Source organism: Medicago sativa, chromosome 5, assembly GCF_051527215.1.
Source record: "Medicago sativa cultivar Bolivia chromosome 5, Bolivia_mono, whole genome shotgun sequence".
NCBI lineage: Eukaryota > Viridiplantae > Streptophyta > Magnoliopsida > Fabales > Fabaceae > Medicago > Medicago sativa.
This window is the reverse complement of record NC_140753.1, coordinates 73,917,816-74,037,292: the sequence shown is the minus strand read 5'-3', so window position 1 is coordinate 74,037,292 and position 119,477 is coordinate 73,917,816. Positions and strand designations below refer to the sequence as shown.

At 32.8% G+C, this 119,477-nt stretch overlaps 14 protein-coding genes across 19 annotated transcripts; 5 read left to right on the top strand and 9 right to left on the bottom strand.

Moving 5' to 3' along the window:
- Window positions 1-4,212: 4,212 nt before the first annotated feature.
- LOC146924898 (xyloglucan endotransglucosylase protein 1-like) lies at window positions 4,213-5,952 on the top strand. Its single transcript, XM_085709832.1, has 3 exons — window positions 4,213-4,532; window positions 5,002-5,195; window positions 5,341-5,952. Exons 1-3 carry the CDS (start codon window positions 4,257-4,259, stop codon window positions 5,741-5,743), a joined length of 873 nt encoding a protein of 290 aa, XP_085565958.1. The 5' UTR covers window positions 4,213-4,256; the 3' UTR covers window positions 5,744-5,952.
- A 1,895-nt stretch (window positions 5,953-7,847) lies between these two features.
- LOC146924897 (uncharacterized) lies at window positions 7,848-10,884 on the top strand. Of its 2 annotated transcripts, none has more exons than XM_085709858.1 (4): window positions 7,848-8,303; window positions 8,550-9,334; window positions 9,487-9,579; window positions 10,529-10,884. In XM_085709858.1, exons 1-3 carry the CDS (start codon window positions 8,198-8,200, stop codon window positions 9,571-9,573), a joined length of 978 nt encoding a protein of 325 aa, XP_085565984.1. In that variant the 5' UTR covers window positions 7,848-8,197; the 3' UTR covers window positions 9,574-9,579; window positions 10,529-10,884. The 2 variants fall into 2 exon arrangements, with proteins under 2 accessions (XP_085565984.1, XP_085565986.1); XM_085709860.1 differs by lacking the exon at window positions 7,848-8,303 and adding an exon at window positions 8,338-8,472.
- Window positions 10,885-12,825: 1,941 nt separating this feature from the next.
- LOC146924896 (uncharacterized) lies at window positions 12,826-14,413 on the bottom strand. The gene is made up of 2 exons (XM_085709861.1): window positions 14,276-14,413; window positions 12,826-14,117 (listed from the first exon to the last, which is right to left on the bottom strand). Exon 2 carries the CDS (start codon window positions 14,107-14,109, stop codon window positions 13,174-13,176), a length of 936 nt encoding a protein of 311 aa, XP_085565987.1. The 5' UTR covers window positions 14,110-14,117; window positions 14,276-14,413; the 3' UTR covers window positions 12,826-13,173.
- Window positions 14,414-22,946: 8,533 nt separating this feature from the next.
- Window positions 22,947-23,981, bottom strand: LOC146924895 (uncharacterized). The gene has a single exon (XM_085709831.1). The coding sequence runs from the start codon at window positions 23,639-23,641 to the stop codon at window positions 23,171-23,173; it is 471 nt and encodes a 156-aa protein (XP_085565957.1). The 5' UTR covers window positions 23,642-23,981; the 3' UTR covers window positions 22,947-23,170.
- A 6,796-nt stretch (window positions 23,982-30,777) lies between these two features.
- LOC146924894 (mitogen-activated protein kinase 10-like) lies at window positions 30,778-38,326 on the bottom strand. 4 transcript variants are annotated; one of them, XM_085709856.1, is made up of 11 exons: window positions 37,861-38,326; window positions 36,187-36,595; window positions 35,572-35,699; window positions 35,395-35,454; window positions 34,764-34,913; window positions 34,523-34,678; window positions 33,724-33,920; window positions 33,515-33,616; window positions 32,383-32,525; window positions 32,210-32,299; window positions 30,778-31,644 (listed from the first exon to the last, which is right to left on the bottom strand). In XM_085709856.1, the coding sequence occupies exons 1-11, from the start codon at window positions 37,873-37,875 to the stop codon at window positions 31,637-31,639; spliced, it is 1,458 nt and encodes a 485-aa protein (XP_085565982.1). In that variant the 5' UTR covers window positions 37,876-38,326; the 3' UTR covers window positions 30,778-31,636. The 4 variants fall into 4 exon arrangements, with proteins under 4 accessions (XP_085565982.1, XP_085565980.1, XP_085565981.1 ...); XM_085709854.1 differs by having other exon boundaries at window positions 30,778-31,516; XM_085709855.1 differs by lacking the exon at window positions 37,861-38,326 and adding an exon at window positions 37,190-37,849 and having other exon boundaries at window positions 30,778-31,516.
- A 14,731-nt stretch (window positions 38,327-53,057) lies between these two features.
- LOC146924892 (uncharacterized) lies at window positions 53,058-65,773 on the bottom strand. Its single transcript, XM_085711902.1, has 8 exons — window positions 65,592-65,773; window positions 65,360-65,471; window positions 65,108-65,271; window positions 60,700-60,731; window positions 58,007-58,427; window positions 56,908-57,836; window positions 55,585-56,787; window positions 53,058-55,470 (listed from the first exon to the last, which is right to left on the bottom strand). Exons 1-8 carry the CDS (start codon window positions 65,771-65,773, stop codon window positions 53,810-53,812), a joined length of 4,704 nt encoding a protein of 1,567 aa, XP_085568028.1. The 3' UTR covers window positions 53,058-53,809.
- Window positions 60,880-61,783, bottom strand: LOC146924893 (uncharacterized). The gene is made up of 3 exons (XM_085710529.1): window positions 61,578-61,783; window positions 61,177-61,464; window positions 60,880-61,102 (listed from the first exon to the last, which is right to left on the bottom strand). The coding sequence occupies exons 1-3, from the start codon at window positions 61,631-61,633 to the stop codon at window positions 60,880-60,882; spliced, it is 567 nt and encodes a 188-aa protein (XP_085566655.1). The 5' UTR covers window positions 61,634-61,783.
- Window positions 65,774-68,177: 2,404 nt separating the features above from the next.
- On the bottom strand, window positions 68,178-71,710 carry LOC146924891 (replication factor A protein 1-like). Its single transcript, XM_085710972.1, has 10 exons — window positions 71,137-71,710; window positions 70,691-70,958; window positions 70,498-70,594; window positions 70,220-70,341; window positions 70,035-70,119; window positions 69,642-69,926; window positions 69,377-69,494; window positions 69,040-69,228; window positions 68,810-68,944; window positions 68,178-68,684 (listed from the first exon to the last, which is right to left on the bottom strand). The coding sequence occupies exons 1-10, from the start codon at window positions 71,284-71,286 to the stop codon at window positions 68,445-68,447; spliced, it is 1,689 nt and encodes a 562-aa protein (XP_085567098.1). The 5' UTR covers window positions 71,287-71,710; the 3' UTR covers window positions 68,178-68,444.
- Window positions 71,711-76,461: 4,751 nt separating this feature from the next.
- Window positions 76,462-78,696, top strand: GPAT1 (glycerol-3-phosphate acyltransferase 1). The gene is made up of 2 exons (XM_085709830.1): window positions 76,462-77,299; window positions 77,634-78,696. Exons 1-2 carry the CDS (start codon window positions 76,571-76,573, stop codon window positions 78,522-78,524), a joined length of 1,620 nt encoding a protein of 539 aa, XP_085565956.1. The 5' UTR covers window positions 76,462-76,570; the 3' UTR covers window positions 78,525-78,696.
- A 6,908-nt stretch (window positions 78,697-85,604) lies between these two features.
- On the bottom strand, window positions 85,605-89,968 carry LOC146924889 (PLASMODESMATA CALLOSE-BINDING PROTEIN 5-like). The gene is made up of 4 exons (XM_085709853.1): window positions 89,282-89,968; window positions 87,196-87,678; window positions 86,039-86,069; window positions 85,605-85,939 (listed from the first exon to the last, which is right to left on the bottom strand). The coding sequence occupies exons 1-4, from the start codon at window positions 89,340-89,342 to the stop codon at window positions 85,711-85,713; spliced, it is 804 nt and encodes a 267-aa protein (XP_085565979.1). The 5' UTR covers window positions 89,343-89,968; the 3' UTR covers window positions 85,605-85,710.
- Window positions 89,969-91,518: 1,550 nt separating this feature from the next.
- LOC146924887 (Putative AT-hook DNA-binding family protein) lies at window positions 91,519-94,676 on the bottom strand. Its single transcript, XM_085709852.1, has one exon. It carries the CDS (start codon window positions 94,674-94,676, stop codon window positions 93,903-93,905), a length of 774 nt encoding a protein of 257 aa, XP_085565978.1. The 3' UTR covers window positions 91,519-93,902.
- On the top strand, window positions 91,553-93,437 carry LOC146924888 (Pentatricopeptide repeat (PPR-like) superfamily protein). Its single transcript, XM_085709851.1, has one exon. It carries the CDS (start codon window positions 91,553-91,555, stop codon window positions 93,170-93,172), a length of 1,620 nt encoding a protein of 539 aa, XP_085565977.1. The 3' UTR covers window positions 93,173-93,437.
- Window positions 94,677-95,855: 1,179 nt separating the features above from the next.
- Window positions 95,856-100,764, bottom strand: LOC146924886 (putative metal-nicotianamine transporter YSL7). The gene is made up of 5 exons (XM_085709828.1): window positions 100,220-100,764; window positions 98,710-98,873; window positions 98,093-98,325; window positions 97,663-97,852; window positions 95,856-97,383 (listed from the first exon to the last, which is right to left on the bottom strand). Exons 1-5 carry the CDS (start codon window positions 100,581-100,583, stop codon window positions 96,286-96,288), a joined length of 2,049 nt encoding a protein of 682 aa, XP_085565954.1. The 5' UTR covers window positions 100,584-100,764; the 3' UTR covers window positions 95,856-96,285.
- An 11,297-nt stretch (window positions 100,765-112,061) lies between these two features.
- LOC146924885 (uncharacterized) lies at window positions 112,062-117,818 on the top strand. Of its 2 annotated transcripts, none has more exons than XM_085709827.1 (8): window positions 112,062-112,215; window positions 112,893-113,687; window positions 114,034-114,222; window positions 114,323-114,414; window positions 115,799-115,858; window positions 115,972-116,041; window positions 116,735-116,938; window positions 117,170-117,818. In XM_085709827.1, exons 2-8 carry the CDS (start codon window positions 112,986-112,988, stop codon window positions 117,188-117,190), a joined length of 1,338 nt encoding a protein of 445 aa, XP_085565953.1. In that variant the 5' UTR covers window positions 112,062-112,215; window positions 112,893-112,985; the 3' UTR covers window positions 117,191-117,818. The 2 variants fall into 2 exon arrangements, with proteins under 2 accessions (XP_085565953.1, XP_085565952.1); XM_085709826.1 differs by having other exon boundaries at window positions 117,165-117,818.
- The last annotated feature ends 1,659 nt before the right edge of the window (window positions 117,819-119,477 follow it).

Below are 119,477 nucleotides of genomic sequence, written 5' to 3'. Positions count from 1 at the left end.
CTCAGTCGCCCTCCCTCCTCTCTGTAACGATCTGACAACACTCTGAACCACAATCCTCTTATATCCATTAACATCCTTATACATCATTTTCCTTGAGTGATTTTCCTATGATCCTCACCCCCATCCCAAAAAAAAAAATTCAAAATAGATTCAATAGAGAAGATTATACCTGAGAGAGCCTTGTAGAAGTAAAAAGCATAGACATGCAGAGAAAATATGACAGACTTAAGGAGAATCAAACGACCACCGAAAGATAAATTTCTATTTTTCCAACCAGACAATCTAGCTTTAATACGTAATAACACCGTTTCTGAAAATATTAACCGTCGCACGTCACCACCAATTGGGAGACCTGAGTACCAATTTCTACTTTTCAGAACTAATATCGCCTCATTCAATCAAGAGTCATTCATGTTAATTCCAATCAGCATACTTTTATGAAAATTAACCTTCAAACCCGACATTACTTGAAAAAATAACAAGAACAATGCGCACAACTCTAACATTAGCTCAACTTTTAACCCCCAAAAGCAATGTATCATCAGCAAATCGAAGGTGAGAAATAATTGCAAGAGGGTGTATCCCAACCCGATATCCACTAAAAATATTATATTCCACCATGGTTGTCATCATAACATGCAAACCTTCGACTGCCAACAAAAAAAAGAAAAGGAGAAAGATGACTGCCTTGTCTCGGTCCCCTCTCTAGCGAAAACTCGTCAGTTGGGCTACCATTAACCAAAACAAAAGTTGTTGTCGTGCCAATACACTCCTTCATCCATTTCCTCCACAACGTCGGGAAAGACGTATATTTGTTATCCTATAAATATATGTCTCTAGTTCAATTTATAATAAAATTTATTTGTTTCTTGTATAAAAACGTCAAAGAGGATATTATTTTTGTCAAGACTAAATTGAACCACAAATAAATTGTTATGGACCAAATTGATTCTTTATACATATTATATATAAAGTGAATAACTATACTTGATTGTGATGAATAACTATACTTGATTGTGATGTTATATATTTGAAAATGAATATTTGTCCTCGTGAGTTTAGTTCAGTTGGTAGGGACAATGCATAATATATGCAAGGTTCAGGATCAAACGTCGGCCACCACAAAAAAAAAAAAATAGATATTGATTTTTTTTTTAAAGAAAGATATTGGTGTTATTCTCTTCACACACACACACACACACATATATATATATATATATAGGGTTTTGTTACAAGCCACCATTTGGTGGTGTCTTTTAACAAGTCACACCTTAAGGTGTGATTTTCACTTTTTAGTTATAACTTTGCTAAAAGACACCTTCATAAAAGTAAGTTGGTGTCTTTTCGCAAATGCTCATAGAGTAACTTGATAAAAGACACCTTCATAAAAGGCGTCTTCTATCATAACCCATATATATATATATATATATATATATATATATATATATATATATATATATATATATATATATATATATATATATATAAGTGAATAGATTAGGTCCATGGTTTTTTGTGTTACAGATTAGGTCAAGGTTGATATTGCACCAAGAGCTTCTATTAATAAAATGGCTAAAGTGCAACTTTGGCCCCCTATCTTTCAAAAAGTTGCGATTTTGGCCCCTTAAGTTTGAAAACTACAATTTTGTCCCCTATGTTTTAGCCCCTTTGCATATTTGGTCATTTTGGTCAATTTTGACCGGTCAACGCCCACATGGGTAATTATTAAATTAAAAATAAATAAAAAATCATTTTTTAATTAAATAAATGAAAAATCTAATTAAAAACATTTAAAAAATCAGGAAAATTGAAAAAAATTCTGAAAATATTAAAAAATTCTGGAAAAATGAAAAATTAATAAAAATATAAAAAAATTCTGGAAAATTGAAAATTAATAAAAATGAAAAAATATGGAAAAAATTTAAAAATTCTAGAAAAATAAAAAAAATCTGAAAAAATACGGAAAAAATTTAAAAATTCTCGAAAAATTAATAAAAATAAAAAATGATTAAAAAATAAAATAATCTAATAAAATGAAAAATAACGAAAAATTATGAAAAAAATAAAAAAGATTACAAAATTTTGGAAAAATGAAAAATTAATAAAAAAATTTCAAAATTTTCAAAAAAATTAAAAAGATTAATCATGTGTATTTATAAACCGAGCTTAGGTTTTTTCAGTGTATTTATTTCCAAAAAAATTTCAGTGTATTTTTGTGTATTTATAAACCGAGAATAAGGGAAAAAATATGTGTATTTATAAACCGAGCTTAGGTTTTTTGTTTATTTTTCGAAATTACGAAATTTTCATTATTATTTTTTCCGGGAATTTTTGTGTATTTATAAACCGGGAATTTTTGTGTATTTATACACTGAAAAAACCTAAGCTCGACATATATACTGATGAAAATTTTGAAATTTCGAAAAATACTAATGAAAATTCTAATTAAAATTTTAATGGAAATTTCGAAATTTTAATTAAAATTATAAACATGCCGAAATTCTAATTAAAATTTTTCATTAGTATTTTTCGAAATTTCGAAATTTTCATTAGTATATATGTCGAGCTTAGGTTTTTTCAGTGTATAAATACACAAAAATTCCGGGTTTTTAAATACACAAAAATTCCCATAAAAAATACTAATGAAAATTTCAAAATTTCGAAAAATACACAAAAAACCTAAGCTCGGTTTATAAATACACATATTTTTTCCCTTACTCTCGGTTTATAAATACACAAAAATACACTGAAATTTTTTTGGAAAAAATACACTGAAAAAACCTAAGCTCGGTTTATAAACACACATGATTAATCTTTTTAATTTTTTCAAAAATTTGAAGTTTTTTAATATTTTTTTTCAATATTTTTATTAATTTTTCATTTTTCCAAAATTTTTTAATTTTTTTTATTTTTTTTTCAGAATTTTTCATTATTTTTCATTTTATTAGATTATTTTATTTTTTAATCATTTTTTATTTTTATTAATTTTTCGAGAATTTTTAAATTTTTTCCGGTTTTTTTCAGATTTTTTTATTTTTCTAGAATTTTTAAATTTTTTCCATATTTTTTCATTTTTATTAATTTTCAATTTTCCAGAATTTTTTTATTAATTTTTCATTTTTCCAGAATTTTTTAATATTTTCAGAATTTTTTTCAATTTTTTATTAATTTTTCAATTTTCCTGATTTTTTAAATGTTTTTAATTAGATTTTTCATTTATTTAATTAAAAAATGACTTTTTATTTATTTTTAATTTAATAATTTTCCATGTGGCATGCCACATGGGCGTTGACCGGTCAAAATTGACCAAAAGGACCAAATATGCAAAGGGTCTAAAACATAGGGGACCAAAATAGTAGTTTTCAAACTTAGGGGGTCAAAATCGCAACTTTTTGAAAGATAGGGGGCCAAAGTTGCACTTTAGCCTAATAAAATTTTATATTGGTGTATAATTCCCTTAGCTCAGCGTTTCTAATAATTAGAGTTTGGCCGGGAGCTAAATTAAACTGGAATAATGATGATTTTAGGCCGGGGATAAATTCTATCTAAACACATGAAGATACTAATACAAATAAATTTAGTCAGCGAAAAGAGAAGGGAAAAATTGACAAAAAAAAGATATTAAAAAATAAATAAATAAACTATTAAGAAAAATAAAATAAAGGTGGATCATATTTTAAATAAAAAAATTCATATATTTAGTCAATTTTTCTCATATACTTTAATTGTTTATGTAGAGTATAAAAAATAAAAAAATTCATATATTTAGTCAATTTTTCTCATATACTTTAATTGTTTATGTAGAGAAAAGAAAGTTTATCAAAAAATATGTGGAGAAAAGAAAGAATTTGATTCAAAGAACATGACAGCCGCCACATGCCAAGAAGTCTTTCAATGATAGCATATCTATTTCAAGTATAATATTGACCTATTTTGGGCTAGTTACTTGTTTCCAAATTTGAATGTCAAGACACATCCATACAATGATGCAAAGCCCATAAAAAATCCTCTTTGCCATCAAAACTCATTGCTATTTAAAACGTTTTTTATTGTATGTATGTGTCTTGACATTTAAATTTGGATATGTGACACTAAGATTAAGCCATACCACAACCTCATTAGACAACTATATTGATCTAAATCCACTTCTTTTTACACTAATTATAGCAATATCTGTTTATTTAAACTTCAATTTAATCTTCAATTTAAATATCCCTTTTCAAAACTTAGGGGACAAAGCAAGAGAAAAACTTATTATGGCTTCATATGCTAATAACTATGTTTTTCTCTTGCTTTGTCTAGGTTTATCCTTTTGCACAATTGCATTTGGTGGAAATTTCAATACCGATTTTAACATTCTCTTTGGAGATTTTAGGGCTAACATACAAAATGGTGGCAATGTTGCGTCACTCCAAATAGATAAAAATTCTGGCTCTGGAATTGGATCTAAGAATGCGTATTTGTTTGGAAGATTTGACATGCAAATCAAACTTGTGCCAGGGAACTCTGCAGGCCTTGTCACTGCATTTTATGTATGCACTTTGTTCCATAACCCTCATATATGCATGCAATAGTTTATAATGGTTTTAAATTGTAGTTTAAGATATGTTTTGAACCTTTATATTACGGCAAAATGTGGTTATGATGTCGTTGTGGACCTATAGAACCGTTATACCGCAAATTTAGAATTGAAGATTTACAAATTTACGAACTCACGCAGTCGACGCATCGATAGTCATTGGATCGATATTGGAGAAAGCATAATGCAAGCAGAATATGTTTTTTTACATGCATGATTTGAATTTTTAAACTTTGAAAATACCGTGATTGAAATTTCGATTGTCTGATCTTATCCAATGATCACCGATGTGTTGACTACGTGAATGTGATCATGTAGCACAATTTGAAACTATTATTATGCTTATGCGCATGAATGCATAGCATAATATAAGGAACCTTCACTTATTGTATGTCTGTTTAATTTCATATGTATATATGCAGCTAAGTTCTGAAGGAGATCACCATGATGAAATTGATATAGAGTTTTTGGGCAACGTAACTGGTCAACCATATATTCTCCAAACCAATATATATGCCAATGGTGTTGGGGGTCGTGAGATGCAGTACTATCTTTGGTTTGATCCCACACAAAACTTTCACACCTATTCTATTGATTGGAATCCTCAACGCATAATGTAAGTTTGTTCGATCAAGATCAGACGATTTAAATTTGAATGCCAATATTAAAAAAACCTTTCAAAACAATGAAAAAAAAAGCATAATTCTTTAGCATATAGAACAAACAGTGTATCTAAATCATGTGTATTGGCATGTATGCAGGATATTGGTAGACAACCAACCCATAAGAGTGTCACGTAACAAACAAGGCACTGGTGTTCCATTCCCAACAAATCAACCAATGAGGTTATATACAACACTATGGAATGGAGAAGCATGGGCAACACAAGGAGGAATAATGAAAGTTGATTGGTCAAAGGGTCCATTCACAGCTTGGTTTAGCAACTTCAATGCCAATGCTTGCGTTCCAAGTCAATCCAATAATTGTCTTGGTTTCAATGGTGGAAAAAATAGAGGTCTTAATATTGACGCAAGGAAGAAGCTTAATCAGATTTATTCAAAATGGCTTGTTTATGATTATTGTCATGATGTTAGACGTTATGCTAATGGTCTTCCAAATGAATGCCGCCGCAAGTCCCCCCGTCGCATGGCTCTTGAAGATTAATATTAGAGATTGCAAACTTGCACCAATGTTATCTTCTCAGTGTTATGGCCCTAATATATATTGTGAAGTAAATTTTTGATTATTTTTTTGTGAGTGAGAAATATGTATTCATTTATTGGAGAGTCATTTCTTACCCATGAAGGAGAAAAAATCGATACATGTATCTCTACAGCAAAATTAATTTATTATTTAATCTTCTCGATCGGTAATCCACTTTTTATTGGAAAATACTATTTGTACCCTGAATGCACAACTTAGGAAATTAAATGTATTTATATTGTGTGTATTCATTTATATGAAAACGAAAAAAATATTCAAAATAATTTTTTATTTTAATTCCATCTTTAGTTCATTAGCTTGTACCTTAATAACCCACTTGTTATTTAGATACCTGTAAAATCTTCTTTAAAAGAAGATTTGCAATTAAATAAACAATACCTTCTGACTCTCCACACAAAATATAAACACACCTGTTATATTAGTTTTTTTACTTATTTATTTTTCTTATGAAGTTAAAATATAGTACTTATAGCTGGGTTTTTTCAGACATTCAAAAAGTATTAAAATTTTAGATGAGCCAGAGATTAGTTGAGGTGTCAATTGATAGTCATCAATTATGATTTTTTTTCTTCAAATGATCAACATTGAGGAAGAAACTATATCTCTTAGTTGTGGGTTTCTTAAGTGCTCTAGTAGAGTTACCTATGATTGTTATCGTGTTTTTTTGTTACTAGACTAAGAAATACATGTAAATAGAAGTAAAGACAGAATGATAAATGGATAAAATAGCGAAAAATAGTTTGTGTGTTAATTGATTGTGTCATGAATACATTGTATAGAGTAGGGATTTATAGGTAAACAAATGATTTTTACGTGTAAAATTCCCTCCTTGCATTGTGTTATTGATTGGCTTGCGAGTAACTTTGTTTTTCTCAAAAAATTAAGATGTATTCTATCCTAATCACTAGGTTAACCTTCTTTATAAAAAGCCTCAGCCGAGGTTCACACCTCTTTACCTTGTCATATATTTTCTCCTTGATTTTCTTTAAGCTCCTTTTTGATTCAAGTCTATTCCAAGTTCATCTCTTTTCTTCCAACAAACAAAACCCTAGAAAATGTCTTATGATTCTCAAAAGAGTGAACACAACTATGGCGGTTGATGATAGGTTCTATGAGTAAGCAACAAAATGTTGCTTTTTCTATGTGGGTTTGGAAAAAAAAAATCCTTCGTGAAGAACGAGTTCAAAATATGATTTTTGAGTCCAAAATTTCATTACCTTTATCTTAAACTTTTGATGTTTAAAAAAATCATATTTAATGCTTCTCATTTTAAAACCTTCTAAATTTTAGTAAATAAACTTTTTATAATTTTTTAAACATGTGCAAAAAAAGTATTTAAAAATTTAAGAGTTTAAGTTTAATTAGACAAATTTGGTTTTAACGTGGACTGAAAACTACGTGCAAGAAAATTTTGTAAGGACTAAAAAACAATAGAAATTAAGTAAGGGCTAAACTTAGAAGATCTCCATTTTGTAGGAGCCAAAAACATATTTAGCACTATAACATGTATTAATGTATATTTTAATAAAATTGAAATTAGTTGTTAACTGAAAATCATCCAATATAGTATCATATAATTAGCTGAGTTGCCATATAAGTATTCCACTTGTCATAGTATCAAAATTTGGCACCATCTTGCATAGGTGGAGAAAAGTTGGTCACTTTAAAGTTTAATATACTAAAATTGTGGATTTAGAAATAAGAGCACCAAAATTTTGAATGATGTAAAATAGAGAGATCAAAACTCTATATAACTCCAAATAATGTAAATAAACTATAAATGTGATTTTTTAGTAAAAACAAAAACAAAAACTATAAATGTGATTATTTTACTCAAAAATATATACACTATAAAATATTCCTTTGTCTTAGCTATATGACATTATAGACTAAATCAAATGAATTAAGAAAATTGTTAGTAATTTTTTTCGTTAAAATAGTTTTTTTTTTTGTTGAAACGTTAAATGTCAGTATTGTCAATATTATGTTCAAGGTGGTGATCAAATCATCGACCTCTTTATCACTTTAATTCTTAATTCTCACACTCCAACCACAAAACCAACCTTAAATCCCCTAGTTGGTAATAAATAATAATATTATCTCAACAAAATTAACAATGCATAGATATTTGATGTACAGTGTTGTACACACTCACATATTTTAGGGCCACTTTCTGTATCAATCTATCTGTAACGCATCACTTGAGTTCCCTCCACAAGCATTTCAAATTAAAAAGCACTTTGTTTATTGTTTATAGTTTTATGTACCATAAAATCAGGAACATCGAAAGATAAAGGAAACCAACAACAAAACACAGCATATAACCATTCTCCTTTATTTGTTTATTTATCCACCATTCTCTTCACAAAACAAAGCATCAACCAGTCAGTAACCATGCCTATACCTTCAAGAAAAAAAACAAAACAAGCCAAGAACAAAACCAAACCTTTGACTCTGCCCAACCAACACTCTTCACCTACTGTTCAACTACAAACCCAAGGTAGTCATCACTCTCTCTGCCATCTACCTTTCCCAACCTCTTTTTGTTGTTTCTTTGTTTTTTTGTGTTTAGTTTACTACATCCTTGTATGGTATCCTATGTTTTCAATAACTGTTACTTTCCTTTCAAACCCTCATGTTTTCTTTGTTTTTCTTTCAATAACAAATTGGTAAGCAAAAGATAGATCTTTTCCACATATGGTATATATCTCTATGTTGTAGTTGAAGTGTTTTTTTTTATCTGCAGGTCTATTTTTATCTGAAAACCATAGCAAAATGGAAGGAAATTTGAATGGAACATTGCATGACACACAAAAGGTTGAAGAAGAATCATTAAGTGAAGATAAGGAGGTAGCTGTTGAAGTATCTACCGATGATGATTATGATGGAAAAGCCAAGTCTATCGGTGATGACAAAGATTTTGTTGATATTGATGAACATGTTGAGTCATGCAAGGTGGTGGAACAGACAGAAGATGCTTTTGGAACAGATTTTGAATCTCTTGATAATAGTCTTAATGTGTCTTCATCCAATGAATCAAGTGATGCAATAGAAGTTAATCAAGTTGATAATAAAATGGCCTCAGAAACTGTAGAAGGAGAAGAAGATTGTAAATCCATTGAAGATGGTGATGGGGTGGAGCAAACTGAATTAGCTACTTCAAAAGACAATAATAAAGGATTTAAGGTAACTGAAGTGGTTGAAACAGTTAAGGACATGACAGTAGCTGAAGAGGAGAATGTTTTGCCTTCAACTGATGTGGTTTCACTTTCATGGGAAGTTGCTTTGGAGACAAGTGGTAAGGGAATTGATGATGAGGGTGAAAAGGTTGTTCCTCCAAAGGGAATTGAGGAGTCATTGGTGACATCTACACATGAGAAAGTTGAGGAACAGTTAGATGTTCAAGAATCATCATCCTATGAAAGTGCTAAGGAGTCACTTCAACAATCTTCAAATGTTCATGATTCTGAAAGCAATAGTGTCAATGAGCAAGACACGATTGAAGAATCTAGAGGCATTGAAAATCAAGGGGTAGTTAATACTTTCATAATTTTTTAAACATTTTGTTTTTATGATTTTTGAACTATTTTTCCATAGACATTTTAGATTGTGCTAAGTAAGTGTTAACTGTCATATAGTTATAAGATATGTATAAATGATCCTTCTTCTTTCTTTTGGGACAGAGCATTTTTGCTGTGACTCAAAGGCAACACACCTCTTGGAAGAATTGTTGCGGACTCTTTGAAATTCTGAGGCATGGTGATAGATAAATCAAGGTGAGTAAAACCTTAGTTTAGGATTTTATTTTCACAAATACTAACATGTTTTAATTAAAAGGAACATGTTGAAACAGATGTAGGGAACCAACTTTGTTGGTCTTCAGCTTATACTTTTGACTGACATAGAACGTTGCCAGTTAAACATTCCTTGTTAAATAGTTTTTCTTTTTTATATGGCTAAGAGTTTAGTTCTGATTGATCACCCTTTTAGAGGTTCAAAAATCTGAAGTGAACACAGACAAATCAACAGTCCTAGTTACTTTGTTATAGTAATCTAAACATGTGGGATATTTGTTTTAACAGTAACATACTAACAGATATTTTCAATAGATTCTCTTGGAGAAACAAAAGCCTAAAGTCTGGTCAAATATCTAAATGTTGATAAGAAAAACTTGTTCAAAAACTTGTGAACCAAACTTGTTGGGTCTTCTACCCAAAGATTGGTCAATAACCAAAATTAAACATCTCATCATTTATCACATATTTCCCCCTAAGTTCAAGATTGGACTGTTTGAACTTAAATATACAATTTTGTCCCTAAAATTGTAAAACACCGGTTAAATTCATCCTTGGTTTTACGACTTAGCAATTTTGTTCTTGAAATTGCAACATGTCAATCAAAGTTAACTTAAATCGATAGGCAACATGGCACGGCATGTTAAATTAAGATGTGGTAGTCCATATAGACTCCACACTTCACTACGACTTCATTAGGATCCATATCCATGAATTGTCACATTTAGGGGCTGAATTTAGAGGATGAACTTTTTTGATTGACGTTAAAATCTTCGGACCAAAATTGTTAACGAATTAGCCTATTCACAATATGCTGCCTGCATAATCTAATCTGTCTTGAGAAATTGCAGAAAACAAAGCTAAATTAAGCTCTTGAGTGGTGACTTTAATATTTTCTAACTTGTGATTATTATTTTTTTGATTCAAATAGTTGGGAGCTTGAAGGAGGTTGGCCCATGAGCAAAGGTATATCGAAGCACTGCAGTTCTCATGCTGCGAGGGCACCCTATTAAAGCAGTCAACTTGCTTGTACCCGTTGATTTTGAGCCCCATATTTTGAGGCATGTTCTTTTACGTTTTCTTACAGCTTTACTGCTTGATTTGGTTTCAAAGTGGTGAGATAGTACCCTACCAAATTTCAGTTTTCATATTGTAAACTACAATAAACCGCGGGTTATTTAATCCAAAACTCATTTCAGTTGCATGTTACATCCGCATTATTCGAAGTAACAAACATTTTGCATGTTTCTTTATTTTTCTCCTAATTATGATATTTTTATGGACTTATTTGTTGTTATATCCATGCACTTTCACAAGATACCAAGAGGATACAAAAATGAATTATCGCTCCACTTTATAGGCGGAGAAAATGAGTGAGTTTCATGCATTTTGTCATAAAGATAGAGTTAGGCTTACATGCCGCGCCGTAAAAAATCAAGTTCAATTACATACAGTTATGAAATTTCAACCGTCCAATAAAAAGACCAAGTGACTCATATTCATACTTCTCAAAACAAATACAAAATTCAAATTGTGTGTTGATCATCCCAACAATCCAGAATCGCATTACTTTAATTGAGTTCTGGCTCAACACCATCGTCAATTGGTGGCCTAGAATAGTAACAGCATGTATATTTTCCAATATGGAAGTATAAAAAAGGCCCCTAAAACCATTCGAATTGGCCTGATAGTGTTGCCTTGGGACCTTGGAGTGTGCTCCTCTCAAGGCCTCGGGTTCAATTCTCTAATATGCCAATTTCGATGGGGCTAGTTTGGTTTCTTAAAAAAAAAAAAAAAACCCAACAAAAATGTATTCTAAAGTTTTGGCTCCCATTTTATCAATGGGTCTGGCAGTGATAATCAATAAAAGACCACGTAAAAGAAAAACTAATCAACTACAACAAAAAACTAAAAAGTTAGCAGACAATATTGCAAACCTACGAGTGATCATGGTTTGAGCTAATAACCCAACCTATTTAAAGAATATTGGTTGACAATACTGGACCTAACCCAACTCAATCAAAATTGCTCACCTTGCTAAAAAAAGCCAATCAAATAATTGACTCGATCAGATTTGACCCACAAATGGCGGATCGAAAGTTATGACCTGATTTTGAGGTGCCTAAAGAGCAACTATTCAACGATTTAGATCAGGCCTGATTGAACAACACTGGACCTAACCAACCTCGATCAAACCAATAAGTAATAATGAATCTTCAGTTCAAAATTTAAAGTGCCAAAACTGAACATTCATTTTCTTTCAAAAAAACTGAATATTCATTTAAATATTAATAGTGACAAAAATGAATATTCATTCCGGCACTTCCAAATTTAGAAAGTGCCGGAGCACTTTCAATTTTAGAAAGTGGCAGAATTATAGTGGTTTTTCGCAAGTGTTACGGGCAAAATTGGGTTAACATCGAAGTGGGGTAGAGGGACAATTAAGGGGGTATGAGGTAAAATTTAGAAAAGGTACCAAATTAATCCACTCTATTTAACCTCAGGTCAGTGTTCATTTTTCCTATAACACAATCCAACTAGACTTGTGGACGCTCCAAGCAAGTTCATTAAGCGAAGGCCAAAAATTATTCTTCAGCGAGTATATGCTGCAGTAAACACAACACTCACAACAATTGCTCAAAAGCAACTAAGATTTTACTGTCTTTCTAAATTGATTTTCTACTAATTTTGAAACTATGTGACCCTCTACTAGAAGTAAAACACCATTGTCCGAGCACTTTCCTACAGTTGCACCAAAATGGCCCAAAGATCACAAGCAACTATATATAAACAACAAGAAATAAGAAATAAAGACGACTTCCAATTAACATGATTTGCTCAGTGTTCTATTCAATACACATACTATCATAGTATATAACCATCATATATGATTCACAGGCTAGATTTTCTATATTCTACATCTAAACAAACACATGCAGTGAAATTCACCATCGGATGACTAATTGCAAAGAAATTGAACAACTTGACAAGAAGTAATATCAAGGACAACACAGAGAATATGAAATACAGGAACTACCAAGTCAGCCTCCTTGAACAGCCAACAGTGCTGTTGTTAACCTCCACAACACAAACAGGAAAGGATTAAATTAAACTAAGTGGCCGTTTGGAACCACGTTATAAAAGGCTGGTTAACGCACTATTAATGCAAAGCTCAAAATTGCAGCTTTAGAAATTTCTTAGACACACAACAAGGGGACGTGGGGAATATAGAGTAAATGTGCATCCAAATTCCAAACAAGCTATAAACAAAGACATCAATTTCAATTTTACATTCTATTAGGCAACTATAATAGACTTGTAATCACTACAGCATAAACCTAGTAACTGCAGTTAATCAGAGCATTGCTCTTAACACACAATAGTTTTAATCCTCAACAAGCAACCAACAACCAAACCAGTATGCCAACTTTGACATATATCAAAAAGGCTTCAAAAACAAAAGCCATAGAAGCATCATTATTTCATGACTAACAAAATTGAAGCATATTTGTGAGTAAAAAGACTTGTAATCTAACCTCTACACCCTCCCATTCGTATTCCCACATCACAGAAAAATCACCTTCGTTTGGCGCAGTACACATAGATCAACGCAGCTGCACCAAAAACTGCTACCGTAGTTCCTGCTCCCGCTGCTACAATTGGCCACTGCAACTTAAAATCCTTCTCTTCACCATGCATCCCATTTATCTCTCTACCGACAATCTCAGCAGCTTTTTCATTCAGTGACTTGATCATCTTCCCAGACTCCCCAACTTCCTCGAGCAATTGAACAATTTGTGATTCAAAACCCTTTGCTTTCTCCTCAGATTCTCTAAGTGCCTTCTCCAAACTCAGTTTCTCATTCAACCAATCCCCTGCCTCATCTTTCTTCTCAGCACCAACCTTCTCCAATTCCTCAACCTTGTTTCTAAAACCATCAATTTCCCTATCCTTCTCACCAATCGTATCCCTCAGTTCCTCCTCAACCCTAATCCTCTTATTCCTCTCCTCAATCTCCTTCATCTCAAGAACACCAATTCTCTTCTCCAAATCCTTCACCCTCGCCTCACTCTCCACTTTCACCTTCTTCAACCCTTCCACTTCCTTCACCAATTCCTCAACCCTACCCTCCTTCTCCTTCAAAACCTCCTTCAAACCCTCAGCCTCCTTCTTCATCTCCTCCCCAGCACTCATATCCGTAATCATATCATGCTGCATCCTCGCAATCTGCGTCTCAAGATCCGCCGCCCTAGCAGCAATAACCTCAGCCGCCTTGGCCGAATCTTGCGACTTCTCAACCACATCACGCATCTCTTCAATCTTCTCCCTCATCTCCTCACCCTTACTCCTCAGTTCTTCCATCTCCAGCGTCAACTTCTTGATTTCCTCCTTCTTCTCGTTATTCTCTTGCACCAATTCATCTCTCTCCTTCTCCAACGCCGAGATCTTCGTCACCGATTGATCCTCATACTGATCATCAACAACACCGTTTGAAACACCGTCATCCGCCATTGTTAATTCTGCAAATAAAACAACAAAAATCGCAAAAATCAAAATCTGTTAAAAATGGCAAAAATCAACAAATCGAAATCTATGAAAGAAATTGCAAACAAAAAAAAAAATGAAGAATTAGTGAATAAATTGAAATGCAAAAGTATGAGCGAGTGAAGAGTGAAACCGTAAGAGTGAAGCGAGAAAATGGAGTTGAGAATTTTCTGAGTGAATTTTCCGGGAAAGTGTGATAGAGAAAAGATAACCTTAGATTTATGAAAGGTGTAGAAATGCGATGGATTAGGGTTTTGTGAAAAATGAAAATGTTTTTCACTTTAACTTTTCTTTTTGTTTTTGATGAAAATGAAAAATTAAAGTTTCTTTTCTTTTTATTTATGCTTTTTCAGAAAAAAAGGTAACGGTTCAGATTCGAAATGTTGTTCTACGTGAATGGTGGTGTCGTTTTCGATCGGGTATGGTAATGGGTTAATGGGTATTTCCTTTTTTGTCTACCGTTTTGATTTTGTATACACGAGTATATTACTCATTTGTAATTAGAATGACATTATTTTTTGTTGCTAATGATCACAATTGCAAATATTCCTTTTTGAGCTGGTCAAACGTATTTTTCTATAAAGTGCAACAGATATATTAAGAACAATATAACTCCTATTTTAATGTCCAATCATCTTTTAAAAAAAGTATCTAGTAATTTTTTTTTGTTGCTAAAGAAAAATATGTGAGACTGGATATTAAACCAGAAAAAAATACCACCTAGAATAAGGTGATTAGTTTTTATATATACAAAAATATATTATTTTTGTTTATATAATATATCTATATCTATATATTATTTTGTACTGTTTTATATAAAAACCATGAAATGCAATGACTAACATTGATAGAATGAATAACTTGATCTTTAAAAAAAAAAAAGAATGACTAACTTGATCAACTTTGTGTAATATGAAGAACCATTTTGAAATATCTATAAAGCAAAGGGACCTGATTAATACCAGTCTCAAAAGTTGGAGACCATTTTGAAAATTCATTCAAAAGTTACATATGTTATGAATACTTATAAATTTGAAAGTTTGATTCCCTCGATCACGATTACAATTGGAATGTGCATGAATTCAACTTAAAAGAACAATGGCTCATATAACTATTGTTGTGAACACATCAATTCCATAAGGTGTTAAAGCTGGTTATGATTAGGGACATCAATTTCTACTTGAAAATGGGGATCCATATGATGGCATACTCCCACATTGGATCTCCATAGATACGGTTTTTTTCTTTCTTTTTGCGACGATAAAATAATAAGATTCTTCTTAATTAGTTACATCTATATTCTTCAAGTATTTTCATTTTGATCTGAATTATACCTCAATGATAGTTGTGTAAGTTGCTTGATGCTAAGTACTCGTATGTACTAATGTTCAAGTTAGTAGGTGATTGAAGAGAACGAAGAATCTACCACACAAAGAAAAAGGAATGCGAGAAAGAAATAAATCATAGTAATACATAGACCACCTTATAATGACATATCACTATTCTACACCCTCATGTAGTAGGGTAATTTTGTCCATTACTAGAAAATAAGGGATAATTTTGTCCAAAATACTCTCTTCCTTCACACTCTCTCACCGGCCACCATTCTATACTTTATAGGAAAGTTTAATTTCTGTTTATATTTTATGATAAGTGGTGTTTCCACTTCAGCCTTTGCTATGAAACACCGGCAAATTACACATTTACTCTCATCAACTATTAATTGCGGCCAGATTTACATTAAAAAAATGAAACTTCAGCAATTAACTGCCGTGGAACAAGGAATTTCAACAGTTAACCGCCGCCGAATGAGATTTTTTAGCAAACTCAAAAGTTGGAACATCAATTATCATATTTTATAGACATGTGGTGTGAAGTTTTCTTACGGGGATTTCTCAAAATCTTAAATGGACTCAAAAATTGGGCTATGGTACATCATTGTTAAAGTTATTATTTTTCCATCTTTCGCCTCTCGCACACCCCTCTTTTTGGTTCTTCCAAAAATGTTCTTCTTTGAATTTTAAAATTCAAAAGATGTTATGGATTTTTGAATTATAGAATTCGAAGTGTATTTTTTCAATCATTTAAAAGAGAGAAAAATTAACCACAATGAGTTTAGTCACGATTCAACCGTGGCTAAATAATTTATATTATTTTCACACATAATAAACTCACAAATCGTATATCCCAAAAATAAGAAAAACAAACATTGCAAATGCAAAATCAATTTAGGCTTTGGGGTATACCCAATTCAGTTTCTGTTAATGTGCTTCTAGACCATATATTTGATCCACGATATGATGAGTACCTAAGTGCCTAAGGCATATAAAATCTAGTGGATTGCATATGATCAAGAATACCGAGTCACGAGAGAGCGTTCCCTTCCTAACCTAGCAAAGCTAGGGCTAGCCACTCCCTAGCACCGCTCACCCCTCCGGCTAGGTCTTTTGTTCTCCTTTCAGAGGAGATTGTTCTCCCTCCTTCACTCAACCTCCTTTGAGCCCTTTCTCTCACCCTTTTCACCTACCCCATTCTCTTCTGTTCATGGCCTTTCTGCTGTTGCTATTCAGCTACCATCCTACAGATCACACATCCGACGGTGATGGCGGTGCCCAACCACCTACTCCACACCTGGCGTTAACCCGACCACCTCCGAAGCCCCCTCCTTTGTAGATTTGCTCTCCTTTTTGTCCTTCTAGCCTGTTGCAATCGGTGGTTTGTTTTAAGTTGTTTGTCTTATCTTCATGTTTAGTTATCTTTTAATTTGTGTGTATCATGTATTATGTGATTTGTTGCTGTTTTGATTAGAGTTTGTGTTGTCAACCTCCATTTTTAGATATGAACCAACAAGCTTGTACCTTTAAACATCTTTTTGATTAGCATCTATAACTTTTATTAGTACTAGATTTTCTGTTTTTTACCCCCTTTCAAAATCCGGATCTATGTCTAAAAGTTGAACCTTTAACCTCTTATGAAATCATAGGCTTGGTCTCTTCAAGTTGTCAATCAAAAAGCGGTAATAGCCTCCTGACTTTATCGTTTCAATGTATTTTAGGTTATTGCTTTAAGTTTATGATTTTAGCAAGTGAAAAAGTTCTATCTGTACAAGACTAATTTTCTCCTTGGGCATGACCAGCAAAGGATCGGTTGTCGTTAACATGATCTCTCTTACCGTCGAAGTAGCTCTGGTCTACCAACAACGGTGTCTGCTCTCCAAGGGTATGTTGTTCATAGATTGTTTTGTAACACTTTTAGGGGGTGATGGTAGTATTGGTGGGATTTTTTCTTTTTTAGACTTAAGTTTAGCTTTGTTTTATGTTTTTATGTTTCTTGGTTTGTGTTGTAGGTCTTCCTACCTTCATTCCTAGCTTGCAAAATTTACCGTGATTTTGTAGATGTATAAGTCAGGAGCTAGTCACGTGCTTTAGAGCTTTTAACTGTTTGATTCGGCAAAATTATGTACTTTACCCCAATAATGGGGAGTGATCTACACATGGTGTAATTTATGCTGTTATGGCTTCTTGAATGAATGAAATATTTTTCGACCAAAAAAAAAGAAAAAAAGAATACCGAGTCACAAAAAGTATAATAGTACAAAACTAACGGTGATAAAAAATAACATAATTTTAAGCAGGTATGCATCTACATTTATTTTAAAGTATAAGAGAGGTAATAACTCAATATAATTTTTTTTTGAAGAACTAAATACAATTATGTTCTGTGACATCTTGCATGAAAGACATATTATTATGATGTGAAATAATTGGTTGATATTTAGTTTAAGCTATTACATTTATTCCTCCCAATCATACGTGCATTTTCCCTTCCCAAATTTTAAAAGTTGAATGTGCAAGTTGAACTTTATATACATCCAAATTTTAAAATCCAAATGTTTTTCTTCTCCCAAAAAAATCCAAATGTTTAAAAATCATGAAAAAACATTTAATATGGTTGAACCGTGGTTAATTTTCTTCTCCCAAAAAAATCCAAATGTTTAAAAATCATGAAAAAACATTTAATATGGTTGAACCGTAGTTAAAATAACTGTGACTCATTTTCTTTCCTTTTTTTTTTTTTGGTAGATAGACGATTTTTTTTTTTTTGGTAGATAGACGAAATGGCAAAGCCATTATAAACTCACACACACAAGTGGAGGTACCGGGATTCGAACCCCGGTCATGGCATCCGGCCTAACAATTTCGGCATTTTGCCAGTTGAGCTAGGACTTCTGGATATTTTCTTTCCTTTTCTAAGTGGTAGAAACACAACCTTGAGATTCTATCATCCGAAAATAAAAAATAAGATTTCAATTTTAAAATTCGAATAAATGTATTTAAATTCAAAAACAAAAAACAAAAGGTATGCTAGAGGTGGAAAAAAAAATTCACTTATTTTTCTTGGTCCAAAAAAAATTTAGGACTTCGAGAGTTTTTTTTTTCCGCAGGAAACTCTAAGAAATTAGGACTCTTAAAATAATTCAATTTGAATATTTTTAGAGTAAATTACACTCCCCTCCCCTCAAAGATGCTTGAATTACACCCCCTCCATTGAAAAGAAAGAATTATACTTCCCTCCGTTGTACGATGCTTGATTTACAATCCTCTCCCTTAATAATTAAATATGCACTACACTTTAATCTATTTTAATTTAAATAAATATTTTTATGATATATACTAATTTTGAACCACCATTTAAGAAAAATAAATTTATTTCTTTATAATTTAAACGTGATAATTAAATTTAAATATTTTTCTATTAATTTTATATTTTAGAGTATAAAATTAACTTTTAAATAACCATATTTTATTGTCTTTAGTAATTTTTCACATTTTTTAATTTTATTTTGGGTTGTTTCATATTTTAAATTAGGGTTTAAAACCATATGTTAATGAAATTGTGAATAAAAAATAACGAAGAATATGTATTCAGATTTTGATTATATTAAATAGACTTGCAATATTTTTTTTCTGAAGTATGTTAGAATATATTTTTTTGCTAGATTATTAGAAATAAAAAAAAATATTGAGGGATTAGAGTGTAGATTTTAACATAGGGGAGGGGAATGTAATTCAAGCTTCTCTTAGGGGAGGGGAGAGTATATTTTAACATAAGAGGGGATGGGAGTGTAATTCAAGCATTTTGAGAGAAAGATAGTGTAATTTACTCATATTTTTATCTATTTTGTTATATTGATCTAACTGCCAACATATGCTCTAAAAACACACAAAGGAAATGTACTAATCCACGTTCGAATCCGGAATTTTACTTCTCACAAAATTCAATATTTGAACTACTTTAAAATTAAAAAAAAAAAACACATGTTAATGTATCAAAGATATAAATTATGCATTGGAAATATTGCCAATTTATTTCTTTAAATATTTAAATTTAATTTTTTTCATTAAATACTTTCTTTTTGTAAAAATCTTAACATGTGCCCTAAGGTCACAGGTTAGCATGACCCTTAAAAAAATATAAAGGGGGTAATAGTCATTTATTTTGGTCTCTGATTGTGTAACGTGTAGTCACAATATTTATTTGTTCAATGTATCAAAATTTCAAAATAGTCATTCATTGTGCACCTTGCTAGTCAAAATAGTCTCTGACGCTAAAATAATCCCTTAATACTCCCAATTACTCTTTTCATACATAGATTGAAATGACGATAAATAATTTTTTTTTTTGAAAGGAATAAGTAAATAATTTTTTTTTAAAGACATGTAAGTAAGTATATTGAAAGACATGTAAGATAATATTCTATTTTGATCAACGAAACGCACAATTATATACTACTTTAAAATTTCGATATCATTATTGTAGTTACTTGTTACACATTCACGAACCAAAATGAATATTACTCCAAAAGTAAAACTGAATTGTGACAAATAGTTCGGCAACTAAACTAAACCGAACTAGTTCAATTCATAAACTGCTAGTTACAGTTCTGTTTAACTATCCTGTGTAGGCTTTAGATTTATTTTTGAATAGTGCTACTAATGCATAATGTGTATATTTATGAGTTGTGACTAGTGAGGCTTGTTGATACATTACGAGATATGATACTCCAAAATTAATGGAGACTGTGTGACACTTACTGGCACTGTTCCAGCTAGCTAGCATGTTGCAAGCTGTAACTGTAATGGATATGGGTTTCCGCAAAGTGTGCTGAAATAGGATAGCCAGGGTGTTTGTATTGGCTATCTAATCTCCAATTCTCCATAATAACAGTATAGTGACTGTTGTACTATTACATTGCTCAGACCTACCTAGCTGGGTTCTATCATTCTATTCTATCTTATCTTCTAGGAGTATTTAATTTCTTTGATTCATTCGGATCTTGTGCCCGAAATTTACTTGCATCTCTTTAATTCTTTTCGTACCTCTTGCTTTATTTTTTAGTTTTACTTCTCCTCGGATCACAAATGTGGCATAGCTTGGTTATAGCTAAATAGGTTGTCTATATGCTATTCATCCTTAGTATGTGACTGTGTCAGCAGAGAATTTATGCACTCTTGCTAAGTTTGTGGTTCTTCTCATTATTTGCATTTTGCAACTTATCACCAATTTTGAAAACCAAGCTTTTTTGTCAACCTGGTTTTTCACCGCGCAAATGACAAACGCATCGCTAAACCAAACACACGTTTAATCTTAAAATGTGTTTGCATTGAAATTTTTGAGATTTTTTTTTTTTTGTCGCTCTTATACCAAACTTTTATAATTCCATGTTGCTAAAGAAATTAGTCTCCGAAGATATACCAGAAGAGAAATAACACAATGTAAGATATTTAAGATTCATCAATCTATATAGTTGCGCACAAAGATTCTAATCATACTTAAAGAGAAATATATATTTGAATTCTCTACATTTCGTGTCATACAGTGTTGGGTTGAGTCCCAAAACGAGAGCAATACTCGTTTAAGCAAAAATTCGTCAAGAGAGAGTGTTTGGTGTGTATGTGCTTTAATGTTATGTTGTAAAAACAAAACTACCTTAAATTTTGACCTAAATGCAAAAAATGCAAAGTTTTTTACTTTAAAGAATCCAAATCCAAAAAATACTCACAATGTAAGATACTAGTTATCGATAATTCATGGATGGATAAAATGATTTTGTCATAATATCAATGTGGGATCATTGAATTAAATTATGGAAAATCAAAAGACAAGAAATCATGTAAACTTCATAATTCTTCAAGATGGGTGGGGATCCTCTCAGTTTGAAAAAAAACATGAGGGGTCATGTTTTTAATCTCCATTATCTAAGATATCTATCTCTCATGAACAAAGGTTGAGTTGAGATTCAAAATGACCAAAATGGAAAATGAGAGAATCAATTCCCCATCAAGATGGTTGCAATCTCTTCTATTTTTTTCTCTTTTGAGAATTCAGCATCCCAAGTCCAAGTTATTGTGTTGGTAGTGGCTAACAGCCAAAAAGTCAAACAACTCCTATTCCAAAATCACCACCAAAACAAAGTTTTCACCAACAAAAAATAAAGAGAAAGGGACCAATGACAACATGTGTGAGTAATTTATGTGCCATGTTACTTTTGAAAATGTGTCTGATCTCAATCCAGATTTTTGGATCCAATTGGCTGGCCCACCACCAGACCAAGATGAAAAAACTCCACCAAAGCCCCATACATCAGCAACAACAGAGGACACATCATAATAATACCATGAACTTTCACCCATTCTAACTTCACTCCAAGGTGGGGTTTAACATGGGAAAGGGGAATTGTTTCCCACCATGGGAAAGTTTTTTTTGTCCATTGGATCAAATGAGAAACACAACCTTATCATGGTCTATCAACACTTAATTATTTTTTCACTTTGTCTTTCACTCCAATTCTCTCTCTGGTCTCCAGCATCCCTCAATCACCCACCAACAACATCAAGCATAAAATAAAATCCAGGAATGGCTTACCATCAGCAAGTTCCTTTCACTTTACTCACTACAAAAGTCCTTTCTTTCATTCATTAAATCGAAAACAAAAACTAAAAAAAAAAAAAAATTATGAGTGGAATTATATTAACAATCAATAGCCACTGTTGTTCTTTTATTTATATTTGTATATCGATTACTATTACTGCTTTTCTTATAATCATTTTTGTTTTTCTTTCTGGAGTTTGTGTTTCTTCATTGTTCTTTCTTTATTGTGTGGGCTGTGGAATCTAGGTTTGAAAAAGGGGAAAAAATTAAATCTTGATGGATGGATATAGAAGCAGACAGCAATACCCAAAACAAATTAAATCGTGATGGAAGAATGGAACGGTTGCTTCCGGTTTTTAGGCTCTCTAGCGCCCAGCTTATGCTTGTTTTGCTGGGCTGCTCTGTTGTTCTTGTTGCTGGGCATTTCTTTTAATAGATTGGCTATTAAAAAAATATGTAGAATGGTGGAGAGAGAATTGTAATTAAGTGTTAATAGACCATGATAAGGCTGTGTTTCTCATTTGATCCAATGGACAAAAAAAACTTTCCCATGGTGGGAAACAATTCCCCTTTCCCATGTTAAACCCCACCTCACTCCAAAGATCACAAATTTGATTCCTATAAAAATTTCCTAAATCTCGTAACTACATTTGTGTGATGCAATACCATGTTACCTACTCAAACCTCTTTTTGCCTAGAAACAAGGGTGATGATAAACTATCAAGAAACATAAATATAAACTCACAAAAACATGTCAAATAAAATTAAAAGGATTATAAGGATTTATTCCCCTTATAATCCAAGGATTCAGACCCAATAAGAAAATTTAAAACTTGAAATAAAAAAAAAATCATAAAATAAATAAAAAAATCTAAGAAATGGGAAATATTTTCCTTGATCCCAATTAACCAAAAGTACAACAAAAAAAAACCCAAAAGTAAAACTTAAAAAAAATCTAAATAAAACTAATGAGTCTATAAAAAAATTAACAAAGAAAAAAAAACAAAAGAACCTCTCTAACCTAAGGAATTCCATATTGATATGATGGATTGATGATTGAAGATGTTGAAATTGATGAAGAAATCATTTATATCTATCAACCTCCAAGTTTAGTCTTGTCCTTCTCCAACTTTTCAAAGAAACCAGTAAGAGCTTTCAAAGCTTTGACTTGATACTGTAAAGCAACAATATAGCCAGCAGTTTCATCAAAAAGCTTGTCCACACCAAAAGACTCACCATTAGGCACAATCCTCTGCAATGCATGAATCTTTCTCTCTACTTCTTCCCTATCATCACTACCTTCTTCTTCTTCTTTTTCTTCCTTTTCTTTCTCCTCAACAGCACAATCATCACTCTTCACATCATTCATAGCAACTTCTTTTATCAACATCTTTTCCTTGCTGCCACCACCACCACCACCTTCTGTGCACCGTCTTCGACTTCGCCGTAAAACATGCAGAGACTTTTGAACACCCTGAGTAGTAGCAGTAGTAGTAGTGTTCATGTTTTTGTTGAGAAATGTTGGTATGATTCTGTTTCTCTCTTCTTCCATGTTTTCTTCTTCCATGGATTATATGTATATATATAATATATAATATAATATATATGTAACGTTACTTAAGAGTTATGTGTGAGAAAGAGAAAAAGAGAGCTAGTGTATTTAGTAATAATAATATTATTGTGAGTGAGGGTTAATTATGAATGAATGTTGAGAGTTACATGATATGAATGAGGGTGCTAATGCTATATTGAAGGGTGAGGGAAGGAGAGGGAGAAGAGGAAGATGTTAAATTAGTTGAGGTCTAGAAATGTCAATGCCAACGAAGCTGGTCCCACTGGTTTTGGACTCACAATATACACAATATTACAAAGAAGAAACCCCCCAAGTTTTTTTTGGATTAATTCAAGTTATGTGTTTGTGTGATATCATGTATTTATGGGCTATAACTTTCACGCTCCACAACAAGAGCGTCTTTACTTTTTTTCACCTTTGCTGTGTAAAATTTTTCTTTTTTGTTTTCATTAATAATCAAAATGCAATTGAAGCACATGCTTAGAAAACTAGCTACCTAGGTCTTTGTTTTGTTGACAACAGCTATATCAGATGCTGTTATATGTATGCTGTCAAAAAAGATGTTACTGTATATTAAGATTTTCACATTGCATTTTAAGGAGTAGATTGTCTTCATCTTATTTTATAGTATATATTACAAATTGATTTTGAAGGGGTTGGGTTAGACAAAATTCAAATTTAAATATGGTATTAGGGTTTACTTAAGATATATTATGTTACTACTATTATGCTTTAAATGTTCAATCTTGGACATGATCAAATGCGAGTTTCACATTAATAAAATAGATTAGCAACACACTTTAAGTTTGTGGAAGGAATGCAAAATCACATTTATCAAATTGGCAATATTTTCCCACTTTATAAACTAATCTTTTGAATTGGATTCCCACTTTGGACTTATGGTTCGAACAAACAAGTTAGTCTTAAATCGACTATTAGTCTTATAGTTGGTCCAAAAAATTGAAGTCGTGGAAATACTAATCTTTTATACATAAAAATTGTAACAAGTGAAAATAATAATAATATTAATATTAATTTGAATTTACATTCACGAAATCATGTAGTCCTTGGTCTTAACCATCATATCATCATATTAAGATTAAAAACCTCATGTCAACAATGCATTATTAATTATTTTTGGTTCATATATATTTGATAGTTCATATCACTTCACTATATCAAATTCGTGATTCTTCAATAACAAAGAATCTACTAAACTCATAGCAATGTACAACTTCCAACTATCCAATCAATATTTTCTTAATTATTGACCGTAATTGATGTAGATTTCATTATTTTATATGTGGATTACATTTCATTCCAAAAAAAAAAAAATTAAGAGACCCACGTGAATTTCAATTTCCTATATGGTGAGACATAGTGAAGTAGTCCATATGAATTTTATGTGTAAATGAGATCATATCTTCCACTTGGTAAATGTAGAGATTAGTCTCTAATCAATCAAAATCAAACGAGTGGCAAGCAATCACCCACTATGTTATACCACAAATTAGATATTTATGATCATTTAAACACATGCTAAACGCATGCATTTTACAAAAGAGAAATGATATTTTGACAACCACTTTTTGACAACTTTCTCTCTCATACTCACATGATGTTGTTATCCTCTCTCTTCCTTTTTCTCTCTCCATTGTTTTTGACCAATAAGAAGTGAGAAAAACAAGGTTGTCAACAAAGTTGTCATCAAATGGATGTCAAAATATCATTACTCTTTAAAAAACTCCATAAATATCTATGATAAATAGGTTGTAAGGATCCTTAGCCAGTAAGAATAAGATTGAATCAAATATAGGTTTTATAGATGAGAAGCAAACGCGCATGTAGCTAGAATGGTGGATATATGGAGAGGTAAATAAAGTGAAAGTACCATAATATAAAGTCTATAAAATCTGACTGAAAAATATAACCCCGTTAGTAGTAGTACTACTGATTTATGAGCTGTGGAGTTGAGATGTGAGGGCATAAAAAATGGTCCCACAAAACACAAAACAAAAGGGAGAAAGCACATGTGCTCACATGAATTCCTTGAACCTAACACCCACCCATGTGCTCCTCCACTCTCTTCTTCTCTTTCATTCATATTTATAAATTAAAATTTAATTATGTAATGTGCTAGCTTAGCTATATAATTTGTCAAAGAAAATTAAAAAAAAAAAAACTTAGCTCCATGATATGCATCACTATCCTTCGCATGAATGCCACGTATTTACTATCTAGTGACCCCATCTTGAGCCCCACAAAACCCTCCCTAACCCTTTTAGGCCAAATTAATCATGCAAAAATGCTACAATCATGTCAAACCCTACCCATATCAAATTAACAAGTTGGGAATTTAAGGAAATCAAATACTACACTTTGCATAATAATTTAGGACAAGTTGGTTTTTTGAATAGGGAAGTTGCGGTCTCATTTATAACTGTCATTTATAAATTCATAAATATATGTTACTCACATAATTATAAAAGTGAAAACAAAAGCATCATGAGTCATGACTATGGTAATGTAATTTATTAGAGGATTCAATATATAGAATCGATAATAGTATTTGCCTGTAAAAATTCGATTATAATAAATGAAAGTCTTTAATTGTCTTGAATGAAAATCTTTTCATAGGTAAAAAAACTTGTTGCAATAAACATTCTCTCACATTCTAGTATATTTTATGTTCCAAAGTTAATCCTATTCGAAATAATGTTAAACATTAAATATGAGCATCTCTTTCGGTCAAAATTTAAAACACTGATTCATTATATTTCGAGAGTCCAACACATTGTATTAGACTTAACCCAATTGTTAATAAAATTCTCATATTAGTAGTAGTAACATGATTTTACTAGTTCATATGACATTTTTCTTATGTTATTGTCTACTTTTTGCAAATAGTCATAATATACATAAGGTTAATTTTCATAAATGGACGGTTTAAAATGTTTTACGATATCAACAAACCACAACCATTCATATTGTCTACTTTATCATATCACTTGAAAACAAATATGAATACCCCCGAAAATATGAGATCCACCAAATTGCATAGCATACAAGCAAACATCATTCAAGAGATATACCAAACTCTCTTATTATAGCTTATATGTTTACGAGAGGGTTGACAAAGCATTGTGTGATGAAATGTGGTTTCTTCGTCAAATGAGAGTCTGATAACTCCTTTTATAAGCGGTTAAAGCTACCATATAGGCATACTTGTTAGGCGATTGGGCCTTTTCTGACAAGTTGTCCAGATAACCGTGTGACTATGATCACAAGACCTAAATTAACTTCGAATTGTTTTTCCTCTATCTCGCGGCCTCATGTTGGCATTGGTAGTCCAACTTCAGAATAACCATCTTATTAGACCTTTATGGTTTATGATTGGACCTTGGACCAGTCCGAAACAATAACCATGGAATAACTTTTTTTTAAGGATGTGTAGGATCAAAATGTATGATTAAGATGCAGTGCAAACATTAACAACATAGTGATGTTTGTGATTGTTACTCGACTAAACAAATTTCCTAGAGATTGGAATGAGCAGCTTTGATCTCCCACATTTAGTGATGGTGGCCCTTCAAGAGTGTGGTGGATAATCAGAGAAGGGAGGTGGTGGTGTTTCCAAGAAGGAAACCAATCGGCGGATTGGGTCATTGGGATTGTATAGAGAGATTTTGTTGTGTTGGGCATATGGGACTCCATGTGCTCAGTCCCACTCGGATCCCTTTGTTTTTGTCACATTCACACACTACATACACATACACTCACTCTCCCTTTTTATTTTATTCTACACCATTCAATTTTCCAATACTCATTTTTAAAATAATAAATACTCTTTTTCTTTTTTCTGATGCTAATTGGGATCCGTACCAACATTTTTTGTACGAAATTGGATCAAATTCTTATACTATCATACTATACTATGGGACCTTTATTTATATACTCTTATAATTGAAGAAAGAGCTTATATATACAGGTGGCGGATCACATGGGAAGGGACAATCCCTTCCCACCATGGGAAATTTTTTTTTAACCATGAGATTGAAAGGGAACACATATTTTATAATGGTCTGCCCACACTATATCATCCTCAACCTTCTCTTCTCCAGCAACATCACACACTCCCAACCTATATCATCCTTGTTCTTCATGCAAATGAGTCTTAAACTGAGTTGACTCGGTCCGAGTCAACCTAAATCATCCTTGTTCTTCAATAAAATGAGTCTTAAACTGAATGATGCAACATTCCCGTTTTAGCCAAAAACCAAGCTTTTCTTTAACACCCAGGATCCCGTTTTGAAAAAAAATAATACTACCCAGCCAACATAACTAACTCCTCCATCCTTTCTACCCACCATACCAGCAGCACCACCACAATAGCAGCCATTGCGGCTTGCGATTGCTGTTCCCAGATTCCATTATCGCCAAAACCCCAACATATCTATTCATGAGTGTTATTGGGAATTTTACAAAATACTACTTTGGAAAACCAAACACTTTTGGAAAAATATGCAAGAATCAAATTTTTCCTGGGAGCTGTGATACAAGTCAAATGGCACAAAGCCCCTTGGAGGCTGCTTGATTCCACTAGGCTACTTTGCCTGAATTTTAGCCTACCTTCCCATCTCCACACTACGAGTTGGAACTCCCTTATATAGCCCTGAAAAATCCTCATTCCAAATGGCGATGATGAAGAACTCGGTGGCTAACGAGTTGACTCGGTGGCTAACTCGGTGGGAAAATAATTTTTTTGCAGGTGGATGAGGAATGGGAATGAAGGAGAGAGAATGGTTAAGGAAGATAATGAGAAAAAAAAATCTAGTGCTGTGAGAACATGGTAATACAGTGTGCTTCATTTAATCAAATGGCAAAAATTAATTGACCCATGGTGGGAAGGTTTTCCACCTTCCCATGTGAAATGCCACCATATATACATATATATAATTCCAATATATCAAGTATCTAATCTTAATGCAAATGTGTGGACATCCTACCTGAGCGTGTAGTGCGTCTTCACATTTTAGAGCAGACCTTGTTTTCATCTTCATCTTTTCATCCTTTCTATTGTTTGGACATATCAAGATATCATACAAAAAAATTTGAAAATCTCACATGGTAGGCCTCTACTCATGCATAATGACATTTTCTATTTTTTTGTCCCACCATATATGAGTAGATAAACAACAAAATTAACACTTTTAATTATGATTGTTAATATTGAATAACTTGCTTAATCACAAAGTAATTGATGACAACTCAACATTGAATTAGTAGTAATTATCTTTGATTAAAGAAAATTAATACAGTATGTTCAAATAAGAAAAGGGGGTATTTGTAATTGTCTGTAACAAAATAAAAAAAAATAAAAAATTGAAAAACAAAAGCATGCAACTAGCAGGTGAAGAATATTCACACTTGTCCATGTAGATGAAGGAAAGAGTATTATTTCGCAACCTGTTTAACTTAATGTTCAGCACATGAACTGACCAAAGTCTTTTAATCTGTGAGCCCCGCTGTCTGCAGTTTGCAGCTATGGTGCTTGCATATGCAGTAAATGCCAAAACATATCATCAAACAACCTTATTCAAATACATTATATCTCAATCTCAACTATGTTTCATCATTGACCAAGTGGTTAATTTGGTCGAATGTTTTGATAAACTTTAGTTAAGGTGAAATCTGTCGAAAACACACTTTGATTTAAGTTGTCCCATTTTACTTACTTTTTGACCGAACTCTAAGGCTTATTTTTTTTTATTAATCACATGGTTAAGACAAAAAAAGGGTTTCATCATTAGTATATTATATACTCTTTGATTTTCTTAACATGTTAGGTTAATGGAACTTTTTTTCCTTCGTAAAAAAGTGTAAATATTTTGCATTAATGCAAATAAGAAAACAATACATGTTAGAGCTAGCCAAGCATCATGTGAGTTTTTAAGCTATATGCCTTTTTTTATTATGTTAGCTGCAATAGTAGGCCGGCCTGGGTATACACAAAGCATAATTTCCTATAAACTCACAACGTGGTAGGACTAGTGTTTCTTTGCATAATACTTTCCATAGTGATGAATTTAATTCCATTAAAATGAGAAGTGTATTTAAAAGGAAAAGCACTTAATTGTGACATTTTGGAAGCCACCCTCTACAAAGAAGATGATCATATCTTGTACTATGTGACTTGAGTTTACTTAAGACCGCACAAGTGACATCAATCCTCCACATGGTAAGGCCAATGTAGCTCCGATTTGGATTCCCGATACTTTTATACAACCGCGTTATACAATCGGGCAGTTGCCAATCTAAATCGTTGAATCAAGATTTGATAAATCACGCATATTGGTGTTTGATTTTGAACTTGTCTTATCAAAATTAGAGCGTGAATTGCATGGTTTTTTATTTGTCGGTTCAAATTATGCGCATACATAAGTTATGTGATTCTTTGACACCAAAGAATCTAGATGTGGTTCAATGAGGGGGCTCTCATTGAGATTGAAGGTGGATTCATGCTCATTCACATTTTCAAAATCTTGTGAAATTAGGTGATGTCATATTTGAACAAATGCTTTCACTATTATTTGAAGTTAGATCCCACTAAAATAATGAAGCATCTATTTCGCTATAGAACTATATATATGCAACAAACCTATTTCCAAAGATATAAAGATATTTGTTACAGTGAAAATAATGACCCTAAACAAATTTTACCAACACTAACATAATTCTAATCCATATAGTTCTCCCACTGTCATACTTTAGAGCATTCTTGGTCAACACTAAAAACCTATTTTAAATGCACATTATTATTGTACGTGAGTGAGTAAATATTTGAAGGACTTGGACCAATGGGAAAATTTCAAATGTAATCAAATTGTTGGAGAAACTTGTGAGTAATATATTTCATTGAATAGACCTTCTCAAAACACAATTAGAAAATTATGATTAATAAAACAAAAACTCTTTTATACATAAAACAACAAAATTTTGTATCAATCTGATTTTGTAAAATGGAATGAACAATTTAAAATAATTAGGTAACATCTCATATAGGCATATTAAATGACTCTTTTGTTTCATCTAAATCTAATAATAATGATTTTTTGTTGGGTAGTGGGAACTTTATCAAAGGAACATTTTCATATATGAGATTAAACTGGTTTGGAGTAGATAGCTGGACTTAATCAGCTATAAAGTTCAAATTATTTCGAATAAAAATAAAAAGCTGCCATGACTAAAGATTACAATCCACCATAAACAATAAACTTTTGTTTATGTGGTTAAAAGTGATTAATCATCTCAATGTCAAAGCCAGAGAGAAATGGGAGCTGGGCTATGTGCAGTCACAACTCCCTGATTGCACGCAGTCAACCACATTTGGACCATCTAATCAAGATCAGATGATTCAGATGCGGATGATTGTGTGCAATCACACCGCATAGAATCCAAATTAAAAGAAGACTGTGAATTGAATTTAGAACTACAGTTTATTGATAGCTGTAACCAAAGCTTTACATTATATGACAAGAAAAAGCTGGCTCTTTAAGGGGAAGCACTTCTCCACTGCAAATAGCCTTTGTTTTTTTTCCCTCCACAGGAATATCTCATCTGGCCAAACTATTCACAAGAAAACATTCTTGTCATGAACAGTTCCATCCTTTCCATGAGCAGTGGGGCAGGCACCATTAATCTTACCATTAACATTGACCCTTAGACTGCATCAAGTTTGTTCCAATGCCGATAGTTATTCAATCATCTTCTATCTTTGTTCGCCCTTTCTTCGTTTGTGTTGGTATCAATACTTATGGTTAAATCTGATGCTAGTCCGGCCTTGATTTAACATTGATGGGTAAGTTTTGCCTGTAAAGACACACTTGTCAGCTTCGTCTGTTGACCGAAGAATTAAATTCTCTGCCATCATGTAGTCATATACTTCAATTATTGGATGATGATTGAACGACTCCTATTCCGAGTTGTATTTTAAAGATCTGTTGAAGTCAGGATACGAATCATCCGATCTTTAATCCAAAAATGTGTATTTCTCCTTAGGACAAGAATTTCGGATCCACCGAGCTAGATAATGGAAAAATAATTTACAACTGCCTTAAACTTCATGCTTTTTATAAATAGAAACCTTCAACTCTCACTTAATCTCAAGTAATCCCTAAAACTCTTACGGTTGTTACAATAGACTTGTAAGTTAACTTGGGGTAATTTCTCACCGGTGAACATGCCTTTATTGCTAATTTGCTATGTTGTTCTTTAATATTAAATAGAACATTTGATAATTTATGAAGTGGAAGAAAAAGAAACCATCTCAGTATTTCACCAGTTTCACTTTGTTGTCTTTGTTCTCGTTCGTTATCACCACTCTCAAACATATAAATTGCTCCATTATAAGACTCTCTTCATACAATTCTTGAGCTGAAGTAAAAGTTAATCGTGCCTATATTCTAAAAATCATAAAGTTTAAGGCAGTTGTATACACTTTTTCCCTAGATATTTATTTGACATTAATATGTAGGGGGATAGATTGAGAAGGAAGAAGATAACCTCTCATAGATGTCCTGGAATCATATGAATCACTGACAATACTCCCATGCTCATATTTAACAACTGGCCTAACAACTTTACCAGGTGTTTCTGAAAAGAAAGGTGTTAAAAGTAATGGTTATTGATAATGCACAAAAATCAAACAAACTATGATGAAGATGATGATCACATACCCTGTGGAATTACTTGCAGTCCCCGAAGGCCACTGGATTCCGCATAATTAGTATTATACTCATCAGTTGTTTGCCGGTTTTTGCTTGAAGCAATATATGACTGCTCTTTTTGGGGTGTCATATTTGAATGTACAATTGTTGATCTGTCAGTAATTGATTAAAAAAACGAAAATAATTAAATCAGCACAATCCTAAAATATAATCTAATTATGATCCATGTGAATTGAAACAGTTATATACAACACGTGGAAGCAAATGCATCCATATTTTAGTTGATTTCATCTCAGGCCGTGTCGAGACACTTGTTAAATAAGATAGTTGAGAAATAACTTTAACTAGTTAACCAATTACCATGGTATAGACACTTGTTCTTTAAACATGTATGTACTCATGCATGTTATACTAATAATTATAAACACTGCAGTTGATATTTTATGTGATTTAACCTTGGAAATATGCATATTGGCATCTATGTAAAATAACAGCTCGACGAGCACGACTTTAACACTTTATTCTTCTATATAGAAACATTCAATAGATTAAATCATAACTATTTTGTATCACAGTAGTCATAACAGTTTCTTTTTGCATAGGCATAATTTTATGCATCTCAATTGAATATATTTAGCATTCGTCATAGAATACCATTCCTGTCTAAAATATAATGATAAGACGATTGAAGTACCCTGTAACATGGTTATCAATATCTCACAAGACTGAACCCAATACATATGAATCCCTAGCGTGTATCTGTTTGGGACCTAAAATCTCATCTTGAATCCCTATTCGTTACGCTTAATTCAAATTCATTCTGATAGATCACTACCTAATCTTAGTAGGCAACCACTTACTATTGTCAAACTTTGTATAGACAGCGACTTTTCTTTTGTCATTGATTTACGACTTGAATTTAGAATTATTTTGTAGTTTATAAGTGATATCCTAATGGATAAGGAGTTGGAGGTCCTGGGTTCAAACCCAGACGAAGGAGTAATATTAATTTAACAGCTAATTACTAACATTTGCCATTAAAAAAAGAAAAAAAGAAAAAAAAGTGATATATCGTCAAAATTTTGTCATAGATTACCACAAATGGCATGTGAAATCCAATTAGACACTGCATTAATAATACCTGGGAAGTGATGCATGTTTTCGATCAAGTGGCACAACTGGATCACTTTTATCACCAGTTTCCTCGAGATGAGCGAACTGCTTTCCGAATTGATCAACAGCACTAAAAAGAACATGACCAATGACAAGGAGAGAGTAAGAGGGTGGACATCCGAATAAAAAATACGTTAGAAAAAAAAAAAACAAGTAGTTGAAAATAAACCAAAAAACCTTGGATAAAGAAAATTAGTTCTCTCAGTTCCATTTAGTTGAGGATGATACTCCAGAATCTCATTGAAGATTAAATCTCGAATTTCTCCCTTTGTTACTCTTTTCTTTTCAAATTCAAACTCCATTTGTGTAATGGGCTGGCAGGATGGTTCCCTTTCAATTTTTGCAAGTCCCTTGAAGTAAGGATGAGCTAATGCCTGAAAACACCAATTCATTTAAATCAATGAACAATGCATTAAAATATTTGTATATCAATCTACTTGCTCTCGGCTTTTAGAATATTGAAGTATTAAGAGAAAAAGAGAAAAAAGAGCTTTATAACTCGAGTAAATAGAAAATTATATTGATCAAAAGATAGTAATTTGAGTACATGGTAGTCTTATTTATAGACTTTGACCACATTAACTAATTGCTCAACTAACTCTAAATAATGTAGCTAACCAACTAATATTGACTAACTCTAACTATATTAACAACTATACCTTCTACTGTCCAAAGGAAAATCCTAAGCTATTAAGCTCAAGAAGCAGTTACACTTACAGTGTTGTCAATCACAGATTGCAGAAAATAGTGGTTTGTTCAAATTCTGTTATGCTATAGAGCTATAGCCTATAGCACTGCAATAGCAAATATTTGACAAATGACAACACTTTGTACTAAATTGCATATTGTGGAACAATAGTGGTTTGTTAAAATTACACTACACTACAGCACCACTATTTAGACAATATTGAGCAGTAAATTACGGCTAAAATAACTGTTTAATACTACACTTATCTAAAGAGCACGAAAAACAAACCTCTTCAGCAGTAGGCCGGTCTTTTGGATCAAAGGCAAGCAACCTTTCCAGTAGTCGTAGTGATAAAGGATCTGCATTAGGAAATTTTTGTGCAAATGGTACAGGTTGCTTTTTCCTCATGCTAGTTAGGTATCTTCTTGCTTTATCATTGCGTACCTGCATACAAATCGAAGATTGTCACCACCAGAAAAAGCATAAGCAATACAGTTAACATTCTCTCTAGAGAAGAAAAAGAAATTACCCGAGATATACTATCCATTGAGGGGGTTCCAAGCAGATCTGTGATCAGATCCAACTGATGGACAACACTTTTTCCTGGAAAAAGTGGTCTCCCAATTAATATTTCGGCAAAGATGCAACCTATACTCCAAATATCAATTGCCGGAGTATACTACAATAAAAAACATAGTGTTAGCTCATTAGCACACAAATCCAGCAGAAATAAATATAACCAGCGGATTAATAATCAGCAACACAGGTCATGCATATTGATGGGAAAGATGACAGAAAGCATGTATTGTGGATCGATATGCAATTTCTACACATGAAGCTAACTATCAAGTATTAGGGGTATGGTACGCATATTAGGCCCCACCAATGTTTTAAAAACAAGACTTAACCACCGGTTGAACTGGGAGAAGGCCAGTTCACCTGTTTGTTTGATTCCCATTATACCTTAGTCTGGTTGAGCTGGGTTGAACTGGGGTTGAACCGTGGTTGGTTCATCCGTTCAACCATGGTTGAACCGAAAGAACCAATATTGAACCATGACAGAAATCTCTCACTGGTTCGATCTCCGGTCTAGTTTTTAGAACATTGGTTTCACCCACTTCTAAGTTATGATTTATGAGAGAATCTTGAAAAAACCATACCTTTGAGTAAAATGATCCACAGAGCTCTGGTGCTCTATACCACCTTGTAGCAACATAATCCTATAGAAGCATATTCAATAAGCAAGAAAACATCAGCACCTACTTTACCAAGGCTTTTGCTATGATTCACACACACAGCTGGAAAAAAGATAGGATGATAATATTTGAATGGAATACCGTCCAAAATACAGTAGTCGGAGTGTCGCTGAAAGCAACTCTAGCTAACCCAAAATCACAGATTTTAAGTTTACAGTTTGCATTGGCCAGTATATTCTTTGGCTTCAAGTCTCGATGATAGACATTTGCTGTAATAAGTATTAGATGAATGATATTGACATCAATGCAAGAAAACTTGTGATGGTAAACAAATTAGAATACAAAAGAAAAGCTGAACTGGTGAAATATTTTGGCAAAACCCAAAAAAGTACAATGCAAATTTAAGTGAAAAAAAAAGGGAATGAATGAAATAGTTAGAGAAGATAATATACAAAATTCTAACATTTTCGTAAAACGAAATGCGGAGGAATGATGCAGTATCAAATTCAATTATGATTTAGTAAAGCATCTAACATAACATGCAACCGTTAGCAAGCAACACCATATGCATTCAGATGGAGTGATAAGATGGTTTGGTTGTTCTGGCAGAGGAACATAGGTATTGGAGAGATAAGGTGACATATGAATCCTCCCATTAACGTTACTAACAACTAATTACTAACATGTTCTGTTAAAAAACATGTGCATTTAGAGAAAACAATTGTGAATGAGTGACAACTAGATATTGAAGAATACCGGTGTGAATATACTTCAATGCTCGAAGTAACTGGTAAAGAAAAAACTGATAGTGTTCTTTTGTTAAGTCGGTATTGGCTTTAATGACTTGATGCAGATCAGACTCCAAGAGCTCAAAAACAACATAAATATCTTTGAAGTCCTTGATAGAAGGAGGCAACATAATGTGCTTAATTTCAACAATATCAGGATGTCGAAGAAGTCTGAGCAACTTTATCTCACGAAGAATACGTGCAGCGTCGGATATATGCTCAAAGATACCATGCACCTTTTTTATTGCAACCTTTTCACCAGTATGAGTGTCGACAGCCGAACAAACAGTACCGTAACTACCTTTCCCGACTACTTCTTGAATTTTATACCGGTTGGCATCACCATATTCCGAGAAAAATTCCATCTCCATTGATTTCTGTAAGAAAGAACTAGTGATTATCAAAACCCAAAATAAAGAAAAAACCCTAAATTCGATTTTCTTAGAATGTAGATAAACCAAGCTAAATCACTAAATGGAAAGCAAAATTTCACAATAGACAGAAAGAACTTAAAATAGTAAATAAATTTTCTTTCTATATTATCAAGGGATATTAATTTATAGGGTCATGTTAACTTGTGCCCTTAGGGCACATGTTAAGCAACCTAAATAGAGCAATTTTGCATTGGAAAACACAATATAACAACTTTTAAGAAGTTGAATGCACGCCTTTTGATATGTGTATTTCTATAATGAGTATCTTAACATGTGCCTTGAGGGCACAAGTTAACATTAGCCTAATTTATATAGGAGATATCAGACTCACTAATAAGGCAATACACTTGATAGACATTATACAAACATGTATATGTACACTGTGGAGCTAATACAATAGCAGTAATAGAGAATGATATGCTCAAAGAAAGAGAGTGGATTAAATTTGCAGAAACCTAACCATATAGATTGAACTAACACAAGCAAAATAACAAAATTACAAACATAAGAGACATTGTCAAACCAAAACTAGTTTACCTTCTCCATCCAATTCACAGTTCCTTCTAATTCAACTCAAAATATGTTTTGAAATAGTCAACCATGTAGGATATACCTAACTTAATGCTTCTAAAGTACAACTCAGAAGAAGTAGAAAGAAAAAGAAAGAGAAAGGAAAAAAAGTACAAGAGTAGATTGAGATGAAGATAAACAACCCTAAGAAATAATGCCACCTAACAAGTCAAAAGAAGAAGCGTGCAAAATTCATCAAATGATAGTATCCAAGACCCCTAAAAATATGCTGAAAATATAAGATCTTTTCATTCTTGCTGTTATCATCTTTCCTAAGTGACAAAAACGTGGGACAAAAAATTATATCACGTGACAATAAACAAAAACAACTCACTTCATAAGATTGAATGAAAATTCTAGGAAACAACCACCAACAAGAAACAAAACAAAAACAACATTTTTATTATCATAATATTGTTAAATTTAACTGTCACAAAAGGGTACCTTGCAACTTTCATAATTCACTCATATAAGGAAAAAAAAAAATCGATTTTTTTAATAGGGTACCTTGCAACTTTCATAATTCACTCATATAAGGAAAAAAAATCGATTTTTTTAATATAAACAGAATAAAAAAACAATGATTTTTGTGAAGCAATTAGAGTAATTTAAATATGGTTTGGAAATGAAAATTATACCTTTCCTTTCTGCATTTCTTTTGCAACAATAACACCTAAAACAACAAAATCTCCAACAGAAAAAAAGCAGTCTTATTAAGTCAAAGATGATGAGACACAATTTCTCAACAACCTGAAACAAACAAAGGTTACCAAAATTAACCCTTCAAGGAACAAAGGATCCAAAGATAACCCCACATGCACCCTTGTTAGAGTTCCAACACCAACCGCACCAAACTGCAAAGTTAGTCACAGCCCACAATTTTGAATGGACAAAGCTCCAACCTTGTGATAAAAGCTCACTCATAATATTTCTTCCTACCAAACTAGCTTATACCCCAAAAAGCACGTTTGTTAATGTTACAGATTATGAGGCAAACAAGTACGGATACCAAATTCTGAACAATTTTGAGAGCTTTTTAAGGAATCAGAATCATTGTTTGTTAGATACTGATATGAGATTCTATTTTTTTTCTTCTTTAAAGTTAATATTTTGATATGAAATTCTTATTATATAATGTATGTGTTATTTTATTTTGTGAAAGGGTAGGGTTTTTTTTTGTCAGTTTATATTCTAAAGGAAAAACGACAAACAAATAAATAAAGCAAATCTTGTCCCATAATTGATTGTATTTTTTGTAAAAAAATATGTTAAATTATTGTATTTTTGTAAAAAAATATGTTAAATTAATTTGTTGATTGACTTGATTCTATAGTTTGATTGAGTACTTAATCATTAGGTTTTTTTTTTTTGGTGGTCAAGGTTTGAATCCCGAACATTGCATATTTTATGCATTGTCTATACCAATTAAGTTATGCTCACAAGGACTTAATTAGGTTCTTTAGTATAAGGATTTAATTGACATGAAGAAATCAATAACAAAATCGGTTTATCAAAAAAATATTTGATTTTTTATGTAACAAAAAAAAAAACTTAGTGGTTACATGAGGCGGCCTTAGTGTCGAATTATAAAATAAGTTTGTTACATTTTAATTAAAGGTTTGTTTAACATCTACAATTTTTTTTTTTGACAAATTGTTTAACATCTACAATATTGTATATGTTAAAGTAACTAAAAATAACAACTATTTATTGAAAAATGCCTTTTCAAAAAAAAACTATTTATTGAAAAACAATGATTATTTAGTAAAAAAATTATATATTTAATAGAAAATGCACAAGTTCTAATACAAATATGTTACTTTAAACTTTTTAACATGTGCAAATTTGCACATGATAGAAAAACCATTTAATTATTTGGAATTATCAATAAATGACAATCCTCCTAACTGTCTTTTTAGAATCTTGTGATTAGAGATAGATTGTCTTCTTGAAAGTGTTGTAGTCTTTCTATGAATGATCTTTTTAATTGATTGATCATATAAAAAAATGTATACTTAAAGTTTATTAAAATTGATCTCAATTCAAATGTGATAATTAGATGAAATTCATTTGTATCTTATACTCAATTAAATTAAATTCTTGTAGATTTGAAAGTTTGTAACTAAATCATTTCAAACTAACATTGTTAAGTTATCAAAGCAAAGACTAATCACTTGACGTTGTTAAATTATGTTACTTAATTTTCCACAGAGTAACATTAAGTTGTTGTAGCTAATCGGTTAGGCCGTTTGATAGCCATTTTTGCATCCATATGGCAAGACTCAAATTAGGTAGGAAGGATATTAATCTCACCAATCTCCAAAAAAAGTTGTACATATATATATTTAACTTCATTCCTCCCTTGCTCTCTAGTTTGCTCCTGGTAGGAGGGATATAAATCTCACTGATCTCCAAAAAAAATCTTCACACACGGATAAAATTTTTCAAAATCTCCTTCCATGACCTTCCCTTAGGATGATGGTTTAGGGTTATGTTTGTCGCTCTCTTCTACTTTCCAATGTCATATATGTAGGCACCCTCCAGGAAATTGGGATATTTGGGACTTATTGTGCCTCATAAGAATAAAAACAAATTAACGGGAACTAATTTCCCACCCCATTTTTTAGTTCACGGGTCAAATAGTTAACTAACTTCCTACCTCCAGCCTTTGAACTTTGCTTCCCATAATCCTCTCTAGCATTGCTCATACTCCTCCGAGCATAGCTTGGTTGGAGACCAATTTTCCTCTATATGCTTTATAAAAAATATAAATCCGTTCATTTTAAGCTTTTTTTTCTTCAACAACTAGAACTTTGGTGGTAGTATATTTTATAAAACTCTTATTGTTGTTGTCTGGTATTTCAATACCATTTACTTTTTTAAGATCAAATAACATAATATTTTGGTCATATTGATTCCATGGTGTGATGCTATTGGCATCCTATAAAACCATAGTCATAGTTCATGATTATCTTTAAACCACATATGCGATCATTGTCTTTCTTGTCAAAAAGGAATTTGGATCCTCTCATTTCCTTCGTTCACAGTCCCATCCTTCCACAATTTTTAGATGTATAGAGATAGAAAATACACGGAACTTAAATAAGAAATCTCTTGCATTTTATGATTTTTTAGACTTTCTTTTCGGTAAAACCTTAGGTACTTTGGAGTTTGGTTGAGTATCGATGCCCTCCATGCAAAATTTGTTCAACATTTGAATTTATTTTAAAATAAATTAAAATGAAAATATGTCATGGCAATAATTGATTGGATTAGGACTTGTAAAAAAATAATAATTGATTGGATTAGAGGTACATACTCAACAAAACTATGTAAGTACCGTTGTGTTCACCTTTATTTTGGATATTAAAAGACAAAATTATCTCCCTCGATGACAAAAAATCGCTTGATATCTACTATCTTGCTATCAAATTTATTCAAAACTTTATATGTTTTGTTATAAGTTATTGATTATTTTTAGTTTGAGAAAATCTACAAATATCTTGATGTCTAACACAAAAGTGGCATCTCCAATGTCATTCATCTTAAAATTTCTATCATAAATTTATTGATTTAACATATGTTTATATAATTGTAGGCTAGCAAAACATCATACCAAAAATTGAGACATTCCCCTGCTTAACTAGTGATGTGTACCCACAATCATCCATAATGTTCTTTAATTTTGTGCAGTTAAAGAAATTTATGAGTTAAGATGGCATGGCTCAAGTCCGATTAAAAAAGTGCCATTCTCAATTGTATTGAACATTTCATTGTTACAAATAATTATTTATTTACTTGGTTTATATTATAAATAATTATTAAATAATTAAGATAGAATGCTAACTTTGCTTGCGTAAAAAAAAATGCCATGGAAACATTAATACACATGCTTACGCTACATTGCACATGCTTGATTTAAAGCATGTTTCATGTTTACGCTATTGGGCTCATGGAGACTTTTTTACCAAATAATTTTTTGAAACTCGTATATTAAATTCTTTAAAAGCTTAAAATTACTCTTTTGAGTAGATAAAACTAATTGATTTTTCAATAATAAAAAAATAATGTCTTAAGAAAACATGTTAGCAAAACTTTTAAAAATCTGGACTAAGCAAGCATAATCAACTAAACTTATTAAAGACCTATATATTTATTTTTATTTTTTATTTTTGAGAAAAATCTATATATGTATTTTGGTTGCATGAAAGGTTGTCTAACCTCTAATATGGAAATTTAATCCATCTCAATCAGCAACCACACTCTCGTCGTATATATGTAATTCTTAGTCAGTTTATAGTTTAAAGGTTTTTTCTAGATTACCCTCTCTTATTTAGAGGGTATTTACCCCTCATGATATCAACCAATCAAAATGTAATATACATTGGCAACATTAAATGTCAAATAAATGAGTAAGTTTTTTCTATAAAAAAAAAACAATTTTAGGAAACTTTTAATACTTTTAATTTTTATTTAATTATAGACAATATTACATTATAGGTCCTTTATCTTATTTATTTGTAACACTTTGGTCCTTTATCTTTATTTTTTTCCGTTTAGGTCTTTTATCTCTCATAAAAGCACATATACATCCTTTTTCTCATTTTTTTTATTAAAAAAATACATAATTTTATTTTTTAAAATATATTTTTATTAAAAATGAAAAACAAATCCAGATATATGATGAAGATTTTCATCATCTCCATCTTCTTTCTTTGAATCTTCATCATCTTCATTGAATCAGAAAAAATTCTACACAAATATATCTCCAAATATCATGAATTAATGTTATGTTCACCTCATATCTTCTTTTAAACACAAAAATCAAAACCCTATAGAAAAGAGATTTAGTTTCATCACAAAAAAAAATTAGTTATATAAATTGTCACACCGTATATTATTATTATTTTCTAACTCAATATTCAAACCCGGCGTAAAAATAACCCCAAAGTTGAGAGCAACTTTGCACATCAATTTTGTTGTTTCCAGAACAATCTTAACTTTTGTAAATCCTAACCCTTCCGCCAGTGACTAAGCCTCCACCATCCGCCTTGCAACATTTGTGAAATTAAGGTTTTGATTTTTGTGTTTAAAAGAAGATTTGAGGTGAATATAACATTAACTCATGATATTTGGAGATATATTTTAGTAGAATTTTTTTTATTTAAAGACGATGATGAAGATTCAAAGGAAGAAGATGAAGATGATGAACATCTTCATCATATTTCTGTATTTTTTTTTCATTTTTAATGAAAATATATTTTTAGAAATAAAATTATGTATTTTTTAATAAAAAATGAGAAAAAAAATGTATATGTGCTTTAAAGAGAGATAAAGGACCTAAACGGGAAAAAATAAAGATAAATGACCAAATTGTTACAAAAAAAATAAGATAAAGGACCCCAAATGTAATCTTGCCTTAATTATATTTAGTTGTTCAATCTTAATTAGTTTACACGATAAGATTGGCTTAGAACAATTAAAATTTCACATCAAATTTCTTTCATCTGAATGTCCTTAAATTTATCCGTTACATTCATAAAATTTCTTCTTCCCATTTTGATTGTTTAATTTTGTCGTTCTAAACTACCGCATTTTTCAATTTTCGTGAGAATCGTCGTCGTTCGTTTGATTCCAAATATCGTGAGAATTACCATTATTTCTAGAACCACGTCAGATATGGTGAGTTGATTTTTCTTTTTGATTTGATTTTTCTTGGTTGTGAGGTAGTTAATTATAACAATTGAGTAAGTCATCCGTTATACTTTAAGGATTGCTAGCAGGTGTTGCTGCTATGATGTTTTGGGAGTTTGCTAGCATTTTTTTCGGTTGCTGCTGAAATGGTTATGTCACGAGGCTTTTGTTCTTTTGTTTGGACTTAAAGGCTTTGGCTGATAGTGAGGCATGTCTATGCGTGTTAGCAGATTTTATTAGGTTGGCTACTTAAATAAAAAAAAAAAAGTTACGATACCTGACACAGTTCTAGAAACAACGACAATTCTCATTATAATTTGAAACTGCAGCAGTTTGGAACGACAAAATTGAACAATCAAAATGGGAAGAAAACGAAAAAGAAACAAGAATTGATCAATAGGGAAGAATAAAGAAGAAATTTGAATGAATGAGATGTTTTTGTTCTCACGTTCGGGGTTGTGGAATGGAAGAAATTTTATGAATGTAAGTGATGAATTTAAGGACATCCAGATAAAAGAAATTTGATGTAAAATTTTATTTGTTATAAGTCTTGTAGTGTAAATTAATTAAGATTGAACACCTTAATATAATTAAATAAAAGAGTAAATTACACTCTCCTCCCCTCAAAGATTCTTGAATTACACTCCCCTCCCCTGTTATGTTAAAATATACACTCCCCTCCCCCTTATTCCAAACATATTAGAAAACATTTCATTCCCCTCCCTTAAGAGAAGCTTGAATTACATTCTTCTCTCTTCTTATGTTAAAATATACACTTTACTTCCTCAATAATCTAGCAAAAATAAAATAAAATAATCTAACACACTTAAAAAAAAAGTATCGCGGGTCTATTTTAACATAATCAAAATTTGAATACATATTTTTCACTATTTTTTATTCACAATTACATTAACATATAATTTTAAACCCTATTATAAAATATGAAACAACCAAAAAATAAAATTACAATAATTACTAAATACAATAAAATATGGTTATATAAAAATTAGTTTTATACTATAAATTATAAACTTAATAGCAAAATATTTAAGTTAATTACCATTGATATTTAAATTATAAAGAAATGAATTTATTTTTCTTAAATGGTGGTTCAAAATTAGTATATATCATAAAAATATTTATTTATATTAAAATAGATTAAAGTGTAGTACATATTTAATTATTAAGGGAGAGAGTTGTAATTCAAGCATCTTAGAGGGAGAGGAGTGTAGATTTTATTTTTAAAAGGAGGGAAGTGTATATTTTAACATAAGAGGGGAGGGGAGTGTAATTTACTCTAAATAAAAATTAAAAGTATTAAAAGTTACCTTATGATTAAGATGAACTTTTTTATTTTTAGAAAAAATTGATTCATTTATTTGACATTTAATGTTGTTGATGCATATTACATTTTGATTGGTTGATATCATGAGAGGGTAAATTACCCCCTAAACAAGAGAGGGTAACGTAGTTCTCACCTAGTTTAAATTAACAGCGCTAACAATGGCTAGAGAGATACACCCTCCGGTCATAAATATAAGCAAAAATTCACTTTTAAGGTTCATTCAATAAATGATGTATGTGGACTATTAATAGTCCACATACATCATTTATTGAATGAACCTTAAAAGTGAATTTTTGCTTATATTTGTGACCGGAGGGTGTACATATTTACTATAACTTGAACGAGGTTACTTGATATGTAATTCTTAGTCAGTTTATAGTTTAAATTAACAGCGCTAACAATGGCTAGAGAGATACATATTTACTATAACTTGAACGAGGTTACTTGACAAAAAAAAATCAACACAGTCATTGATGTAACAACAAACAATTAAAAGTCTAGATTGTCGGGTTTTAAAAGTCGGTTTTTGTCGTTTGGTTGCCGTTTAATTCTTCTCAAGTCTGTCCTGACTCCTCTGTCTGTCTATGCTCTTTCCTTCTTCAAGGCTCCGTTAGGTATAATCTATTCCATTGAATCTATTTTTAATAACTTTTTTGGGGGGAAGTGAGGATCATAGGAAAAATATGTAGGTTAGTTGGAATAATGTTTGCTCTCGTAAGGATTATGGGGAGCTAGGGGTGAGGCAGTTGCGGGAGTTTAATTACAATTGTGGGTGTGGGAGGAGGATATGTTACGGGAGTGTGTTACTTTACTTCAAAGTGTTTCTTTGCAATTTAATGTTACAGATTCTTCACAATGTTTCTTTACAGTTTAATTACAGTTGTGGGTGTGGGAGGAGAATATGTTACGGGAGTGTATTACTTTACTTCACAGTGTTACGGGAGTGTGGATCCTTCTGCAGGCTACACAGTTCGTAGTGCTTACTAACTCTTAACCTCTCAGGATACCTCTCAGGTTGATCATGCAGCATATTTGATTTGGCATAAACAAGTGTTGGAGTAAGCCCTAATAGCCAATCTATATTGATTGGGTTTGGCTTTGTATCATGATATTGATATAAATATATATATATATATATATATTGTGAAAATATAAATTATAAGGCGTTTCTTTATTGATTTTGTTTTGTTTCAAAATAATAAAGTCCCTAGAATAGTTAGTTCGTTTAATGGAACATTAAGTATAACTTAATTGTGAGACTCCGTTAAACATAAGGAAACTATTCTAAAAGGTATCCGTAGTCAAGCTTTATTGAGAAGTGTGATATCATTAAAGCATAGAGACTATTATGTGGGTAGACTGATGATCACATCTCACAGATCATGGATAAAGAGTTATCAAGTCTTCACATAGATATAAATATTAGGAGTAATATTTATATTGGATTGACCCGCCATGAGAATACTGCATAGTAAGTTATGCAATTGTCATAAGATATTCTCACAATGATAATAGTGTATATCGCTCTTAGACCTGAAACCACTATGATCCCTAGATGTGGACTCAAGTGCTTTGTTGCCATTCTAACGTTGTCTGTAAAAGGATAACCATAACGTTGGTTGATGGGTACTTGATGAAGCATGATGAGGGACATGAGTGTCCTAGATGGGATTTGTCCCTCCTCATAAACAGGAGATATATCTTTAGGCCTCTTGATGAAATATGACTGTAAAACTGCATGGCCATGCCGAACTAAGTCAATATAAGATATTGGACTTATTCGTTATTCAGTATATTTCGGAATCAAGAAATATAAACATTGATTTATACAAGGGTGACAATATCTATGCCTTAGGATCAATAAAGATATCGAGACAAAGGAGTAATTGTACACATGAGTATTATCATGGAAAGGTTTCGTCAGATCACTTGACATTCTTGTCACTTGGGAAGCAATGATGTGTTGCTAGATACCGCTCATTGTTTATAGTATTAAATATTAGATTTAATATTATTGCCAACGTGACTAGAACCTATAGGGTCACACACAAAGAACAGTCAAAAGAGAAATATATAAGTATGACTTATATAAGGGGTGCGTTTAGTAAATAACGCTAATTAGTTAGCAAAATTACTAAACTAGTTATTGGGCTTACTGAAGCCCAATAGTGACTTCTGACTTGCAGAGCACACTAGAAGTTCTATAAATAGAACTCTAGTGCTGAAGTTTTGGTTACAGTTTTTGGAGCAACCCTTTTTCTCTGCACCTCTGATTCCTTGGCTAGCACCGAGTTTTGGAGGAGCACTGTTCGTGTGGACTGAGTAGAGGCATGGCTACGTTGCTTTGCTCGTGATCAGAAATAATTCTGCTACAAAGGTTATGCGCTTCAAGAGGTAAACACATAATCCTTAAAGTGTTTAAGTATGTGTTCTTGTTGATTTGTCATTAATGATTTAATCAAGATCCGTTTCAATGGGATTTCTTCCGCAAAGAGGATTACATTTTTGAAAAGCCCTCTTAAAATCCCTTCAACAAGTTCCCCTGAAAGTTTCAATTTTTGCTTGGAGGCTCTTGCGGGATCGGTTGCCTACAAGATCAAAACTGTTGGATCGCGACATTGTTTCAGACGTTGATGCGGGTTGCGTGGCGGGTTCCGATCACTTGGAGACATCTCAACATTTATTTTTATCATTTGATTTGTACGGCTCTTTTTGGCAAGAGGTGCAGTCTTGGCTTGGTGTGTCGGAACCGGACCCTCACAGTATCTCCGAATATTTGCATCAATTTACTCATTCGGCGGATGGCTTGCGTGCAAGGCGCTCCTTTTTGCAGCTAGTTTGGTGACTTTGTGCTTGGACTATATGGAATGACTGTTGTAACAGCCCGATTTTCGCTAGTTTTATTTTATTATTTATTTATGTGTGTTATATGTGCTCTTATGTGATTATTTGCCTCTGTGTGTATTTTTGGTTGGGAATCGTAGAATTCGGTGTTAGAAGGGTATTTTAGTCATTTGGACTTAGGGGCATTTTGGTCATTTTGAGGGCAGTGGCAATTTTGTAATTTTGCAGAAAGTTATTTTTTTTTTAGTGTTTAGTGGAAGTTATTATTTTACCAAGTTACTAGAGAGGGTGTAGTAATTATTTTAATTACCGTTAAGTGACCGTTAGTGTTATATTTTACCGGTAAGTGAGTAGTAACATTTTTGAGGTTGAATTAGAAATGGGTTAGGCCCATTAAGGTTTGTGAGATAAGCCCATTAAGTGAGCCTTTATAAACTAATGTTAGTGAGAAGAGATAGAGTTACAACATTTTCATTTCATTTTTCATTTGAGAAGAGAAGAGATAGAGGCTAGAGAGAAGAACAAGTGCAAGGGTTAGAGGCAAGAGGGATTCATCATCTAGGAAATAAATTGAAGCTTGGGTTAGAGAATCTTGGTGCTAGAGGTAAGAGGGTTAGGTTTCAACCATAATTCCTAACTTTTTCTTTTTACCCATTTTATGAAATTGATGAATTGAACCTAATTGATTGTAAATTCGTGTTCATGTTTTGATGCAATGTTTGGGTATGTAAATTAAATGTTAATTGAGTTGTTGATGATGAAATTACATGCTTAAGTTGTGGTTATATGTATGCTTTGCATTTTTGTCTAAAAATGATGATATGAAGTGTTATTGTGATGAATTGTTGATGAATTCATGATGTTTAGCTGATGTTGTTGTTGAGAGATGTTGTTGTTGATGATTAAAACATTGGGTAATCATAATTGGAGAGTTTGATATGACTTTGTGTTGTTTTGTTTGAAGTTTGATGAAAGATGGGTCAAATGATGATTTTTGTTGTAAGGATGTTTTGATGCAAGTTTTACATGATATTGAGTGTCTTTTCATGTTTAGAAATGTTTAAACAAACTTTGGGATCAAATTTGAGCTTTGGGAAGTCAAAATTGGGGTTTTGGGGTGAAAAAGTGAGTTTTTCTCGTAACATGACTGTCCCAACTCGCCACAGCGAGTGGGAGGCGAGCAGGAGGTGCTTTCGGTGAGCTTACTCGCCTCGCGAGTAGATTTACTCGCCACGGCGAGTTGCACAGTGGCAGCATCCCCTGTTTCACGTTCTTGCGTCTTTTTCCCTCGTTTCTGTTTTGAATTGGCTTTCGGTGTAAACATGAAAGTTGTAGATAATTTTGTTAGCTTTCCAATGGCTTTGGTTTGACTTGAAAATGATTCTTGGTTTTTGAGTTATGAGGAAAACACTCTAAGGATGTCTTAGAGAAATTTTACGAAAAATCCGCATAACTATTTCTAAATCGACCCAAACCCTTTGGATTGTTTCCAAACTTCAAACTTATGTTTTATGAGTTCAATTAAGGTGTTTAGTAGTATTTAAACTATGAGGTGAGGGATTTAACTTGTTTTGCTTAGAAAATGGAAAATTTCTTGAAAAGTGTTTCGGTGAGACGAACTTTGTGATTTTTATGAATTCATCGTATTTGGCCGATGAAATGCTTATGTAACCTCTACTGCACATATGTGTGACTTGCGAGGATACATGGCATAGGCAATTGAACTCGTTTACTTGGTTTTGGCTTAGGTGCTCAACTATTTTCAATGTTGTGAGTTTTGGAGACAAACTTGGTATAAAATGATTTTTGAGAGCCAATTGCTTATGGACCCTTTATGAATAGATTAATATAACTATGAAATGGTGTATGAATGGTTATTGAGTGATGAATATGATGTTTGTGATCATATGTTGTATTTGTTCCTTTATTTGGATTGTAAGGAATTATGTGGAAATGTGGCAACTATATGTTGATTTATGTGGAGATGATTGATGATGTATATATGTGACAATTATATGTTGATTGAATTGTGGATGTTGTTGGTGATTGTATAAATGTCAAGTGGTGGTGAATTGTTGTCGATGCATATATACTACTTGAATGGTGATGAACATGTTTATGTTATGTTGTTTGTTGAACATCTTAAATGTTGATTGTTGGTGGTGAGTTTATACATGCTAGTTTTGATGTGATTAGCGATGAATGCGTGTATATATATATATATAGCCGTTGATTATAGCCGTTGAATCGTGGTGAACATATGCATTGTGGATTGAGTCATATGTTCATGCATCATATGTCGTGTCGGATGTTATATCCATATTGCCGTTGACCGGATACTTGTATCCATATTGCCGTTGATTATAGCCGTTGATAATGATGTTTTTGTTTCATCATAAGGTGACGACCTTGGAAGAGTTTGGTACCACATGCATCTAGAGAAGAGTCTAGAGCATCATATGCATTTGATTAATTGATGAGTCGTGTCATAATTGAATATGTGACTTGGTGAATTTGTGTGTTGGTGAAATTTGGTGAATGTTGTGATTATGTGGATTGGTGTATATGTACATTGGTGAATTTTGTGGATGGTTGTGAATAATTGTATTATGCTCTAATTGCATGTCTTAATTGTTTGTGCTTATACACTTGGCGAATCAATTGATGATGGTTATTTTAATAATAATGATGAGGTGAGATTTGTATATGTATATATACATATATGATGTGGTGATGTTCTTTGATAATGATGATGACTTGCTTATAACTTCGACATGACGAATTGTACTTGTTGAGATAAGCATGCTAGATGAGTAATGAAGAGAGTAATGTTTTCATTGATTGATGTTGATAAATGATGAGCTTTTGTTGATGACTTGATTAGAGGTTGAATATGTATGCTATGCTATATTAATAATGCATGTGATAACTTGAAATGTAAGTGATGGGGGATAATAATCATGTGATGCTAGTATTCTAGGAGGGATGGTTTGGTATATGTGATATGTATGATTCCTTGAATGCTATGTTTTCATATGGATTATGATGATGTAATGCTAACCCTCAGTGGTCTGTGGTGGACCGCCTACCTTTCTGTATGGACGGGTAGACGGCGTGCATGATGCTTAGTTGTTGCTTGTTGATGCCGAGGAGTGGAGTTCCTCTCTTTACATGCAAGTGTCTAGATTAGGGCTCTGATCTAGGATAGTCTTTGTATGTTGTTTATTTGACTTTGTATTTCGGAGTTGTTGAGATATTCTGTTATTTGAGATTTGGATGATACATTTGTATTTAGTTTGGAGATCAATAGATTGTTTATGAATTATATATTATTCCGTTGCTATGTGGTATAACATGATCCTTATGCATGTATGAATTGTGGTTATTCGGAGACGTAGCATCTATTTCTAGAATATTTCTGATGTATTCGCGCGTTTTACCGCTTAATAGAAATAGGGTGTTACAACTGTAATGATAGAATGTTAAAAAATGTAGAAAATTCCATAGCTCAGTTGTTAGATAAAGTAAAGCACTATTCTTTATGATGGCTTAAGGCTAGGAACGCTAACTTTGTTTTTGGCTTTTGCACGTGGTGGTCAAGCCCCTTGCTGTGTTTGGACATTGTCTAATTGATATCTGTAACATTGACAGGTTGTAATTATTAGGGGTTTTCTTGGCACACCTTATGCTTTCAAGACCTCTTATGACTGTTAATATATACCATTTTTTATTGTTAAAAAAAACAATTAAAAATAAAATGGTGCATATGTAGATTTAAAGGTGCATATCGATTACGCATATCCCTTCAAAAAGAAAATAGACAAAAGCCTGATAAATTTTACTTACTTCTAAGCCTTAAGCACTATTTTCTAACTTACTTTTAACCAAATTCTAGATTTAAAGCCTGATTTATTAATTATTTGAACAAATTTTACTTACTTCTAACCAAATTCTAGATTAACCAATACTAGTTACCAATACTGATCTCATTTTGGTGAAACCGTTTGAAAGAATTTATGAAAACAACTTATGATATTGTTCATAAATTGTTTTCAAATTTGTAACGAAAATAGGGACCCTTCTTTGTAACTTTCATATTTCTCGGAAAGATTTTTACAACCACGAAACAAGTAAGGTCTTTAAAGATGACGTACATAATTGGTGCTCTTCCAGGAACTGCACTTAAGTGCAGCTGAACCAACCGCAGTTCGCTAACGTCATTTTGAGGGGTGGAAGAGCAATTGCCGAAGTGTAAAGAGCATTTTTCCGAGTAGTTAGTCACGGGAAGTTCATTTGGTTTCCTTTGTTTATTTTTTAAACTTACATGTTTTTGATGGGCCACATTGGGCCTTCCTTATTCTTCATTTGAAGAATCTACTACTCATACCTACAAGTATCTCCCACCCCCACCACCCAAAACCCATAAAAATAATTTAAATACCTTTCAAGTTTCAAAATATATCAAGTAAATTAAGTTTTCTATTTTCCAAATTTTAAATATTTGAGAAAATCCCAAATGAGTTTTTATCTGAATTTTCAATGTTTTAAAAATTTCAAAATAAATATATTTTTTTGAAAAAAATTCAAAAAAGCTTTAAATTTTTTGGTTTTTATTAAATTTACATTTAGCCACAATTTATTCGTGGCTCATATCTAAAATCTTTTTTTTTATCATAAAAATCGGAGTATTAAAAATCCCAAACAAATTTCTATTTGAAAAAAAAAAATTGGCCACTCGAAAAATCTGGAACATAAGCTTAATTTCCAATATAAATTGCATTTAGCCACGATTCAACAATGACTAATTTATTTACAAAAATTTGATTTTTAAAAAATCTGGAATATTAAAATTTTGGATATATCAATTTTTTGGAAATTAATATGTTCTAACAATTTGGCCACTTGAAAAATCAAAAATTTAAAATTATTATGGTAGATCCTTGAGGTCTCAGGTTCGATTCTCTCTAGTATCAATTTAGGTGGGCTAATTTAGCTTCTTCGGAAAAAAAATATTCCCATAGATTCTTCTATTCCATTCTATGCTATAATGCCGGTAGCAAAGTTGAGTGATTTTCTTTTTAGGGAGCTAGATAATAAGTAATTTTCTCCTCACCCCATGCTTTCAAAATTCCAAAACTACTCATGCTTGGATTTTGTAATCTAAACGGTATTTGTTTGGATTGTAGTCTCTAGACGTATGGAATTTATTCTTTTTGAAATCATATTAAAATAGGCATTCAGATAACATGATTCATATCAAATAACATCGTGATTCATACTAGAAAAATAAATAAATTTAAATACTAATATTAAAGACATAAATTTAACATGAAAAAGATCATGGATGAGCCAAGCTAATAAAACTCTTTATTGGGCTCAACCATGCACACCATGATTAAACATGAGTGACAGACAATATCGAAGATGCGAAGTCTCTAATACACCCAATCTTGGGATCAAGTATGTGGCAGACCTCTATGACCTTCTCCCACTGCATCTGCAAGGGCCAATGCTTCATTTGTCCTCTACAACTTTCCTTCGTGCACCGGTATCATGTAAGGATGGGTCCATGACACGGCTACCTCGGTCCTCTTCTCCTAACATGTGACCTAAATATCGAGCATGCTAAATGTTTACTTGATCTCGGGTCATTGTAGATAGAATGAATACAATTGGATGCCTCGAGATAGTCTGCATGTATCTAAACTGATGCAAGTCTTAATTTGGAAGATAACGGACCATCTAACGAGCATCACGTTTGATCCATCCTGAATAGAAGTATATATCATCGGATATGTGTGCCTAGTAGTAGTGATCAACATACGAGTAGAACCAATTGGCATGTACCAGTAAGTGATCAATCCACTCTCAATGTGGATCTACTAGTGTTTTACCCGTGCCCTTGCACGGGGTTACGATTAATTGTGATGTTTCTCAAACAGTGACATATCAATATCTATACTGCGTTGAAAAATGAATAATTATCCCAATTGAACAAAAACAGTGAATTGGAAGCTGCAGCAAATGTTACTCACGACACGATATAAAAAAAAGATAACCGATTTCGTCGAATAAAATAAAATCGATAAAGAAATAATATCTTCACGTTATCAACAACATCGTTCAACAATATATCAAATAACACCTGCACGTTATCCATAATCCATAGATGAATACAAAGATTTCAAAAATATCCATAACTGAATAAATTCGTTATAAGCAAATAACACATCCTAACCAAAATAAGTAACGTGCATCTTATTAGTTCCAGCTCCATAAAACAACCTCATAACATTGCACTGGAAGCATCTGATCAACGAAAACAACAGTAACAAACGGGAATGACCAAACCGAACCAAATTGCAGAGGGAAAAACGTAAACACTCTAAGGTAGAATCCAAAACAAATTCTAAAGCAGGCAGAAGAACCAACGTACTAAACCAAGCCAAATTGCAGAAGGAACAACATAAACAGTCAAGGGAAGAATCCAAACAGATTCTGCAGTTGAGGAAACAACCAACACGAAATACACCAAACAACAATAGCTGCAACAGCTTTGATTACAATTGAACTGTAGGAACTGCGAGTAAAAACAACAATAGAAAACTGAGTTAAAAAAACTCAGTCAATAACAGCACATAATCAGGCAGGAGCAGAAGAATTCAATCAAAAAGAACTTACCTGATGGAAAAATCAAGGATAATTCATATCTTCTGGAAAACCTCTTCATAAACAACATTAACCGTCGAACTTGAGGGATCTCCATTCTCATCAGTAATCAAGATTTTCAATCCATTTCTGCTACTAACCCTCGACACCGCCACATACAATTGACCATGAGTAAAGACCGGTCTTGGGAGATAAAGACCAACTCGAGACAGAGTCTGCCCTTGACTCTTATTTATGGTCATCGCAAAGGAGACAACCAATGGAAACTGACGCCTCTCAAAGGTAACAGAGACATTGGCACCAGATGGGATAAGATTCATCCGAGGTATGTAAACAACCTCACCGTTATGCGTACCTCCAATCACCCTCGCACATATCACATTTTTTCCAAGAGATACAACAGTCAAGCGCGTGCCGTTACAAAGACCAGAAGCTTGATCAACATTTCGAAGCAACATAATTGGAACACCAACCTTCAGGATGAGCTTATGATTAGGCATACCTGAACATTTAATGTCATTCAAAAACTCCGTTGTAATCCAACGATGATCAACACCAATGTCATCATCACATTTACAAACCGAATCGGCACTCAAGTACTCCTTCTCATCACCAGGGATCAGACCCATGACGTAATCATTTACCTTCTCAACCAGGTCTAGTGTCGGTGCAAGAACAGCACGATCCTGGAAAAATCGTTCATCAAACATATTTTCAATCAGACCAGGATAGGTTGCACCTACTATGTCACCAATTGGATCACCAGAATTTTCAACCAACAAATCATTTGGAATCTCAACAACAGCCTCCCCATCAGCAACATCGCCAGCCTTCCCATCCCCAATGTCCAAGATCCAAGCTGCAAACTCACGAAGCATCTCAGTTTCATGCACATCACCAACGCCCTGAAGCCTCATGTTCTGTGTCAACCTCAGCACCTTACAACCTAACCACAAGGGGGATGAATTAATAGTGGAATGAACCACATCAGCTCGGGATCCCTTAGGAACAACGGGGAGAATTTGACGAAAATCTCCACCAAACACGATTGTTTTCCCACCGAATGGTAAATCCAAAGCTCCATCAATAAAATTATTCATAACATCCCGCATGGTCCTATCAAAAGCCTCAAAAGCCAACCGATTTATCATAGGAGCTTCGTCCCATATTATAAGGCTGGCCATGGTCAACAGTTGGGCCTTTTTACCATCTTTTTCAATCAAACAGCAAGAATCCTCAACCAAAACCAAAGGAATCGCAAACTGTGAATGTGCGGTCTTTCCACCCGGCAAAAGAAGTGACGCAATTCCACTCGATGCGACATTAATAACGATCTTACCCTCAGACCGAAAACGAAAAGAAAGAGCATTCCAAAGATAAGTTTTTCCCGTGCCACCGTAACCGTACACAAAAAACATTCCACCAGAATTATGCTCAACAGAATGAACAATTTGATTATAAGCTGACAACTGGCCTTCGTTTAGATTTGAGAAATAATGACCATGCTTTGTCAACATTTCATCCTGATCATAACCTAACTCATTGGCCAACAAAACATTGTCAAACACCTCAACAACAACAGAAGATAACTTCGGCATGGACTCAAAATCATCCAAGGTTTTTCCATTAAGCCTAAGCAACTTATCAATCTCAACCAGGCAAAGTTGTTTCAAATCTTCATCTGATATAATAAGATCTACCAAAAAAGAAAAATTTCGATATCAATGATCAATAACAGCAAACAATAGATAAAAATAGAACATGCAGGAAAAGATCAGTCAACACATTAGCATTTCATCCATACACGAACCTGGCAAATTTAAAATGCGTCGTCTCTGATAAAGGATGCCATCAGCCAAAGACATCCATGTCATTTCCCAAGCTCTCAATGGATCAGCCAATGAAGAACACAGAAGCAAATTTGCAAATATCTTGCGAACACTACTACCGGAAGAATCAGCTGCCACCTCATTAATAGCATCAATGAATTGGCGGTCATCAGCCAATAAACCCAACGCACCACAGGCCTCCCGATAGGTTTCAAAAACAACACCCTCAACCGTGCGAATATCCTCAAAGCAAGTGCATCCTACTTGAACATTCAAAAGCAACCGTAAATAGTATAACTCACGATTACTCGGAGGCACAAAGGTCAACCGTCCCACGGATATTCCCCTTTGACGTGGCTGCCATGTTCGATTACGATCATTGAAGACAAACATGCTCGGATACTGTGTATATGTTAGAGATCGACCAAGTTCAGATTCCTTGTTAGAATCCATCCAAGCAAGAAACATTGTATTCCTTTCTTGATTAAAAGCCACGACGTCCTCAAGATCGGCATCATCATCAAAAATAACCCTCTGCCTCCCATCAAGATGAAAAGTCAATCTCTGAACAGGTGGATATCTACTGTGAATATCAAATGCAAGTATCCTCCAAATAGACTCACACGGAGATAAATACCTACAGTCGTAGTATTGCTGGATTTCATCAACATCCCCTTGACCACCAGCTTCAACAGTAGCAGTGACACGGTCAACCCCTTTAGTAATGTACTTAAAAAGATATTTAATGCAATTAGATCTATTGCAAAATTCAATGTTTACATGGGCTTGGTACTTCATAATCAAAGTCGGATTGTAAGGAACAACACTACGATTATCCAACTGAATATCCTTCTTCATTGCAACAATACCGAGATCACGCCTTCGGTAAATTGGATAACCACTCTCATCAAAGGAAGTTCTAGCAACGAACTTTTTAGGATAAAACTTGGAACACCTACGATCTTTCATACATGGTGAATTTGGCCTTGCAAACCCACAAGGACCATGAACCATGAAACCAGTGACAGCAGAATATAACTTTGGATAAAGGGTAGGGTCGGGCAACTCGGCGGAAATGACAGAGTCAATTGATGAAATTGAATCAAGTTTGTCCTTCTTGTCAAGCCACAACAATATGTGAGCGTGAGGCAACCCTCGTTTTTGGAACTCTATAGTATAAATACCTGCAAAAAAGGGAAAATACATTTAAGAGGCTTGCAACAATCTATATTTATAAATATACATATCTAAAACAGAAAAAAATAATCAGCAAAAAAAATTAAATAAAAGATATAGCAACTCACTTGCTATAACTTTCCCAAAGAATTCTCCTTTACGAAAGTCAGACATCATCTCTTGCAATTTAAGATGAAAAACTCTACAACATATATCTGGTCTAAACGATGCATAGTTACCAGACTTAGATAGATGCCGTTGGATCTCAACCCATTTTGGATTGCAGGTAATTGTGAGAAACAAATCTGGATATCCATATCTCTTGCACAACGCCTGAGCATCCTGGCAATTGTTAAACATATACCGCCTACCCCCAGTAAAAGATGCTGGCAACACAACCCTAGAACCAATAGACGATGCATCAGAGTCACCGCGACTAACGGCCTCTTCCAAACCAGCCAAGAAACCAGACCTTATCTTTGCTTGATTCTGTCTAACCCAAGAAAGTCTTTGTGACTCAATCATAGAATACATATCAACGACAAATTGTTGAAAGAGGCGTTTGCCCAAAAAAAGGACAGAATCCTCAAGAGTCCTCTCCTGCAAACGAAATGCCACAAACTCGCGCACACTCACACGAACACGTTTCTGAACAGTCCCAGTGGAGGTCAACTCATTACGTTCAATGTGCTCTTGATATTGATCCTCACCAAAGGGGAATAAGAGAGGATATTGTAAAGGAATATACTTTGAGTGAGTCTCATGAATACGCTGCAACATGCCATCTTTCTCCCTTACAACAATGTCTCTACCATCTTCAGAATCTTCAAAGTCTCCAACAATTAAGGCTGCAACCTCGTCAACATCAGGTACATTATATGTCCGAGAATCAAAATTCCTATTCCGAAATAACCTCAAACGAACGGGCACATTTTCATTCAGCGCACGAAAGTCACGAACCATTCTAAAAATCTTTACTAATTTATTGTGCTCATCCATTATAGTCAACAATTCTTGAATCAACAAAGGATCAAGACCACTTTCCTCAGAACGACCACTGCATCAAAACAAACAAACAACAAAAAAGGAAATTTAAAATGACATCATCGCATATTCAGCAAAAAAAAATAAACAAAGGAATAAATCACAAACAACCAACATAAAAAACTATCAAAACAAACACTGCAGCCATTGATCCTACAACAGTAAATGACATAATAAATTAACCTGAAATGAGATAGACGATTGGCTAATTCGTTCTCTGTATCATATATATAGAGCTGACAAAATTTGGGCCGCTGTCCTTCAGCTGGAAGAAGGCTACCAATGCGATGGTAATTCTGACCGGAGATAACAAAATGAGGAGGACCCGGGCCTTGATTCAAACCGGACTCAATTTTACCCCCCATAGAAGTAAAAGAGAACAAATTATTGTACGATCGAACATTGGCAATAAAATGAGAGCTCTTGGGATGACCACCATCAAAAAGACTGCGAAGCAAAGGAGGAGGTTCAATCATAGATGGCAAAGTGATCTTCCCCTTCATACAACATATGGAAGCATCAGGAGTAGCAGTGGAACCACACCTCTGCGCACGTTCTCCATACCAAAACATAGCATTACATCGCTGACACACGACATCCATATCTCCAACATCTATGTAATCTGCAAAGTAATGTTCAACCAACATTATATTATAAATTACAAATGGAAAAAAATCATGCAAAACAACAGAAAATTAAAAACTTTAAGAATGAAAAGCTTCAAGAATAAATGTACATGACAAACAGGATATAACCTTGCAATTCACCCCTATAAAAAAACTCCATTGAAAGCAGAGGAATTGGATCAGGAGGGACACTGCTTGATCCACTGCCAACAGTGAAACCTTGGTCTGCAAACACAATCCATAGTGAAAAATTTAAACACAAATGCATGACCTAGTATAATTCCCAACGAACAAAATGAAGAATAATAAGAGATAGATATAATCTAACCATTGTTGGCGACACCAGCAGAGATATCAACAAACAAAGAATCAATCGGAGTCATTATGGAGAACCCTGTCCAATAAAACAAACACGAGGATCACGGGTAGAACATCAATGGAGAGAAGAGGAGCACACTTACGGATCATACAAACTTCAACAACAAATAAAAAGAAACTTCAACTCCACCAGGCAGCCAAAAGATACAAATCTTATTCAATGAGGTGAATAAAATACTTGAGAATTGGAACAAAAGAACAGGTTAAACCAAAGGAGAAAAATAATGAATACATATAATCCATAGTTATAATGGAATACCTGGCATTGGATCCACAGCACCAACTCTGGCCCTCTTTGCCTTCAACTTATTATATCTCTCCAATCGCCTTTTTTTTGCCTCAGAAGCAAGTGAAGAGAGTTCAAAGGTATTCATCCCTTCCACTGATATCAGTCCACACATAAAAGGAAGAAACTGGCAATATTACAGTCTACATGCAAGCCATAGCAACGACTGAGCAGTAAAGCAATTTATAAGCAACGTCTAAGCTGCATGAATGAGATAAAGGTGCTGGCTAAATGGAGTAGCTGGAATCTCAGTCTAATGTACATGTCCCTGACACACATCTGCCAACACAACAGAGGTCTGGAACACCTTCTAAAAAGCAAATGAAAAGGAAAAATTGTCAGAGGGGACTTACCTCTTCACCACACCACTACAATCCAAACCAAGGTCAGGCAAAGTAAAAAAATAGTGTCTGTGGTGCAGAAGAAGGACGTAGAAATAAGATAATCTATCACTTTTTGCTGCCCAAAAAAAGAAGGAAACCTCAGCTTTGCAGAACCGTTTTAAAAGTTTAATAATGCAACTTTAGAAATATCAACAATTTCAACATTGGATTGCATATTGGCAACTGAGAAGAAAATGAAAAATAGATTAATGACATATAAATATTGTGAAGGGTAGAATGTAGTTTAAAAAAGAAACCAGGTAAATTTGTAAAAAAAATCAACATAGGTGGATTAGAAACAACAAAACACGTAAACAATGGCAGTTTTTTAAACCTCGCAATTTCGTTTAGAGAGGAGAGAAAAGTCTATAAATACAGCATCTTGGTCTCAAATCACTCAATTTGACACCAATCATCTCCTTTGGTAAATGGACGGACCAAGCACGATAAACAATAATTATAACATGAGAAGATTCAGCGATAGATAGAACAAATCGAACAAACAATTAATAGACGTAACACAAACATAGCACCATGGCCAAATATATTAATCATATGGTTGCAGATACAAAACAAACATCCAACATGCCATCTCATGCTAACGAAGCCATGGTGGACCAAACAGACATGGCTTGTTGGATATTGAAATATTCGGATACAAACCAACACCAAAACAAAGGCCGAAATAAACTACATGATAGCAAAGAACCACAAAATAGTACCCCATGCAAGGGGATGATCATAGTTGACCATAGTTTGCAACACCTAGCTAAACATAACATACTAAGGATCCACTAAACACAACATACTAAGGATCAGACAAAAGGCACTAAACATAACATACTAAGGATCCACTAAACACAACATACTAAGGATCAGACAGAAGGCCCAGCAGCTTCTTCAACAGAGAGAAGTCCATGAAAAGTAGGCAGAAGATCCCTCCTATGAACTGATGGAGGAGCACTTGTGCTTGGTCCAGCTGAAGCATCCACAACAAATCCACTTGGAGAGGAGCCAAAGGAAGGAAACCTGCCAAAACCATAGTTTGCACCAGGGATCAAAGCAGAGGCGGGTGAGATATCATCGACACACGGTTTGAAGATACACTGGAATTTGAAAATTTCAACGACATTAGTGTGCAATCTATAGTCTCATTAAAAAATCGCGTAAATGTATCGTTCGGAAACATAAAACATATAGGACACGTGATTACCTTAGTTGGGGTGTAGTTCTTCCCAAGGGAGTTGTAGCAGCCAATAATATCCTCATCGTTAGTCAGACGAATGACCTCGAATGGATGCCCAGACAGATGAATATAATTCTGCAATTTCTTAACAATGAAGAGAACTTTCTTCCTCTTCATTGCCTCTAGACCAGGCTTGCTCAAAGCATATTTGACACCCTAACAAAACCAAAGACAAACACATAAGACCAATACGGTGAAAGGAAATATTCATTGACCAATAAATATAAATAATAAATAAGATAAACAACCCGCCTCACCAGGTGATTGTAACTGAGAGAAGTGATTCCCTGCAACAGATAGTCAGGAAGCTCAAAGGTGGCCGTGGCTTCACCGTCATCGACAACGACTCTCAGCATGGACCTAAGAACATCGCATGCGTTAGAACACAAAGCAGACAAAGACAAAGCATAAAATTAATAAATAAAAAACCATACTTTGATTTGACACCAAAGGTAGTACGGGCACACATAGTGCAGGTATAGAGTCCATTATGAATCTTCATGCAGCTCCCACAATCACACATCGCGTACCACCACTGGTCTACCTGAAAACACCCAACAATATCACCGCAGACGACAGAAAGTCCGGTCTCACATGACTTCACAAGCTCAGCAATTGTCTTCGACGGATAGAGACAGTTGAATTCAAGCTGATCAGCGATGGCGACCCTCATCGGATCTTGATTAACACCCCTACGGAGCCGACCGCTGGATAGGACAAGCCTAAACATAGTGAAATGTAAAAAGCACATAATAAACAACCAAGAAACAACAAATCATGGCCAAACAATAAGAACCCTACAAAGATGACAAATGATTCAAGGGATCAGACACACCTGCTCTTGAACTGGACATACTCAGCTATGGAAGGGTTAAACAAAAGCCTGGTCATATCCTTAACACCCTCCAGAACAGAATAAGCTAAAATTAAGTCAAAACATACATGTAAATAAGGGCAGAAAACACAAAAGGTTTAAACTCATTATGCAATAAATTTTAAACTCCCAAACACAATTAAAAACAAACAACCATACGAACCTCCTTCCCGGTTAACCCTTCCAAACTGCAATACCACAACCGGTAGTCCATGATAAGATCCTCTCAAAAGCTCTCTGAACTCAGCAAGAAAGACACCCTTCAACTCACATTCCAAACTTCCCCTACAACACAGAAAACATTCAACAGTCAAAAATTATTAAACAAAGTAGAAAAACAAAAGGGAAAGAAAATGGATGTGAAACAAAGTGTACCTCTCATCAGTGAGTTCAATCTTACCAACAGTTATCAACCCCTCAACATCATCAGAGACACACTCGTAGTGCAGCGCAGTCAAGAGACCAATGAAATCTTTTGAAACAATAAAACGCGAAACGATATAGCAAATGACACATCACAAAAATGAGGAAAAACATAAAAACACAAATAACAAAACACCTACCAACCAAGCGAGCAGGATCAACCCTTGGTCTGTTGATCTCATCAGTCTTGGACAAAGTCAACCCATATTGATGAATGAGAAAGCTATCATCTAGAACAACCCTTGTACTTAGGCGAAAGGTTATCCTGTTCCTGTTTCCAGTTGCAAAAGAACCACTCATACTCTCAAGAACTTGGAAAGTGGTGATGATGTAAACTGAATGCTCAAAGAACAGATGACCCAAAAGATGAACACACTGGTGTGGAATGGTGGCTTGTATCTTGTTGCCCTAACAACCAAAAAACACAACAGAGTCAAAAAAGGAGAAACCCTAGCCAAAAACAAAATAACATGGAAATAATAAACAAATAACAAAATAGTCATGCATGGTGTGTAAACCCACATCAATATCAAGCAGGATCAGCTCAATGCTGCTGACTTTTCCACGAAAGAAACTACTCTCAACGTTCCATTTCCTTATGACACGAACCTTGATCCTCCAGTCAACCCTACCAGCTCTGAGAGACATCAAACCATGGAAAGGTGTCATCATTTTCGTGATCTCGTAAAAGATTGAGAGGTTTTAGTGAAGTTTTGTTGGAAAAAAAATAACGAAGCTTCAAGCAAGAACAGTCAACATGAAAGCTAAGAATGGGAAAAGTGCTTAAACAGCCATGGAGCAGGAACATAAATGGTTTGGTTTGAAGGTAGTGTTATCTTGGAAGAGATGAGTGGCATCCCATATATATAGCCAAAGATATAGAAACCATGACCCAACGGACGTGAAACACTGTACAAACAAAATATAAATCGAAAAGGGCACTAAGATGCTATATTTTAAATATTTCAATACTGTAGCATGGAAAGGGTAGATAGGAAGTGACATCTAGACTGATTAGATTTTGTGGATATGCATCCTCATACAATGAACAAATAGATTAAAATATAATTCACCTTAAGTATTGTAGTTATAAATTTACCTACCTCACATGTTTCTAGTTACATATTTACCACTGAGATTAAACACCAATGACACAATTCTTATCACATAAAGCAATCTTATGTTAAGTTTGCATGACAGCCATATAACTATTCTTTAATTTTCTAATAAAATACAATCGATATATATCTCAAACATTTGATAGAATTCACTGTTTAAGTACATCCTCTTCCAAACGAATACCTTCGAATATAGAACTAATTCAAATTAAATCGGAATAACGTAATACCTTGGTCTTCAATCACCCGGAAAATATTACAATTTTCAATCCTACAAAACAAATTCTTATCACCTAAACCCAGCATTAATATATCATATAAGAATAAAAAAATGTATAATCCAATGTTCAATAAGAAGATTGATCAGCTGCTTGGTTAAGAAATATTTCACACAAATGTATGGCATCGATGCGTGGGAAACAAATCGACGTGGCTTCCTTTCATTTAAGATAATTTTTCGAATAACCAATAAAACAATCGAACACCTAAGACACAATATTAATTTGGAAAGTAAGAGAATCTTAATTTTAAAATCCCAATCATAGATCTTGTATAAAGGAAAAAATGGATTCATAAATATAAATGCAAAAAAAAAAAGAAAAATAAAAAGAAAAATAAAAAGATAATCCAAGATTTGGCAAAATTCATCATAACCTGGTTGGATTTCAAAGTAATTCACACCAACAAATGGCACTAATACATGGGAAACCAACCGGTGCAGCACTTCTCATTTTAAAAACCTCGTGCGATAAGGTATAAACCAATCCAACACCTATGACACAAAGTCAAATTAGAATCTAAGCGAATGTTAATTTTAAGATCACCACTATAGAATCTCAATTTTAAGATCACGACTATAGATCTTATTTTAATAAGAAAACGAATTTACATATATATATCGTAGAAAAATAAACAGTATAAAACATAGTCTGGAATAAATCATCATCACCTGATTGTATTAATAGAATTTCACAACAACAAATGGAACCGACAAATGGGAAATCAATAGGTGCGTCGCCTATCATTTTTAAAAACCCTACATTCAAGCAACAAACCAATCCAACACCTGAGAAATAATACTAAATTAGGATATAAGAGATTCTTATTCTAAATTTCAGAATCGCACTTCTTATCCAAAAACGAAAAGGGATTCAGCCCATCATCTCAAAGAATCAACAGAGAATGCATGGCCATTATAAGAAGTTACGAAAGGGAAGAAATGAAGATCCCCACAAAGGCAGAAAAAATACACCAATAAACATAACAATAAATAAATGAAAAGGGAAAGAGAAGAAAAGTTAAAGAATGCTTACCAAAATAAAAGAAAAATAATCTATCATCCATTAATAGAAATAAAAGAAGGGAACTACAAAGTTTATGGAAATTCTTCCATTTCGAAACAACAAAATAGAATGAACCCCACATAATAAGATCCGGGACACATCCATGCACTATTACACATCACAAATTGAAGGAAAAAACCAAAGGATGGTAGAAAAATACACAAAGCAGGGGATACATGCTGCCCACGACCCAGCAACATACACACAGATCAAACCAGAAGTTTCTAACCCAAATCTAACAACATTACACATTCCTAACCCTTGACACCCTCTCACCAAGATCCAAATCCTCTCCATCAGCATCATCCAACAGATCAGATATCTTCCTTTTGTCACCAACATCAGCCCGAGAGGTGGAACCAACTTCGAAGCAAGAATTAGCAATCGGATCTTCCGGACATGCATCACAGTGAGGTTCATCAGCTCCAAAAATCTTTTCATAGTCAACAGTGGAGTCTTCATACAGACTCTCCACAAAGGAATCCAAAATAAAATCCTGCATATGAAAAGTACAAATAATAATCAAAATAATGTAACCAAAAAACAAACATTAACAATCAATTAAGCATAACACACCTCAAGTTCGCCACCTGCATTGTAGGGAATCGGATTAAGGAAGACATCAAACAATGAGTGATGAGTGAAAACATCCAGAACCTCATAAGAGGCAGCACCACCAGATGAATCACCACAACTTTTGGCAACTTCAAAAATCATAGGATCAGCAAACAACGAATCCATCTCCGAGGGATACAGAGAAGACGCTTCTGGCTACAAAAAAAGGAGAAACGATGATTGTACATATCAAAATTAACATTCAAACTAAATCAAAATAAACCAGCAGATAAGATTAGATCACCATCTCAATCAACATCTTGCAGGTCTGCGGCGCAAAGCGCTCAACAATGAGATCACGCAACAGGAAAGGAGCCTCGCAGTGGAAATCCCCTACACTAACACGTAGCCTAAATCTAAAAAACACTTGAAACTGTTAATAACAATAACAATCAACCATATTATAAAACATCACTGCAAAAGTCTAAACAATAAAAGAACATGCAGATAACTCAGATAATGTTAGCATTCCCCACCTTGGTACAAAGGTAGAAAATTGGTTATCAATCCATTTATCCACACCCTCATCAATACCAAGATAACATGCAACTACAACAAACACACCATCATCCTTGCATTTGACTAAATCAGCAAAACTGATAATGGGTCTATGACAAACAAAATCATCCAAACCAACAATCTCAGACATCCTAGACATGATTCAATATTGAATATTGAACAAATGTGACAAACACAAGTGTAAATATATGTGTGGGGGGGTGATTAGGATGTGATGAAATGGACACTCATGAATGGGTATAAATAGGAAAAAAATTAACAAAAACCAAAAAACAGAAAACAGACATAAGCATTTTAAAAACAAAATAAATATTATATTAAATTAAATTAACACTTGTGTTTAGGATTGTGATGAAATGGACACTCATGAATGGCCATTAGTTCGTACAAAAGAAAAATGAAATATTGTTTGCATGTACACAAATTGTAGGTCACATGAGGTCAGAAGGTTGGACATCCAAACTATTAAATGAAGTACATTTTGTCCCGCTTGTAGATCCTAGGAACAGATAAAAAATAGCGTAGGTGGTACTAACAAAAAAGGGATATGCAGGTTATTCCTACCTTTATACTACATAAAGGACTATGACAAAGGCAAAAAATTGTACAAAGATGGGAGAACAGACTAATCTACCATATGGCTGCAGGTCAATAACAGGCATAGATGTGGCCAATAGGATACAGATAGTACAACACAAAATAAGAAGCATTTAATGAAAGGATTTGGACTGTTTCAAATCTGCAGTGCACAGGACCGTGTGGCAGGAAAATGTAACGCATGGGGTAATAGGTAAGACCCTCTCAGACAATATATTCACAAAAATACCATTATGCAAATCATACGAAAAAATAGCAAATACATTTAAATAAACCCAAATTAGGTAAATCAATAAAATATAAATTCACACCTGATATACCTGATACAACTGATAAATGACAATCCAAAACTCCTTCAGCACACAGAAATCAACCATGTGAAGATTATCCTTCAAAGAAAAAATAAAATTCCAAAACGAAAATAAAATTAAAGCACGGTGGAAATGTTTCAAACCGAACATGATATAATAATCAAAACACCACAACACTATAGGTTGGCAGACAAAGACCACGCCAAGTAACATTCCAAGTAAAATCAGCAGAGACACACACAGAGGAAGAAATAAAATAAATGAAACATCAGTAGAGAGCTATTAAAATGAAAAAAAAGCCACAATCCAAGGAACAATGCAATGTAAACAGCAACAAACATAAGGGATCCAACACAAAAAATGCAAAGAACCTGTATGAACATGCAAGATGAACAAACTCAAAACGACACAACCCAATAGATCGAACCAGCAAACATCGCCCTCGAGAAGTAACAGAGGGATTGAAAAAAAACACATTAATTCATCAAACACAACGAAACCCAGGAGACAAAATCAACCAATCAAGTCACAAAGGAAACGGAAGACAAATCACGAACTAAGGATGCACAACATAAACACAGACCGACGTAATGCCAGTTGCATGCAAAGGAAAACAAACATAGCCATCAACAACCAATTTAAAAACCCAGAATAAAGAAACAGAGGATAGAAAATACGCACACAAAGGGAACGAACGAACCACAACTCACAGAAATCGAAGAACCCGCGAACAAAGGCTGGGCGGATGCAAGAAAAACGGATCCTCGCCCTAAGTCTCGGCGGAGAAGGCCATCGGCAAATTGAAAGAATGAAATGGAGAATAATGAATAATGAATCAGGAAGTAGATGAAAACCATCGGCAGAGTATTTGACCCAACAACAAATAAATGGATCATAAATGGACAATGGACAAAGAATAAGGCCCAATATGAAAATGAGCCCACTAAAACACTATGAAAAACCGTTGTGATGTAAATACCAATACTGTATATGTCTGTGAAGGCAGAATACAAAATATAAGTAGAGAATGAAGGGGCAATGAATTAAAATTTGCATTTCGTGTGGATACGGTAAAAAAAAATCTGAACGATTATTTAAATTTATACATTGTCCGGAAGAAGATAATAGAAAAAAAAAGGCAAAAATAAAAATAGAAAAAGGGATGAGATAATAAGTAAAAACAATTTACACATGAGTTCATAGTCGCAGAGAACAAAATAGCGATTAAAGTTTTCCAGAAGCATCCCCTAAAAAAGGAAGAATAATATCCAATCTTCTATCCCTCCATTTCAAACAAACTAATTCGTGGCTACATACTAAATTTCAAATAAGTGTGATTGAACCCATTAATCTTGAACATATTGAAACACATTGGAAAAAAATATTTTCTGTTCATGTCCTATGAAACAAACAATATGTTATTATTCAACCCAATAATCGCGCATTCAATGTAATGATATTGTTTAAAGTTTCATCAACCAAATTAGAACAATGTAAATATTAATCAAATGGACACAATAAAAAGGGGATGGTGACTCAATCATGGACCTATAAGAAACAAATAGCGTTGCAAAATTTTACTCAGCTCAAGAAGACTTTGAGGAAAATCATAAAGGAGGCAAAGACACAAAAATATAGAAGCAGATGCAAATAAAAACACTTATATTAAGCATAAGGTGGATAATAAGATGGAATTATTCCAAATAACAGGTACATGGGGAGAACAACATATAAAAGAGAGGCACAACAGCTGAGATCATAAGCCACAACATAAGAGGGAGTCAACTTCTCCAACCCAAATTAAGAAAACTACAACAGACATAGACTAAATGGTACATTGATGCACTAATGCACAATTATTGAAACGGATAACTTAGACAACTCGGCAACCAGGCCTTGCATTCAACCCTTCCTAATCCTTCCATATTTCTGGGCCAGAGTCTCATCATCGGAATCAACTTCAACAAAGGCAGAGGAGAGATTTCTTTTGGCAGCAGATCCACTGGACTTGAAAGCAGATTCATGTTCAACACCAACAGCCAAGGAAGTACTCTCAGCGGAACCACCAACATCAAAGGCAGCCACAACCTCACCCACACTTGCAAGACCATCAGCATCAGCCGGGAGATCATTGGAGAATTCCTATGAATTGAAACTCTTAAATTAGCTAACAAACAGCAGAATAGGCATGTAAACAGTAATCAGTGACAATATTTGCATCAACTTGAAATCCACAAGAAAATGAAAGCAAAGGAAAGGTGGCCAACCGAATCAGCAATTTCAATCACACTCTTTGGAGTAACAACAATGTCAGAAACAGAGTCATCAGGATGGGGGTCTTCTTCTTCCTCAGGTTGAGCAGGCAGGGGCGAGGTTTCAGGCACGGGATTCTTTGACAACGGCTGAACAAACCAAATGTCAAGGGAACTGAACAATTAAAGCAAAAGCAACCATGAAATTAACAAATTCACAGCCATTAAGAAAGGAAGATAAGAACCTTAGATGGAGTGGACTCCACACCAACAGAATCAAAGGATTGAATAACAGACAGTTCATCACAAACCCTCTTAACCCTGAATGACCCATCAAAGAAAATGCTTGGACCACAATATTTCTCAACCTTAAACAACATTTTCTTGTCCTTCAGCTTGGCAAACTCAGTTGGGTAGAACCCAGCATTCTCAGCCTTGAATTAACATACACAAATTAGTCATCCAAGCTACCTCATTAATTAACCACAAAAGGACCGAAATACAGAAAAAATAACACACAGGCAAGTGTAAAAACCAAGGTGGAAAGATTCATAAAAGGAATCCCACCAAACATGAACATACCTTTGAAGCAGACACAAGGGAACTGCATGGCAAGTTCAGCATATTCTGGACATCACCATCAAACATAACAAACACAGCCACACTGGTTGCGTCACTAACATTAACCTTAACCCTATACCTAATGAAAACACAACGAACACGTTATGGGTTAAACTTCGATGTCAATCACTTCATAAACATAGGGTGTCCACATAACCAACGTGTCAAAGTAACTAAACCAGATAACTTAAAAATCATGGGAAGCATATAATGTATATAGTAATACCTAGGCACCATCTGAAAAACGTGCTTAACACATCCCTTACAGTAGTACGCTCCGGAATCAGGAGCAACGCTCCGATGGCATTTGCAAGCAGGATACCACCAATCCTCGCCATCCACAAAGCCATTCACAGTCGCATAAACAACAAAGGTTCCATCCTCAGGAGTATCATGCAACTGAGCCAGGGTCTTCTTAGGATGCATGTGTAGAAAATCATCCTGAACCGACGCTCTTACACGTGGACCAAGCTTTGGAACAGCAGAGAGATCCACGCCAACAGCAGACACACTATAATAAAAAAATAAATAAATAAATAAATATAAACAAAGATGTAATGAGGCTGTTACATGACAACCTAGGCACATAGAAGTAAACATAACAGATCAAAGAGAAAACCTCTTCCTAACTCGAGCAGCTTCCTCTATCGGAGGATTTATCAAAATCCGAGTAGTGTTCAAGACATTCTGAAGGGATGCCTTATCTATGAAAGGGGAAGCAAACACTCAGAAATGATAAACATCATTCATAATGTAGATCCATCCAACCAAAAAAAATGAACACACAATTGGGTAAACAAATACCCTTAAAGATTTTCACTTTGGCAAACTGCACCAAAACAACAGGCATCCCACCAGCAGCCTTTCCCATTAGCTTGTTCAGAGCATCAACATACTTGCCAAAAAGTGCACACTCGCAGGTGCCACTGAGAGTTTAGATTGACAGAAAATAAACCAATAAGAATAGCAGCAGAGAATGAACACCATAAACCACGCATGATTGGATCAACCAAATACAATAAACACCTTACTAACACAATAACATTGAAATAACCTTCACCAAACATGAAAACAACACATACCTATCATCGGTCAGTTGAAAGACAACCATCTTGGTCACCTTCCCATCTCTGATATACTCCCTCTCATTTGATATACCAGTCATCAAGCCCAAAACATCTAGTCAACAGATTAACAATGATCAGCAATTTCATTTCAAAATTAAAAAAAACACATTGAAACCAAAGCTGAAAGTTTGAAAATCTCTTTTTATACCAACTAAATAGTCATAATCGTAGGTATGAGCACAAACATCAGCAAGCTTGGTCAAAGAAACACCATACAATGGAATGACCTTGCTCTCAGAGACCTGAACCTTGGTTGTCATCTGGAAGACGATCTTAAATGGGTGATGTGTTGTACGGTAAGACCCAACACTTGGAGCAATGGAAAAACATGATAAATTGTAAACCTTTCCCTCGCTCATTTTGGACTGGAAGACATAAAGCAACTGCTTCCTTACACTGGCATGGATCTTGGATCCCTTCACAATTAGGAAAAAACAGTAACAAATCAAGGTCATAATTAACACTGCATCATGAGCAAGGAAAACAAAGAAACAAATAAAAAGAAACAAAAGAAGAATTACATAACACCAAAAATAAATCACACAAACGAATGGCATACCGCAACACACAAATTAAAGTAGCAAAATAAATTACCTTCTCATCAATGAGGACCATCTCCAGAGAGTTTGTGACATCAGGTTTCATGAAGGTTGGAACCTCCCACATCCTCAACACGCGAACCCTGATCCTCCAACCATCCTTACCAGCAGCAATCTCAGAAACGGAATGAAAAACACTCTCCATTATGAATCAATCTCAAATGTTTGAGTTCGTTGAGCAATGTGAATGTGGAGATGAAGGCGGTTTTTATAACAAATTTATAGGCAAAATGAAACTAAGAAATATAATTTTTTAGTCACCCTGTGTCAGTGCAAATCAGAAAAAAAAAGGGGCAGAAACCAGGAAAACCTGATCAATTGGAAGAAATTTGAATCCAATTGAACAAAAGGTACAACTTTAACCAGAACATCAGATAACCACAGAAGGGTTTACAACCCACAACCCAGAGCTCTGCAGGAGCGGTAAACAACAAAAAAATAGGACCAGTAGCAGCATAACCTACATACCTGCAGAAAGCGGAAGCCTGACACAGAACCAGCGCCAAACGCGGAGAAGAACGGATCTCACTGGAAGCGGAAAGCACAGTAAAAATGGAGACTTCTCCATTGTAAGATTTATAGACTAGTGGCATACCCCTAGTTAGAACAAATTAACTAGAACGATGATCCATCCCCTCGTACCTATCATCATACATATTCCTAGCCACGATACCACGAAAATGCTACAAGATCCATGTCTTCATCAAATATACATTAATCATTAAACAACATCAAAGTGGATAAAAATTAAAATGGTTATATATATATATATATATATATATATATATATATATATATATATATATATATATATATATATAGGGTCATGTTAACTTGTGTCCTAAGGGCACATGTTAAGGAATCCAAAAAAAGCAACTTCACATTGAAAAACATGATATTTTAACTTTTTAAAAGTTGACTACACGACTTTTGAGACGTACATATATTTCTATAAAGAGCTCCTTAACATGTGCCCTAGAGGACACAAGTTAACATTTGCCATATATATATATATATATATATATATATATATATATATATATATATATTTAACAATTGATTAAATAAAAATGTTACGTGAAGGAATGTCTTGTAATCAACCAACTGGTGAAAGTATGCAAGGGAAACATTCTCCCATTTACAATCATTAATCATGTGCATATTCTTGAAGAACTCCATGTACGTATGCCACATCAAAGTACATGTCCCTTTCTTCTACGGTCTCTAGACTGTCGATCTTTTTTTCCGTTGCTGAAGCACTGCTTCAATGTTTCATGAAACTAAACAAACACAAAAAGAATAAGTTGAAAATCAATAAAATAAAAATGTACATTGATAGCTATATTAAAAAAGGAATTTTAAATTAAAAATAAAATCTATCTCTCCTTCACATATACAAACGCCTCACCATGTGGTCTGGGCACACCAAGACCAACGTATTGTAAAGACCACCTTGATATGATTCTCTAGTCCGTTTCTCTTCCTCATTGTCCTGAAAGTGTGGATGTGGTTGTAGCTAAGAGGACGAACGTCTTTAAGCTCTACGTTTCGCCTTCGGCTCTTGACAAAAAAACTACTCCCTTTGGTATCCAATGTAGTAAGAAACAAAACAAAAACAAAAAATTAGTGGTCTCAAATATAATCAAAGACTTTTTTGTAATTTTGTTGTATTGAAGATTATTGTCACTACTCGTTACACATCCAAAGATAAAAATGACTATTTATCTAAAAAATAACATAGTGTTTAACAACATAGATCCTATTACAAGCCACTAAAAAGACTTCTTATTAGGGTAAACAGACTATCTTATTTAAATAAGTTTGGATAATATGATGGTAACAATGACAATTTATACTCCTACTTCAAAAAAAAAAAAATTTATACTCCATCTGATCCTTACGAAGAAAAATAAAAAACATCAAAATCAATGCAATAATCAATTGTTGTAACTTTTTTTGAAAAAAAATTCAAAGGCAATCATTAAATGAGGTATAGAAAAGTCTTTTAAGCAATAACTATACCTTAAAAGTTGTGACATTTTCTTATATATATGACCAATTATTTTTTTAAAAAAATTCTTATAATAAGGATCGAATGAAGTACTGTAGGTTCCAAATTCCAATGATACTCCACAAGAGACTTTTGAGGATCGCACAAATTTCTATGTAATACTATTATTATTATACTTGATTTCTTAACAAATAAATACCTCATGGACACTTCTTAGCATGATCTTTATAAATTTGAAAGGTTCATCATGCATAAAGTTTTTTATACTGTGCCTTTTGTCCTTCAATTTACTGATTGTTCTCAAATAGAATTGATTTTGCCTAAAAAATTATTCTATTTAAGCTAAAAATTTGAGCTTTTTATTTTTTAAATTGATTTTAACGGTAAATATGTTAAGAAATCAAATCTATAGATGATCGATAATAGGTTAGACTAAGACTTTAAATTTTTAGAACATATAAATTATTTTTCAACTAGGGGTCCTGATATTCAAACTTATACAATTCAACCATAAATCGAGTTACACAAATAAAAAAAAACTGCATAAAAATGAATATTATTGATCATTGTTATTGTGTAAATTAAATCAATCGAAACATAATTTAATCTTAGTCTCATTTAATTTAATCAAATCATATTATTTAAACCAGTAATCCAAACTGAACCGAAACACATGTGATTTTAATATTTGAATCAAATATTTCTTTTGTTTGTTTTAATACTTGAAATATTAGATTTTTTTATCAATTTGAATCTAATTTTGTATTTCGAAGTTTACAATACTTACACATCCCGAATTACACATCAATCCCTTATCCTACACCCGTGGATTTTGAATTACTAGATGACCTCAAGTCCACAAAGATTTAGGACACTCTCTATTTCTTTCATTTGAAGAGATAAAAACACATTTTTCTTACAAAAATATAAAATAATTAATGGTGACGAGATCCACTATATATTTTTTGTGTTGATCTCTTTTTAAATGATATACTCCATTTATTTTGAGAAATCGAAAAATCCATACTCAAGTCCCCAACATTCAACAACTAGAGAAATCGAAAGTTATTTGTAATTTACAGTTATTTTTTGTATATTTCATTTTAATTTAACAAAAACTGTATCTTTATGCACTCACGCAAGAGAAACGTAAGAGAAGAAAAAGAGCATAGATTCGTGAATCTTTCTTAACGTGTCCATGCGAACATTGTGAATTTGAACAGACATATCAAATGATTAAGTGTTCACCGAATCACCAAATGAAGATGACATGAATTGTTCTTCTAACCATCACACAAACAAACAGAACAGAGAAATAAAGATGGAAGTTTCTAGTAGTACGTAAGATTATTGAAAGGTTTTAATACTGTACTACCACAAAGTCATGTCATTAAATTTTAATCAAGTTTACTCTGCCTAACCTACCTTGACTGGCTTGTAGGAAATGGCATAAAGTACACTTACGACAATGAATACTACTTGTACATACATATGCTTCTCATTTTTCAAACACACTTACCACAATATTAATGTCATAACTATGGTTTCATTTGATTTAAATAGAAGTGACATATAACTTTTTTTTTTTTTTTTGAAGGAGAAGTGACATATAACTAACTTGTTTAATTTGCAAAATCAAATAGAAGTTCTTATCGTGTGTACTATGTGTACCAGAGTTTAGAAGTATATGGTGTAGGTCAAAAGATGACAATCACACTTATTAAATTGATATATGTATATTTATTTTAAATTTGAATAATTAAAAGTTATGTGTCAAATAAATCAATAAATTAAATCTCATGTGCCCGCAATTACCTGTAGATGATATTTGGATCTCATATAACAACTGTACGGTACAACAACTCTGGGAATCACTAGAACTATTCCCTCCATGGACTTGGTAATTTTTTAAGAACAGATCTAACCGTTTTCATAGTTGTTCTACACTAGGGTTGATATAGGGGACCCAAACTCAATGACATATAAAATAAAATTAAAATTAAAATGTTAACAAATGTTCAAAAGACATATGTTAATAAATCAAGTTTAAAATTTTTATCTTAAAAATTAGGGTTAATTAAGTTTTTAGTCCCTAAAAATATTCACAGTTTTGTTTTTAGTACCTACAAAATAAAATCACACTTTTTAGTCCCTGTAACATTTTCCTTAAGCATTTTAGGGACCAAAATGTTGATGGAAATTTTTGACAGGGACTAAAAATGTTGATGGAAAAATTTTAGAGGGACTAAAAATGCTGATGGAAAATTTTATAGGGACTAAAAAATGTGATTTTATTTTATAGAGACTAAAAACAAAATTCTGAATATTTACAGGGACCATTTACTTAATTAACCCTAAAAATTATGTTTAAAAGAACAACCTTTAAACTTCAAAGAGTTATATACATTAGAATATGAACATTAGAAGTGTGTGATTAATTACCTTCCTCCTAAGCAATTAAACCCATCTAACTATTAACCGATCAACTTCAAGTATGGTCATCAATAACAAAAACAGCCTTGGGAATGTGTAAACAGAGTAAACAAACCAAAGTCAAACATGTGACAGTCTTCAATAAAGCAACAGTAAAAGTCAAGGACAAAAAGAAAGAGCACTTTGACCAAAAAATGAGTATAAAAATGGTTTATTGAAAAGTCAATTTATCCAATGATGTGGGTGATCTAACTTTCTATTGGCTCATATGGACACAACAGAGAAAATGGACCTAGAGAATTTGTTTCATGAAATTAGGCTTTCAAGCATAAGCAGTTTTATTTTATTTTTATCATCCGTGCGCAAATACAACTACTAGTTTTTATATCGAATATGATGATTATATTGAAAGACGAAACTCACTCAAAAATTTTAAAGTTATTTTATCGAATCTATAACTTCGCATTAAACTGAAAAAGAAACGAATTATCCAAACGAATCACTTATTTATTTTAGAAAGAAGTATATAGACAAATACATATGCACTATGTCATTTAAAATTGGTAGTACAGTGTGTATGCTTGCTCTAACTATTTTTGCAAAAAAAAAAAAATATTACCAAGACTCTCAAAGCCTAAGGCGGTCACCAACATTTTAAGTTTTTAACCTACCTACTCTATTAAACATTATTACTATCTGGCAACATGTTGGAAGCATTAGCATGAAACAAAAATTTTCAAGTTCTAATACCAAAAAATGAAAATTCTAAATAAAAATGTGCTAGGTGAAGTTAATGCCAACTGTGTGGTTAACCAAATGCTACAATCACTCCTTTAATGACTCTATAAATATTACTATCTGTACACTTTGCTCTTCACCACAGACACACACATTTCCAATTCCTATCCTTAATCTTTCCATTTACTTTTTGCTTTCTCAAAAATCATCAACAAAAGAGTTTTTTTTTTTTTTTTTTGAAAATATCATGATGTTTCCAATGGTTCTTCTAAGGCTTGTAGATTTGGTTTTGTACCAACTACTTGCAAATTCATACTATAGAGCTGCAAGAAAAATGAAAAGTTATGGTTTTAATTTAGCTTATCTTTCATCTAAACCACCTCATCAACCTTGTTCTTTTCCTAGTATAACAAAATGTGATTTACAAGGTCGAATGTCACAAACAATTGTTTGTGACATTCATAGAGTCCTATTAAGGTCTCATTCATTTTTTCCTTATTTCATGCTTGTTGCTTTTGAAGGTGGCAGCATTTTTAGAGCATTTTTCTTGCTTATGTCTTGTCCTTTACTCTTGATTTGTGATCATGAGTTAAAACTAAAGATTATGACTTTTATAACCTTTTGTGGTTTAAGAATAAAGGACATGGAAAATGTTTCAAGGGCTGTTTTACCAAAGTTTTATTTAGAGAATCTTAATCTTCAAGTTTATGAGGTTCTTGCTTCAGCTGGGTCTAAAGTTGTTATCACAAGTGTGCCTAGAGTTATGGTAGAAGGATTCTTGAAAGAGTATTTGAGTGTCGGTGATGTTTTAGGCACAGAGTTACACACTTTTGGTTGCTACTTCACTGGTTTTCTCACTAGTTCTGGCTTACTTGTTAAGCATAGAGCACTTAAAGAGTATTTTGGTGATAGAAAACCTGATATTGGAATTGGAACTTCAAGTTTACATCATCATCTTTTCATTTCCACTTGCAAGGTAAGTTTTAAACAATTTTTTTTAAAGGGTTGGCAAAGGTATCTATAAAACATTTTTGTGTATTTTCTCATGTACATTATTATTTTCTAACTGTTGGGTCTAGTGCAAGTAGTTGGTGCATAAAGTGTGTGAGTGTTGTAAACCTGGGGTATTGAGTTCGATTTCAATGAACCAAAAAACATTATTATTTCCTTATTTGGAATTTTAATTTTATTAGTACAAACATAAACATAGTAAAAATCTTAATTCCATATAGAACATAATTAATTTAGAACACATGTTTTAATTAAGTTGATGTGTTATGTCTAATTCCACCTCTGCATGATTATGACAGGAAGCTTATGTTGTGAACAATGAAGAAAACAAGAATAGTCCAAACTCAATCATGCCAAGGGACAAATATCCAAAGCCATTAATATTTCATGATGGAAGATTAGCATTCTTGCCAACACCCTTAGCAACACTCTACATGTTCATGTGGCTACCAATTGGAATTATTTTAGCAATTTATAGAATCCTTCTTGGTATTTTCCTTCCTTACAAATTAGCACTTGAATTGGGAGTTTGGAGTGGCATAGATCTAAAAATCAAAGGCACTATCCCTAAAAAAACAAAACCAAACAAAGGTGTTTTGTTTGTATGCACACATAGGACATTGTTGGATCCTGTTTTCTTAAGCACATCATTAGCAAAGCCTTTAACTGCAGTAACATATAGTTTAAGCAAAGTTTCTGAGTTCATAGCACCAATAAAAACAGTGAGATTAACAAGAGACAGAAAACAAGATGGTGAAACAATGCAAAAGTTACTAAGAGAAGGTGATTTAGTTGTTTGTCCTGAAGGAACAACATGTAGAGAACCATATTTGTTAAGGTTTAGTTCATTGTTTGCTGAGTTGGCTAATGAGATAGTGCCTGTGGCAATGAATACTCATGTCAGCATGTTTTATGGGACCACAGCAAGCGGATTGAAGTGTTTGGATCCCATTTTTTTCTTGATGAATCCTAAGCCAAGTTATCATATTCAAATTCTTGGGAAGGTACCTAAAGAACTTACATGTGCTGGTGGAAAGTCAAGTGTTGAAGTTGCTAATTATATACAGAAACAGTTGGGTGATGCTTTGGGGTTTCAATGTACAAATTTTACTAGGAGGGATAAGTATATGATGCTTGCAGGGAATGAAGGGATTGTTCAACAAGTTAGTAATTTGAAAAAATGCTATTGATGATGATCATATGTATATGCTTTTGAAGTTAGTCCATCTTGTTTTTTTTATACTTCATTTTATTTATTTTTGGTTTCCAAATTAATTTGTGGTCTTGTTTGTTCTTGTTGGATATGACATTTATGAGTTGTGACATTGAAGGAATGAAAGTGTCTTGGATACTAGTGTACAATGTATTTCTATTCCTAGTCCTCACATGAATGTTTAATCGGCCGAGCTGTGAATCGACAATGTATGTAATTCGATTATTTGATCAACTCAACGGTTGCGATTTTCATAAGTTGAACTATGACCCGAGACCTTGTAGATTCAATGTTTGATTCTGTTTTGAAACATTTTAGATGGGGAAAGTACCAATTTGCAATATTCCACAAAAAAAACTAAAGTTGGCCTAATTACCTAATATGCACACCTAAAAGGTTATGAAGATTTGTATCATTTTTAAAAGTATATACACTTTTTAGAAAATTTCATTTTCGATGTGTACACATTTTTAAAAATTGACCTTTTTGGATGCATTTATTTATTACTCTAAATGGCAGTAGTTGTACACATAATCATACATTTTCTCAAGTCACTTTTTTTTAGTTTAAGAGCCATAGTATTTCATAAAAGTGAGGATTTGAATGTATGAAAATGAAAAATCTACTCCACATTTGTATGTGTGATGTTGATAGGTAGGTAGACACATTAATCTTATTGAATCAAGGAAATAATGAGTTCATGGGTATTATTTATGTAAATAACCTAGACTGTTTCAATTTGAGGGAGTGCTATTTACACATGAATTTTCATTGTCGGTATATAACTTTTTCAATTAAACATTACATTTTTTTAGCGGAATAAGCATTAATTTTATACCTCAAAAAAACATTAACCTTTTGAAAACAAGTTAATTGATACATCTCAAATTTAAAAAGTTTATATAAGTGTGTTGATTGCTAAAAAAAAAGTGTGTCAAGTCTCTACAAATACTGTGAAATTTAATTTTAGTCACTTTAAAAATAATTTCGGTTTCAATCTTAAGTGAATGAAGTCTAACTTCTCATATGAGAAGTTTATATAATTATATTTTTTTTATAAAGCCAACAATATATACACATGATGTGCTAAAAATTGAAAAACATTTACAAAATAAAACCAAAGACCATTACCTAATCAAAAGCAAATACATCAAAAACTCAAGCAAGTATAGACCATAATCAAAACATTTTACCTTACTTATATTTAATTCATACTCATGCAATAGTTTTGTTTTGAAGGAAAAAGTTAAAATATAAATGAACATTTCCGTCCTTGTCTCATTTATGACACGAGTTTTCTGTTAGTCGCTGGTTAATGGAACAACTAATCAAATGTATCCGTTTAACGGTCTAGTTTGATGTGCTACTATTTGTAGTTGAGGAAATTAAATACTATTGAATTACTATATTTTACTTTTTTTTTTCTATGGCCTTATCCAGTAATATGATCTATTATAATGAAGCAAGACTCTGGTAACATTTAACTTATCAAATTCTATGAAAACGAGATAAACATGAAAATTTTATATGATAAGATTGAAAGTATATGATATATATGGTTCGCTTCACTTTTTTTTTTTTGAAGGAATGGTTCACTTCACTTATTATTCCCCAGGGAAATTGAATTGTTGCTCATCATCACCTGTGCCATACATTTGGTGAAAAGTTTTGGCATTATCATAGCATCCAGCGTTTGTTTTTTTTGAGAGGAATAGCATCCAGCGTTGGTGAAATAAATATGTACATGTAACTGTAGCATTCACATGAAGTGTTTTTGGTAGAGTAATAAATTTACATGCCCATGTGTCATTTCTCTGGGAACTACAACGAACGAGTTACGTATTTTAGACTCATTGGACCTGATATGAGATCATTGTTTGACTAGTTGAGTAGATTATCTTTTTGTGCAAAAGATATTCAAGATTTTTTTCCCTAAGGAACAGATATATATTCAAGAGTTGAACACTGAAATTTGTATTAAATTCTGTTATATTATACTTATGAAATATTAATATTTTTTCTATCACATACTTTACTTTTTTTTTTTTTTAAGAATATCACACATTTTACTTACTTTTTCTTTCTTTTAATTTATTTTTCTCATGTCATTAATAAAGGATAATTTTGCAGAATCATTCATAACTTCTCTTTTCTATACAAAATTAGCTAGATTATTGTTACATGTGTGTGAAAGTGACAAAGTGGCATATTATAGAAAACGAATGGAGTATTTAATTATTCAATATGTGATGGGAGAGTTGACAACATGACTCTTACCGTAAAAAGAGCTTGAATTCGATTCTTAGAGTCACCCATCATATAGATAGTTCATCCCTAGTAAAAATAAAACCTAGATGTTTCATTGCCGTCTCAATGATTAGTTCCATGACAAATCAAAAGAGAATATATAAGTCATGAAAATACTTTGCGGCACCCACTAGAGATAAGATTCTAATTGTGGTGAAAAAAATAATTTAATTATGCTTTAACAATTGACGTTGCAAACAATATTTCACAAGTTAACAATATGCAGAGTGATTTGTTTCATACTTAATATTGAGAAAGTCTTGCATGATCACAAGCATGCAGACACACAATTTGTATACACGCATGAAAATGTTTATCATTAAGTTATATGAAAATACACCTTATTTTATTCTTTTCTATTTCTATCTTTTTTCAAGGGTATGAGTAACTGACTGTGTCTAAATACAACACCCAAATACTTGTGGTTAAGTAAGTAGAGGAATGCTAACAACATTCACTTTTTAATACACTCTCCAGAACTCTCTCCTTTATTGGATGAAATCAATGTATGTCTCACTATTTTGTGTGGGTTCAATTTTTAAAGTGTAGATCCACAATAATATAAACTAATAAGAGAATGAATATCAAAGAGAATGTTCAAAAGAGAGTGCTGCTAGCATTATTCTATGTAAGTATTTTCCAATAATATTATAATTTTTTTGTTCTAAAGAGTTTTGCAATGAAGCTCACACACAATAAACATATGCTTTAGGTTAAAGAGGGTTTTTTTTGCGTCCCAATGCTTGTTGAACGTGATTTTTGTGAAGCTCTAATCTGTCAAAGTGCGAAAACGCAAGCCCACACCTCAAATACACACACTCAAGCTAATTGTTGAGAAGTTTAAAAATTGCGAATTCGAAATGAAGGCTAGACGTATCAAATATTTATGCAATCAACTAATTTGTATTTACTAGACGAATTAATTTTATAATTTAATATCAAGATAATGGAAATATTTGTGTCAATTTCATGTATATGTCCAGATATGTATCTATTTTAAACTTCCCACAAAAATTAAGATTAACTTTAATTTGAGCATTTTGAGGAATTAAGGAAGCCTTTGTCTTTCATGGATTCTAGTTTTAATACAACTGAATCTCAACCACAATAAAAAATATATTTAATTTATCGAAAAAAATAATTTTAAAATTTGAGGGGGAAAAAATAGCGACCATACATTTCTATGTGGGGAAAAAAATGTCTAAACATAAACTGCAGTAGTAAATCTGTAACTGCAGACAGAATAAATATGTAGTGTACCCCTTTCAAAAAAAATAAATAAATAAATGTTGCGTACCAAAAGTATAGTGTCTGATAAATATTGTTGTGTACCAAAAGTATAGTGGCTGATGAAATGAGTAAAAGTGTGCACGTGACAAGTTCCGATTGCTGAAGTTGGCAAGTTTTTTATTAGCCATGGATTACGTCACTCACCAAGATAAGCTAAGAGCATCCACAATGGAGACATCCATTTTTGGGTACTTAAATAGGTCCCACACGTACACATCACTCTTTTATCATTTTTTAATAGTAGTACCTAATAAGCACTCAATCCCTCCAACCCAGATCTCACACAAAGTTCTTAAATGGGACCCACTAATCAACTATCAATAACTTTATATCACTACATTTCAATTTTTTAATATTAAAAGCGTGCGGGTCCCGTTTAAAGTTGGGGGTCTTAAATAAGACCCCGGGTCTTAAGAGACCCCCAAAAAAAAATTCTCCAATGAGGATACCTATTAGGTACGGTGTCTTAATTGGTAAAGACACCACCATTGGGGATGGTCTTACACACAATTCTAGTAAGATCTTTCAAAAAAAAAAAAACAATTCTAGTAAGAGTATGACTCAGCAAACAGGATCATGGCACACAAGTTTCCTTCCTTGGTGGTCTTGGTCAATGCATTGATTTCAATCTTCATATTAATAATATTAGGTCTAGGAAAATAGTTTTTGTGAGCATTATCATGTAAGAGTGAACTCCTATTTCATTTTTTTTGGGTACAACTCCTACTACTCTTATTTTATGTTTTAATGAGTCGGGTTAAGTTGTGTTCTAAGACTTGTCAAAAAAAAAAAAAGTTGTGTTCTAAGATTACATATTAATAATCTTAGAAATGATAAGTATTTAATCAATGTTATATGTCGCGGTTGAATTTCATTTAATTATGAGCATTGCTATATGTCACGATTGAGCTTCTCACAAACAGATCACGAATCAGTATTCTATAGCTTTTAATTCTAAAAAATCTACTAAATTCAACTGTTAAATGAATTAAAGTTAGTTGCCACACTATGAGACTTATCCACTGATTTTGTTCACTTGTGCCGCACCCCTTGCTTGTGGTTACCTATCCCAAAGCTTTTCTCCACCTAACTGGTTTGGACAAACAAAATTCTTGATATTTAAAACCAATTTTTATTGTCACCAAATGATTTTCCCATTGTGATAGAGTAGTTGGACCATTTTGTTGCATCAAGTAATTAGAAAGAGGGTATCAGTTTGGTCTTAAAGTAGTGACATGCATGTCGTGAACCTATCGCGAAACTAAATTTCGCCGTATTAAACATTACTCTTCAATTATTAAGATACCAATAGCTTTTTTTAATATCAAATTGATATTATTTGTGTCTTAAAGACTCTAAAATAAGTATTTATTCTCATTTCCAGAACTCCTTTTCATATATAACAAAACTATATGAAAATTCTCCAAAATGTTTATAGAATTTATTAATTATATATGACAAATGTAAAACTTTTTTTTTTCTTCATTAATTATACATTACTGTTGTAAAGAGTAAATGCCCTTCAAAAATTAATCAAAGACTAGTAACCTATCTATCTAGGAAGAAACAAATGAGGAGTGGAAGTTTTCTACATGTTCTTGGTAGTGGCAGGGGTTTAGATTGGACTTTTGGTGATCAAATTAGGTGGATTTGCTCTCATCAAGGGTATATAAAGTGCGATATGGATGCTTCTTTTTCCACTCATCATACCATGGTAGAAATTCACCTAAAATAAATAAATATATATCATGGTAAGAATTGGTTTTGTATAAGAGACGAGTTTGGCTGTTTTGTTTGCGTTGGGGAAGCTACTTGCAACAATGGCTTGGATTAAAGAGTTGGCCATTAATTGTGTAGTTTTTCTACGGATTTGAAGAGTGTAGCTGATGCATTCCATTCTATCCGACATGATTTTACTGAATTTGGTGCTATTATTCGAATGTGTTGTTCTCTAATGGAGTCTAATTGTCTTTAACTCTCATGTGAGTTTTTAAAAAAATACGTGAATATGGTTGCTCATATAATCTTATTAATATAGTCATACACAACGACAATCCTCAAGTTTATTATGCCATTACTATATCATGTATTGATCCTCTTATTCAAAATTTTCCATGTAAAAAAGATAAAATATAATTGTTTAGAATTTCCTTTCCACTAAAGCCTGAGAAAAGCTGTAAGTTGTATGTTTGGTCAATGGTGAATAAATCATAAATATAAGAAAAATGTTAAAGCTCTTGCAAAAAGTATATTCCTTTTTGTGGATAAGGGAAGCAAAGAGTGTATTCTTATGGTAATTTTATAGTAAATGTGGTTTATTTGAACATTTATTTCTTCTAAGAAAAAATTAATATTTACATTCAAGCTGGTGTTTAGGTGTGAAAAGTAATAGCACTTTAATAAAGGAACAAGTATGATTGAGTTCAGTTAATATTTGAGGCCCATTCTGCTTTGAAAAGACTTACCATACGGTACAAAACCACCAAATGAAAGCGAGTTATAAACAATAAAGTCAGGGTCCCATTAGTTTTCTTTAACATTATTCATAAACATTTTTGTTTATTTTTTTTATAGAACTAAACATGTTTATTTATTTATAAATGATACTAGATGTATTTGCATTGCTGCAACACTGAATTGGTTCAAGTGATAAGAGATTTGAATCTTTTAAACAAATACTTACAAGTTTGACTACTAACCCTAAGAAAATTTAGTTGGAGGAAAAGAATTCATCCCGTGTGTCCAACAAATTTTCCAATAAAAAAAGTTTACTCGCCACTAAACGACGACTGAGCTCTCAAAATTTGTTGAGATGTCTACTTTTGAGTAAACTGAACGAAGGTGTGTTTTTGTTAAATGGGGTTGGTAGTTCCAGCTAGACTTTAGGGGTTTGATTTGAAGGTAGCGGTGGGGGTTCAAAATACTGCATGCCTACATTGTGACATTATTGTATATTTACAGTTAGGAAATTTGTTTCACGCAGGGTTGTGTTGAGAATTTGTGAGGCTCATATTAACCGACGTCATTGTCTCCAACTCCAAGCATAAGTGTCTCCTCTCCTAGCTAAAAACCACATTACACAAAAATTAGGAGCATTTGTTTTTTGGGTCATAATAGTAGTTTGATCAAGATTGAATGTTCTAAATTTGGAGCGAATCTGAACTCGGTGAACACTATTTGAGCATTAAATTTTGACTTGGTCTAATAGACCATACTTCATGCAAAAATATTGGCTAAATCGAGGTAGTCCGATGTTTTTAGGTTTGGTTGAAACACAATATCGATATTGCTAGATTAAACACCTTTATCCGAGTTCAAATGTGATAACTCATAGTTGTGTGCGAGTTTTAAGTGATGTTTGTCACTTGGTATATCGACAAAAAGAAAAACACAATGTGTGATCTAATAGATACTCCCTTCAACCTTACTTATGAACAAAGTTATCTATCTTCACTCAAGGTAGTTAAGTTAGCTTAATAGTCATGATTTGGATTTGACTCAAAAAACACAACCTTTAATACTATGTATGCATGTCCTGTCCTTACTCTTGTCTCCCTAAAAATGCGTTAAATCAGCAAAATGTAGCTCTCAATCTCATATCCATATTTTTCAAAATTGATGATTATGGAAAAATTATTTTCCAGAAATGATATAATCCAAAGAATGACACAAAAATCAGCAAAGCTATTAAATGTGACTGGGGCAGCAGAAGGAGATGGATTGGTGGGCACTGGCACTGAACCAAAGACGTTGGCACCACTTGAGTTTGTCGTGTTCAAGATTGATGAACTTGTACTGCAATTTTATAGTTAATATCATAATTTTTCAGAACTTCCATTTGTGTGGCAAAGGAAAATGAATGAAATTATAAGTATATGCATGGAAGATATTCACCTTGTAGATGGATATTGACATGTTCCCGTGCCTACAAAATTAAAACAAGTTAATACCATCATCAAAGTTCTCAACAACCAAAAGTAAAATGAATTTATAAGTAGAAAAAAGTAGAATGAATTTAATAATTTCATCCTTGTATAAAACCTTGTTCTTAAGAAAATAAAGTTAGCCCAATGAATATAGAATCCGAATTCGAATCTTTATGCTAACTGAAATAATCTTGATCAATTTTTATTTACTTTTCGGCTGAATTTTGGATTATCAAAACCAGAGGGTTAAGATTAAAAAAAACAATTACTAGACCCAACTTATTCTTTATTTTGGTCAAGTAGCTTAGTTGCTAGATTCGTACACATTATGTGTTGAGAAGTGAGAAATCCGGAGTTCGAACCCCAGCCCCTGCACATAAAGTCACTGGTAACTACCAATTGAGCTACATTTACAGAACCTAGACCCGACTTATTTCTCTCTGCTTTAAAACATAAATATATTTGATAAAAAAAAAAGCATAAATATGTTGTTATCCAAGGATTATATTAGTGTTTTTTTTTTTTTTTTGACAAAGGATTATATTAGTTATTTATGCACGATTTATAGAGGAAAATAAATGCAATGAACTGTAACACTTCCAAGACATTTGTGACAAAAAAAAGGGGGGACTTTTGTGAGAATTGAGATGCTGCTACCAACTAAGTAGAAAAAGAAAGGAAAAAGCTTGACTTTTGTATCAGGTAGCACTTTAGTAGCTTCCTACATCTCCAAACCACAAAGTCTATTGAAATTGAAAGATACAAATAAAGGTTTCTTTTCTATTAGTCTATTCAATATATTGAACCCAACAATCACATGTCTTATTACCAACCAAAGGCTTTTGTATCTATTTGATTTGATACACATGACATTAGAGTTCTACTACTTTTCCTAGCTCATTTTTTTTTGTCCATATATGGAAGCTTAAATTAAGCGCTTATCATATAAACGCTTATCATATAAGTGCTTATCTATGAGCTATTTTTATAATTAAGGGTTTATATTTTCTATCATTCTCAATCTAATTAACAACATATGCATGCTTTTGAATTTGATATAACTAAAGGATGCAATTAATATTATTGTAAAGGTTGCAATGAAAATTATGATAGGAAAAGCCTTACTTGGATTAGTGCTAGTGATGACAGCAGTTCCACCAAAATTGCAGCTATTTGGAACAGGATTCTTATGATAATACTTATTAAAGGCATAAGAAGCAAGATCATGAATAGAATTTGGATTGTAACAGCTTCCACCAGGTTGAATTGCTGAACAATCAGTGCCACCATATCCACAAGCATAGTCTAATGCAACTTGTAAACCAATTTGCGACGCACTTGGACTTGCAACACACCAACTTGAACCTGGAAAAGAATTCACTGTGGTTGGATTGGTATATGGAAGTGTTGAAGTTGGAGAAACTGTGTCTGGATTGTAATTAGGATTGAAAAATGGATCAGGTGTTGTAATTGTTGGAATGGTAGTAATTGGAGTGGTAATATCCTTTTGGACAGTAGAAAATTTGTCAGTAATAAATTCTTGTTTCACTTCATGTCTTTGTAGTACATTAACATGTCTTTGTGCTTCCTTTTCTGTCCTACTTGAACCTGAATTTGAAATCATAATTGAATTACTTTGTCTGTTCTGATTCTAAAACATGTGATAAGAGATACCAAATATATTGATTTGAGCCTTAAGTGGCATAAAAATGAACAGCTAGATTCAATTTGTACTTGTAACATTCAACCTTGCATGAAACTCAACTCAAAAGACAAATGAGATCTTGACAAATAAATTTGACAATGCAATAGATGGGTTAATGTAGTTTCAATATTTGGTTAATTATGTTTTAGCATGGTTAATGAATCTAACAAGATGTTGAAATTCATTAACCATTCATTGATCACAATTAACCATAATTTTGAACATCATCAACCACAATTTTGAAGTGTGTGTTTAAACACAAATCCTAGTTAATGAATATTATGACACCTGAAAATCATGTATATATGAACACGATTTAGATAGTTAATGGATATATGTATATTTGAACACTTGAAAATCGTGGTTAATAACGTTCAAAATCGTGTATGTAAGATGGTTAATGAATTGTGACATAATTAATCACATATTTAGATTGTGTTAATAATCTAAATTGTACTCGAATTTGGATGACAAATTTGTTTATCAAATTAACACAATCCAAATCAAAAAACTGTCTTCCTATTCACTAGAAAAGTTGGAGAAATTTGCACTTAACATTCAACTAATTAGTATTATTATATGGGTCATGTTAACTTGTGCCCTTAGGGCACAAGTTAAGGAGCTTGAAAAGGAAATTAAAAATAAATTTTATATTGAAAGTATAACTTTTGCAACTTTTAAGATATTGAATGCACAAGTTCCAAAAAAAACTTTCTACATTTGCTTTGTTAACTTATGCCCCAAGGGCACAAGTTAACATTTCCCTTATTATATTAGGCCTTTGGACCTCACTAATCTCTATTGTTTCAAATGTCAACAATTTTGTACAGAGCATCTTCTGGATTGGACAATAGAGACATGTGGGGTACCTCTGTACTGAGACCCCTATATGTAACAGTCAAAGCAGTTGGACCCTTGTATGTTTTCAAGAAACTGCATGTGGAAGTACTGGAGAAAAGGTTGGATTCAACTGCCCAATGTGAAAGATGATAATCAAAATAATTTGTTCTAATTTCTGTATGTTAAGTATGTCTCTATCATAATGTGTGTGACTAAACAATAATAGAAGAGACAAACATTTTGTTGCAATTAAGGAATTTGTTTATTTTCCATAAAAAGAAGATATAAATTTATGGACACGAAAAAAAGCTCAATTAATGAACCAAAAAAGTACATTGCATCCAATTAGTCCAACATAAATATATAACCATGTTAGTTGAACTAAAAAATCACTAAAAATATAAAGCAATTGAATCCTATAAGGAAAAGCATCTTGTAGTTTAAGAATTCAAAAGAGTCCAAAATAATAAATATAAAAGAAAATAATCCATGCAGATGATAATAATGAATATAAACAGAAACAATTGAAAACAGAAGAAAATGTGAGATACAACTTACAAGGACAGTGAACAATATATTAAACCAGAGACAACTTTGTAACTCATATCAGAACAGTACTGAAGGAGATAGACCAAAAACTATAGAAGAAGTGAAGAAAAAAATCACCTGAGCAAAGGATTTGAGTTAGTAGGAGAAAAATTGCATAGTGATATACACTCCTTTTCATCTTTGATTTTATTGTTCAACTTCTTTTGTAACACTTTCTCCTTCTATTCTCTTACTTTTTGTTGAATGTTGTGTGGGATAATGATTCAAGTTCAACTAAAAGTAGTATATATATTGGTGGTGGTAGAGTGTGTGTGGGCCTGATAGGCAAAGGTGAGGTGGTGGTGCAGAAGAAAGTTGGAGGGTGAAGGAGCAAAAAGGATGGAAAAGGTGGGGAAGAAAGTTGAGAAGATAGTAAAGGAAGAATATAGGTTGGGTTTGTGGGCTAGTAAGTGATGATTGTAATCATGGTGCTGCTGATGTATACATTTCCCTTGTTTTTCTAGAGTGATTCTTTTTCCACCTCAGTTTCTCGCGCGCCTTAAGCAATTTGGATTATAGAATCTGAATGGCATAAATACCCTATAAAAATCTCCAAAAACAGGTTAAAATATTTTGAATTTTAAAATCCAAATGGGATGCATCAGAAACTTAGAGGGTGGAAAAGTAATTGTCATGTTTCTATTCTTAATTGAGTTATTTACCCACACTCACTAATCTTCTCCTATTAAAGATCTTCTATTAAAAAATTGTTTCTATTTCTATTCTTGTGTCTTGGTTTTACATAAGTTATGTACTTATGTTCATACATGGGTGTACTCATATATTATTGGTTTTTAATCCCGGCGTGATATAATTGAGTTGTTACATGACTGTGACTTCTGGGCACACAGAAGCAAAAGTGCCAATTACATTGTACTATTATCATATTTTTTCTTGTTGAAAATTTTCACTTTAACTGAATCCATGTCTGTTGCAAAGAACGGTGCACATGATGTTGCATCCCAGCTCATGTCACTTTTTCTTCATCAGTAGATAATAAGTCAAACTTTCATCAACCTAACCAATTGAGTAGTGTGTGTTAGTTGGGAGGATCTTAAGTTAGGCTTTGTTTGGAAGAGAAAAGAAAGCAGCAGGAAAGATAGTAAAAGGAAAGATCGTTAAGGTCAAATTAATTTGGCTGACCAGTTGTAACTTGAAAAATAGTCTAGTTAGGTTAACAAAAGGATAAACAAGAGAGCAAAAAAGGCCAAATTTATGACAACCAATAATTGACATCCTAAGACTAAAAAACAATAGAACACGACTAATCGTTATCTTTTACATTTGTCGTTATAATTTGGAAATTTCGCCTTCATGTGAGTAGAGTAGATTGATTGTGTGTTCCTCGGCATCAAGCATAAGGTTAGAAATAGGAAATAGATAGAAACCAAATTTTGTTTGACTTATTGAAAGATTAGCCTAAAGGGTAACATTTGAAAGCTCTATGCTGCCATCTTAATATGCACTTTACACTAACTGAATCACATCTTAATTTTTCATCCTAATAGGAAATGTTTTTTTTAGGATTGTTATCTAAACAACCAATTTGGTTAACAACTTATGTGAGAACCATAATTTACAAAGGAAAAATAGATATTTACGCGGAAGAGATAAAGTAAAAAATAATATGAATATGAGAAGAAAGTTATTATAAAAGTTGTCACCAAATAGATATTTAAATATCATTTCTCTTTTTTCCTTAAAAAAAAATATATCATTTCTCTTTTTGTTTTTACTTCTTTTCATCCTAATAAAAAGTGATTTTCACCAACGGAGATGGAGTCAAATTGAATAGACGTTACCACTCTCTAACCTCTCGTATATCATTACTGAGGAATTTTAATTATGGCTAATTTTGTGAGTTATTAATTATCCGTGGACCAACCACATGCTACAATGTATGATGTTCTTAAGAAAATGATTAAATTCGTTTATTTTATTAGTGAAATTAGTTTCACTTACTAAAGAGCACTTACATATGTATATCTTTTATATTTATTTTATTTTATTTTATTTTTCTCCGCCCACAACACTTCATTTTCTCTCTATATTTTTCTTTATCCCAACACTCTAAATAGGTTTTGTTGACTAAACATTATTTTCCTTGTTAAAACAATTTTTTAATTGTAATTAGTGTATTAGTTAATTAGAATGAAATTAAATTAATAAAGATATATGAGTAAAATGAAAAAAAAAATTGAGATAAAATTATTTTTTGAAGCTGAGGGTGCAACGTTTTTAATAATTAATATCATAAACTCTACTAAATTGAACGAAGATATTGCTTAACATATCCACGGTTCGAGGAAACTTCTAAACAATGGTCCAAATTTCCATTATCCAGAAGCAATGTTAACTCTTTCTTGTTCTGCACTTTCTCAACCACAACCACCACCTTCCATATCCAAATTCATCTCCAACCATCCATGTCTCACCATGCTCCAAAACCACTGCACCACCATCAACCACTTCCACCAAATCTACCCTCACATCATCAAAACTGGCCTTACCCTCAACCCAATTGCTTCCACACGTGCCCTCACCTTCTGTGCCTCACCATCTGGCAACATTAACTATGCCTACAAACTGTTTGTCAGAATGCCAAACCCAAATCTTTATTCTTGGAACATAATTATCAGAGCTTTTTCTAGATCCTCAACACCACAATTTGCTATATCACTTTTTGTTGATATGTTGTATTCTCAAATTCAACCTCAGTATTTGACTTACCCTTCTGTTTTCAAAGCTTATGCTCAATTGGGTCATGCCCATTATGGAGCTCAGCTTCATGGTAGGGTTGTGAAATTAGGTCTTCAAAAGGATCAATTTATTTGTAATACTATTATTTATATGTATGCTAATAGTGGATTAATGAGTGAAGCTAGAAGAGTTTTTGATGGAAAAAAATTGGAACTTTATGATCATGATGTTGTAGCTATTAATTCAATGATTATGGGTTTTGCCAAGTGTGGTGAGATTGATCAATCTAGGAAGTTGTTTGATGATATGGCTATAAGAACTTCAGTTAGTTGGAATTCTATGATTAGTGGATATGTTAGGAATGGGAAATTAATGGAGGCATTGGAACTTTTTCACAAGATGCAAGATGAAGGGGTTGAAGTAAGTGAGTTTACAATGGTGAGTTTGTTAAATGCTTGTGCTCACTTAGGAGCACTTCAACATGGGAAATGGGTTCATGATTATATAAAAAGGAATCATTTTGAGTTGAATGTTATTGTTGTTACAGCAATAATTGACATGTATTGTAAGTGTGGGTCTGTTGAAAATGCCGTTGAAGTTTTTGAGACATGCCCTAGAAGAGGATTGTCATGTTGGAACTCTATTATAATTGGGCTAGCCATGAATGGTCTTGAAAGAGAAGCTTTTGAGTTCTTCTCTAAGCTTGAATCTTCGAAATTGTTAAAGCCAGATTCTGTAAGTTTTATTGGTGTATTAACTGCTTGTAAACATTTGGGAGCAGTTGATATAGCAAGGGACTATTTTGAATTGATGATGAATAAGTATGAGATTGAACCATCAATAAAACACTATACTTGTATTGTTGATGTGCTGGGTCAAGCTGGACTCCTAGAGGAAGCAGAGGAACTCATAAAGGGCATGTCTATAAATCCAGATGCCATTATATGGGGATCTTTGCTTTCATCTTGTAGGAAGCATGGGAATGTACAGATTGCGAGACGAGCTGCGCAAAGGGTTTATGAGTTAAATCCAAGTGATGCTAGTGGTTATGTACTTATGTCTAATGTACATGCTGCGTCCAACAAATTTGAAGAGGCAATAGAGCAAAGGCTTTTAATGAAGGAAAACTTGACAGAGAAAGAACCGGGTTGTAGTTCAATTGAATTATATGGAGAGGTTCATGAGTTTCTAGCTGGGGGAAGGCTGCATCCTAAAACTCAAGAGATCTACCATTTATTGAACGACTCCAGTTTTCCATTTCAAGATTGATAATCTGTGAAATGATGAACTTGTGAAGTTTTGAAATTAATCTGTGTAAAGAAGGAATAGCTTTAATAGAGAAGATTTACAATAGATTAGAGTTACACCATCTAAATATCCATTTTGCTTGTTCATATAGTTACTTAGAAGCATTTGGATTTACTGTAATTTATAGATTTACAAAGAAAAAGAAAGTGCATCTTGTTATTTGAATTTGATGCCATTATCAGTTTATCACTGATGACTGAAACAAATAATTCCATTTCATTATTGACTCGTTGTTATCTTGAATTATAGTATGTGTTCCTAAAATAGTCCAGTCATCTTGGTAACTTAGAAGACAAACTGCGAAAACTTAAATGTAGGTTTGCTTGCGTATAAATGATGTTTTATCTTGTACTCATTGCTCTAGCATATGAATGCTTACCAATAGGTCTGGTGAAGGAGTCTCAGATTCTTTGCTGCATGCATGTTTTGCTTTGTTAGTTTTTTACACTAAATGCTCCATATATGATATCTAACAAAGAATAGTAGACCTTAAGTCTTTAAAAATCATAGCACTTATTAATTTGTTAAATCAATTGATAATAGTAATACAACAGAATAAGCATAAGGGTATGATCTTGTTTAGCAATGTCAGCCTTCTTATACCCTTGCTTGTACAAGAATCTTGTGACGTTATAGCTATCCTATAGTGTATTTTGTGAATGTGAGACAACTGCTAATAGTAGACTAAGTTTCAGGTTTTTGACAAGTTTCGCCCCGGTGCCCAAGAGTATATCTCAGGTGGCATTGCACCATTCATGAGGAGGTTTTGCGGCACTGCATATAAGTCAGGGATATCGAGATGATGCTGTGCGCGTCCATTTTGGTAATGCTGATTCTGCATTGCCGCAGCAAGTTCATCGTCTTCCAGTGGAAGACGGTCAAAAGCAGCATGCATGAATGATGCAGCCATGATCACAACAGGTCCTGAAGCAATCAAAGCACCAACTACAGCACCTCCAACAACTTGTCCTTGAGCACCTGCTAAATAAATTGTAAGACCAGTGATTCCTGGTGGTGCAGGTGGGGGAAGAATTGACCCCAACAATGAGAGAATCTCGAATCGACCATGAAGGGTCACAATGGCACCAGAAGAAGCTGGTTGGCGCAGCGTTACATTCGTTACACAACCAGTGCCATTAAGTATACAAAGACCACGTTGCTTTCTCCTTGCAAAGTTCAACAAACTCTCGTTCACATCACACCCGGAGCTTACTTCCATAGCATGAGCTTTCAGTGCATTAGCACTATCTCTGGTGACAATGATTGGTGGCTTAGGCTTGTTTTTTGACCCGGCTGGCCGACCGCGAGGTCGCTTTAAGGTTTCCCCCTCAGCTGCAGAAGAAATTGGTGAAACTGATTTTGGAATTTTAGGAGACATTAGAGTGACATCAATACCATTACCAGACATATTATTATTCTGGTTACCATTGTCTTGTTCTTGCTTGTGTTCCATTTCACCAAACATATAAGATGCGGCAATGGTTAGATGAGCAGTAAGAAAGAGTAAATCGCTCTCTCCTGTTACAATATTGAAGGTTTAAGTAGTTGCATTATTAGAATAAATATTATAAGAGCCCAAAAGAATGATCACAATTTTAGGATGGAGTTAAGTTGTACCAACCACAACATAATTTGCTGTTTTTTGCATTACTCTTCCTAACTCTTACTAACTTTGCCTCATATCAATTTCCTTCCCCAGCAGATATCTCATGGTGTATATAATTATTACTATATTCATTCCATTGTTACCTACCTACCTACATACACTATCTTACTCATATTATACAGATACTTGTTCCAACTTCCAAGTGTATCATAACCTGCATTAAAGATGTCTAGTGAGGAAAAGGTGGAGAAGGCGTAGAGAAGGACAAGTGAGGAATGTAGACAGAAACATAGTTAAAAATTTGAGGAAGGGGTATGGGGAGACGGAAAAGAACATACGTCAAATCTAAATCTTTATGGATATTTGGATTCAAGCGATTAATCACTATACATGATTATTCTCCGGTGCCAATTTTGATAGACTAGTTTTACTTCTTAAATAAAATCACTATACTTGATTTGTTATGGAGCAACTCTTTTTTTACTCTTTATTTTTTAAGGGAGCCACTCTTGTATAGCACACATTGAAAACCAAAACAATAAACGTATAAAAAAAAAAAATCAATAAACCTATGCCCAATGAACGGTAGTGCAGAGGAGTATTCGTATAACTAATCCTTGGAAGATGGAACCAGTAGTAACAATTTTATGGTAACTGAGGTGTTTTGGAAAACATAACTCAACAAAATAAGGGTATTTTTGGAACAAAAATAAATTGGTCAAAACTAAGTTCTTTGCTTAAAATTTAGGGAAAATTGTTTTTTTATTTATTTATATATTTTTATAACTGAAACCGAGGGAGTAAGTCCCTTTACGATATCAATTGAACTTTTTTTTTTGTTGATTTTGAAACATTAATGTCACTTTTCCTATTATACTCTTAAATCTTAATTATTTATTACCCTTTTATTTCCATTCTTTAATTTATTTTTCTCTACCATTTATTAAGAACAACTTTGTAAAACAACTCAATATATTTTTCTCATTCAAAATTAATTACATTTTTTAATATGTGCAAAATGAGTAAAACAACTTATAATTTGAGACGAAGGAAGTAATCATTACTCAAGAGGTTAAGATCAATTCAAAAGGTATATAACAATAGGTTCTCCCTAACATAAACATTCATCAAAAGGTATAAAAGGACAGGTTTTCAATTGCATAAACATTCATCAAAATGACACCAAATCATCAAATTACATCCATTTCAAATAATCAAAATAACAATAGTCTAAAAACTCCATAAAGGTCTTCAAGTTTCTGACTTTTGTCTGTGTCCACTGATGGTTGAGCAGACGCATATGCTTGTGACTTGGTTGCACCTTGCAGTTGTTTGTGAGTTGGTTGAAGCTTATTTCCTCTGTGCAGCAGATGGTTGTGAAATGGTGCTGGTTGCCTTTGAGCTGTTGTATGTACAGTAGGTTGTGAATTGTTTTCCATTGTTGTGTCTGAGATCCAACAGGTCAACTTTAAGATTCTAAGAAGCCATCAACCTTAGCATTAGCTGCTCTAGACAAGAATTTCATGCAAATAGGTGGCTGCACTCCAGCAAGAGCAAGAAAAGAGCTAGGAAGTGACCAAATTCCATCTCCGCAAATCAAACCAGAAGCAACAGCTGCTCCAAATGCATCAGCCTTGGCCCTATCAAGCTTCTGCCAAATAAACAATATCAAGCTTCCAACACACATATCAATAGCAAAGTAGCTTCCAATGTAAAATGGTATCGCCATAGCCATAGGAACAGGAATATACTTGGCGTATTTCTCTCCAACGAAGTACCGAACAATATTAATAATTATGGCAGCGAAGAAAAATATGCTGCAAAGTACGAGGCAGTTTTTCGGCAGAGCTGAGAATCCATCCACACCTAGTATTGCCATGTTTCGATAAACGAGTGCATAAGGTGCAGGGTATGCTGAACCAGGTTGACCAAGAGTACCAAATGCATGGTAGAATAACCAGAAAACACAAGGCGATACAATACAACCGATAGCAGTTCCAATAACTTGGCTCACAAACATGGATTTCGGCGAAGCCAGTGTCATGTAACCTGTTTTGAAGTCTTGCATGAGATCAGAAGCTGTTGAAACAATGTTCATCATGACACCACATGCTGCTAAACTGGCTAGGATACCGCCGTTGGCTCCTGTCCAAGCACCGATAGTGAAGATGGCTAATTTTCCGTAGGTCGATGCAAGGGACCAATCTGTTAGTCCACAGCCATAGGCATTGCAAAAAGCTAATGCGGGTGCAATGATGTAAATGCAAATGATGTGATACCACTTTAGCTGGTGGAAAATGTGGGGGATGGTAATGATTGAGATTATTGCAATTATGACATAGCCTGCGATAGCAAACCAGGAGGGGATTTGATCTTTGAGGAACATCTCCGTTCTGCGCTTGTCATCGAATGAAAGTGTAGGTGGGAGAGGAGCATTTGGATCCTCAGACTGTGCTACTTTGTCTTTCTTCTTCAATTGTTTATACAAACCTTTAAGAGTTATGCAAAGAACTTTACCAAAATTGAATAGACCATCACCAAGAATCATTGCTATGCCTATGAAAACCTGTAGTTTAAAAGAATACAATTTGAAAAATACCTAAAGAATACATTACCAACCAGTCACATCGAAAAAGATCTATTTGCATCAGAATATGTCCAAATTCCAGTTTTGTACTTGTTTCAATCCAATTAACTATGTTTTACGTTGATATCCAATGAGAAACTACTATTTTTCCATATCAATTTCAAAATATACTTACAAAAGTGGAGTATTTGTCAAAATAGTAGATTTTCGCCTACAATTTAAATAAATAAAAAATTGAAATGTAAAAAGACAACATACCCTGTAACCTTGAAGACCATGTAAGCTGCTTTCTTTGAGATCAGCAGGGAACCAGTCTCCTTTTTTAGCACCAATGAGAGGCCACATGACACCCCATGAAAGAACTCCACCAATCAACAGCGAAATATTGGTTATATATGGACATATCATCCCAACCCCCACATAGGTAGCAGAAAAATCAAAGTAGAACCTGTTATGTACATAAATAAATAATAAATGTTAAATAAAAGAAAAGGAACTAAAATGCATATTAATCTATTTTATCACAGCAATATTATCTAAAAAAGTTGATATCTCATCATGCTATCACCATAATTGAGAACATAGAGGTTTCGGTTGCTTTTATAGTGTATAGTTTATAATCCAAATGCATCCTTTGTTAAATCCTTTTTTAATTCCATCATTAATAAAATATAGGCGAGTCACTTACTTCCTTTGATAGGCTTCTAGACCAAATGTGGGAAAGTTTGTAAATCCACAAGCATCACCAGCAGTGAAAAACCATTGGAAGAAACCCCACAAGAAGCTAAAGGAGAAGAACTTTCCCAGTGCTTTTACTTGCTTCTTTGCTAGTTTGGCACCTTCTGATGTATGAAAACTGTTGATAAGATGAGCTGTTGCAGTACCACTTGGATATGTCAATCTGAAGTCAACAATCATAATCTGCAACAACGAACATTAAAACTAAATGTCAAGTCATTCCCATGTTTTAAAAATTGATTCAAACATCAGCAGTGAGGTTTCCAAGTCATGTTCAATTGTTTTAAATTGATTGAACCAGGACGAAACCGCAATCAAACTGTAGACATTGCTGGTTCAAGATTAAATTAGTTGAACCATCTGACTCAATTTTTAAAATATAGTTATTCATAGAAAAGATGCATGTCACGCAAGCAAATATTCCAATACAAAATTCAAATAAATAAAAAGGCCCATATTTGTAGTGGTGCAGGTTACATTTTAAGGTATGACAAAGTCGGCTACGTTATTATTTTTTTCTTCCTATCAATACATTGTTTGATTATTTGATGCAACGAGTTAGTGTACCTTTCTAAGTGGAACCACTGAAAAGAGACCAAGAAAGCTAACAACAAATAGAAATGCAATCATCCATCCTAAACCAAGACTCTTAACATCATTGGCAGTGCCAGCTTCTGGAATTTGTTTTGCAATAGTTGGAGTCATTCCAAACAAGTAGCTACCAAACCCACCTACACAAGTAAACCATGTGAAAGATTTGTCAGCAACAAATAAGTTCATTGTATCAGAACTGCAATTAACTATTAGAGCATAAAACATTTATCCAACTCAGAGTTCAATTAGAAATTGAGGTTCCACTCATTCCACTGAGAATCCACATTGAATTGAAGTAATTGCAACTTAAAAATTATGAAAGTCCGCTGAGGTAGACTACTAGCACAAAAGTTTTAGTTAGCAAAACATTTCTCAAGAAGGGTAAAAGAGCAAGTTGGCATGACAAAAAACTTCAAAATACTCCAAACTCTATCGTATTACTAACATATATGTTTATATAGTCAGTCTTACCTGTCATGTTTAAATTTCTAATTCTTAAACAATTATGATTATGATAGCTTAAGAAAAGGACTTTTTGCAGTTAGCATTCCTTCAGTTAAGATCTATTGATATAAGCACTATATCAGTTGTGAGATTATCTATGACAGCTGACAGAAACAGCTTATAGCTTAATTGAAAATAGTTTGACTTTATTTTAATTTTTTTTTATACAAAGAACTTATAGCTTAATCTTTAATTGATATAAGCACTATATCAGTTGTGAGATTATCTATGACAGCTGACAGAAACAGCTTATAGCTTAATTGAAAATAGTTTGACTTTATTTTAATTTTTTTTTATACAAAGAACTTATAGCTTAATCTTTAATTGATATAAGCACTATATCAGTTGTGAGATTATCTATGACAGCTGACAGAAACAGCTTATAGCTTAATTGAAAATAGTTTGACTTTATTTAAAAAAAAATTATAGAAAGAACTTATAGCTTAATCTTTAATTGATATAAGCACTATATCAGTTGTGAGATTATTTATGACAGCTTACAGAAACAGCTTATAGCTTAATTGAAAATAGTTTGACTTTATTTTAAATTTTCTTATAGAAACAGCTTATAGCTTAATCTTTAAAAATAACTTATACATAATCAGTTATCATGCTACAAACACTTGATTAAGTAGTTTATCCAATCATGCTTCAAAATTAACTGATCCTTTAAATAAGTTGACTCCTAATTAAATTAAAAGTAAATTAAAAAAATATATACTTTTCAACCAGCAACAGAAAGGGTGAAGGGACCACCAACACAAAAACACAAGATTTTGTGATTCCTATTGACAGTGGGACCCACCCGATGATACACTAACCAAGAAAACACATGCAAAGCAAAGCAATGCAACAAATCCAAAAAACCAGAAACCCATATCAACCCAGTAACCCCAATTCAATTCAAATCACAAATCAAACATAAAAATCAAATCTTTAACACAAAACATAAAAAGGGTAATAAGATCAGATGAATTACCGCTGAATGCAATTCCACTAGCAGCAACAACACAAGTTTGAATAACAGTATTCTCCTGTCTGGTAAAAGGTTGATTAAGCCAACCAGCTTTCTCAAGCAACTTGGTCCATGTCTTGACAAAGAAGAACCCTAACAACCCAGCCGAAACATTCAAAGAAGGAATAATCCCAGTAGTGAGATTCAGCTTCATCACAATGAAGGTGAACATCACTGACAGCATGATACTCACGACTATAGCCCTAACAGTAACCTGTTTCTGCCATGAAGGAACCGATTTTCCTTCAAACCCTTTTTCAGTGGAAATCTCATCGAGTTGTTCATCGGAGGTTTCAACGTCACGTCGTCGATGAGGTTCTGGAGCCATGTTACGATGAAGATGAGTGAAAAGTGTGGTTGTATCGAGTGTTTGGTTTTGATTTTGCGATTGTTAGTGAAGTCGCTATCGTAATTTGTTTCTTCCTAGGTTGACTTGCTCTTTGTGGGATTAGGAGAGTTTAGAGTGGTTTATGGAGAAGGATTTGCTGGAATGTAGCAGAGTGTGTTACACTTAAGTTTGTTTAAAGTTGTATTTATCTTTTTGATTTAGAATATTATGCCGAGTTTCTTACATAATTTAAAATAGAATATCTTTTTTTGACGTTAAAATAAAATATCTTAATTAGAGTATTTATTGGATTCATTAGGTGTTTTGGTGAATTGATTTTGTTTTTTTGTAAATTTAGGATTTGCAATCTATTCTCTAATTATAAAACTTAATGTCTACCAAAAATACAATCTTACCCTTTTTAATTTTTTGAAACGTCATCAAAATTATATCTTTCCGTGTCTTTTACTTCATCTTCCCTCTATTTTTTCTCTTTTAAAAACAAATTAAAACAAACTCATTCGATAAAAAACACTAACTTAATCTTTTTTTAAATAACAAACGAATTTAATCTTTTATTTTCTAATTATCTATTCTCTAATTATGAAACTTAATGTGTACCAAAAATACAATATTACCCCTTTTTAATTTTTTTGAGTCGTCATCAAAATTATATCATTTTGTGTCTTTTGCTTTAACCTCCTCCTATATTTTCTCTCTTAAAAAAAAAAAATTAAAACAAACACACTTGATAAAACACTCAACTTAATCTTTTTTAAAAGAACAAACAAACTTAATTTTAATCCCAATCAAAATAAATTTTTCTATAATTCAACTTTTAAATATCTAAAGAGTTAAAAACAATTTACAATCTATTATCTCCCTCTAATTATTAAAGTTAATCTTTCTCTAATTATTAAAGATGTAATTTTGTAACAAAAAACCTATTTTTTTATAGTTTTATCCAAACAAATTAAATTATTTAAAACATGTGATTTTAATTACAATAACTAAACAAAATAAATCGTGATTTGTTTTTATAAATTTTCTTAATTAATAGATATCAAAATCATTAGTAACAAAACGGGTCCTGACTCTCATGGGACCTTGGGTATCGATTTATCATCGTGAAATCTGACTCTCGGACAGCTTTGGATCTTATTACGGATACTGATCAGAATGACTTTCATCCTCATGCAAACTTGCTTTCTCTCATTAGGAAGCTTTCTTCTCTTCCTTAGTCGGTCTCCTTTAATCATACTTTGAGAGAAGGCAATGAATGTGCTGACTGGTTGGCCAAGTTTGGTGCTAAAAATGTTGATTCCTTGAAGATATGGATGTCTCCTCCACCTCAGCTAAATATCTCTATGCTTGCGGATGGCTTTGGGATATTTAGACAGCGATTTGCTTAGTTTTTTTTTAAAAAAATTTTCCCCTTGATAAAAAAAAACAGGTCCTGAATTATTTTTTACGAAGAGGTGGTTTTTATCATGATAAAAAAATCCATAAATTATTGAATGTCATTTTTTTAATTCATAACAAATTTGTCATATATTTAATTTACATTTACTAAAAAAAAACTTTATGACGTAGATGTGATTTCATCTCATCGTGTGTTTCTAATAAAAAAAATTAATAAATACATTTTATACTGATACTTAAAAAAACACGGGAAAAAAAAGAGTAAATAAAAAAGAAAAAAGCATAGGACTATTTCTCACTCATTTTTACATATAAATTTATTCAATTATATCCAATTGAATGATCACAAATAACATAATTTGGGAGAGTTACAAAATCTTTCTCATTTATAAATTATACACGGGTTTTTTTAGGGAAAATTATACACGGAGTTAGTGTTTATTATGAGAAATACAACTTCTTTACATAAAATTACACATCTTCAAGATTACTTCTTTTGTATAAATGATTTTCATACGTTTTTTTTGTTTATCTTAATGTCATATTATAAAATTATTAGTTTTAATCGTTATTCATTATTAATCATTATATCCTTTTAAAGAATAACTATAAAAAAAAAACACAAGACAAACGTTACTCTCTAATTAATTAGACACTAACTAATATTGTTGTACTCCCTCCGTCCTAAATTATAAGAAAAAAACCGATTTTCTTTATCCCAAATTATTAGCAAAAAAGACCAACTTTTATCATATTTAATTATGTTTTTTCAAAAAATTATCTTTTCCAAAGGAAAATTAAATGCAAAGTGCATTCAATTTGCACTCTTTTTAATTTTCTCTATAATCAACTACTAATGAAAATTGTTTTTACATCTTCCTATAAAACTTATTTCAAAGATAACACAAAAAACTATGTTACAAACTACTATGTTTTAGTTTTCTTAATAAGTGTGATTTTTTTTTTTGCTTATGATATGGGACGGAGGGAGTACAAATCATACATGGGACAACAATCAGTCACATATTAATTAGTTAAATTGATTTTTTTTTTTATGTATTGTATCTAGGCATGACAACAAAACTCATACCCGCGAGTATCCATCCGAACCAAACTCAATTTGACGGGTTTTTCCCCGCTTTGACTCGGTTTGGGTTTTCTCCGATTTCAAAATACGGGTACGGGATGAGTAAAGGGGATATAGGTATACCCACCCCAAACTCATACCCAAACTCGTCCCGAATGTAGAAAATCATTTTATTGCCCCTCTTATATAAAAAAAAACCTCAAACCATAAATCATTTCAGTCACATAATCAGAGTCTCAGTCTATCAGATGACAACCACTTATCAGAGTTCTCTCTATTCTCCATCACAATAGCCATGATCTATCGTCGTCATTTCTTTGCAGGATAATGCAAAGCAACATTGCGCATGAGAAAGAAAAATACTTCTATTTTATAAAAAAAAAAATTATCCATTGCAGGGATGGGGCGGGGATACCCGAACGCGTCAGAGACGGAGATGTGATTCGATTTCTTATCTCCGTGGGATATGGGTAGGGTAGCGGATATGTATATGGTAGTAGGGTATGAGGACGGGGAAGGTAAAACTTGTCCCCATCCGCCCCATTATCATGTCTAATTGTATCTTCTAAATAATAGTGGGAGTAATTATAATATATTAATTATAATTTGATATAAGAATCTTGCACGATACACATATTTATTGTTTATAAATTCATATAAAAATAAAAAAATGCTAAAAAAATTATAAATATTTTTCAATGATATATAAAAATTACGGGGTTTATTAACACCTCCGTTATCATTATTGTGATTTTATTATTTATAATATTTTCACATATTTTTGGTCTACCACTTTATAATATTTAATAACAACTATTTCAATATTTTTATTATTATCTTCATTTTTATAATTAATTTTTTTTATTTCTCAATGTAAATAATATTGTAAATGCGTTTTGACGCATAAATCGCAATTTAAGGATCAGCCCGTGCGGAGTACGGGCCCCGTGCTTAGCACGGGTGTGTTGCTAGTTTGTTTCTTATACACTCCCTCTTTAAGTGTCTTTTTAGGGTTCGTTCCTATTTAACTGTTTTTTTTTTTTTTTTGTATTTTAAGAGTACGATTTGTCAATTACTCTTATATTTTTCAATAAAACTAATTAATGCTATCTATTTGGATAACTAAAGTTTGTTGGATAAAAAGATAATAACTGACAATAGTTTGTTATGAGAGAAAGATAACATATTAAATTTATTGAAAAGATAAAGTGTGTGCAAAAAAATATGAATTTATTGGTGGATTAAAATGAGGGTATAATCGGAAGAAAATGTGCAAAAATACACATTGCCAATTTGGGATAAATTTTCTAAAAAGACACTTAAAAAGGAACAGATGGAGTAGTTACTAGCGAAAAGACGGGCACTCGTGCTCGTCTTTTCACTTTTTTTATTGCGCTACATTTGACGGTGTTTTTTTTATAAAATTTTGATTTTGATTAAAACTAAAAATATAAATGTTTGTTGCTTTCAAGTTATAACAAACCAAACTAACCATAATCATCTATTTCAATGACATAACAAAAAAAATTAATTTAAATTCTTTTTTAATGACACCAACAACAATCTTTATTATAAAAAAAATTGTTTAAGGGTATAATTGAGATAATGAAAAAGTTAGTATAAATATACTTACCCAAATTGTTACACTTGTTAAAAGATAAAGGAAAAACTGGACATATATTCATATCGTGTTTGTTATATTTGTTTTAATATTTAAATGTATTCTTATCTATTTTTTTTGGTGGTGTCCAGGGCCCGAACCCCAGACCTTGCATATATTATGCATTGTCCTTACCAACTGAGCTAAGCTCACGGGGACAAGAGTATGTATTTTTTTTTTTTGGTAGTGGCCAGGGTTTGAACCCCGGACCTTGCATATTTTATGCATTGTCCCAACCAGCTGAGCTAAGCTCATGAGGACAAAAAGATAATATTTTATCTATTTGTTACATGTGTTATTTGTATTGAAATTTGAGGGTATTTCTGAAAAAGAAAAGTCAGCTCAAACGAGCTGAAAGAGCTAATTTTCTTCATATATAAATAGATATATGTTTGTGAATTACAATTTATTTCGTTCTACATGGAGAGTCGTGAATAAAAATTAAATAAAATATTACTCAATAAAAATAAATTTCATATAATTTATGTAATAACTTTAAAAAATATATACTTTACATAATATAAACACACACAAAAAAAACTCACCAATATTGTGTTTATTAGGCCCAAACAAGCGAACACACTCATGCTCTTACGACTTTATCTCATGCTTCTTGCAATATTTTTGATGTAATTTCAAGTTGCATTGTTACTATTATTATACGTGTTATGCTAACAAGTGTCTTGGAGTCCTTGTTAAGTAAATCAAAATTAGTATGTTTGCAATGGATTCAACAACATTTTGACTTTTAAGAAGTTAAATTCATCATTTTCACCATTTTCCAACACAATATTTCTATTTGTATCCTCTTAATCAATGTCTCAAGGGCACTATTAAGCATTTCTCTTATTATATTATCAATGAATTGTCTTAAGTTTTTCTTGCGTCAAAACAAAAATGTTTCAATATGAAAAGTTGTTCTAAATAATAGACTTCATTTGGTTTTTGTTGTTTTGGCGTTAACCTTTCGGTTTTCATGAAAAAAAGGATTTGGTAATATGAAGTTCAGTCGTGAGGTAAGAATTTTATGATAAAGAATTGTTTCATCTATGAATCGAATTAGTCTCCTGAACAATTCATTCTTGTGAAGTTTATTAACTACTTGGGCTCAATTATTTGGTTTCATTTGATTTTGTTTACGAGTTTGGCTTGAAAATAAGTAAAGTCCATATAAACTTAATAAATATGAGATACAAATAAATGTTTAATCAATATGAAAGGAGTTCAAAACAAGTTATGTTGGAATCTATATCTATAACAATATACGAAAGAAATAAGAAATTTTGAGCTGATTTTTTTTTATTTATTATTTCATATATACTAAATATAATAAATATTGTTGTTAGTTGTTACAATTTGAAGTGACAAACCCCTTTTGTTTACTTGGGGTTGCCTATTGGAGGTGATGATCGGAAACTCATTTTTTGGAAACCGGTGCTTGATAAAATTACAGCTAAATTGTCGTCCTGGAATAATAAGTTCTTATCGTTTGGAGGTCGTTTGGTTCTCCTGAAATCTGTCCTGTCTTCTCTACCGGTTTACTTTCTTTCCTTCTTCAAGGCACCTACATGTATAATCTCCTCTATTGAATCTATTTTTAAAAATTTCTTTTGGGGAGGGTGTGAGGTCTCAAAAAAAATTGCTTGGGTTAAATGGGATTCAGTGTGTTTACCTGTGAATAATGGTGGTTTGGGGGTTAGAAGGTTAGGAGAATTTAACTTATCTTTATTAGGGAAGTGGTGTTGGAGGTTGAAGGTGGATAAGGAAGGGTTGTGGTATCGTATTCTAAAGGCACGGTATGGGGAGGTAGGTGGTTGCATTATGGATGGAGGCAGAAATGCTTCTAGGTGGTGGAGGATGATTTGCAATGTGAAGGAAGGGAGGGGGGCGGCTGTAGATAGGTTGTTTGATAATAATATTAGGCGGATGGTTGGAGATGGGAGGAAAACATTCTTTTGGACTGATAATTGGCTGGGTGGAGTTCCTTTAAATATTCAATTCAGCCGTCTCTACGAGTTATCAGTTCATAAGGATGTTTTGGTGGAGGAGATGGCGCGTTTGGGGTGGGAGGTAGGTGGTTCTGGGTGGGTGTGGAGACGTCGGTTGATGGCGTGGGAGGAGGATAGTGTGAGGGAGTGTGCTTCTTTGTTGAATAACGTTGTTTTGCAGGAAAACAATCCGAACCAGTGGCGGTGGTTACTTGATCCAATTCATGGCTATACGGTTAGTGGGACTTATCGCTTCTTAACTACGATAGTGGATCACGCGGTGGCTGGTGTACTTAATGACGTGTGGCACAAAGTAGTTCCTTCAAAAGTCTCTTTGTTCGCTTGGCGTCTTCTTCAAGATAGAATTCCAACCCGATCAAATTTGGTTCGTCGTCATGTTCTTCAACTTACCGATAATGTTTGTGTTGGTGGTTGTGGTTCCTCGGAGACGGTGGATCATCTCTTCATCGGTTGTGATGTGTTTAGGATTGTCTGGTATTTGGTTTGTAGTTGGATTGGTATCCCTTGTGTTTTTTCCGATTCGGTCACAGATCGTTTTTTTTGAAGAAGGGTCACAGATCATTTTGTTCAGTTTACTCACATGCCAGGATTGCCGAGGTCTTCTCATCATTATCTGAAGGTTATCTGGCTTGCTTGTATTTGGGCAATTTGGAAGGAGAGAAACAATTGCATCTTCAAAAATGCGGTTATTGATCCTTGTAGTATTATTGACAGAGTGAAGCTGAACCCTTTTTTATGGCTTTCTTCCAATGTTATTTCTTTATCGTTTGGTTTTCACGATTGGTGGAGATACCCACTTTTTTGTATGGGTGTCATGTAATTATTTTTTTTTTTCGGTTGCTGGAGGCATCTGTTTTAGGTGCTAGTGTCTTGTATCTGACATTGAGTGATTCATCACTTTTAGCACACATTGTGCGGGGTGAATCATTCTGCTTTTGAGCATATATTTCATTTTGATTTGTTCAAAAAAAAAAATTTGAAGTGACAAACATCAATTTATATCTTCGTTCAAGAAAAATCTATTCAATGATTTCTAACAGATGATAAAAATATATAAAAATGAAGTTTTGTTATTCACATTCAAATAATTAAATATAAAAAATGGCATGTCAATAAAAGAGAAATGATATTAAATGCTTGACTAAATTACTTTTTGGTTTAATTTTTTATTTATTTATGTGTGCTCAAATATTTTTGATTTAGGGTTACGCCTAACTAAAAAATTCTCTATGTTCATTAAAAAAAATATTTCTATTTTTTTTAGAGGAAACAGTATTTATATATCCTCTAAAAAAAATTTAGTTCTATATGTTAGGACATTATAATTCCTGGTTGATGAGACCATGTAATGTCAAAAACTAGTCATTACTAGATCGATATCTTTTTATTTTGTGGTAGTTGGGGTTTAAATCCCGGACCTTGCATATATTATACATTATCTCTGTCAACTGAGCTAAGCTCACGAGGACTACTAGATCGATATCTAGAACAATATATAAAGAGAATATATGATTTTTTTTATTGGATTTTTCGTTATTCCAGCTATATCATTAAATAAATATGCTTTTAAGAATGCTATATTATTGGTGTTATTGAAAAAGATAAGAATTTGTATTACATTTATTATATTGCTAGAAAAAGATTGTAACTATATTGTTTTTTGAAAAACGATTGTTACTATTTAAACTAGCGTTAACACAAGCACTCCATGTCCGTCTGCCCAATCTTCTTAATGCTTATAAATTATAAATGCTGGTTTATATGAAGTTTTGATTTTGATTAAAATTATATGTATAGATAATATATATTGCACTTTCATATCGTAACTAACAAACTATACTTATATTTATCAATGATACCAACAATATAACAAATATAATATCTTTAAAAATATTACACACATAATATAAATTCTTATTTTCTTTAATGTCACCAACAAAACAACATTTTTATAGTCAAATTTGCTTAAAGGTAAAATCGAAAAAAGAAAAAATCAGCCCATGATGGCCTATTTTATTTAGGGTTAATTATGTTTCTAGTCCCTATAAAATAGCAACCTTGTAAGTTTAGTCCCTACTTAATTTTAATAGCATTTTTAGTCCCTATAAAAAAAAATTACTTATAATTTTAGTCCCTGCTAAAACAAAGTTTGATTAATTATCCTTAAACTCTTAAATTTTTGAACGATTTTTTTGAGACAAGATTAGAACACTATGAAAGGTTCGTTTACTAAAATTTAGAATTTTCTGACATGAAATGAATTAAATATGAATTTTTTAAAACGACAAAAGTTAAAGATAAAAAGTAATAAAATCTGGATGTAGAAACCAAATTTTGCAATAATTTTTTGCGGACGAACTTTTAGTAATGTTCTAAACATGTCTGCAAAAAATTGTTCAAAAATCTAAGAGTTTAAGCATAAATTAAACAAATTTGAATTGAGTAGGGACTAACACTCAGTGCAGAAAAACAAAATTAGAGACTAAAAATGCTATTAAAATTAAGTAGGGACTAAACTTACAAGGTCGCTATTTTATAGGGACTAGAAACATAATTAACCCTTTTATTTATATATTGTGTATAGATGTCACAAATATCAATACATCTATGAAGCCCGGGTGCGAATACGGGTGCGGGTACGATACGATATGAGTACGCGGATACGTGAATTTTTTTAAGTTTAGGATATGATACGGCTAAGATATGTTGACAAATTTTTTATACTAAAACTCATATATGAGTGGAAAATACTTGAAGAAAATAAACATTGATTACTCCCTATTATTATATTATTATAAAAGTCACAATTTCTTAAAAATAACACTTGTGATCAAAATAAAAATAAAAACGTAAAGTTTTATTATAAACCATATTATATTTTCATACGTTGGAATATTGAGAGAAACATCATTAAAAGAACGCAACACAAATTTTATTTGATGTTGATTAATTGAATCACTTATTTCTCATTACCTTCATCCACTAGAAGTATAAATTTAAGTGGTTTATCGAGAAACAACTCTAATATGTATATCTAAAATTGAACCATATCTCTAATGAATTTTTACAACATTGTCTCACTTTTTTATCTTCCATCTTTTCTAGGATATATATATCTATAAGTATCTTATAAGTATCTTTGTGCATCTGTAGAGTATCCTATATGTATCCGATAAAATATTTTTTAAAAATTAAAATGATTAATTGTGATACTTCGTGGTACGTATCCGCGAGTATCTGTGGAGTATCGGTATCCGATACGTATCCGAACTTCATAGCAATACATACAATTTTAACCAAAATTAAAATTTCATAAAAAAAATATTTTCTATAATTTATACGCGTTAGCGTAGTAAAGAAACCATACAGATAAATATACAGTGTGCGCTGAACGTCAGTATCGTATAATTTTGTTCAGCATGATATTCAACATGTATTTTCCCTCTAAAAAAGTTAATTATTTTTTATTTAAAAACTTAATTACTTAATGACATGCCATTTTTTATATTTAAATATTTTAACGTGAATAAGAAAACTTCATGCCACCAATACTTTTTACTATTTTGTTTTTTCGAAAATGTTAATCTTTGGGTTTGGATCATTATTTTTACAATATCCTAATGAATTTTGATTTTTTTAAGGTTAATCTTTGGGTTTGGATCATTATTTTTACAATATCCTAATGAATTGTGATTTTTTTAAGGAATATATGCACAAAGACATTCAAAGTTTTATCAAGAATTGTGTGATTTGTCAACATACCATGTACGACACCAAGCCCCGTTGCCCGTTGGTCTTCTATAACCCCCCTTCCTATTCCAGCCAATGTTTGGGAGGATATTTGGTTAGATTTCATCACGGGACTGCCATCTTCCAATGTGTACACAGTCATCTTAGTGGTAGTCGATCGGACAATCACCCTCCCGTACAACCTTTGACCAACTTAGACTCAAGGGAAATAGTTGCTAGCAGAGTCACTCGTCGTCAAGTGTTACAAATTGTCTCCAGATGATACATCTTAGGAAGATCGGGGAACCTTTTCCTCTACCCACAACCTTGAGGACAAGGCTGTCCTTTATGGGGAAGGTATTGTTACGTGCACCCTACTACTACATAAGACATCTAGAAAGAACCAGTTAATGAGGCAAGTCCAATCTACAACATGCCCAATCGCACTATCAAGCTCCCTACTGTGCTGAATGATCTTAGCTGTTAGGCAGTTATGTCACCTATAAGATCTCTGTCTTTTTAAGCATTGTACCTCCTTTATGAGAATCTATCAATGAATTAACAAACTCTATTTTTCTTCTCTTACTTCTTTAGGAGGCACACTCGGTCCTCAAATTATGAGTATATCCTCTTTGTTAACAAACACGTAAAGTTATACTTCCTTCGGTCTTTAATATAAACAACTTTTTAGTTTTTGGGTTCATTGAATAAATGATGTATATGATCATTATAGACCATATACATTATTTATTCAATGAAATTAAATATTGAAACGTTGTTTATATAGTTCGAATGGAGTACTTGATTTAATTATTTACTTGTTTACTTTTTTTTCTAAATTTTTCTTTTATGTGTGTGCCTAAATCGAGTAAATACCCAAATTCGTCCTTGAATTTGCAAAGACCAGACAAATTCGTCCCCCAATTTTTGGAAATATGAATATCAAATTAGTCCCTGAATTTAACAGACGTCCATCAAACTCATCCATCTGTCCAATCCCTCCCTTAGTGAGTCTGACATGTCGTCCTGCATGTTGTGCTGTGATGTCCACATGTCATCCAGTCAGCCACATGCACAAGGAGCAATTTGATGGAAACGTTACAAATTTCAGTTTTAACTTTTCACTTTCAATTTTTTTCTTCTGTTTTTCCTCTTTTACCCCTCTTTTAAGGATCGATTTGATAGTAACTGTAATAATTTAGGGACTGATTTGATTGAAAATTTTAAAAATCTAAGGATTGATTTGATCAATTGCAACTTGGGTATTTACTCGTGCCTAAATCTTTTGTCTAAATCTCGCAACCACTTTCTCCTCATCTAACTACATGCTATGGAGAGCTCCCCATCTATTTATGTTCTACAAGATTCATGAGATTAATCTTTATAGTTGGGTTTATAATAATATTAGATTTAAATAAAAATGCAACTTGGTATATTTACATCAATTTTAATAACTACTGTTTTTGAGAGGAATTTTATTTATTAATTAACTATTGATCAATTTTGGCAGTGTGTGTTATTAAGCGGCAGAACATATTATATTTAGTTTGGCATTATTGCGTATATTTGATAGGAAGGATTTAGATTTTAGAGTGCGCGGCACCGTTATTCCGTTGCGGTTCTCTTCGTCTTTTTCGTTCCTCATCATTCAATTCAAACTATGCATTCTCCGTTTTTTCTCATTTCTTGTTCATGTCTCTTCCATTTTCGAATCCAAATTCAAAGGTAAACCTTCAATCTTATGACTTATTTTCATTCATTCATTCTCGCTGTAGAAATCATTTCTTGTTTCTTATTATTTAATGAATGCTATGCTATGCTATCATTACACTTTTTTTCAATGCATTCTTCGTTATTATTTACTCAAATTGAATTAAAACAATGTCTTGTATTTTCTAATCTTCTATTATATTATTTCAACAGCTAAAATTTCACACTTTCGCGGTTAACTTGTTAATACACTTCAAATACAAACATGATTAATTACTATCAGATATATACCAGGTCTTAAACATAATTTTCAGGTGTTGGAACTTATTAACCATAGATATAACTTCGGTAATCATGAATTTGGACATGATTAACCATGATTTTCAGGCGTTCAGCTACATGTAGATTTTAAACACCTTAAAATTGTGGTTAATCACGTTCAAATCCATGGTTAATGAAGTTCCATTGGTGTTTAATGAGTTCTAAAACCTAGCATATCAATTAACCTCAATATAATTAGCCACATATTTTAATTGTTTTAACCACTTAAAAGTTGTTGCGAAAGTTGTCTAAAATTGGTTGTCCAAAAATCATTTTTTATTTTTCATCTTGATCAAGTTTGTTCTGTTATGTGTAATAAAATACTTACTACACTCTTAGTTATAACTTATACATTTTTTTTTTTGTTTCAGTGATTTTATGGCGTTTTATAATTAGTATCCAATTATTCGTCATACTTTGAAGTGATCAAACACATTTTGAAACCAGTTGTGACTGTTGCATCAATGGTAGTCGAGGCTCTTGTTCCTCTGCTTGAGTACGATAGACAAGGTGCCAATGAAGATTATTTAGCTTCATTTGGCAATGAAGCCAAGGAGCAAGGGAATCATAAAGTCCACTTCTCCACCAAGGATAACTTGCAGAATAGGGAACTTTGGACTGATGGGCTTATTTGTGCTTTTGAGTTCATCCGCGGGTCACGGAAGACTCATCCCTCAGCAGCAGTTAAAGAAGTTGCCCAGAAGAAGGGTTTTCAAGGCAATCAAATTAATCCATTGAAAAGAAGTACCAGTAGAAGTGGCTTTCATGAATTACCTTTACCGGTCGATGAATCAACTGGAGGGTTGGATCTCGAAGATTTCGATAACAATAACTGTTTTGGCAAAGAGGGTCTTCCAAGAAGTTACTGGAAACCAATTGGTTGGGCCAGAGTCTCTGAACTTGTCCAGGCTGTGCATAGTGATGCTAGCTGGGCATCACATCCACACGATTTCGCTGATGATGAAAGTGATGTTCCGGTGGCAGATGTAGCAACTCCTTACTGGGAAAGGCCAGTGGGTCCAATCTGGTGGTGTCATTTGGATGCTGCTCATCCATATGTTACTACATGGCTTGCCAGTTCTCAGTGGTTACATCCTGCTATTAGCATTGCTTTGCATGATGAAAGCAGGTTAATAAGCGATCGAATGAAACACCTTTTGTATGAGGTAAATAAACTAGTTAGTAGTTATACATGAGATTGAAATTCACAAATTTTTATTTTAAAAGAATTCCAATTTGCTATTACCATTTTACATTCGTTTGGTTCTGCGTCAATTCTATTATTCTCGTGTCACAAAATCAATTTTGCCGTGATATTATGAAGCTAAATTTTGGAGCTTCACTCTGGTCGCACGTTTGAGCCCATTTCACCACGGTAGCAGGCATATTTGTCAATGTGTGCTTAGATACATCTCGTGGTTTCTTGGTTGCTATGTTTCTTTCAGTAAAATCAATGATTCAGTGTACAGCTGCGATGGGATTCAAGTTTGAAAATAAGTTTTTGATTGACAGGTTCCTGTTCGAGTTGCAGGTGGATTACTGTTTGAACTTCTAGGGCAGTCTGCAGGTGATCCATTTATTGAGGAAGATGACATTCCCATTGTATTACGAGCATGGCAGGCACAGAACTTTCTGGTGACAGTTTTGCATGTTAAGGGATCTGCATCAAATATCAATGTGTTAGGCATTTTAGAAGTTCAGGTTAGTCAGCTTAACCAAGTTACTCGGACAATAATTTTGCCAAAAGCATTATTTTTTATTTTTATTTTTATCCTTAGTTACCTTCAACTGTGTTTTGCAGGAACTTCTGGCTGGTGGAGGAGCTAACATTCCACGCAGCATTCATGAGGTTGTAGCACACCTAGCTTGTCGTCTTGCACGATGGGATGATAGGTTAATATTCTTTACATCTGGTTACCAACTTAGAAAATATTTTTCTGGTTTTTGCAATTTGTATGATTAATCTTTGCTTTTTGTTAAGTACTTACTTAATTACCTTTACCTTTTCTACTGGTATTTTACATTGGTATGATTTTTATATAAAAGATAAATATAGTCTTAAATGGAGTAATTAAAATTGCACCTCAACTACATTATAAGAGTGTTGCTTTTTTGACAAGACATTTTATTAAGGCGAAGGGTTGCAATTTTTGATATTAAATCTTCTATATGCAGATATACTATTTTTAGGGTCAATTGGTAGCTGGATGTGATTATAGATTTATAGTATACACAGAATGAAGGAATGAAAAGTTTATTTTTCTTAATGAATATTCTAACATAAGAATATTGTCAAATTTGAAAGAATATATGGAATTGCAGTATCTACCGGTTCAGCGCTGTTTAAGGAAGAGGTTATAGGAATCTGGTTTGGTGGATAATGTTGTGATCAAATGAAGAAGTGAAATTCAGAATATGCTTTAGCCTTTAGGTCGACTTTGATTCTGAGAGTGTTGCGACCTGAGGTTTGCAGTTGACTATTCCTATCCCCAGTTGACAGTTCAGTGTAGACATGCTTAAAAGAAACATTGTTATGTAGCATATGATATCCACCATGTAGCATAAATCACTTAAAACTCAATTTTATAAAATCAAGTTGATTCAATATCACGTTTATCAAACACTCACCCAAACATAGACTACGAAGACTGCAAGCAACCTCAAAAATAATCTTGTCGTTCGTCCATTGTTAATTATTTTTATTTCAACTACGAAAACAACACAAGTCTTTTACCACCAGGTGAAGTCAGTTATAAACATGTTTGTCTTTGACCCCCATGACATGTTGATCTGTGAAAGAAGGAAATTAAATGTAGATATTTAGAATCCCTCCCCTCTTTTATTCTTCCTTCACAAGGCTGTATTTTAGTTCTTGGAATGAACTCCATAAAGTTAGAATTTTCCTCATTAATGCTGTGTATTTGGGTATCAGACTGGGTAATAGGCAGTGTGGCTTTAGCTCCAGTAGTAGTTTGTGGACTTGTTGAACTTATCTCAATTTGAAGTATTTAGACTGAAACCATTCTAGCTTTTCCTTTTTTTCTCCATATTTATAAAATATTTTACCGGACTTATTGATTTCTTATTCTTAAAATTTTTGATGCTGATATTTTAATTGGCTATATTATTCAGTTTTCTTGATGTGATTGAAGTTTCAATCTTTGTGAATAATTAATTTGTAACATTCTATTGTGTTCTTAAATCATACTTAGTTTGGATCACTTTTTAATATGCACTGCCATCTTTCTATTTGTTATTAATGCATATGATATCACAGGTTGTTTCGTAAACACATCTTTGGGGCTGCTGATGAAATTGAGTTGATGTTTATGAACAGGTGATTGCATGTGCTTTGGACCATTAAACATATGAACTTCTGTGTAGCATAGGTGGTCATTTTATCCATTTTTTAATAATTTGGATATACAATGTTCTTTTCCTTCTTCTTAGGAGGAATCATGAGGATTTGCATCTGCTCACTATAATATTGAACCAGGAAATAAGAAGATTATCAACCCAGGTAAGTTTCCAGACCACAGAATGACTAATACTGTACTGGTTGAGCATCTTCCATAAACTTCTAATTTAGTTTTACAAATTGTATTGGTGTTAATAATGCTGGACAAAAAGTTTATTTGGTCGTAGCAATATGTTTCTTTGTTTTTTGTTTTGGCTAACAGCATGCTTGCGAGTCCTTAGTTCATATTGTTGTATTAAAATTTAAGAAATTATTCAACTTCCTGCCTCGTGCATCTTCTCGATCTATTTATTTTGCTAATTTTTTTTCTTTAATAATAAATTTTTGTTAGCATAAAATGCTGCAAAAATTATGAAAGAAAAGAAAGGGATTGTTATAAATAATGTAACAAAAATAAAATCAAAACATAATTGGAAGCCAAGGGGCTATATCATGATTTTCTCAGCTATTTTGAATGTGGTTGGTTTAGTCTTTTCAATGTCTTCTTTCTTTTCATTTAGTTGGTTGGTACTTCTCTTGTCACCATAATAAGTATCTTGTTAAATATATAAGAATGTTGTATAGAGTAGAACTTTACATATCACATTAATTAACTGATTGCACTGCTGTAGTAAGTAACTTTAAAGTGTTTATTATAAATCTGAATTTTCGATTATCTTTGGTCCATAGTAATTATGTTAATTGTGTACATTGGACTTTTTCACTTGTTCCTTTCTCTCTCGTATGACCTAGTAGGTTATAAGAGTGAAATGGTCACTCCATGCACGAGAGGAAATTGTGTTTGAACTTCTTCAACAGTTGAGAGGAAATGTAACAAGATCATTGCTGTCTGGAGTAATGAAGGGTACAAGGCAAATGATTGAAGAGCAAGAAGCTGTTCGAGGTCGCCTGTTCACAATCCAAGATGTAATGCAAAGCGCGGTCCGTGCATGGTTGCAGGTTTTGTAATCTCTTCCAACCACTGAAATTTAATCTCTTCAATAGTTAGCTACAAATGTTTTATTGAATTCATTTATCTGATTTTCGTTAGCTGAATACAGTTATTTACCAGCATAAGTGCAAAAGATTTATTTCGCAGTCACACTTGGGCCGGTATCTGCTTTTTAGCTTCCAACTAGGAAAAGAAATTAAACCAAAATTGACTGTTAGCTGCTTCTTATTTTAGGACAGAAGCCTCACAGTTACACATAACTTGGGAGTGTTTGGGGGCTGCGGTCTTGTCCTTTCCATCATTACCGGACTATTTGGCATAAATGTGGACGGAATACCTGGATCTGAAGCAACTCCTTATGCGTTTGTTCTTTTCTCTGTTATCTTGGTTGTGTTGGGAGCAGTGCTAATTGGAATTGGATTGCTTTATCTTGGGCTGAAAAAACCAATCATTGAAGAAAGTGTTGTAGAGAGAAAACTAGAGCTTCAAGAGTTGGTTAAGATGTTCCAACACGAAGCAGAAACTCACGCGCAAGTACGGAAAACGGTGCCTCACAAAGATGTTCCTCAAGCTGCATCAGTTAGGCCACCAAATGGTGCAAGTCGTCCCTTTATGTTTTCAAAATTGTTCAACCTATAGATGTTTGTCGTGCAGTTGTATGGTTCTACCCCAGCCTCTAAATGTTACGGCTTATACATAATGATGTTTGGCTATCTTTAGATGTAAAATTGTTCATATGATGCTTGCATATGATGTTTGTAGTGCAGTTGTATGTTTTCAAAAATGTCGGTTATGTTGAGATGTAAAATTAATTATTCTAAAGATGATTTGAGAAATCTCATGAAATTTTTGTTTAAGAAATAAATTTTCACATTGGTTAGATGAAAATGATCATGGATGAATCTACTATGCCTTTTTTTCCTTTTTGTTATGTCAATTAAGAGTTTGTCATTGAAGGGACTATCTTGGTCAACTCGAAAATATTGAAAAAGAAATGACTGCATGGTAGTCTTAATATGTAGAATTCTATTAACCTTCATTGATATTTTTGAAAAGAGGGTTAGATAATTTAGATGAAATTAATGAGAAATCTTACCGTTTCCTTTGAAAGTCTTGCTCAACCATAAATTGCATTACAATATCACCAGAGAAGTACTGATGTAACTGATTTATGGTACAAACTTTAGCTTGCCATGGCTCAGATCTTCATCCATGTTTTTTAAGATGAGAAAAGTTTACAATTCATTTTTTTTTAATACTATTCATGCGTGGCCTATGTTTTAACAATTAATACATGTTTTTAAAAGGACAAATTCTATTGGGGAGTAGTGGACCACGAAAAATTACCTAAAACCTCCAACAGTGAAAAATTACCTAAAATTTCCAACAATGACTTATCGAATCAGCTAAAAATAGAGGCTCACACTAACCTACGTAGTGTACAATTTTAAAAAAGGGTTAATTATGTTTCTAGTCCCTATAAAATAGCGACCTTGTAAGTTTAGTCCCTACATAATTTTAATAGCATTTTTAGTCCCTAATTTTGTTTTTCTGCACTGAGTATTAGTCCCTACTCAATTCAAATTTGTTTAATTTATGCTTAAACTCTTAAATTTTTGAACAATTTTTTGCAGACATGTTTAGAACATTACTAAAAGTTCGTCCGCAAAAAATTATCGCAAAATTTGATTTCTACATCCAGATTTTATTACTTTTTATCTTTAACTTTTGTCGTTTTAAAAAATTCATATTCAATTCATTTCATGTCAGAAAATTCTAAATTTTAGTAAACGAACCTTTCATAGTGTTCTAATCTTGTCTCAAAAAAATCGTTCAAAAATTTAAGAGTTTAAGGATAATTAATCAATCTTTGTTTTAGTAGGGACTAAAATTATAAGTAAATTTTTTTTATAGGGACTAAAAATGCTATTAAAATTAAGTAGGGACTAAACTTACAAGGTCGCTATTTTATAGGGACTAGAAACATAATTAACCCTTTAAAAAAAGAGAGAAAAATGAAGATTAATGACTCAAAATTCAATTCATTTATGTCTCTTTATTTTTTTTTGAACAAACACCGATTGAATCATTGTTTCATCTATAAGATTAAAGATGACTGAACTTCTACTTTTGAGAGGGGGCAATGATCATAGTTGATAATTCAAGTAATTTTTAGGCGTTGGTCCACCATAGGTCATTCTTCAAAGTGGTCAAGTAAGGTAAGGGTTTTTGACCTCAATTTTTTATTTTCTATTTTTTTTTTATAAAAAAGGCCTAAAAAAATTAGTTTAATTATAAATATAAATATATAATATGACAATATATTATAGAGATTTGCACAACTTATTTGGTTATTGAAAAGACCTAAAATACTCTTCGTCAGGGGTTTAAATTTTGGAGTCAAGAATCTTTTTTTAATGTTTTATTTTTATTATTATTGTGCTAACTTTTTTTTAAAGGCCTTATTAAAAAAATTCCTTTATGCCTCTTATTATATTGAGTCGGAACACTATTTAAAAGTAGTAATAATTTACGAGGCAAATTTGT

Coding starts and splice junctions, on each gene's coding strand:
- LOC146924892 (XM_085711902.1), bottom strand. CDS start 65,773: ATGTCTAGGATGTCTGAGATTGTTGGTTTGGATGATTTTGTTTGTCAT. Junction 57,837..58,006: donor AATCGTCTATCTCATTTCAG/GTTAATTTATTA, acceptor GTTTTGATGCAG/TGGTCGTTCTGAGGAAAGTG. Junction 56,788..56,907: donor CTTTGGGAAAGTTATAGCAA/GTGAGTTGCTAT, acceptor CCTTTTTTGCAG/GTATTTATACTATAGAGTTC.
- LOC146924887 (XM_085709852.1), bottom strand. CDS start 94,676: ATGTTTGGTGAAATGGAACACAAGCAAGAACAAGACAATGGTAACCAG.
- LOC146924894 (XM_085709854.1), bottom strand. Junction 33,921..34,522: donor ACCGGCCTACTGCTGAAGAG/GTTTGTTTTTCG, acceptor TGGTGTTTTCAG/GCATTAGCTCATCCTTACTT. Junction 31,517..32,209: donor TTCCAGGACATCTATGAGAG/GTTATCTTCTTC, acceptor GTGTCTTTACAG/GCAAAACTTACCCATCAATG.
- LOC146924895 (XM_085709831.1), bottom strand. CDS start 23,641: ATGGAAGAAGAAAACATGGAAGAAGAGAGAAACAGAATCATACCAACA.
- LOC146924896 (XM_085709861.1), bottom strand. CDS start 14,109: ATGGCGGATGACGGTGTTTCAAACGGTGTTGTTGATGATCAGTATGAG.
- LOC146924888 (XM_085709851.1), top strand. CDS start 91,553: ATGTTAACTCTTTCTTGTTCTGCACTTTCTCAACCACAACCACCACCT.
- LOC146924886 (XM_085709828.1), bottom strand. CDS start 100,583: ATGGCTCCAGAACCTCATCGACGACGTGACGTTGAAACCTCCGATGAA. Junction 98,874..100,219: donor TAGTGGAATTGCATTCAGCG/GTAATTCATCTG, acceptor TTACTTGTGTAG/GTGGGTTTGGTAGCTACTTG. Junction 98,326..98,709: donor CAGTGGTTCCACTTAGAAAG/GTACACTAACTC, acceptor TCGTTGTTGCAG/ATTATGATTGTTGACTTCAG.
- LOC146924893 (XM_085710529.1), bottom strand. CDS start 61,633: ATGACCAGGCTTTTGTTTAACCCTTCCATAGCTGAGTATGTCCAGTTC. Junction 61,465..61,577: donor TATGTCCAGTTCAAGAGCAG/GTGTGTCTGATC, acceptor CACTATGTTTAG/GCTTGTCCTATCCAGCGGTC. Junction 61,103..61,176: donor ACCTTTGGTGTCAAATCAAA/GTATGGTTTTTT, acceptor CGATGTTCTTAG/GTCCATGCTGAGAGTCGTTG.
- GPAT1 (XM_085709830.1), top strand. CDS start 76,571: ATGATGTTTCCAATGGTTCTTCTAAGGCTTGTAGATTTGGTTTTGTAC. Junction 77,300..77,633: donor TTTTCATTTCCACTTGCAAG/GTAAGTTTTAAA, acceptor TGATTATGACAG/GAAGCTTATGTTGTGAACAA.
- LOC146924897 (XM_085709858.1), top strand. CDS start 8,198: ATGCCTATACCTTCAAGAAAAAAAACAAAACAAGCCAAGAACAAAACC. Junction 8,304..8,549: donor TGTTCAACTACAAACCCAAG/GTAGTCATCACT, acceptor TTTTATCTGCAG/GTCTATTTTTATCTGAAAAC. Junction 9,335..9,486: donor GAGGCATTGAAAATCAAGGG/GTAGTTAATACT, acceptor CTTTTGGGACAG/AGCATTTTTGCTGTGACTCA.
- LOC146924889 (XM_085709853.1), bottom strand. CDS start 89,342: ATGAAAAGGAGTGTATATCACTATGCAATTTTTCTCCTACTAACTCAA. Junction 86,070..87,195: donor CATCACTAGCACTAATCCAA/GTAAGGCTTTTC, acceptor TTAATTTTGTAG/GCACGGGAACATGTCAATAT. Junction 85,940..86,038: donor TGTCAATATCCATCTACAAG/GTGAATATCTTC, acceptor ATAAAATTGCAG/TACAAGTTCATCAATCTTGA.
- LOC146924891 (XM_085710972.1), bottom strand. CDS start 71,286: ATGGAGAGTGTTTTTCATTCCGTTTCTGAGATTGCTGCTGGTAAGGAT. Junction 70,959..71,136: donor TGGTCCTCATTGATGAGAAG/GTAATTTATTTT, acceptor CTAATTGTGAAG/GGATCCAAGATCCATGCCAG. Junction 70,342..70,497: donor TTTCAACTGACCGATGATAG/GTATGTGTTGTT, acceptor CTAAACTCTCAG/TGGCACCTGCGAGTGTGCAC.
- LOC146924898 (XM_085709832.1), top strand. CDS start 4,257: ATGGCTTCATATGCTAATAACTATGTTTTTCTCTTGCTTTGTCTAGGT. Junction 4,533..5,001: donor GCCTTGTCACTGCATTTTAT/GTATGCACTTTG, acceptor GTATATATGCAG/CTAAGTTCTGAAGGAGATCA. Junction 5,196..5,340: donor TGGAATCCTCAACGCATAAT/GTAAGTTTGTTC, acceptor GCATGTATGCAG/GATATTGGTAGACAACCAAC.
- LOC146924885 (XM_085709826.1), top strand. CDS start 112,986: ATGGTAGTCGAGGCTCTTGTTCCTCTGCTTGAGTACGATAGACAAGGT. Junction 113,688..114,033: donor TGAAACACCTTTTGTATGAG/GTAAATAAACTA, acceptor TTTGATTGACAG/GTTCCTGTTCGAGTTGCAGG. Junction 115,859..115,971: donor GAGTTGATGTTTATGAACAG/GTGATTGCATGT, acceptor CCTTCTTCTTAG/GAGGAATCATGAGGATTTGC.